At 39.8% G+C, this 106,304-nt stretch overlaps 2 protein-coding genes across 3 annotated transcripts; one reads left to right on the forward strand and one right to left on the reverse strand.

The window, feature by feature from the left end:
* Positions 1 to 27,311: 27,311 nt before the first annotated feature.
* Positions 27,312 to 102,811, reverse strand: mtor (mechanistic target of rapamycin kinase). 2 transcript variants are annotated; one of them, XM_044037501.1, is made up of 58 exons: positions 102,663 to 102,811; positions 102,066 to 102,208; positions 101,477 to 101,585; positions 101,069 to 101,301; positions 100,384 to 100,584; positions 100,127 to 100,261; positions 99,778 to 100,053; positions 99,407 to 99,515; positions 98,925 to 99,108; positions 98,212 to 98,340; positions 97,792 to 98,036; positions 96,982 to 97,191; positions 96,546 to 96,751; positions 96,078 to 96,200; positions 95,752 to 95,835; positions 95,460 to 95,552; positions 94,882 to 95,016; positions 94,081 to 94,210; positions 89,285 to 89,535; positions 89,090 to 89,176; positions 87,475 to 87,642; positions 83,800 to 83,912; positions 83,371 to 83,533; positions 82,850 to 82,942; positions 82,467 to 82,613; positions 81,767 to 81,909; positions 80,677 to 80,839; positions 79,227 to 79,372; positions 61,811 to 61,886; positions 59,830 to 59,969; positions 56,306 to 56,406; positions 55,598 to 55,713; positions 52,988 to 53,065; positions 52,408 to 52,515; positions 48,214 to 48,339; positions 47,238 to 47,369; positions 45,046 to 45,161; positions 40,762 to 40,879; positions 40,068 to 40,265; positions 39,323 to 39,423; positions 39,034 to 39,130; positions 38,575 to 38,673; positions 38,312 to 38,434; positions 38,014 to 38,196; positions 37,367 to 37,501; positions 34,702 to 34,876; positions 33,263 to 33,398; positions 32,987 to 33,134; positions 31,834 to 31,956; positions 31,071 to 31,153; positions 30,883 to 30,955; positions 30,726 to 30,800; positions 30,143 to 30,278; positions 28,804 to 28,869; positions 28,628 to 28,708; positions 28,332 to 28,412; positions 27,917 to 28,022; positions 27,312 to 27,807 (listed from the first exon to the last, which is right to left on the reverse strand). In XM_044037501.1, the coding sequence occupies exons 2-58, from the start codon at positions 102,192 to 102,194 to the stop codon at positions 27,792 to 27,794; spliced, it is 7,551 nt and encodes a 2,516-aa protein (XP_043893436.1). In that variant the 5' UTR covers positions 102,195 to 102,208; positions 102,663 to 102,811; the 3' UTR covers positions 27,312 to 27,791. The 2 variants fall into 2 exon arrangements, with proteins under 2 accessions (XP_043893436.1, XP_043893437.1); XM_044037502.1 differs by lacking the exon at positions 28,804 to 28,869.
* On the forward strand, positions 73,597 to 76,843 carry angptl7 (angiopoietin-like 7). Its single transcript, XM_044037503.1, has 5 exons — positions 73,597 to 74,136; positions 75,226 to 75,326; positions 75,440 to 75,634; positions 75,824 to 76,019; positions 76,113 to 76,843. Exons 1-5 carry the CDS (start codon positions 73,776 to 73,778, stop codon positions 76,280 to 76,282), a joined length of 1,023 nt encoding a protein of 340 aa, XP_043893438.1. The 5' UTR covers positions 73,597 to 73,775; the 3' UTR covers positions 76,283 to 76,843.
* Positions 102,812 to 106,304: the final 3,493 nt, after the last annotated feature.

Genomic DNA, 106,304 nt, shown 5'->3' on the forward strand with positions numbered 1-106,304 from the left:
TCACATCCTCATACAACACATTGTCAGTGCAGAGAGGAACTGTTCGCTTTAGACTATCAAAGGCTGAACTCGGCACGCTGCCAACAATGTTCTGTTTGTGGGTTTCTTAATGTAAGTTCTCGGTCTCCCACCAGCACTCTGAGGAGAGGACTCGCACGGGGAACAGAATGTGAGCAGAGTTTCTGTGTTTTGGTGAATTCATTCTAACAGAAATGTCCCAACCTTACTTTGCCTCACTCCCATGATCTATGAGCAGTATCAACTACGTTCATTTTCCTTTTGTCTCCAGCATTTCCCAAAGCCAAATCTCCTCTTTCTATTTATTGACACACACGTCAACAAGTGTGGTGTCTGAACACCCAGTGCCTGTTTTGATGAAAGAATTGGGAATTTACGTCTTTGAGTTTGTCAGGCTTCTATCGAGTGAGTAGATGTGGATCCAAATGCAGGAGAAGCAGTAGTTTGAGAGAAAATACTTGTTTTTCTATTTATTAAATAAACACCAAGAAAAGGAACAGAGCCACTTGACACCAAAAACATGCCAGCCCCAAACCACAACAGTGAACTCAACAAGTAACAAACTGAAGACTGAGCTTAAATACATGCAAGGACACTAACGAGGAATGAGACACAAATGGACAGGGAGGACAAACGTGACTAATGAGGCGCAGGTGAGGGAGGCCACGCCCACACAGGGAGACGGGACAACAGGAAACACCAAAATAATAGTAAACCTAAAACCATGACAGCGATATTGTGAGAATTTTGTTTGTAAAGCACCACAAAAAGAGAGAAAAACAAAGATCTATCCTCTGTAGTATATATTATATTTTAGACTCATACTGTAGGTAGCAAACTTATACAGATTAAAATTAAACAACCCTTCCATTCTGTTGTGGTGCAATAAGATTAAATATAAGACGAAAAAAATCCAATGAAATACATCAAATGAATGATTAAAATGATTTAAAATAATACATGTTTTGAGTAGTAATTCCAGTAAAATCATACTGTACACTGACTCACGCTTAATTTCTCAAGACTATCTTGAATCTTTGTCATTACATAATCACCTAATTGATGCTCAGTGCAGAACCCTGACAGTCTTTCACCAGTAGTGGAGAAGTGTGTCACATCTCCACAGCATGAGGCTGAAATTTCACACTTAAAAAACCCCAAAACAAACAAAAACTATGTAACGAGGTTGAGCTTTAATAAAGTCTGCACTGACTCTGATTTCACAGTGGAACAGCCTTGAGCTCACAAGGACCCGACACCAAACCTCACACCACACAAACATTTCATTATGGGCCAATTCTTCAAAACCACACTTCATCGTTAATGCCAACATTTTTAAATCCCGGTGCCAGAGTTTTTCTCTCTTCTTGTGTTATCTTGCAATACAACTCTGTAACATTTCAAGTCGGAACTGAGCCAACATGTCGAGATGTGCAGACTTAACGACCGCGTTCCCAGGAAAAAATACGCAACGACCCAGGACTGTCCAAAGCTGCAATTCATCCAGCTGGCAAGAAGCCTTAAATAAGCTGCCTGTTGAGAGAATCCACTTTTTGTAGAGACTCTGCTAACCAAAGCAAGACAAACAAACAAAACAACACGGATATTACGAGGTGATGCTGGAGCAGTGGAAGAGTGAGTCGTCTTTCAACTTCGGTTACGTGTAATGGGTGTGAATGGCGAAAGTGTCGAGTCAAGCAGCGTTGAGCGGTCAGCAAGACGAGAAAAGTGCTATATAAATAAAATAAAATAAATATTTACCATAAAGTCAAACAATTATAAAGGTTGTTTTCTTCAACCCAATAAGGGAAAAATCAACATACAAGCCAAAGTCTTCTGTTTTATTTGATGAAATCCACTTCACTTCATATCCAAAGACCCACCAAGAGCTCTGCCTGTTTCTTCCCATGAACACATGCTGCTGTGGATTTAATTCAAGGCTGCTTTTAATGGGAGCTGTTGTAATGAGCGCCTGTAAGCCTACAGGCATCTCTGGTTTAATCGTGGCTCCAAACTCCTCAAGCCTCGGGCTCTGTCATGTGTCAGCCCTGCTTTCATCACATGGGGACAAGTCAACGTGGAGGAGTGTCTTCAAACCACTCAAATGTGTATAGGTGCATCCTGAATCTGCCCCGTCCCCCTGTTGGGTTTCTGTCTGTCTTCTGCTGCTTAAATGTGTTTCCATGAGAACGGTGGAAAGAGCAGGTAGGTGTTGTTGCCCCCGGTGTAGGAACAACCAAAAGGAACAGAGAGGAAGCTGGGCATATTTGGTATCTGTGTCTGAATTCAAGCCACTGATTCATTTAGACGCATAAATATAGCATACAGCTGAAGCCTGGGTTATGACTAGTGGTGATGTTATTTGTTCTCAGTTATTATATCCTCTGAAATGAGAGTGAATTAAGCTCAGTTTGTTCTGTGGTGGATGTGGTACACTGCATGCAACAGTACTCACAGGAGATTTGAAATCTCTGGGGAATGTTAGTATCCGACAACTCTAAAAGATTCAGCCTATTTCGTACATACAAGGTTACACGGGGCTGCAAAGATCCCATTTGTGAGAGTCTGAGAGTCTTTCAATGCCATTTAGAGCCTTCTTGGACACCATGACAAAGTGGAGTGGTGCAGTACTATTCATCTTCCAGCTGTGGCCACGAGCCCCTGACACCCCAGCAGACAGAGGGAAATGAAAAGAGGGTGCAGCAGCTAGTGGTGCTGTACTTTATCTGCCGGGAGACTTGGCTTATCCTCCAGCTGTGTGGGCACTGCTGCTGAATGCAAACAATATGGCTGCAGAATGTAGGGCAGGCAGCAAAAGAAGCTTTCCTGGGTAAGTTGTGGCTGTAAATGCCATCAATGAACTTTCACTGCAAAGGATTTAGAAGTTATGACGCCTTTAAGCTGTGGGTATTTGCATGACTGTGAACTCATTGTTAACTGTCAAGGATGTGCACGGATAAATCCAGGTTTATTACTGTACATCTTGGGTGTTTTCAGCATTGGCTGCCATTACTATAAAGTACCGAACATAAATAGTCTCCACAAAGTAACTGCTGAGATCGGAGAACATGGTGACACCAAGTCTAACAAAGTTTAAAGTCGGACAAGATTAGCAGATTACTGAGGTCACATGGTGGAGGTGAAATTAAAGCAAATGCACCATCAGTGTGGTAGGACAAATGTGAACCATGAACATGATGGATGCTTCCTTTGAAATAGTTCTGGCTAACCCTGGTGCTTTGTTTAAACCTGCCTGATGTCATTCATTCATAGTCTTCATCAGCAATGACAATGGGTGATGAAGAGGGTGAAGTAAACCTTGAGTTAACATTCCTTCGTCAGTATTTTTTTTTCAGTTTTTCAAGGTCGAGGAGAGAATGTCAGCTGTAAATTGTAATAACTCACAATAGAAGATGTCACCGTCGCAACGCTTTTATCATCACTGTTCTACAAGTTGCTCAGTATGTGAAAGTCGCCTCTGTGTCACACAGAAATTCAATTTTAAATATCCTTCAGTCAAACACAAGACCATATATCCTCCTCGGCGGGAGGAGCCAGCAGGTGAGCCTTCACTCCTACAGTCACATTTATTAGCTACACTGAATCATTTCTCTAGTAAAAGTGTGAATTACAAGGAACGCCACTCGTGATCTCTCTGATTTTCCACAGCAATTTAAAAGCGATCCGTCTATGTAAGAGCTGCTGAAATGATGCAGTAATTTAATCTGCGCTGCTGAAATTGCACTTTGATAGAAACACAGATGAGAGGAAGGGGCGGTACACAGCAAGACGTCTCATGGGTCACAGTTTTGGGGCGACGTGATTTGGATCAAAGAAATACCCACGACTCTGTTTTGTCGCAGTCAAATATTAACTTCATAACACAAGGGAGTGAGTGAATCTGCAATGTTCTGTACATCATGCCGCACTCTGATTGTGTGCCCAAACAGTACAAGTCTAAAGTACACCCGAAAATACAAAGTCATATTTGATGACCATATCTGTTTTTTGTTTATTGATGAAGATTAAATCCAATTATTGTGGGAAATTGAACAAATTGAAGACCTATTGATTACACATTATCCTACACTGTTGTCAACCAGCTTCAGAGAGGAGAACCAGCACCTCATCAGCCTTTAAAGTGCTGTGACATCCCGAACCTGGGATGATGGTCCAGATTATTAATGACCTGGAATGCTAACTCAAGCACAACAGGTTGTTTGAAATAAGAGACTTATCTCTTTTTATTCCTCTATAAATCAGGAAATACCATCATCTTTGAAAATGTTTAGGGGGAAAAATGTTCCAGAAATTAAACTTGAAAATAAAAGCTTTTAAAAAATAGATGGAAAATACAATTCATGGGGATGTTGTGTGTAAACTAAACTGAAGTAGAGATCCTGGCTCATAAAATGAGACTGATTAACGACCAAGTTTGAACGAGGGCTTTACCAAATTGTTCACTTTGATGAACTGTCAATAAATAATGAAATAAACAATGAAATGTGTATTCAAAACTTATTCTTTCCACTGTAATCTGAAAGAGGGCATTTCATACAAACGTACAAGTAGATATTTGAACATCACATTCATAAAACCATCTTTCTCCAAGTGCACTCGCAGCTCCTTGTAATTAATTTTCAGCCCCGGATCTAAAGTGTGGCGCTGCAACCGCGCACGCAACCACAGCGGGACGTTCGTGTTCGCTTGTCAAGCAGTAGGAGGCAAAGTGACTCCACGGCCTTGGAACAGCAGTCTCGTCTCTGCAGCTTTCCCTCATGTGGTCTTCCTCTCAGCAGCACACATGTAAGAGTTTATGGAGGAGCAGTGAGTGCATCTACCATACCAAAATATCTATTCATTAATGAAGTTGATATTTCTGTACACTGACTGATTTGGACTTCACGTTTGTTTCACCTCCGTCAGGAGTTCCTCACATCGCTGTCCACTCAAATATCAAACGACTGCTTCCTTTGCTTTTAGTGATTATAATGACTCACCCGCTCACACAAGCGCTAATCTTAGCATCCATTTAGCAAAGACGTGTTCCACCATTATGACAAGTGACCCCTATTTCTTTCCAAGGAAACGACTGCTTCCTGCTTGAATCAGAGACTGGCCAGCGGGCACATAATTCAAATACTGCCCAGAAAAGTGCTGTGCCTGCAGATTACACAGAAGGCCTTGAACTGCATGAAATATTAAAGCATTAAGACGAGATGAGGAGGAGGAAAGCCACAAGACCTCACCCGCGTGTCTAGAATTGGATCAAAGGATGAGAACTGGTCGCAGAAACAATGTTCAGTCGCTCTCCTCCATCAGAGGAAATGAACAAACTCCATTATTTGGACAAATCCAGTTCAAGTTTTGGAGGATGCTGTGCGGCAGAAATGTATTGTGCTCAAGACATAATCTACTCTTTTTAAAACGAATGGTTTATTATCCAAAAATTACAAGACTAATGCTACATATTTTCACTCAGTACATTTATTTGTATTCAAGGTTAACAGACCGTCTAATGGTGGTCGCCTCTTAATAACGTCATCCACTTTACCATCTCGCTATGAGACATCACAGTGAGGAAGGATCTCTTCTCTCCTTCTAATAGCCAGTGTGTTTTTATTTTGTCACTCATGGATCATGACTACACAATGTTGCTCAACCAAACGACACGACAAGACACCGCTCATCATTCCATCGTCAAACTTGGGCGTGCTTTTTTTTTATCGTTTTGTTGTTCTGATAAAGAGACACCTAGCGGCATAAATGACACACTGTGCCGCTAAAGAATAATTACTTCATGTAAGTAAAGGTGATGGATGTTAACCCACTGGCAGACTCATTTGAATAATTAAAATCTTAAAAGGAAAATCATTAAGACCACAGAAATGAGAAAGCTTATAAATTAGGACACAGTGTACAGAGAGAGAGAGAGAGAGCAAGGGCAGGCAGAAGAGAAAGAAAGTGAAAGAGACAAAATGAAAGTAGACACAAAAAGCAGCAATGGGGGAAAAAAGACAGTGAAAACTCAGATCGGAGGTAATCAAGCATGAGGCAGTTGTGCAAAATTTACAGCAGTAATTTGGAATCCCACTGCCCTGGCATCTGGATGAAGAGGGAGGCTCAACAGATACTCATTTGTCAGAAGCTGTCTGTGTTTGGTGGGCGTTTCTGCCTCAGCTTCCCTCTCCCTCCTCCTCCTCCGTGTCTCTGGAGTGCCTCTCCATTCTGCTCGGTGCACAAACGAAACCTGCATCACAAGACAGGCGGCATATTCTCCACTATCACGTAGCAGCCGGCCTTGAAGTCACAATGCCAGCAGGGATCGTTTCAGTTGTGGAGGCTCAAAGCAAAACAACACACACACAAAGAAACTAAAGAAAATGTGAACTGAACTTTTTGTTATTAGGGCTCGTCCTAACTGATGTACCATTTTTGGAATTTCTTTCAAACAACAATCTGCAACATCATCACACCCGTGTTCTCCAGAGAATGTTTTTGCCCATTTTCAGGGCTCGACATGTGAATGGATTTGCAAGGGACTATAGATATGCACTATTTCAAGAGCCCAAGAGAGCAGTTTCCATGCAGACCAGACTTAGGAGGAGGAGGAGGATCCCCAGGGAGGGAGAGAGGGAGAGAGAGATGGAGAGAAAGAGACGGAGAGAGAGATACATTTGTAATACTATATTCTTCAGTTTAAGGACCTAAAAGACATTACGTCCATTCGCTGTACTTGTATTTATAGATTTAACTGACTCACAAACTCTCAGCTGATAACATTTACCTGCATTCCATCAAAAAATAATCCATTCCTTCATTTCCATATGCTCACAAAAATCTAAATACGTCCTCTAGAAACATCCCAACAGGTTTCCAGGTCAGGGAGGGTGCATGCATTCATCCAGTGAGCTCTAGCTGCACCTGTGCTCTCCTCCCAGGTGGACATTCCCGGAATATCTACAACGGGAAGCTGCCTCAGGGCTGAGTTATGCTAAAGAACGTCATGTCATCCTCATCAGGGAGAGGAAGGAGATGATGATCACCTAAATAGGAGGAAAAACAAGCACATGCCTTTCCTGGAAAGCACTCACAAGAGACCGGGCCCCTGACCAGAAACCTCCTTTCACTACACTGTAACCTTAATGGTTACGACAAGAAGCAGGAGAACAATGATTTAACAGTTGATGAACGGCTACATTTATGCATTTGCCGTTTGAGATTTACATACTTCCCCTCAGCCCCTTTCTCTCTTTTTTTTTAAACCTCAAGAAGGCAATTCACATTTTTCCAGACAGTAAACTGTGTGCAGCCATGGAGAGTTTGAGGTGGCGACCAGGTCACAGCTTGATGAGGCCACAGGAACTCCATCATCAGCAAAAAGAGACTTAATCCAACGGCCAAGAATCTGGCTGCTTTCCAATCCTCAGCTGCACGTTGACATTCCCTCTATACATTACCATTTTGATGGACTGGGTCTCACTTTGCATCAGTGTCATCATTAAACATGTAGCTTCTAAACACACAACGCATTGGAAGACTTAAGTTTCCACTTCAGGGAAACTGCATATGTGACAACGTGGCCTGTATCTGCAGACAGTTGCAGCCGTAGCACAAACACAGTGTCAGTGACAGTCACATTTGCATTTGAAATATGACACAGTGTTTTGTTTGTCAGCTTGGCTTGCCAGTCACGTTGCTGCAGCAAAACAGAGAAAGAGAAATGAATCACTGTACGTTCTTACAGCTGCAAGTCACAAATGAAATTAAAAAGAGGCTGCGCGACTCGTGGCAAAGTTACGTGCCAAGAAGGTTCCTCCTGTATTCCCTCGTACACAACGCACATTTGTGCACCGGATAGTTCCACCATCACCAAATGCTTTCACTTCAAATCATGTTTGATCACAGCCCATTACTTCAAAGACATCTTCATGAATATAACAGCGAGGTCATTTGTTAAGCACAACAACAGTCTTCAAAGGTCTGCTGTCGATAACGCTTTAAAGAAAGGATGAAAACGGGGCAGCGTCTCTTCAGTGATATCCCTTTTAAAATATTGGTCAAGTGGATCATACTCATGTCACATCTATTTAACTCGTAAGATAAGTGTGTGGCTTAATTACAAATGTCCCACCTGCATTGATTGTTGGAGGAGGAGGAGGAGGTAGTGCTAACAGTGACTGACAGTGAGCACCCACTTCTGAAACCCATTAAGACAAGTATTCAGAAAGAGACCCTAAAAGGAATAGTTCAGGTGTTTTGAATTGCGGTTGTGTGAGTTGAGGAAACACATTATCAACACATGACACCTCGTCTGGGAAGCAGCCTGAGAACCGGACACTCTAATAAACTTTACACCTGATTAAGTCGATGATATCTTCATATCTTCAACATCACTAACGAAAATCAGTGTTTTTAGCTCACATATGAACTAACTGATGGAGGCAGCTCCTGTTAGCCGTGATGTCAAATTGTTGGTTTTCTCTATGGATTTTGGAGCAGGGGAGAGATTGGTTTTTATAAACTCCAGGCTGTGTAATGGCGAGATAAAGTGGCACACATATATTTTAACATAGACTTTAACATTTTATTAGGTGGGTCTTTTTATTAAATGTGCTGGAAGCCATAATATTATCAGTGAGTGCTAGCAGCAGGCTCCCTGGTGGGTCTACGAAAACAGCAGCAGTGCGCTCAGTGAGGACAGTGTTGATAAAACTGTATATATATTAATACCTTAAAGAATCATACTTTACAAAATCTGAATTACCCTTTTAAAGAGGAGGACGCCAGGTGCAGGTGGGTGAGGACAGACAGACTGGAGGTGCATCAGCAATCTAAAAAAAGACAAGAAAAGACAAGAAGCGAACACTGGGCTTGTTATGATGAACCGAGCTCTCTGTACCTGTGTCATGTAATCTGTCATTTACATATTTATTTCTTTTATTTTGACATGCAGCCAGGCCTGTCACAGCTTAGCTTACAGCTATTTAAACAAGCTAAATGTGTGGGCTGCGTTGCCCTGACGATAACGAGCCCACAGGTGGCACTGACACCCTCTCTGTACCTGCAGCCATTATGCTCCTATGATGTCTTCCTATGGAGGGAGCCGGCCGCTGCTGCCTGCTTGCCTGTGGTTTCGCTGTGTAATGAAATATGTCTCCCTTGATGTATGGCTGCAGGAGAAGCCCAAATCGAAAATTGAATCACACTAACTTAATTTGTGGTCGGGGCAATCAAATTACTTGTTTTGGCTGCAGTGCTGACGATGAATTCATCTTTGTGACAAAGCTGTCACAGCAGCATAAAGGGGCGGAGGAGAGTGTATATAAGTGTGTGTATGTACTGTGACGAGGAGTTAGTACAGGAATTCACCATCAGTGTTTCAAGTGTGTGGTATTGTGCTGATGCGGTGACCATCAACGTCACAACAGGCGATGAACTGTAGCTCCGAATGTAAGCGGCTTATACATGCTGCTCGGTTTGCCCTGTGGAAAAAGTTAGGAGACAAAGTGTCAGGAGGTGTAGACGTCTCGAGAATGTGTTCTTATTTTACAGCAGCTGAGCAGCGGGGACGTCTGTGCCTCGAGACACACTGTTCTGCACATGAATAAGGACGAGCTGAATTAAAGGCTCATCGTTGAAAAAACAAACCTCACTTACCCCTTTTGTTATATGTGGTCATAGAGATAGCTTTACTTTTATGTGCGTTATGATATATACAGTATGTATGTCTTCATCCCTGTGTATGAAAGGATTTTTATTGATGGCTCAAAGCTTTAAAAAGTTTTATCTACCAAGACCAAAGGTCTACGCCTCTGTGAGGCTGTAACATCAGAATAATATACAAAAGTCTGTGTTCAGCAACTGTGTGAAACAATCTAAAAAAAAATAAAAACAGCCTGACCTCTGAGAAATTCTGATTCTTTTTTTGCCCTAAGTCTCTTACATGCATGTTTAAAGTCTGATATTTGTCTGACAATAATATGAATATGAATGAATAATTTGGTTTTCTTTATGTCAATTAAAAAAAGACTAAAATCGAGCTAGCCTTAGTCGGACTAACGTACCTGGGTAATGTGATTCATAGTCCGATTACTCCAAGTAGGAGAAGTGACGTATGAAGTGCAGTACTGTTGCTGGAAAAGAACAAACAACGCGATGGTGTCATTGGCGAGAACAAAAACTACTGATGTACAGCAAGTACGAAAATCACAGCCCGATCCATCTCACTGTAAGCGGTCTCAAAGGTCAACAGGAAATTGTACACAATACGCACTCGCATATAGAGCGATCCAGCGCCACCTACGGAGGCAGAATCAGACGCAAACCGCCAATAAACGCATGGAAACTCTGACTCTGCAAGATGTCCGGTTGCCCGACTCAGTCGGACTACAGCAAACTATGCACGGAAATGAGTGAGAGAATTCTAATTAGGAAAACAATTATCAAAGTTATGAGAAAGTCATCCTTTAGGGAACACTTAAGTTTGTGCCAAATTTCTGTCTCTGAGGCTAATATTTAAAATGTTCATTTGTTCTGCCATAAAAAAAAACACATAACTTTAACATAAATATTAAATATTTACTTTGGCATACAAACAAATCAAACTAGTAAGAGTGAATAGACTTAGTCTTGTGATTATGAGGTTAAAAATTGATTGCACAGTGCCAGTGTTATATTGATCCTCTATATCGAGCCACGCTTCACTGCGGTTTTCTGGTGTCCACCTGATGAGGTTTTACCTGAACTGGAAATCCATTTATGGTCCAAAGAAACTGCATTATTCTGTACCCAAACCACTGAAGAGAATTACATACACACAAGGTTACAACTCACCAAACTGGAGCCACAAGGGACATGAAAGTGATTCTATTTTTTAGTAAATATTGAGCACTGAGATTCATTCATTTTCACAATCACGTACTGTACCTTTGGCAAGTTGGACTTCTTTGTAGGAGGAATTGTGGTCGGGTCAAACTCAGTGATGTGCTCGTCCAGGAGGTGAGGCTGATGAGAGGAGACGGGGAGGGTGGATTGTTGTGTCACTCCGTCTTCCTTCCACTCTCTTCACACTTTGTGAAGACCAACGCCGTAGGCGTGGAATAGCTATGTGCCAAATAAATCCCATAAAAGCAGAAACAACACAGTTTTTACTCACTGAGGTGAACACGGCGAGCAGGATTAACGAGGTGCAACATTTGCTCAACCAATTTCCACAATTGTGAATAAGTGTGTGATGGGCCATCGCAAATAACGCCTGTCCACGCATGTAGTCACGCTCCACATCCATGTTAAGTGTTAAGAGACTGGGCTCACTTTATTACCTCACTCACTCATCTTCTACCGCAGGGGTGTCAAAAATACAGCCCGCGGGCCAGAACCTGCCCACTGGTGGGTCCAATCGGGCCTCCAGGATGGACGTGTGAGAATTTCACATTGTGATTATGTTTGTTTTTGTTTTTCATAAATGTAAAACAAACGGGAAAATGTTATTTATTTTTGTATTTCATTTTTTTGTTTAAGCTTATTATGCTATTACTTTACTGGTCCGTCCCCCTTGAGATCAAATTGTGTTGTGGCCCCTGAACTAAAATGAGTTTGGTACCCCTGTTCTACCTTTTTGTCCTCCACATGAGGGTGTGCCAATCTCAGCTGACATAGGGTAAAAGGCGGGGTGCACCGTGGACAGTTTGCCAGTCCATTACAAGGACACATCTAGAGACAAACCATCCACTCTCACAATCACATCTATGGTCAATGTAGAGTGTCTGATTTACCTAATCCCCATATCGCATGTGGGAAAAAGCCGGAGAAACCCGTCATAAAACCACTGCTGATATAACAGAGTGAGTTTCATCTGAATTCTTCCAGTAGAACAAGAATATTATTCTCTAAAACCACGCACACTCAGTTTATACACATTTTATATGTTACATGTAAAGACATGTACATATTTAATGAAGTATACAAATCTGTCCTGTTTATGATGCATACACACACTTTTAATGTGGTCTGGCTTTTGTTTCTCTGGAGGCTAAATTGTATATATTTGATGTGACATAATGACTTTATTTGGATTTAATGTTTTTTTTTTCTCTGCTTTTAATAAATTAGCGGAACATTTTTTTATTTTACATTAGAGCTGTTTGGTCATTTTAAGATGACATGCAGAATGATTAGAAAAGTTAAGGTTGCTTCACATCCAAATTATGTAAATTGGACAAATATTAACGCTGTGCGTTAATAAACTACAAGGATTTTTCAAAAACACATTAGCATGGCGGGCTAAATGGGTAGCTGTAATATGGATAGAATCCATGTTGTTCGAGGGACAAAAACTACATACAATTATTATCTGAAAGAGTCACTTTGCTGGTAATTTGACGTTGCTGTTCCGAGTAACCAACACGTAATAAGCAATTGTTTACGTTTTTCAAGCAAGCTGCATTTACTGATTGCAGTCACTGATTTGTAACAGTGTCTGCGGAGCTCTCTTTACTGAAAACACCTGCCTGCTGCTTCCAAAAACAACATTATGAAAGCGGTGAGATTGAACTAATGTGGTAAATTTATGATCCAGATGAAAAAACAATAAGCCCTAACCCACTCTAAAGCTCTGCAGAGCTGAGGGAGCTGCACACTCACAGGTGATAACTCTCTGTGGGTTCATCACGACACGCGACATGTCACACACGTGCAATAAATAACAACAATAATGACTAAATAATGCAACGTGAAGAACTATTTTAAAACTATCATCTAAAAGCTCTGTCCATATCAAAGTAATATTATAAATACACAATCTTAAACATTCAAATTCATCATATATCAAAACTCAAAAGATTTATGGACTAAATGGCAGCCTCTGCAGAGCTGACGTGACTCCTGATTTAAATATAAAAGGCTCATTCTGTGGTAATATAAATCAACAACCTTTAAAAAACCCTTCACTCATCATTATACATTTGTATTCTAGTCCAGCCCATGTAATAATCTCAGTAATACAACTATAGGTCTTGGATACTTTGATTTTACTGCACTGCTTTTTAAAAATAGTCCCCGTTCATGTTGCTTTTGTCCTCCAGTGACTCTTATGTCCTACAGTGACTCTGTGTGCCAGCTCACTGTTTTAGCAACAGTGTCAGCTTTGATTACCTTGAGAAGAGAGTGAGCAGATGAGGGAAAAGTGAGGCAAGAAACAACAGCGAGCTGGACGATATTCACAGACAGAAGGAAGTTTGGGGGGGAATAAAGGGACAGCCTAGAAGGAGGTAGCACACGCTGCCACAGAGTCACAGAAGCAGAGACATTTGGAAGGATCGCGGAGGACTTTGGAGCTTTAGACGCAGACAGCTTTTAAGTAAGTGAGGGGGATTGAGGGAGAGATTGAGAGAGAAAAGGGCTCTGGGGAGAGGAGGGAGATGGAGTTTTAAAAGAGAAGGCAGACTGAATGAAAACATCTGGGTTGAGTGGATGGAGCTAAGATGCAAAGGGGGGAAAAGTGTGTCAAAAAAGCGACTATTCATTTGAGAGTTCTCTTCTTCATGTCCTGGTGGGGCACCACTCCACTGACAGGTCCACCTTCCCTGGACAAGGACTGCTTGTCACGTTAATGGCCTGGAAGGAAGACCGTGTCACTTTATCACGTCGCTGAGACACCAACATGCCCATGGCTTTTGTCTCCTCGGCTCCCTCTCTGCCTCACGACTCCCTGGAAGTGACTAATTGATCCTGGGAGACGTTCTTTTTTGTGTTCCGTGTGCTGATGAACAATGAGAGGAAAAAGCCGCTGATAAAGGGGAAAAAAGAAAGAAGCGGCGTGCACTCCGCTCAGGATAATGTAGCCCACTGTCTGCTGCAGTGCTATCTCATTTCCCCACACAAAAGTAACATCACCACTTTGTAAATGAAAGTCAGTCAGGCGAAAGATGCCCCTCACGCTCTGGCGGCCCTTTCTTGAGATAATGGGCGCATGCACATTATTTCTGTAGACACACGATCGACTCAGAATACGCAGTTTGTGAGTAAATGAAATTCATTCAAGTGTGTGTGTGAGTGCGAGAGAGAGAGAGAGAGAGCGACTCCTGCATGCAAGCATTGCTAAGTTTTCTCATATTGATGTAGGGAATGATTGGTGGACTTATATCCTGTAACATGCATCCAATTACTGCACAGTTTGTCTCCATATCTGCTCTCATATTCCTTCTGGGTGCAGTCCCTTCTCGTGCAGCTCTGCTGGAGGAATTATTGTTTACTCATCTGCCTGTTAATGCAAAATGATCTGGGATGCAAAGGAGGAGGATGAAAAAAAAACAGTTACGGCTACAGTTAAAGAAGAGGGAGGGGAGAGGTTTAGGTCGCACAAAGCCCAGTGGAAATGAACCAAGAGAAGAGAAGCATGAAAAGCTATCTAAAAGAGGCGCGAATACCCCCTCCTTCAATAGCTCTGGCCTTGTCAGATATGGTTATGCTTATTGGAGACAGAGGAGCAGGGGGTCAGTGCACCAGCAAGCCTCAGAACATCACTACGCCTGGGTTATGATAAGAATAGTGCACTGAATCATAACTTACAGTGCAGTTATGTGTACGGATGATGCATGGTGAATGAATTGAAGATAAGGCCAGGGAGCTGGATAGGCTGGACACAGCTACACTTCCCTACAACACTGAGTGTGTCTCTGTGTGTCTCTGTGCGTGCGTGTGCGTGCGCGTCCACTTAAGATTCTTAAGAATCGCAATTTCCAAGGCTTTTGGCACATCCGTGGGAAGCTAAATTATGTCTAAGAGGGATTTTAGTTTTCCTTAGTTGCACCATCTCCCTATTGCTCCTGTTGCAGACTAATATCTTTTGGAGGAAAACAGGCCGAGAGAGGAAAGAAGATAATAATAAGCTGCGTTTAAGTATGGTGTTTGTTTTGATAGAATGTCACAGAGTGATCAAAATGCCCATTACCCAGTTTAAGAGTCTAAGATCATCAAATTGCTGCTTTTGTTCAGCCAAGTGTCCTATAGTCCCAATGATATTATGACGGCGATAAACTGAGCAAAGCAGAAACATATCATTTAAATAACTGCAGAAAACATTCAAAAATATCTGCTTAAGTTCCTTCCTTTGAGTGGATTGGATGTTGGTGATGGTAAAGCTTTAGGCATCCTTGTGCTTACAACTATGACTGTATAAATAATGAGCCAAAATTTCCTACACACAGTTGTGTTAAGATGGCCTTGTAATGATGGTGTGCTGCAGTTGTAGTCAGAAGTTTTTGAGTTCTTAGCCGGGAATTTTAACTGGAACACCCCCACAGGTTGGATTTCCAACTCAGAAAGTCGAAGCAACCTCACAAAGGGATTCCAGGGGCTGCAGTACACTCTGCACTCTCTATTTCACCCAAAGTCAGTCGTACACATAGTCCTGTTTTTACACAGGAACATGTTGCTATGCTGCTGTTTGTGTATATTTCTTCAGAAGTTGTCCGTACTCCAAAAGAGCAACAACAATAAATGCTTTCCTTCCAGTTTTTTCCTCAGCTGGAACGTGGCGACGTCACTCGCAGCACGTGCCGCGCTCTAAAGTGTCCTCCTGAGTCACAAGACACTCTCTACAGTAAGTGCCATTCATATGTCAGTCAGTCATCATCTACCGCTTTATCCTCCACCAGAGGGTCGCGGGGGGTGCTGTGCCAATCTCAGCTACATCGGGCGATAGGCGGGGTACACCCTGGACAGTTCGCCAGTCCATCGCAGGGCCACACACAACTAGAGACAAACAACCATTCACTCTCACACTCACTCCTACGGTCAATTTAGAGTGTCCAATTTACCTAATCCCCACATTGCATGTTTTTGGACTGTGGGAGGAAGCCGGAGAACCCGGAGAGAACCCACGCACACACGGGGAGAACATGCAAACTCCATGCAGAAAGGCCCTTGTTCCAACCAGGGCTCGAACCTGGGTCTTCTCGCTCCAAGGCAAGAGTGCTAACCACTACACCACCGTGTGGCCCCCATTCATATGTATACATTTTAAAAATGTATTGCTTCTAAAAGAAGTGTCTTTCTAGTGCAGTGCCCTATAAGATGCCCTTCCAATCAAAAAGGGTGCTGTTATGAAGTTCCCTGCTGTCCATACATGACAGTGTCCCAAAGGATGTCCTTACAGGAAATGATATTCAGTGGCATCTCTGTGATAGAAAGTGGAGCTGTGTTGTCCCTGTATAACCTGTGTGAGAATGTCGGACATTATAATACGAGTGGCTCCTGCACTCCACGGCGCTGTAGGTGTCCTTCACTAATATAAGATCAAATAAAACAGACTTTATCATCTTTATAGGAAATTCGCTGTGGACTCACAGGACTAAAATTTACTGAAATATGACAAACAACAACACATACATATGTACATGTGCAACAGAGAATTAATGAGGCAATTAAATATGCCGAGGCGTTGTTAAGGGGCTTTAGCAGACACAGGGACAGAGGAGTTTGTAAATGGTTGTGTTTCCTTTGGGAGATTCTGTACGTCTGCCTGAGGGAACGAGGTGAAAGTCGAGGTGAAGGACGTGTGTCTGAAATGATCTTTTGCACCCGTCTGATTAAGGCTGGTGGGAAAATGTCTCTCATGGCTGTCTTGTATTTACAACAGTCCAATGTGACGCTGACGCAAAACTAGTTGATGCATTGTATTATTGTGTTTTAAATAATTACTGAAATGCATACTGAACATGGTAGGATTTAGGCTGCATATCAAGCATTTAATTGTATCTGTAAAAACTGTCTTACAGGATGCTGCAGCTCTAAAACCCCTGATATTCTTGTTATAGTGGACACTTTATTGCAGGGAAATCATAGGTGAAAGTCATGATTCTGGAAATCCACCAAAGTGTACAGGAGGCGTATCAAGATAGTTAATTACACACTGAATTAATCTTGGGTGCTGAATTTTTTAATCCACATTTAAAGCCTGGACTTTAAGATTCACTGGCTGTGTAGAGAGTCGAAAACCAACTACAGTCCACCATTATTTAAGAGTTAACCAGAAGAGCAAAGGCTAGATCAGCTCTTATGAACCCACTTGAAAACATTAGCTTTTCCAGCGTTTTCGTTCAGTGCTCCAGCTCGTCTCTTCCTATCCCTCCCAGCTTCTCTCCTTCCATTCCCATCCCCTACCCCTCGGCTCCCTCTTTCACACCCTAATCGTTGAGACTTACAGAAAAATCAATTTCCACTACCCACTGGCCCAATGTTTCACCACTGTGTCTGATTGATGACACACAGACACCATCTCACACCCCGCTGCTTTTTATAGCACCTCAGAGTTGGTCGCCATTCAGCGCATTTTTATGGCAAATAATAACAGGAGATGTAATAGCTATTCCCCCTGGTGAGTAAATCTGAGCAGGGAGACAAGAGGATGGCCCACACAGACAGCTGGAGGACAGTCCCACGTCAACAACTTACTTAGGCTGAATGAATAGGTGCACGGCTGTGCCCGGGATTGGAGCAATTTCACAATCACGTATGAAGGCTGTTTCTGACTTCACTGGCATCCAATCGGAGCTCTCAGTTCAACGGTTGGCAGAACATTTCCAGCTCTGCCGTTGAACGATCAGCTGAGTCTTATCAGGTCCAAGCACAGCGAGTGGACTCCACACAGTGACTGTAACCTACATACTGTACATTACACGGCGTGCAGATGGTTTCATGAAGCAAGTTAGCTTCACTTCACATACTGTATACATACATATATGTGTGTGTGTATATACAGTATATATATTTATACAAATACACATACATATACATACAGTGGTGGGCTGTCAGGGCCAGCAGGGCCTTCTCTGCTGGCCCTGACAATATCAAAAAAGTATTTTTTTTTAATTATTATTATTATTTTTAATAATCAAATTAATTTGTGTCTGAATTCAATGACTTTTTCAGTATGTTATGATTATATTTCCAGAAAGAATATGGTTATTTTTTGTGAAGCTGAGCTGGATTTTCCTGGATGTCATTAAACGCATCATAGCTCCGTGGACCTGCTCTCGTAGTATTGCTGGCCTTTCGTTGAAGCTGCCATTTCCTATTTGGTTATAACTTTGACTGACGTGTGTCGTCAGCCAATCAAAATGTGATATCATAGTGACAGAACGCCCCAGGCCCAGCGATGTGTCTGGCGCTAGCCCCCGCTGATGTCATCAACGACCTTTAAACCTTTGGCGGGTTTTGAAGGAAACTATGATCACTGCATTAACACCACTGATCCATCATGTTTCTGATCTCCTTCCTGTTCACTTTTCACGGTGATCGTTTGGAGAAAACAAGGAATCAAGACCTACACCCAAGAGGTACATCATTTCCGGTAGTTGGAGTGTTAATAATAAATTTATAAAATTTTTTAGAAGTGGTGAGGACAACACTGTTGATCATAAATAGTGCCGGGGACGTGTTCCCCGCGTAGCTGACGCCTATGCTTATGTGGAAGCTTGTTTTTGTGTCATCTAGTGGTTTGTGAAATTGCGTTTGCTGCAGTAGCCTATAGACGCGCAGTGGTGTGCGCGTGTGCTATGGCGTGTTTTTGTTTTTTTTTACTGAAGGCCCTGACTGAAACCCCACAGTCCGCTACTGTATACATATACATATATGTATATATTTATGTATATATACATACATATATAAAAATACATATATGATAGATACTTGATCATGTCATGTCTGTCCATCTCTCCATTTATGGTATTGTATCGTATCTATCTCTCTATAGTTCATATCTATCCATCGTACAAAGTAAATCTGTCTGTCTGTCTGTCTGTGGGTTGATGATGGACTTTTATGCATCCTCACAAAGGCGTGCGTATACACTGGCAGTATATGTGGGCGACGGCAGTGTGACACGAGTGACCGTACAACCACAGGCCACAGCAAAAACAACAGGGAGGCCATTAATACTCAAGTAACAGCTCACCGGTGCATGCAGAGGATATCTGTGAATAATAAAGCCGTCACAGATTCCTAAACATGAGAGAGTGTAGGGCTTGATTACACCAGCATTTAAAAGCAGCAGCATTTCAGGACAAATGTGCTCTGTGTTTGCAGATGTATTCTAAAATTTGTGCCACAGACTACTTCAGAAATCTTCTGAGTGCTGAGCCAATCTCTCGCTGGTATTGTATTACCTGTGAATTGCCACCTAGCTTTATACAACCTACTGTGCAGAATGAAGAGCAAGGCTCAAAGTGAAGCCAGAACTTCCTATCTTCTTCTCCTTATGCATCAACTTAATTTCTATCCTCCCGTTTCACTGGTGAAAACACGAGATAAAGTAATGAGGTGAGTTAACCGCAGCCTTCTTGAATTCACTACATGTTTTCTACACAGTCGTCATGATTTATCTGCAAATATGATTTAAAGTGGGAGCTATATTCACATATGCAATGACATTAAGCATTACAAATGCAGCTGTGAACCATATCCTTGTCCTTATGGAGTCATTACAGTGAGGAGTGCAAATGAAGCACTTGACTGTAATGAAATGGTTTTGTTGTTGTTTTTTCTGTTTTTATTTTTTAATCCTCCAACAAATTCAACTCAATCATTTACTTGAGGGCAATTAAAACCATGTACAAATAGGCTCATATGTTATATATATGTATAATATGCATGTATTAAACTAAAATGACTGAAGAAAACATTTTTATTGCCAACCCATCAAATGTACATGAATGTAATGATGTGGAAAGAGCTCTCTTGACATACATTGCATTGGAGGAACGCCACAGTTTACCTGAGCATCACTGTCGGTCAGCTGCAACCACAAAAGCAGGAAGGATCCCACATCTCAGGATGATTCTAGAACTTAGACGATGACCTCAGTCCACTCTGCTGACGGAAGAGGTGAAGATAAAAATAAATCATTGCTTCAAGACATGTCATAGTTAAAATGAAGAATCTAAGATATACAGTATTAAGGCTTCAGTTCATGGTTTGGAAATCAGCAAAAACTATTCTGAAAGATGATTCTGTTCAACGTACAAATAAATGAAATGATGAGGGTTTTTATATAAAAACAAGTGCTCACAAAAGGTTTCAGTAGTGAATTTTACTGCCCAAAGAAGCCCAGTTGTTCAGCAGTTTGACAGGTAAAATGCTTCTTGTCCCTGCTCTGCAGCTGTAAACACACAGACACTCCCTCAGTCAGGTCTGATAGTTTTGCCAGACAGAGTCACAGTCAACACCTTTATAATAGATAAATGTGCACTAATTTGAGGTCTTCTGCTTATTTTTTCCTTTTTGGTCTGTGGAGAAATGTGTCAGTTAGATGTGCGTCTCTTGCTGCAGTCCAGTAAAGCTCAGATAAAAGTCAAATAGGCACAGTATCCGTCTCTATGACCGGTGCTGCGGCTGCATCCACATAGACAATGATTTAACAATATTTATTTATTTGTCCAGGGAAGGATTTTGCTGAGCGTGCAGCCTCTCTGAGCACATTCATACAGTCACACACACACACACACAAACACACAGCTGCAGACGGCCGCCCGCACTCTCCTGCAATCCGCCCAGCAGCTCCGCTGAGGCAGACACAATGCTGAGGTCACTGTTGGTCTGACAGTCCAATGACTGCATCAAGTTTGGAATAATATTATCAGCCTCGGAGCTGTGTCCTTTGACTGCCAGACAACAACACAGCCTCCAGTTTGTGCGTCTGCCTCACACTGTGTTACTGCAATGTTGCATACACGGATGAGTCAAGCGGCTGAGCTCTCAGCTAATGAAAACCTTTACCTCCCCGTGAACCTGAGCCACGTCACTGTGGGTTTACACATTGGAACATTCTGGTGGGAGGAAACTATCACAAAGATTGGAAGCAGGGCATTCTTTAAAATGACACACTGCCACTAAATGTCACTGGATGCTGCTGGATCCAAAAATACCCATGAAGTCCAGTCAAAATCCAGTCCAGAACAATGTCAAAACATTTCTTTTCCCCCTGAACCACAATGTGCTTCTTATTCCTTTCAATGCAGGTCTTGGATTTGTATTAAAATACAGATATTAAAGATGCCACCAGGAGTTTTACAATATGATGTGATATTCATACTTTATTATCCCCTTCAGGGAAATTCACTATGGGCTGAGGAGTGCTGCATATCACAATAAATAAAATGAAAGCTACATACTTTATATCAGAGTTAATAAATAGATAAAAAAAGAGTAAGAAAAACCGAGAAAGGAAAGAAAAAAAAGAAAAACATATTGCACTCTAGACAGTATTAAACAGACATTTAACAGCACATCCAGTATGTGGAAAACAGTAAACCAGCAAATCCCTGTCGCCCCTCTTTGTATCTGTCCTCATGACAAGGATGCACATGTGTTCATGTATCGAGGTAACTGAGTAAAAGAAACCAGGGCTCCACCACAAGCTCCATTAGATGTTGGACAGAAAGTGCAAGAAACACATGAAAAAAAGCCCCTAAACAAATGAAATAATTAAATGAAGTGAACTTCTGACAATAAAGAACAACATGTCTGTCAGGAAAAAAGAGATTGTGTGGAATTAAAATAATAACTTTGTTGCATTGTTGCACTTAAAAGCAGACATTTCCATTTCTATACCCACACTTTTGAGTTCAGGCACCAACATTTGTTTCCCACATAAAAAGCCATACTTTTATATGTTATTATTATGATTATTATAATTACATTTAAGTCAAGATCATGGCTCTTTGCCACTGAATTGTGTCTGCATTCATAAACAATTGAAACACACTGGGAAATAATATGCTATATGTGCTAAATAAGATTTTATAAGATTTTAATACCTAGGATGTGGCAGCTTTCACAGAAAATACACCACATGTAAGAGATGAAGCATCCTATTTAATCCAGTTTCAGGTTTATCACATTCAGGCGTAAATTAGGAAACCAGATTGTTTACTCGACACTTGTCTTGTTGTCCCTCAGCAAATGCAAAAACCCAACTCCAACATATCCTGATGTCACAGAGAATGTATAGCTTTCCATCACGGAGAACGCTGAATGCAGTTTGAAGGTGATTCATGTTACAGTGCAGTTACAGTAAAACACGGTGAATAATAAATACAGCAGATTTTGTTTTCCTTCACTATTTCCAATAAGCTTGTGATACTGGGACTTCCTGTGTCTCTGCACCATTCGCTGCCGGCCTTTGCTCAAGAGATGATTACATAAACAGAAAGTCTTTCCACATACATCTCCAAAGACCAAAGTCAAGGGAACATTAATAGACACTGTAAACAAGGCTAGTGCTGACAGGAGAACATGTTTGAAGTGTCCTCGGAGAGTAGCAGATCTCGGGCGGGCTAAACTGCTGTCAAGTTCATCGATACTGGCTTTACACCACGGTGCACAAAGACAGCCTGAGTCCTGGCTGCAGGCTCCCACTTAAAACAACTCTCGAGCCTGATATTGAACTGCTCAGGTTAGCCGTCGATATCTCCTCCTCTCTTTACTCGTCACAGCGGTTAGCAATGCCAGAGAAAAAGAGGGAGGGAGAGGAAGAGGGAGAGTTCTCATAAGCACAGAAAGACAGAGGACTGCTGGGAGAGTTTGGCAAATCCATCTCTCACTCTCCCCAGGAACTTTGCTGTACTCTCTCGAACTAAAAAACCCTTTCTCCTTCATGCTACATCTACACACACCTTCCACACACCATGACACCTTCAATTACACCCAGTGTGCAGCAGTAAAAGTGAAGCAAAGGCTCCGTGTTCTGTCCCACATCACCTGTGATCCCTGACGAGAGAGTGAACTGTGGCCCATGTCACTGGCGCATTAGTCCTTCTGTTGCATTGAAATCCCCGAGTTAGGGAATCAGGAACATGTAGAAAATGACAATGAGAAGCTAGTTAAAGAAAAAAGAAGAAGCTCATTGGATTCATACTCTTCAAACATTGGCTCCTAAGACACTAAATGATACATTTGTATCTTTTTTTAAATATGATTTCCTGGATTTTGTTAAACCTACCATTAAAAGACTGTTAATTTGTGTTGATTTTGTAGTTTTTTACTTCTTTATATAAACAGTGAGTGGGCTACACAGTTGGTGTAGTGGTTAGCAACTCTTACCTTTGCAGCAAGACCCGGATTCTTTCTGCATGGAGTTTGCATGTTCTTGCCGGCTTGTCTCTGTGTCCCTGTGATGGACTGGCAAACTGTCCATGGTGTGACCCCCGCCTATCGCCTTATGTCAGCTGAGATTGGCACAGTACCCCGCTCATGTGCAGGATAAAATGCTAGAAGATGGATAAAAAGTGAGTGTTTCAGAGAGACACCTGTGGCCATGCATTTGGTCACAGGTCACATCCACATCATGCATCTCACTTCATCTATTACCAATTTGGTCACAATAAAAGTATCCAAGAAAGTTAGACAGTGTGCAGGATTTTCTGTTTTATTCTGTCGCTTCAAAATAGAAGTATTTCTTTGTTTGTTTTGTCTTCATCTTAACCTACACACCAGTTTAATGCAAGCGTCGCTGCACAATTGCGCCGCCTTAATCATGCATAATTGCTTCTTGAAAACATACATTATGAACGTACTGAAGCCGTTCTAATGGTGTCGCTTATGCTTGTACACATCAGCAAAAAATAACAAGAGCACAAAGCAAAAGATGCTGACTCACAGTCTGTGTGTTATGACGAGCGCGACAGTGAGAGGTCACCAGGTCAGAAGGAACGATGAAAGTGTGGTGGGTGACAATGTGACAAAGTCACAGCACATCAGATAAGCAGCAACAGCCCATAACACTTTATCGGCATAGCAACAGCAATCAGAAGATTTCGGACTAGAGTCAGGAAATGTTTTACGACGACAGCGCAATTAAGTTGTGTGAAAAAGTGGTCGTCTCTGACTGCTGCTGCTAATGTATTCGACTGATTCATTGTGCTGATCTTTCCTTTGGTCTATTAAGGGATTAGACCAACAGCAACACCATGGCCATGCATCACAGTGCACTGATGTACAGTGATCGGCCACGGCAATAAAACAGGCAACTGCTTTTACTGTTGAGGCTCATCACTGTGTTTTCTGACTCTGACGAGTAACGACGCACATGGAGAATAGGTGAAAGGTCAAAATGAAGTTTAAATGACCTCTCAGATGACATATATATATATATATATATACACGTATATGTGTATACAGTATACAGTAACATAATACATATAAAGCTCCTTAAAACAGCACAGAAACACGCTGTTGATTAAAACCAGTAACCCGTTTTATTGTTGTGGCTGATCTACAGTCTACTGCAAATGCGTCCTTACACAGAATGCACAAATGACGACAGCCGGTAAGTGTAATAATTCTCAATTATGACTGCAAGATCCAGATGTGAACTACTATATGACGACATGGATGCAATAAACTCCGCTGCATAAACAGTATCAGTATTGATGTATCAGAAATTTCCCTGACTAGCAGAAGAACCTTGAGTTCTTAATCTCATGATTCCATGATTTGTAGTGTGATTTTGACACACATTCACAGTTTTTTCTTTTCCAGAAAACAGTGTCTCACCGAGGGTCAGGAGCGAGCTGCTGCACCAAGTGAAGAAGTACAAACACCTCGCAGTCTTGTTCTGAAATGAAGGTAAAATGGAGCATGAGATTGACGGGGCGTTGGGTGCGGCGTCAGCAGTAACGCGGGCATCGTACCAGCCCAATGTGTAAAAATGTGTTAGTCCCAAGGTGACGCCCTCAATTCGACAGGGGATGTATGTTTCGACGCTCGGCTACGGTCATAAGCTTTGGGTAATGAGCTAAAGAATAACAGCTGAAATGACTCTCCTCCATGTGGAGTGAGCTAAGAAACAGGGTGTGAATCTCAGACCTTTCAGAACCTTTTGCATCAAATGGAAGTAGGTGAGGTTCAGGCATTTGATGAGGATCCCTCCTGGGCATATGCAGCTGGTACGTGACACTGTGTGGTGGACTCTGAACATACTGGAAGAATTACTTATTTCTGGCTTGGGATTTCCCCAAGAGGAGATGGACAAGTGTACTACTACCTGGCTCAGCCAGCTGGAACTGGATAAGAGGCGGAGAATAAAATGATCGACTCTCTGGAGTGATGAGATATTGAAGTTATCTCAGCCTTTGCAGCTTTAAACATTTTTTTTAATCCCAAAAATGAATGGGAGTGCAAGTAATCTTTTAAGTGCAGATCAATGCAGAATAATTGTAAAGGAAATGCATCGAGTTTAAACCAGTCCTGCGAAGGTCCAGAGTCCTCCTTTGAGACCTTTGTGTTTGTGAAACATTAAGGTGAGGATTAACTTTCTTGTGTAGAAACTCCTGAACTCACAATGGCTCTCATTCATCAATATCTTCTTGTTTTAAAGTTCTTTGAAAATATTGCTCTTGCGAAAGTTGCTGAGAAAACTCATTCTCTTGAGTCTCAAACTGCAGAATTATTTGGACATTTGTTCTGGTTTGTTGGTTGAAGCTAACTTAGACATGAGAAAATACAGTAGCTGAGGAGTTAATGGTCTCACTGGCATGTTTAAGGTCTTCAATAGACCATGATAAAGGAGGTCTAATACAGGAAACTAGATGATAAAGCAAAGCATAAATGGGTGGATACCACTGAGATTGACAGCTGGTATCTTCCTGTAAGAGCCTGGTTAATGTCTGTGAATGTCCAGGCTGCAAAACCTCAATTTGGCTCAGGTTCATGTGCGTGATGTCACGACCAGTTGCCACTTGGAAGGAATCCCATGAATGCCATGGTTCCTAGTTAAAATTACTGATGTGAAATGTAGTGTGTAATGTTTATTTTAAAAGACCATTTAGACATAATACAACTGTAATGTTTTAAAAAAAAAAAACAACTGATGATTTTCCACAAATAATCGTCCATGATTGTAAAGTGTAAGTAGAAGGGGCCCAATGGTCTTTAAGCAAGACTCTCTATTAAGCTTGAAGAGAAGCTTAAGAGGATTCAAGGACATGGAATAACCTCCAGTATTGTAGAGTAATGAATACAAGCTCAAGACTGAAGGGAACTCCAGGAGGCGAGACAAAACAGGCTCGAGGCCCACTGGTGGCCACATTTCTGAAGGAGTTGCTGTATCTCATCATTCCTCATGTCTTGGCTCAAAGTGCTGGCCTGCAACTTATGACAACCTTAATGGCTGATGAAGCGTGGTCTGCTGCATCCCCACCCTCCGCCACCGAGCCCCCTCACCGTCCCTCATTTAGCGGCATTGTCTCCAAATGAGTATCATTTGTCACCACTGACTTGCTGCATGCAGGCGCTCGTGCTGTTTTTCCGTGGCCCTCGCCCATTTCCACAGTTGGTAAACAGCTAAATCCCTCTCCCAATCAATGCAGCCTATTTAACTTGAGCTATTGACTTGTCTGCACCTCCACAGACTTGAGAGGCTGAAAAAATACAAACAAATTAGACAGGTGAGAAAGAACAACCGACACGATGGCAAAAACTATGAGAAGTCACATTTTCAGTAATGAGCTTTTGGTGGCGGGAGGGAAGAAAGTGACACAGTGGACTTAAAGCAAGCAAGGGAGGAGGGTAAAGGCAAAAGGAAAACAGAGAGGGAATCAATCGATGTGAACAGATAATCACCAGGCCTCTGTTCCAATGTGTAAAGAGTGTGACATTGCAGAGGTGGGTTTCGGCAGGGAAGAGATCAATGGGCTGCTTTTTGTTGATCCGTAATCCCCAACTATCTATAAGTAATTAACCTTCAGAGGAGAATGCAGTGAAGAAATAAATGCAGGAATAAGTGGAGGAATAGCAATGAGCAGGAGGAAAACAGAAGCTACGTTGCACTGACCAGATAACAGCACAGGAAACCAATTTAAGAGTCATCTCCACTGCTGCCTCTGCAGTTTGGTTCATTAGTTTCCTGTGTTATTTATCAAGGACTACAGCGACTGTAAATAGCTCTGTTTCCATGTGAGATGGAAATACCATGGAAATAAATATACGGTAAGTGCAGATTGTACCATCACGATTGATAAGAGAATGTTGAGAATTTTGTTCTGGTTTTTATTTTATAGCCTGCTGAATGCGTCCTCTCCCCATGCACTTTCAAATAGGATCTTGTTGGAGTTGCAGTGCCCTCTGTGGGGCAACAAGGAGAGAGGTGCAGCTTACCTTTAAAGAATAGTATATAGACATGTGTGCTGCCAAAAATAGATTTTTTTTATGATACATTTTCCCCTTTCTATTTGATGAGATGATGATCCACTAAAAATGTGCACTGTGAGAAGGACACAGCACAGACATAGTGGTACCTCTACATGATTTATTGGCACAAAAGCCCATACAGTACAATATAATCGTCTTAAATCAGATTTGACTTCCGATGTGTCATGAGCAACATTTAAAGAACGTTTAAGTTAATAAAAGGCAAACAGTTAATTCAAAATAATACAAAGGACTGGTGGGGTTTCTCAGTTATACACCTTTTGTGGAGTAAGAAATGTCATAACTTATTACAACATGGCCACTGTAGAGCGCTTAAGCAAGTCGTTATGGTGTTAAAAGTATGAAAAGTCATCTGAAGTAATGACTTCACGTTGATAATCATCAGATAAAATCAGAGTTCTTAAAGCACTTTCTCATCAACTTAAAATGTGTCACTGGAGAATTATACAATTCTTCAGCAGCAGAGAAAGAAAGACAAAAAAACAATTTCAGAGGCTCTGCACTGTGGCTTCAGTGGATATCTCTATGTTGAGTGTTTCTCCTTGGCGTCGGAAGACTGTTCTTTACCAAAATGGACACCTAGAGATTAAAAAACATATTCAAATAGTCAAACACATGTTCATAATAATACACAGTACAAATAAAAACATGACGCGTTCTGAGGCAGAACATGTCAACGAGTACTGACCATCCAATGTAGCACTGGCACAGGTTTTCATGTGACGTGGCCTGCTTAATGAGAAGCTCTACTTGTGTTGGCACATCCAGCGTCTCATCATGGGAAAAGTCTCGACCTGTTGGGAACAAACTCTTGTCACGACACTAGGCATTTGCCAGAAAAATCATTCTGCTAAGACTCTCTTTCCTCCACACTTTCATCAGCAGACACCCGGGTTTAAACGATTGTGATTCTAAGGTTCTTTAGAGTTTTATCTTAATTTTACAGCAATATTCAGATATAATATTCTCTAAATATGTTCTTTCTATAAGATTAGAGTATATACATATTCATGTCTTTCATGTCATGACACCTGGTATATGGTGACCACATTAAACAGTTGCCTGTTTAATTAACGTGCAGCTGAGTTTGCTTCAGAGCTTACCTGTGAGTTTGTCTCTCACTCTGTTGATAATCTGAATGGCTTTCTTGTTGAGTGCTTCAGGTTGCACCAAACCATCTCCAACTAAAACAAACACACACACACACACATTGGTGTAAACTGTTATAAACAAACAGTGCATCTCTCCCCCAAGACTCTTTGCAGTTGAGAATAATCCAAGTGGACTTGAGTGCTGCCTTGCAGTAGCACAGCGAGTCTGGTAAAGCAACCAGAGAAAAACAGCGGGGCTGTACAACAACAATCATTGGAAAGAAAGTAAAAATAAAATGGCAACTCACTGAAGGAGTGTATGGATTCAGGCACAGTGGTCCCTGGTTTCTTGTGCGTGGTCTCCCCAAGGTCTATACCCTCTAGAGCCTCTGCAGAAGACACCACACAGTCAAAGGTTTGTACTCTGCCTCACATCATCAAGCAGAAAACAGAAAGCAGCTATGGCTACAGTTCACAGGCTCACCCACTGACTGTCCCGCGGTGTACGAGTCAGTTCTGGTACGGGAACGCTTGTTGCCTTTAGTGTTTGCTGTGGGTAAAACCAGTAGGTGTGTGAGTTCTTTTAATTTAGTCCTTGGGAAAACAGACAGAGCGATCACCGTGAAGGAGTTTTGCCTGCAGTCATTTAAAGTGGCTCGGCAGCATCATGGTGTCTTTCGTCTTCACATCAGCTCATTTATTCCGAGTTACAGTAAGTGCTCCGTAAATAAGCGACATTCTTAGTATTTCATTACATAAATATTCACTTCTTAAATGAAAAGACTGACAGTGATGGAATACTTGTTTCTTTCCGTGGTTTCATGCTGCGAAGTGTTGTAACCCACATCACAGACTACTTTCAGATAAGCATCTTTCCAGATGATTAACTCGCTGAAAGGTGCTTCCATGCTGCACTGGCTTTATAAATAACAGGGACAAGACGTACATTTCTCTAGCCATGCATGTGAATCCAGATGAAGGTCGGTGTATGGTTAGTGTTCGGAGCAGGGTTGTGGTTAGACATGGACTGAAGTCTTTGCCGCTGGTAAATGATTATGGACATGGCGTTGTTTGTGGAGTCTGCAAGCCTTCAGCTGAACCTGTTCTGTAAATGTAAGATCTGCTGTTCTTATGACACACGTTATTATTTGAGTCAAAATGGCTGCCACCAATTTCATTCAGCAGAACTTGATAATAGATTCATATTCTTATCAATAAATGTCCTTTTTTAAGCTAAAAAAATACCAGTTTTACTGAAGGCTTACAAAGTCCCAACATACATGTAAGGTGACCTTGAGTGTCACTAACAGTGCATTTTAAGTTGAATGTATTATATAGTATTAGTCTAAGTATCATACCAGTGCCATTATTGGTGACTGACGCAACAATGAGGATTAACATTGGAGAAATAAACATGCATTAAAGAAAGGTAAAAAAGCAGGAAGACCTAACCACATGAAGTTATGGTAGACGTGTTCGACCCCCTGTGGTTAATTTGACAACAGTGCATCCTTTTACAGTTTGTTCAAGACAGTACAACCATTCATTATGTAAACAGGAGTTTTAGAAGCAACACAACAGATTTAAATCAAATTTATGAAATGTTTTTGCTGATCAAAAGTCATGGATTACAATTATTTCTTTAAACAATTTTAACACAATTCTTTGTTGAGAATTGTATTTCTTCAACTTTGTCATCTACAGAACTTCTCCAACCATTCCAAGTCATTCACATCCATTTCCTTGCTACATATAATATGATACCACCTTATTAGAGTCTGAAGCATGTAACTGGCGTCTGCTACAGTTTTCCATTCACTTACTGTCCATGAGCCTCCAGTTGAGCAGCGGGTCATAGACAAAGGCCTCTAGCACAGCCATGACGCTGTCCCGGTGCTCCCTCAGCACCTCCATCACTGTGTGGCAGGTGATGCGGTAATTACCGTCCAAGCCCGTCACCTGGCACACAAGCAGACACTCAACTTTACTGATGGAAACAGCAGCAGTCACAGCGACTTAAACTAAGAGTTTGGATTGGATGGAAGTTTTTTTCTATTTGTTTGTGTCATTCAAATGTCAAAAAGTAGGAGCCCAGTCTAGTCTGGTGTTTTTTAAAGTTCGGTAGACGAGATGCTGCATAAAATGAGTTATATTCAAAGCTTATATTTTTTTCTGAGTGACTTGTAACGTTTGATGAATCACTGCATACGTGAAAAAACTGATGATTTTGGCCAGAATCTAGATGCTTAGATGGAATTTACTGTGTCCAGTAGAGGTATTTTTATAGCTCTATTTGGATAATTCTGATTAAAACAGCTTACAGAACTAATAAAACACTAGTTAAGATTCTTTAAGCTGGCCTACACATAGAGATTCAGACACTTTTTCTTTTATGTTGCTGCCTACCTCCATGGCATTGGTCAACATCCTTGTCAGTCGGAATGGGATCTTTTCAGGAAACTTCTCTCTGGTCATAGCCACCTAATCAATGATGTAATGAAACTCAGATAAATAAACAAAAAAAATAGAATGATCTGCAGAAAATGTTACAAAATCTTCTTACCTCAAAACAGTCTCCAAAGTCAATGTGAAGGATCTTCCCGCTTAACCGATCTAACATCAAGTTGGACGGGTGTCTGAGAAATGGAAAATTAAGATTGTTATTAATCTTTGACCATGTTATTGTCACTATTCATTATTTCAACATTAATTTTAGAAAACAACACAAGATTTATTCGCTGATAAACTCACCTGTCCCCAAGTCCGAGGATATAGCCTACCATGGACATCACAGCCAGGGAGCGGGTATAATTTGTCCTCCTGTCGAACCACACCTGCAGGAGAAATAACATGTGGCCTACGTCAGAGATATTAGAGACAATATGATGTTCAGATGCACAGCCTGTAGAAAACATGCGGGTTGTTTATTTCTTCTTCAAGGGAGCAGGATATTTGTTACACAGGGAGAGCTTTATGTATTTGAAATGGCTGCTAATTGCTAGATGGTAAATGCCTGTGTTGTTGAGGGCTTAGCAGTTATAAAGATGCAACAATGACTGTATCGTACTGCTATCAACATCAGCAGATACTCAATGTTGGGATATTGGTATCGCTTTCAAATCTCTGGCAGGCTATGGAGACACTTGAGCATGTAGAACATCAGATACACAAGGTACTTAAGGTCCTAAAAATTGATTCAATTTGCAGGTCTGATTGTGAAAGTGCTGATAAGACAGTTGGTTGAAAGTAGGACAGACAAAACAAACTATTCAGTATTTCCCTCTAATGCATTTCCTTCAATAATTGGAGACGTGAGAGACTGGACAGACAAAGTTTTCCCCTCTCTATTGTGTTTCTCTTCATCTAATTAACCCCAAAAAAACTTGAAACATCAGTAAGCCAGCCAGATGCAAAATTCTTAGTTTAACTAATCACTCTTCATGAGTATGTTCTGAAAAGATGAAGTAAAAATCCTCCTCTGTGCTAAAAAGAGTAAACAAGCAGAGCATCTCACCTCAGAGCTGGGGCTCTTGAGCCACAGAAGCTTGGCCAGGTCGTCTCCAGCCGTGTTGTTGACGGCATGCTCAAACACTTCAACCTTCTCCATCAGTGTCAGGTGATCGTAGTCTGGCGCCATCTGAAACACATGATCATAAGAATGGGAGTGAATTTTACATTTCATACAGAAAAGAAAACCAGACTTTATTGATAAACAAAACATTTAAAGGCATATTTAAGATACTGTATGTAAACTGTCGGTCTCATAACAGTAATCTGTAAACTGCTGGACAGAGTTCCATGCAAACTCTATGGAGAACTGAACATGTTCAGAATGATGCTATACCTTTAATTACCTGTTACGTTTTGGATTTAAAAAGAAACACCTTGACATACACTCTAAGACTACAATTTATCATTGTCTCACACATGTATTGTCCTCATCCTTTATCTAAAACTGATTAATGGCCTGACTGATTGAGTAGTCAGCGTAATATCTCTCAGTTTGGAGTCTTAAACTGAATGTAACACATCATTAATAACTCAAACATCATTCGCAAATGGCATTTGCACACAGAATTATGCACCAAATGTTTATTTGCACAGAGCCTGTTTTAAAAAGGTTTAACAAAGTAATGGCCTGTCACTGCTGTGACATGTCAGTACTTGTCTTCTAACAGCCTGACAAAGTTGTTCTGTTTAACTGAATTATGTCATGGCTGCACATGATGTCATCATCATCATATTTTGTACCAGTCAGACTCAAATTTTAGCCCTGATTTTTAGTAAGAAAGATTTACTGCATCTCTGTTCTCCTTTGCCTAACTGAGCAATCCATTGCCAGGTATACTGTACATATGTACTTAACATGAGGCAATTCAGGTCCTGTGAATGTGTTTTCATTAAAAAAACTGACGGTCGGTCATCAATATAATTACTGCAAACAGATGCTTCCTCAGCTTTGATAAACAGTAAATGACATGCAAACATATAAGCTCATTTACATATAAATTTGCACCTAATAAGACAACAATGTTAAAATCCAACCTGGGAACAGGATTGTTTTTAAACAAAAATGATGATATTAAATTAGTTAACAGATAGGAAAAAAAAATCCATCATTACTATTATTAACATGAAGGAAGCAGAAACGCTACGAATCTCCTCACCCGTAGCATGATGCGATGTTCAATGTTGAGCAAGATCTTTTTCTTCTCTCGGTAGTCTCTGATGAGGGCATGCAGGGTATCACAGTGGGGCACCCAACCAATCAGGCCTGAGTTGGTGGACAGGGGGATCACTGCATATCGCTGAATGCTGTGAAACAAAGATGCACAACAGAGATAAACACAAAAATAATTCTGGTCAAGATTAGAAGATTGTGTGGCCTTGTGTGCACACATGCATGTGTACGTGTATGTGAGCAACCGTAACTGTAGGTCTACCTGAGGTTCTTGCGCAAGGACGCAGGGTCATTGGCCAGCAGTGTGTTGACTAAACCAAAGAGCTGCATCACTCTCTCATCCTGCCTCAGGTCCTCGTGGCCCTTCAACAGAAACATGAATTCGTGGCCATTGCTGCCTGCAGGGGGTGCCAAAAACACAACAGTGAATCGCACAAAAGGGTTAAGGCATTATGAGTGGATTTCTATTTACTGTAGTATGCCCCATCTGTTGTTTTACACCTGCATCTCCATTACAATCTCCTGAAGCAATATTTATTAAGTTTGAGCAGAGAGTATGACACATGAAAACAAAGGATAGGAGTGGCTTTGGTAAGGCGACAAGAGAACGGAAGCCTTTGGATTTGTCAAAGAATGAAAAAGTTTTATCTGATGACTGTGGCTCATTTTCTTCATCAAATCTGAAACAATCAATGATGTCAACTAAATGTAATCATGTCAAGCAGAATCAGGTTCTCAGCATGAGTGAGAGATAAGTTATCTAAGGTTCAGATGATGTTGCATAGCTAACCAAAATCCTATACTGTCCTGATATACTCAACAAACAACAGTTATTTCACCATCACTGCAACTATCATAAATAACATCCTTAATGATGTTAACTGATACTTCTAGTGGCGGTTGTAAAACAAAGTCCCTGTTCTTTCTGCAGTCTTCTCCCAATGCCAGCCCCACTGAACAATGTGTTGATCGTAGATTGGGGGACAGAGCACTGACAGTAAATCTAAGTGGCCTGTGGTGGAGTGACAGGTTATAATCTAAAGTCTTGCTCCAGAGGTTAGCTGATATATTGGCCATCATCTTTTACACAGTATGATGTGTAGCACTTATGGGATACATCAGAGCAAGGTATCATGTTGGCCAGTGGAAAAGTGTGAATTAGAGTGAATCATTTGTGATTGACATTCTGAGGATTTTGCTTTGAGACAGGAGACTTTCTCATGCTGAGCCACTGCTGAAGCACTTTGCTGTTATATTTCAAATGATGCAGCATCAGGATAAATTGTCAGAGTTATTTATTGTATATGAAAGAGTGCCAGTGAGCACTGTAGGGAGGGATCCTATATAAGACAAACATTGTACTTCTTTGGTCCATGCCTGGTCATTCTGCCATCCTCTGTGGTGTTTGGGTTTCTTTTTCTATTAGGCTCATCACTGTCAAGCTCATTCTTCAGTTCATAAGAAAGATTTTGATTCTGGTTTATTATCCACATGCAGAACTTTGCCATGAGTGATGAATTCAAAGTAAAGTGTGGCCTTGGAGCAGTTTGTGGGGTGGGTGGAAATGTTATTAATATTGAATTTTCTCTAATGTGATAACCCATGCCTGCTGAAAGCATACGACTAGAAACATTCTTTAATCTATTTTCCTAATATATTGGGTTCAGCTGCAAGGCCTGTGCAATTTTCTCCTAATCTTACCCATGATGGTGAGCTTGCGTGGGCGCTGTTTGGAGGTGATGACCTGCAGGGAGGGAGCGATGGACTGGATGCGGATGATAGGCTGGTTGGGGTCATAAGTGCCTGGTACGGCCAGCTCCAGGTCTCGGCACATAAGCAGTTTGGGAGACACATATTGTAGCTCCAGGGAAGTCAGCTGCATGCAAAGTTGATGAGGTAGGGTTATAACACAGAAACAGAGAGACAGTTTTTAGACTGACATAAAAGCTCCTGCCAACAGTGCCTAGGGCAATATGCACTGGCTAATATTCATGCTCAGGTCTTAGCTGGCTAGAGTTGTTAATACAAATCCTTCAATAGATTTCTTTGCAACATTTCACATTCTTTGTGTGCACCAATAAATACATTCACTGCTTGTCTACACTCATTAATTAGTGAAGGTAGCCCGTTTAAAATTTGTCCATGGTAGACTATTTAAAGGATTTTATTGTTAAACAACACCATGCTCTGAATCTGCTGTTGGGATGAATGCGTCCTGTAGAGAGTTTATTTCTTTGTTACTGCCCTCTGGGACAGTATTTGCATTGCTCCCCAGCATGTTATTATACTTCTGTGTATTTCATGCTGCTTATTGTAATGTCACAGCGGGGAGCATCCCCCAGAAGCAGGACCCCGCCACAATGTCAAATAATATTACCATCTCCATTTGCTACGGGGAGAGTGAGTGCTCCTAACAGAACTGTTTTTAATGTCATTGTTCAACAATCCGATGGTAGCTGTGAGAGAAGGCATCTATCAGCCTAATTTCATCTTCAGCCAGGAAGCAACAAAATGTGGTGTTGGTACATTTTAAATCCATGATGCTGGGCCACAGACTCTGTACACCCTGTATACTGTAAGTACTTGCCGCCACAAGGAGTACACTGGATGTGGCCCCACTGTGATTGGGATCAATTTAGAGTGTGGAATTAACAATGAGCGATGGGGATTGGGTACCTAGCTCATGGGTACCCCAGCCCTGGACCTGGCAGGGAAACAAACCGGCAACCGCTAGGTCACAAGCCAAGTTCTCTTTTTGGCTATGGGCTACCCATGTGCAACATACAACAATGAACAAAGGACTTTGCTTATTTATTATTAGCAACTGACAAGACGTTGAAATGTTTTAAGGAGGTTAAGTGCTTTTTAAAGTAATTATTCCTCAACTGTCCTGGTTAAGTGGGTTTTGGGAGATATGGACAGATACACAGACTAAAAAGGAAAGTACAATTTGTGTCACTGTCAAATTAAAGCCTTGCTTATATGCACAATATGAAATTTCTGCCACATTCAAAACATTACAAATAAACCTAGTCTGATGACATTGGGGAGGAGCTTTTGCTCACTTCCTGATCAAGGGAGTCTTTTCCTGAGGTTGCACTGTATCCCAGCTTTTTTGAGTAAGTTGCATATGCAACACAACAATCAGCTGTTTTTAAAAACTGTGACACCGACAGGCCTCACATCATCTGTCACCACTGCTGCAGTAGTTCTCAGCTTCATTGCACAGGATGACGGTACCTTTATTTGTTGCATGTGTGACAAACTCAACAAGTAAAATCACTCAAGTGTTTCTGTTCCATTTCCATTACATTTTTTCAACAAGGCATTGTTCATGAAATATTTGCAGGACCAGCAGAAGCGATAAAGTTTCACGATGAAGAGTCCTGGCATTTTATTGACCATGGGGCAGCATTAAGAGTGTTTAAAGGTTTATAATTCATTTTCAAATCATAAATGATTTCAATTTTGAAAGGCAAACCCTTTGTTAAACAACATCATCTCTCTCCTAGCTTTTGAGTATTTTTTTATTTTAATATACTTTATTAATCCCCTTAGGGAAATTATTTTCTCTGCATTTGACCCATCCTAGAATTAGGAGAAGTGGGCTGCCACACCACGTAGCGCCCGGGGAACAATGGGGGTTGGGTACCTTGCTCAGGAGTACCCCAGCCCTTTTGGCCTGGTGGGGACATGAACCGGCGACCCTCCAGTTACAAGTCAAGTATAAAAACTTAACTATTAAACTATTCCCCTGAGTGACTTCTTCCATTGCTCATCTCATCATATCCTTCTATCCATTCAACACTATTCTGGCACGTTGTTCAAGGATTTTTTTGAAGGATAAATGAAAGAAATCCCCAGTTTCTCCATCATTATCTTCAAATAACTGATTTTGAAACCAAGACAAGACAAAGTAATTTACCCATCAAAGACAAAGTAACTATGTCAAAAACAAAAAATATCAAACCTTTTTTGTAATTTTTTTGGAAATTTTAATGACTGTTGGCTTTAATTTCCCCAGAAGCCTGAATAGATGAGCTGCTTCAATAGAGTATTTTCATTCATTCATTCATTCTACATTAGTTAGTTTAGTTTAAATTCTCTGGTACAGGTTGTTGGCTCTTTAGCCCTGTTAACACCTCCATTAAGATGGTTGTTAGATGATTCAATCACAAGCAAACAGCTTTAAGAACAAATATGAATGATTCCATGGTTCAGAACACATTCAGTGATCATTGTTCTTCTGGTTAAGATAGCGTGCTAATAATTCCCTGTAATCAAACATTTACAGTGCATCTGAATTTGATGGTAGTGTGATGATAAGGTGTTTAATTCAGTGCAGTGGCTTCATAGTTACGCTCACCTGTGGCAGCTGTTTGGAGATGCGTCTGAACACATGGTAGTAGAGGTCCCAGGCCTGGGTCAGATCTTTCACATTTCCAGACCGCATGTACTTTCTGCACCAGTCCTGAGCCTCCATTAAGTCCCTGCCATAAGCCTGTCATCCAAAGTAACACAAACACAATTGTGTGATTCAATTAAACAACTCAAAGTTATCCTCTTTTCTTTATTTACATTTTATACATCCTAGTATAAAATATGTAAAACAGTGTTTTGCACTCGTTGTAGAGCTGTGTGCGACACATTCTCACTCTTTCTATCTCTCTATTAGAAACACATTGACATGGGACTCATCCATTATAGTTAGACTACCTACTATCAGGAATGACAGAAGAAAACCTGCTGTATTGGTGGCCAAGTGAACCGTTAACCACAGTTGGTTTTAACAGTCCTCGGCACGCAGGCAGAACTCAACATAACACCAGTAGTTTCCACTTAAATTCAACTGCATTCCTGCAAAGGGAATGACACTGCCCCTCGTGTGACTATATAGGAAACCTGTGTTCATAATCCACAATTTGTAGTGACAAAAAGCCACAGCTTAATTCAAAATGTTGCACTATACAAGACTAAACTCTAAATTCAACCCCAGTCTAAATTGATACACACCTGGTTAAAAGAGGTCTCTTTGAGTGTCTGTGGTCCCCTTTCCATCATGGCATGTAGAGGCTCCAGCACAGCAAACATACCCTTGACATTACGCTCACCAAAGTAAAGACGTGATGCCTCTTCAAGGCCCTCGTGCCACATTTCATGCCATAAAATGGCCACTCTGATGAGCTCCTCGCTCACCTGGATGAGGGAAAACAAATACGGCTATGTCAGACTTTGCTCTTACATTTTATGTGAACAAATCTGCATTGCTTTTCTAGTATTGGTGAAGCAAAAATTATTCAAATGTCTCTACCATCATGGCTTGCTGAACCAAGGTATTGCAGTGTTCACACATGTTCTTCAGGATTTTGTTGGCAGCATTGTGGCGCGCTGTGGTGGTGGACTTCGAAGCCACAGTCAGTGGGTAGATCAAAGCCTAGAGGTGAACAGAGAACAATCCAGTAATCATCACTGGTCACTGTTGGCACTGCCAACTTTATAGTTACCAGTACGATTGGGGGTTTGGTTCTGTTTTCTAGTGTGAAACAACATTCACAGAAGCGTGAGCAGATGTACCTGGGGATGATATCGTCCAATGTCTGTTAGCAGCTGGTGGATGAGGCGTCCCACTAGAGCTCGAGGGGTATCAATTCGAGCTATGAGCTGAGGGATGACCTGGACAGGCAGAGAAAATAAAATGAAAACTCATATCTGTGAAGGTTCACAGTCATGCATCTTCACAAGAACAGATGTAGGAAATTAGAATAGCTTGAGTATGTTCTCCAAGTTCTTTTAGAGTTAATTGAACTATTATTGGAGACACTGAAGATTAAAAAACATGAATTACAGCACTGGCACAATAATTACTCAAAGCAGCAGGAACTGACAATACTGTAATTGTTTTAACAACATTACTCTTTTATCTTAATAAAAAAGTTCTCACTTCTAGAAGAATTTAATTATCATACTTGCTTTTTTATATTAAAGCTAACTCTACATGACTTGTGTGTGTGTGTGTGTGTTTGCATGTATTACCTGCAGCCAGGTGTCGATTTGAATGGTCTTGATGCCTTCCACCAGGGCTTCATTCACTTCAGGCCAATGACCATAGTCAAACCAAAGAGTCAGTACCCTGAATTGCAAGATATATCAAACATTTAAAACAGTAAAGATTTCTTTTTTTTTATGGTCTCATTAAAAATGATGAAATAGTACAATCACAATTAACCACTAGAGGTCCTCCTACCCCAGCATGAGTGTCCATGCATTGCTGTTTGCTTGCTGGGACCACTTGTCCAGTAAGTGTTATAGTCATTTAACTCACCTGAGTGTGTCCTGCAGGTTATTGCCTCTGGACAGGGAAATAGAGCGGAAGAAACCTTGAACAGCAGGAACTGTATATAGGAGCAGTGTCTTTGAGAGGTCCTGCGGAAAGACATACAGCTTTCAGTACATGGAAACAAGTGATAAGCTGTGTTAAAGAGCACACTGACATGATATTTTAAAGCAAAGCAGTGTAATTGGACCAGTAATGGGGAGTGCGAAGATTAAGGGATATGAAAAGTAACTACCATGTATGCCTTCTATATAAATTTGCATGTAGAGTCTAATTAGTACAATTATACAAGCTTTAAAAGAGTACATTGCTTGAGTGGGCTTAAATACAGCAAAGCCGATACTGACTGTAATTAAAATGTATACTATAAAAATCATATTTAAAGACTGGATGGCTTGGATCAGTTAACAAGTTTGATTATATAGCACATTAAAAAGAAACTACTGTGTAGTACAATACAGAGCTACAATGCTTTGTATAAATAAAGGGTTAAATCTGAAAAAGAAAAAATTTGATCAAATAAAATAAAAAGTGCAAATAACTTGTTTGAAAGCAATATTAAAAAAGGGAAAACTTTAAATTGAATTCAAAAATATCAATGAGAAGAGAAGACCTTTCCACAGCATAGAGGCAGAAGTGAAGAAAGCCCTGTCAACTTGGACTTTTAAATGAGTGGTGTTCAGTTTAGTAGTGTTAGGAGAAAAGATAGCTGAACAACCACTCTGACTCTCACCTCATTGACCTTCTTCTGGCCCGGTGAGGGCAAAGGGCTGTGGTCGGTGCTGTCGACCTCACTGTCACTGTTGCTGGCTTCACTATTAGCACTGGCACCACTGGCGTGTCGCAGTTTCTTCTTCTCATCGCGTCCTTGGTTCTGGTGTTTGTAGTGAAGTACCGCCTCGAAATTCATCACCGCCCACGCATGCCAGGCCTGCCGAAGGATGGTGCAAACAGGACGGTGATGAAATGAATCACACGTTTGTTCACGATGCAATTTTCCAGTTTACAAAGGCACAGATATGGCTACCAGGCCATGACTGGGTATTTTTCTGATCCAAACATATGACTTTAATGTGAAAGACTCAAAGCTGAAGGGATTGCTAAGGGTGGATGGGAAGAGGGGCAGTTGGACAGAGTCACATTGCTGGCAAGAAAAATAAAATACTCTCAGCTGTTCCATCACCTCATTTTCATTCTGAAGAAGGATCACATTATAAAGAGCAAAATAAAGGAGCTGTGCACAAGGCCAAAAAAGATACAAATAGTCACATGGCATGTTTAGGTAAATGGTAATAAAATGGGGTCTCGAGTTCTCCTTATGACACATCAATGCCAGGGACACCCTGTGCCGACACAGCTGGGATTTTACTGTGACCAGAGAGAAGAGGTCAAGGGTGAAAGGTTACAGTTGAAAGAGAGGAACTGACCTTGTACCAGTTGCGGTCATGCTCAGTAGAATGGCTGTAATACTGCAAAACCTTGGGGATGGTGCTCTCGTTGATTCCCTGAAGACTAAGTTGCCACTCGCCCAACTTCAGGAAACATCTACAAGAAGGAAAAGGAGATATAGTAAAGTAAAGGGTGACATTTTTATCTAATATTACAACTGAACTGCTACATTGCTACTTTTCTTAGAACCTTTAAACTTCATGGGGAAAACTTGGCAAACATGGCGTTGCAAAAATAGTATGCAGACTTTTGATAATGAGAATGGCCACACTTTCTAAATCACTATTCAGCCTGAATGCCTGCTATTGCACCACTTAGATTTGAGTACAATCCCCTGCGAGAAGTGTTTAGATCACTGTATTAGTGATCTAAACACTTCAAGCAGCTAGCTTGGTATTTTCTGCATGGACATGATAGCAAAAGTTAAGAAAGAAGCATTTATCAATTCAATTTTAACATGCAACTGCTGTAGGATTGGATGTTTTCCTTAAAGCAGATTAGTCACATGAAGACTTGACACGCCTGGAAGTTTCTAGGGGTACACGTCTGTCATAAACCTTACCAACTGAACTTAGAGCCAAAATGAATATAATGCCCAAGTGTCCTGTATTTAACAATTGCTGCCACTGTTCAACATGCAGCTGCTCTGTGAAAGTCACATAGTCGTACTTGCACTGCTACACAGGGAGACGTTAGTGTAGCCACAAGTCATTCATTCAATTCTATTGGTCACACAGAAGCACTGAATTGACAACCAATGACGTGACTTTGTGACTACCTTAATAAGAGGAAAACTATTCCAAGCCACACATAAAATCATTATGAGTTTATAATCATTCTCATATTTTCTGAACTTACAAAGAATTGGTTGTTATATACAGTTAGAAGACTTGAAAATCATTCCAACATTTAAGCCACAACAGCAGGGTATATTTTTTTTGTCTGATTAAAGATTCTCGAATCCCATCTGGAGAGTTTCAATTATTTAAACCACTTTTTGAACTATTTTTATTTAACTCTATCTATGGGAGCTCTATGGCATCCCATGGGATTTAGCTCTATTTATCACAGAAACACAGATGCTGAGAGGCAAATAGTATTTCTAGTTGTATTTGGTGTGACCAAAGCAGATATTTCATGTACATCTGCACTGCACTGAGAAATTGAAAAGTACTGTATTGTTGATTGTTGATCCATCCATCAGCAGTTTAAATACTGTTTACAGAGCATAAATAATCTTTCAAGATTACGTCATTTCCTTTGAGCGCTTTTCCATGTGAATGCACAATGTGGGTTCAGCCCGTCTAAAGCAAACGTTTTCTCTAAGTGGTTAACAGGTTGAGGTTAGGGAAAGAAGCAGGAGTGTGAGTGTTTGGGGACACTGGAACAACCTCTTTATTTAAACATGAGACTCCAGGCTTACGAGCAATTGCTATTGTACTAGTGAAATAACACAGAGTTCTTGAGAGAGAGAGTGTAGGCATCCATGTGACTGGGTGAATGTGTGTCTCTGACTGAGGGTTCCAGGTGTGCTCCATACCACATAGCCAACCTGTTTTCATGAAAGTGTGTCAGCACGTCTGGAGAGAACCAGTCCTGTCTGACATTATACAGGTGTTCTCCCTAACATGCATTCCTCTAACAGCCAGAGTCACAGTCTGGAAGATGCACAAGTGAAGAAAATCCCCTTTGGCCTGTTGTCATGCACGTGTGTTGTCATGTATGATTTATGGAACGGTAGGGTGCACATTACTGGTGTATGTTTGTGCATAGGACCAGATGAGTCTACTGTATGATTTACTGTAAGAGTTTGCACGTTTTGCTTGTTTTGAGTTTTTTTTTTTTTTACCATGATGCAGTGCAGTCAAATACCCTCAATTAGTTCTTTTTCCTATGCTGCAAGTCCGTGACACTCAATCCCGGCAGGGAAAGCTGTAGATATTCACCTCAAATATTTTGATGAACCACAAGAGAACAAAAACAACTTTAATACTTTGAATTCATTCCCAGCACCTTTGGGACATTCTAAACTTTCCATTTTGTAATTCTCTGAATTGGCATCTGAAAACACATGATAATTATTTAAATGTCTTGTTTTTTTTCTTCTCGACAATCTGGTGTTTTGTTGAAAAACTTTTGAGCAGACTCCAAGCTGCATTTTTTTCTCACGGTGATGTAAGATTATATTTCAGGAAAGCTGATTAAGATCCCACTGATTCCACCCAGTGGGAAAGGAGACACACCTGGTGAAACCTGTACACATTGTGCCATGTGATGAGTAGCTTGTATGGGACAAAGTGCCAAGACGGATTATTATATTACGTAGTCTAGGGTGAGACTTTCAGACAACCTGGCCAGCTTTGAAAAATACCACAGGATGCCAAGGGACTAATAAAAGGTGTTATGACAGATTGAGTCGTGATCATGGAATAGAAGCAGGCTGCACTGTATATGACCCTGTGTGTTTAGAACATGAGGGCAGAAAAATACATGAGATTACTTTTTCCTTAGTTTATATTTTGTTTTTTTCTCTCCTTTTTGCTGAAGTGCGTGTTTGAAGGTCGAAAAAGTATTTCAACACCACTGAACCACAACTAAACACATTATACACTGGCACTGCCTTTGGGGAACTGGACTAAGTGTTGATAAATTTCATTTCAACAGCTAAAGTACGCCAATAACCAATATGCAATGAAATCTGTTGGATGTGTGCTTTCATCTGAGGAGATAGAACAGGAATTTTCTTGGAGCATGTGATCACTAAAGTGCATCTTCTCAGTATTATAGTTTTATTTAGAAAATTATAAATGCCTACAAGGAACTTATCTCACATTCAGAATCAAGCTTAACTCAACATTTAAGAATGTACATAGATATTTTACATGTAACTATTACCCATTTGTAGTAGTGAGTCAGTAGTGAGTCAATAGTGACTCAGGAGTGAGTCAAGACTTAGCATCATCACATTTAGCTTCACTGAATCTATTTTTGACTGAAATTTTTTTCAGGTTTCTTGCTTCTGTTCAAATGACTCATTAAAATAAACTGCCCGGTTTCTGGAGACAATTTGAGTCCTCTGAGGGAAGTCATTATCTTATAATTCTTGTCTTGCTCAGTGTTAAGCCCATTCAGGAAGCAAGTCTGTAGTTTTGCATAAAGTTTTCCAGGCTCACATTCCACCTGAAGAGCCTCGATGTGGGAGGTCTGGTCTTCAGAGAATGCTACCGTGCTGTTGGCAAAAATGTGGCCAGAAAAACAAACTAAAATGATTATCACATTGATGTTATTTATATATTTACAAAATAACTCTTACCATAAGAACATGCTTTTTTACAATATGTATCATGTGTCCATATAATTTCATTCCGTTTATCAAACTCTGCTTCTACAATGGATTTTACTTGCATCAAATATTTTGTTCAGATATTATTTAGTTTTGTAGGATAAATTTGGAAATCTTTGGCCTCCAATCCTTAAGTCAGGCATTAAGGTTTGTAAGTGTCTTAACATTTACCAATAAAATACTGCACTAAAAATGAGCTTTGAACTCAAAGGGCCTTTGATAGAGATTACAAAATGTTTTAGGGGTGTGGGGCATTGGATCAAAGTTACTTACATTAGAGTTTTTATTTGTGTAGCAGCAAAAATTTTATAAAGTTTATTGTATTTTGGAATTTATTTCAATCCAATTGTAGAACATGTCATCTTAAACTGAATCAGCCAATTGTGCCTTTACTTAAGTTACCACTGCACAAAATGACTCATAATAGTTGTAATGACAGCAAAGACATTTAAGAAAAGATTATAGTGTATTTTGTCTAATCAGTTAATTTGACTCAAAGTAGATGTTCCCTTTAAGTGTTCTTGTGAATACAGATGGACACACAGACAAATAACCAACCGTAAGACTGTTAACTGCTATTAGCAGAGGCATAATTAAACAACAACAATAATAATAATGCATATAGATATTTCATATCTACCACAATCCAACCTTAATATGTATGTAATCATAGTATGGTAAATATAAGCGAAGGCAATACCAGTAACAATAGTTCCATTATTTTTCATGACAGTGGGACGGTGAGCCAGCATGCACAATAAACCCCGACACCGAAGCAGCTAAACGGAGTCAAGCCATCATTCATTTTATTGTTCCCACCTGTGCTTTTCCTATGATGACACGTCAAATCATCCTCTGTGAAACAAGCTTGTTATATGACAAACTGCTGCTACTGTGCTTCCAGAGAGGAGAGACAGACCTTGCCATTAGTTTGTGGACCTCCTGCTTGTGCTGTTGGTCCTCAGCTGCTATGGCGTGCTGGGCTTGCTGCTGCATCCCTTGCACAAAGTGCTGCATATGCTGGAAGGCATCGATCTGGAGAGGTACAACAAACGACTGTCAATGGCAGGTAAAGGCTTAGTGTCAGTCAGTAAAAATGTTTTATCTGTGGTGCTTTGTCACTCAAACTGAGGAAGGTGATATGGCATTAGTTTGTAACAGAGCTTATCTGACAACAATGCATCAGAAAACCTTTTTCTAAGACTTGGCCTGTATTTGTACAGTCATCCTCTGACACAGAGGTCATTGTGGAGAGCTCATCTATTGTCAAGATCTTACTGATTCTGCGTAATGCAGGGCTGCACTAAAACACCACAGTTTGGTCGACATAATGTAGACATGTCTGTACTACATGCAGTGTACTCTTACTCTGCAGTGTACTCTTATTAACATGACAAAAGATCTAGACTGTGTCACTTTCATTTACATCTCAATCCAAATGATGACCCCCTGACACCCAGTGTTCACTCAATAGCACTGACATTCTGGCAATTGTAGCAATACACAAGAAACAATGGATTGGTCCTTTCCTGTAAGTACATGTCTGTGTGTTGCATACATGTTTGTGTGTTTAAATTCTGATACAAACATCTGTGCAGCTGGCAATGACAAAAGCAGTGCTTACACTCACACTTACCTCAGTCCCCTAATGAGACCTGCACTCTGGAACATTATTCAACACCTGGTAATAAATGTGGGGGTGTTTATGCAAGTCTGGGGGATGTATGTGCTGTATGGTTGTGTGTGTGTGTACGTGCGTGTAGGTGATTGGGAAGTGGGGCTAACATCTCTGGTGACGTGAACACAAAGTTTAAAAACTGCCAGTAGAATGTTCGGTCATCAGTGCAGAGAGTTGACATGTGTCCATGCTGAGTACACAGGACCACAGTGAGAAGACACTGTTCTAAACAAATGTGAAGCTCACCCTATCCACTGTTACCATGGATACAAAAGATTAATACAAAAATGGATCTAAATGGACCAATGCAATTGATAATAAACTCAACATAAATCACAAAAATTAATGCAACCAAATCCAGGAATCAATATCTGAAACACTGAGGAACACCTGCATATTTTACTAATCACAACACTCTCCAAAATGACATATTTTAAATTCAGTGGAATGAACAAACTCATAACATATATTACTGTTTTGGGATTTTCCCACCACAGTCATCATCCGTATCAGCTGTTTTCAAGTACTTATTAATCACTATCCAAACTCTGTGCCAAATCACATCTCAGCAAACAGTCGAACGTTACTTTATCTTCAGTAACATAAAAGCATACCTGACACATATGATTTTATTTATGGAGAAAAATTACAGGCCTATCTGGAGGGAAAATTGCACAACACCTTGAACCCCTCGGCCAGTTAGCTGCATGCACAATGATTTACTTGTTATAGGAATTTACAAAACAATATAACAGCCAATGTTCACTGAGTAGGGAGCTGGTATAAACTTTGATCTCTGTTTTTGGTCTCTACCAACAGGAAAATATTTGGCTCTTTGCCTGCTAACTGAATCACAATATTGTATTGACACGCTTGTTTGTTGTTTTGTTTTTACAGTGAAAACATCTGCCTGCTGCAGCCTGTTAACAAGAGTCTCGTAAAAATCCTCTGTAGATTAATCACTAGGAGCAATCCCTTCAACATTGTTTTTACATCATCATACATGTGTGTGATACACTGTTCAAAAACTGGGCTTGTCCCTCAAAGTACTTGTGAATAAAAAAAAAGATAAATCATTTATTAAAAATGTGTTTTACATTTGTTATAAGCATGGTCATAGTTATGCAAATAAAATCATTCCCAATCAACTACTATGAAAATACAGAGAGCTGAGAGCTATTTATCAATTTCAGCAGCCATTTTTAATAATAACCCAAATTACAGTGATCCTGGAGGGTGTTTTACATGCAGCATTATTTTATTTATGTTTCTCTCTTTGGAGTTTCCTCAGGTCTCTTTTAACATTTTTCTTAAAACTTTAAGTTACATTTTAGAGATGCAGTCATATATTGGTGCCTTTGTTTCTAATTTTTCCACCAAAAAATACATTAATTCCAAAACTGCAAACAGTAACAATGTTTTTTTGCTCCTACCTTACGGGTACTCTTCCACATGTACTTCATATAAGCGTAGGTGACGTGTGGGTGTGCTGTGGGCAGAGGGTGATCGAGTTGCTTGGAGGGGTCAACACCAAGAAGAAGCACCAGGGTCTTATGGGCCAGTGCCTGAAGGAAAGAAAAGTGCAACAAAGGTTAAAGGGCAAAGTAATCATCAGAATGGTTTTAGTTCAAAAGGCTTGTAGATGACAAGTAGGGCGGTGATCTCGAACAAAATACAGAGCTTGATTACACAGCTACTTTCTTGAGAGTAAAAATAACTATTTAGATACAAATAAAGATGAAGTACCTCAGACCATGAGACGAAAAAGCATTTTAAGAGACACAACAGAAAGAGGAGCAAGACTAAAACTGCACTATTACCACTCCATAATATATATATGTATGTATATATGTATGTATGTATGTGTATATATATACAAGTTTCAGTGGGGTCATTTTTCCAGCTTCTTGTAATCATGGTGTATTAGTGATTCTGTCATCCTGTGTGCATGCCTGTGCTTAAATACAACAAGAGATTGTTAAACAGAAAACTGGCCAATTCACTGCCACTCCTTGCAATCAATTACAATAACAGTGGGGTTGGAAAAAAAAAAAAGCATCGCAAAGGAAAATTGCACCACATGGATTGAGAAGATATGCCAGTTCGGGTTTCCAAACAGTGTGATTGAGAGCGCTGTGCTACTTTCATCAGTGCCAACCGAAAACAGGTTGAGGTTAAGTACAATTTCATGGCTGCACTTAAAACGGTCAGAACTCGACTGATTTATTCCTCCTGGATATGGTGGGATAACAATTAATTATATTAGATACATACATTATAAACAGTATGTATGATCAGGGTCCCTATGGTTCGTTATGTTGTACTGTTATCTTTTTGATTTGTTTGTAGTGTTGTAGTGGTACATTTGTACTTAAGGTTTGCTTTTTAGGTTTCATTAAATGTACAAACCAGGCGTCCACTCTTGCCACAGAGGCTGGCATACTTCAGCCAAGTTCTCATGTCCTCGTGGGGGCTGATGACCAGTGACCGGACCATCAGGATCCTCTGCCAGTCCTCGACAATACGTTGACAGCCCTGAAGGGAATAACACAAAAAAACGAGGGACATACAGGTTAAATGCCTAATTCTTTTGTTGCTTTGTTCAAAGAGAGGCCCACACAAGTTAAACTCAAGAGAAGGAACACATGTGGAGGTACTATTAAGACCAGTGGTCCCTGTCTTCAACGTGGTTACACGTGACTACAGGTTCACTCTTCAGAAAAAAGGGGGGGAAAGGTCACACTCAAACACACATAAGTCATTTTAAATACATCTGTAAAGACCATTAGCTGAGATTCTCTTTTAAATCTTCTCTCGACCCCAACCTCACTTGTGTTCATTGTATTATACAACAGGCAGAACAAACACTGGAATGATCCAACTCTGATTTAAATTATTGAATTATATTCTCTTAAGATCTTACATGTCCTCAATCTACAAAAAGAACAAATAGTTTTATAGATAAGCCATTCCATCATCAGATATATTTGTTTTCTACTCCTTTTTTTTCCCCTCTAAGTTCTTCAGATGGCAAAATTATGTCCAGGCAAATCTTTCAGTAAGCTGGTGAAAGCTGATGCTGGAAAAAATTACTCCAGTCTCTTAAATATACTTAACATGACAGGATAAGGGGCTGAGCCCAGGCTGAAAGCAGGAACCCTCTAACCTGCATGTGGTATCCCTACACATTGGCAATACCTATAGGACTGTTTCACATCAATTCATTCACTTCAGGATGGACTTATTCCATGTCCCAGATTCCATCAGCACCATTGTTTCCAACTACTTCAAAGACCACCAGATGTATTTCACTCTCCAGGATGTTACAATAAAATGGCAGGAGTGGGAATCACCAGGGGCTACTCCTTCTCCCTTATGGTACTCTTGTAGCAGTCATGCATCGGAGCACCTCCCCCCAAGGGGTAAGAACACAGATAGGACAGACGCTTCTGTCACTCAGATGCTACATAATAATAATAATAACAATGTCAGTTATCATGCAGATGTGGGGAATGGGGATAGCCCCCAACCAAAGCCTGCTGAGGTGGAAGAATTGACAAATACAGAATAGGAACAATACAAACGCGAGGCATTTTTGTATTGTCAACACGAAGAGCATCCTCAACAGATTGGTCATCATATGCACCAGAAAGGTTCACCAGTGGTTTGGTGAGAAGGAGAGCTCCCACCCAGATTTTACTCTACAAATTTTGTTTGACGGCCAATTTGATTGAAACACAAGTCAGTCAACTGTTTAGGGATGGAATGCGACTCTCTTTTATTTACATTATTACCTGTGGATGAAAAGACGTGTGTGTGTGCGTCCACGAGTATTTATGGGGCAGATCACAAAGAGTTGCTTGTTGTCTCTCCACCAAAGCAGTGGGTGGTATTTGCAGAGAGAGGAGAGAGTCCAGTCTCCCAAAAACTGTAGGCTTGCATGTCGCTGCTGTGCTGATGTGTACATTGGCCGGGATTGTTTAAATTTCGCAGTGCATGCAAGATGCGAAAAGATAAGAAAGATAACAATTTTTTAGAAATCAATTTATAGTTAGGTTCACTGGTAACATCTCATGGTTATTTGAATATTTAATTATTGATGGAATTACTTGGCATGTTTTTCCCATCATACATTTCAGCCTTTCACAATTTTGTTTTTGCATATACTGGCTAACATATACCCTGCTCCCACTTCAGCACCTCCCGTGCCAGACTACAACATATTGTGCTGTCAAGGCTCTATATGAAGCTGATTCAGGGACATTACAGATGGCAGCATGACTGGGTCCTAAGGGAGCCGAATAAAGACATGGATCATTTTAGGTAAGCTGAAAATAATAGCTAGCACAAAGCCAAAAAAAATCTTTGGGCCTGCAGAGAGTGCAGATAAAACCAGTTTGCTGGACATTTCAAGACTCTTTTGTCAGGGAATGGATTGAAGCAAATTGTTGACATCAGCAATCAGCTACACTTCCCTATTGAGATCGCCTCTACGCCACTCGGGCCGAGCAAAGTGTTTAGTCTGCTGTCACTAAGAAAGCACTACTCACTAAGCTTACCATCTCTTAGGAGTAAGGAATGCAGGTTTCCTTCAAGCGCATGAGAGCAAAATAGTCACAACTGGCCACTGAAAGCAGGGAGGCATGTTGGACGACAATCATCTGTCGGGGTTTTATCAGAACATTAACACCATAGCTGATTCAGGATGGAGTTGTATCTGGGCTTCCACAGAGCATCAAAAGCCAAAGAAGAAATAAAGGCACTTTGGGCTGTGGCTGATGAAGAGGGCCAATGTTTGAGGTCCAACTAACAAGAAAGGTTAATTCTAGCTTTGCCACTAAGAGTTGTTCCGGGGCTTGACCATGTAAATGGACGGGTCCCCAGGAGAAGACCCTAGAGAGCTATCCACGGGACTCTAGAAGACACAACATGCACAAATGTCTATAGCAGGTAAAAAAATATATTTTCACACCAACAATGGGTTGCCGTGTTTCAATGCACCTTTCAACATACCGCAAACGTCTTTGATGAGGAAAAAAGAAAGAGTAAAGGAATGGAACAGAGACTCCTTGGCAGATGTCTGAGGTCAGGCACCAATAAATCACTATAGAAGAAACTTGTCAAGTTTTGCAGACTCAACTTTGGTGCTGCCATTATGGGCCCTGACTGTTTGCTCAGTAAGAGCCCTCCTGATCCCAAATACCCCCTCGAAGCAACCTTCATCTTTTATGAATGGAAACAGCCAAGATGATCAAGAGTATCTTCATTTTACTGCATTTGAGTGCATGTGTGTACGTGTGTATGTGGTGTGTGTGAATACCTTCATTTGAATTCAGTGCTATATTCAACAGACTTATACATTGACATACACTGGAAACTAAACAAAATTGGTGTGGTAAATTGTGTTTTGGAGACTAGAATTTTCAAAAGAGTCAGTAACATGTGAGCAGGAGATGATGAATGCTGACATGGACTGAAAGTATTAAATTAAGTTTTCAAAAAACGTTTATAATAAAGTGATAGTACATAGCAGATCAAAAGTTTTCCATTCATCCGTCTGTCCTTTAAAATAATCACATTTGATTTAGCTGTGAAACGGCCAACATGGAAAAGATGAACTTGCACAGTATTATCATAGATCAGATGATATTTATCTCAAATTCCAAAGCCTTGGCTGAGGGCAAATATTTCCAAACCACTTGTGGATTTGTGGTTCTTCCACATGTCCTCCTGTCTCATTTGACAACATGTATAACAGTAGTTCACAATTAATAAATATAATAACAGTAATCATAATCAGTCCTGGGAAGCATACAGTCTGGAAGAATTTACACATTGGGTTGTACAAAACGAGAATTTCCTTCCCTTCATGATTATTCTAACAAAGGTCAATTCACGGCAAGTTTGATCAGGAATTATGATGGAATATAGTTTGGAAAGGTCAGTTCTAATAACCCAGGGTAACTAACAAGTCAGTTTACCACACGTGCCAACTCTGGTTATAACTTTGGGTCAAGTCCTGCACTTGAATTGATCAAAACTATTGATTTAATTAATACAAATAATTGATCCTTTTTAAAAGTGCAGATACAATCCGATACAAAATAATTCTCTATGATCAGACCTGCATATGTTTGTCCTGCATGACATCATGACCTATAGCTGTTGTGTGACATACACAATCTGCTATACGACACCCTGAATATAAACACCCAGAAGTGGGGAAATTTACACAAACTCACACATATTCATGTATAACAAGACAATGACACAAGAGAACAAAGTTAAGTGGACAGAGTGTCAATAACCTGAAGCTAAGGTTATGACAAATCTTATTCTGCTTTGTCATTGTGTTATAACAATAAGTGATTATTTTCTTTGTGGATGCATACATTTTAAAACAAACACTAACAGTAATAACAGCAGGAACCTACTTGATGGCTACAGAGGTATTTGCATGTGTCTTCAGTTGTGCATATGGTGTATGGTTTGTAATATTTCCCATTATTAACAGCAGCTTTTCAGACATCTGCTTTACATTGCATCCATTGTTGCACACGTGAGTGTGTGTCTGTGTGCCCATATATCAAGTGCTTTACTTACCTGAAGTCTCTCCCACCATGTTTCCCTGATGATGTCCCTTCTCTCTGGTACCAGTTTATACTGGATCACCTCCTCTAGTTCAGATAGCATCTGACAAGATACCATGGCCTGAAAAAAGGACACATTCATTTTTTTATACACACATTAAAATTATGATCAGGCAAAGTCCCTCCTGTGCAATACAGTATCATCAAATGTTATTTATTAATCCAAAACTTGAGACTGAATGCATCAAATAACGCACCGGAAACTTCTTTTGAGATTTCAGTGTTCCAACATTTGACACAACATCCGAAATCAAGACGCATACTGACGTGGGACTGCTGTCAGTCTTCATTGTGGACAGAGTGTACATCAAAATCATTTATCATTTGGCTTTTTGAGATTAAGTTCCAATGACTATATGTGTATGAGAGGTACACGGCTGTTCGCGGGATTCATCTTTTGATTATAAATGGATATTTTGTGAAATATTAACTTTGCAAAACTGTACACAGACTTAACACTTTGTAAATCATAATTTTCTGGCTGTGACAAAACCTGTCAGCACAAAAATGCTATGACAATTGAGACAGCTTACCCCATAGGCTCGACTGTAGCTTTCTCCAGCCATGGCCGTCAGCTCAGCATCCAGAAGGTCTCTGGCTTTGTCAATACACTACATAAAAACAAACACAATTTGTGTTTACACATAGATACAATTTCTCAACATAGATTTTTAACTGACTCAAATGCTGCAAATGTTTATCTGTTCTGTCTTCATAAGTGAATTAGTTTCTGAAGTCACTTATTATAAGGAACACAAGTTTACCAATGATTTGACTTGGTTACCTCCTCACAATACTGCAACTCATTAGTTCAGCTAACAAACAACACTAATGGGCTGTTCTCAGTACTGTCTTGGTAGCATGGCCCCCCAAATGCAACATGACATAATGTCACCTCATGCAAAAACTCCTTGCATGAGGACAAGTAAGACTAAATAAATAAAACCCTAGCAACAAAAACACTTTGTACAAAGAAACAGAGGCATGTTATTGCTTGCATTTCACTTAATCACTACCATTGGTGACACATTAGCACATCTAGACTTGAGTTCTTGCTTTTATAGCAAAAATACTTTGATTCACTCCTGAGTGCCAAGTGTTTTATGTGTAAAAGTAAAGGAAGTGGTAAAAGTAACAGTGTGATGGTTATATAATTATGGCTGGGGACGTCACAAGCATCTTTAAAAACTGGCTAATCCTCAATGCACATTCATTCAGAGACTAAGGAACTAAGGATTCAGAATGGGGATTGTTAGTCATGGTTCCTGCCAATAAATGAAGCAAATTCTGAAATATTTTCATGATGATCAACCAATTTTTAAAGCACCCTGACGCACCAAAGTCCTTTTTCCTACCTTCCTGTTATGTTGGGTGTATTGCAGTGTATTTCTGACTCATTTGTAAAAATTCCAGATTTTTCCTACACTTCATTAAATTCAAGGACGTTGCGTTCATTCCACCACCGCTGAGAACCCTGAGTGGTGGAAAAAAAGGAACCGAGAGAAATACCTGATCCTATTCAGAAAAGGAGACAAACAAGGACATGAATATCCTCATGATTTCTTGGGCTTTGACAGCCAATATTTTAGGGAACTGTTATTTGTGGGAGGGTAAAATTAGGGAGAACGACTAAGGAAGGTCAGGATACACAGCTGTTTCAGACCCACTCCCACCAATTATTCTTTTCGTGGGGAGGGAACGGAGAGATGGCGTGCCAAAACACCTCTTCAGGCATGCACAACAGGAGGAGGAGTTATGGGAGGGGGTTAGGGCAAGGTGACAATGAGGCTACTTCTTTACAGCCTTCACTCAGTTATGGTCCTGTTTACTCCTGAATTACTGTGCTGGGGCCTCAGTGGAAATGTGCAGTCCAGACGACTCCTGATAAATGCAGTGTCTGGCTTTTGGCAGCACAAAACAAACCATGACCCAATCTCTTACATATAGGTTGAACTTATGGACTTTAGATAGAGTCACACTGTACAGTGTGGAATGAAGGCATCAATATGACTGATTTGGGCCAGATTAACCACTAAAGGAAACTCAAAACAAATCCCAAACATGATTGAACTCAAAAGGAAGGGTTCTGGTTTGGAGAGACCATTAGACAATTTACAAATCAAAAACACTCTAGGGGACTGAATATATCATGGATCTTGGCAAAACAGACTGCTTTGTCTACACATATTTATAAAGCAAAAAAACCTGAACATTTCACAAAGAAGAACACCAAGACTCCTCGAGAAAACATCTGGCTGTTGGGGGTACAGATGGTGGAAACTGCCCTATAGAATTAAAAGTTTCAAGTTCGAGGATTACCAACCATATCCGGAAGATTTGACTCAGCTCATGTTGACATTTAAGCTCTCACCCTCACTCCATCTGCTTTTCATTTCTCTTCACCCATTGTGAGTGGCCTCATTGTCAGCAAGAGTCAAAAGTCTGCTTTCCCTATTCAGCTGATGCAGAGTCCTACAGGCTACACCTGGACCCAATCTACAAATTGGAGGAAGGATGGGGCTGTGGAGGGAATAGAGGGGGCACAGAGGGCACGTCTCCAGGGTTTTGTGGTGAGAAAGGCACGAGGATGAGACTAGAGAAATTGGAGGGGCAGGTGTTTTCTAGTGTCAGTGCTGGGGATGGGGTTTGTTAGACATGTGGGCATCCAGCTTGAACAGATTCATTTCCAGGGAGCATGAGCTCATCTATGATCCCCAACCTTCCTCCAAGGAGGAAAATATCATTCTGACCACCACCAGACCTCAGTGACAGGCAGACAGGAGGGGAATGGGTCTTTTATTTGTTTGAGGATAAAAGTTGTGATTATTATTTACAAGAGTTACCACATCAAAGTCTGTACACACTGTAAAAGGATAGGAAAAATATTTACGTCATTTAATGAAAATCCTGGAATAGTAGGGGATTGGAATTGTGGAGAAAACATTTGAGTGAGATGCAAATGATTTTAGTATTTCAAACATTGATATAAAGATTAATTAAATTTCCAGCAACTACAAGACTAGGCAAATTCTCATGTAACATGTATTTATGAGATAAAAGAAAAAAGAAAGCCCCTCTACTGTGTGTTATATTGGGGGAAATATCCTCTGATGATTGTTTTTGTAAGTGATGTTGTAACTCACCTGCTGGGCCAATGAGAAGAGGTCCTGATGCAGGGCAAGCACTGCTCTATAAAAGGCACCATCATGTGTGTCTCTTGGAATCATACATGTGTACTCCTCCATGCTGTCCCAGTGCCCTGGAGACATAGCAATCAGATAAAGGCTGAGACAGGAATGAATGAAACATTTGATAATGACTGTCTAAGAACCTCACAATTTAAGATTGAAGTTTCGCAGTCTGCTGCTTTGAACATGACTTCACCTCCGCTAGGGATAATATAAAAGATTGCAAAGTGAACAGTTTGCTTCACAGGCACAACAACAAAGGATGTTCTTTGCAGTTTGAAGACTGACAAACCAGCTGGTCGGGTGTCATTTCTGGGTTTGCAATTAGCGTGAATAGTCAAAGCCACAGACCGCACGTCTCAGAGGTTGCTTCTACACTGTGGTCCCTGCTTTTCTCCACCACTGCACGTTATGATATGTCAATGTTATGACTGGATACAATTCTCATCTAGTTGTGTGAAGGAGACTTGGAAAGAGCCGTTACTGTTTTCATTTCTGCTTAATTTGAATGCACTGTTGCATTAAGCCACACAGGGGATAGCTAAATGATCCATGAAAAAGTCATTGTATAAAGATTTAGTGACTGTTACTAAATTGTCTCCTGCTTTGCTAAATAACTGATGGGGATAGTTCACATCTGATATGAAGTACTTGAGAGCTTACCTAGACCCCAGGCAGCAGCAGCAGCCATACGCGCCATCTTGGCCTGGGTTTCCTCGCTTACCAATGTCCACTCCTCACAGCACTGCTGGTGTAACTGGCCCCTGAAAGACATTATTTACATTAAATAGCAAATCTAGACATGTTGTTATTCAAGTTCCGTTGTAATAATAATCACAACAAATACTATTTATATATCACCTTGTCTAAGACGGGGTTTAAACAGTACTTACAAGGTTGACTGCGCAGAGAATAAGTGAATGCACAGCTTAATGTATAAAATGGGCTATTAACAAGCCACATGATCACAGGAATACAAACAGGGATTTTCAATACCCTTAAACTATTCTGCTCTTGGTGTAAATGTATATGCATATCACATGAGGCTCTATGACCAATTTCTAGCTTTTTGACAAAAAAAATGATAATCATACACTCAGTAAACTGAAGGACACTCTGTATGTTTTTGTGATGTTAAACAACAGGTAAAGAGGAGTACAACACTAACTCCTGATTGACTGACATGATTTTAAACCCATAGTAAGTGTTCAAATCAGCAAGTGGTGATTTAAAAACACATCTCTAATAGACATTAAATTGTATACAAATTGGGATTATAGAGGAATATTGTCAAATGTATTTCCCTTGTTTCAATTACCATACAGTTGTATGTAACCATCAGAAGGTGGCAGTAATGCACCTTAAGTCAACTGCCATGAAACAAAAAAAAGAAGAAGAAAACATGCAACTATTTAATGCTCGTAAAGCATGTGTGTTGGTACGCTGCCATTTGGTGATATTCTACTAACAGATGAAATATGCAAAGCTAAATACTACAACAGCCCTTACAAAAGACCCACGTGGAACATGGAACTACTTCAATAAAATGAATGACTGAATACGTGATTTGGTAAAGCTATCAAACATCTACCACAACAATGCAGTCATTGAAAAGCTCTGTGTGTGGGGGTGATTGAAATACCAATTCTTACAATACAATGATGCTATTAGCCTACGGTACACGTCTTTATACTAAACAGATATTAAGGCTTTCCTGAAGTCCAGATCCTAATGATAATAAATATCAAAGAACCTCTAGACCAGAATGAGAAGGAACCTGAGTGAATTTAAGACTATCCTAACACATTATCCATTATTTGGTTCATCATTTGTTCTTAAATGTGAATAACTTCGATTCGTATTGCATCCCACAACAATCTTATAATATACAAGTATTCCAGCAACAAATGGATGTTGGGGTCATGTTAATCTAACCAAGACCAATTCCTCATTAAAAAACATCAGTGGTGCATTGTGCAGGAGATCAAATCCATCGCATGTGTTTCACAGGCAGAATGCAAGAGGGGTAGAGAGAGAGACAGAGAGAGAGAGAGAGACACAGAGAGACGTTTGGATAAAGGTCAGCGGAGTGGAGCCATTCTCCAGCTGCCTGGCTAACTTACAACACAAAAGTACAAAACACTCTAGTAGACTGTCTGGGTATATGGGTGTCCACTCCACATCAGACAAACAAAGATGTGGAAGGAAGAGCTTGACTTATTTTATGGCTCAGCTCACCACCTTTCACAACTTTGGAATTTCAATTAAATAGGTACTAAAATAAATCCAGTGAGCCTAAAAGAGACATTTGTTTAGCAATGAGAAGAGTTTTTAAAGGCCCTTCACTACACCGTTGGGCCACTCACACACATGTGTTTTCACTTCTGACTGAGAGGATCCCTTCTCAGGTCTTGGTGAGCGCATACCAGTTGTGCTTGATTGACATTTCCATCCCTTCCAGTTTTCTTGTATCTGTTCAAAATCCACATGCTAATGAAAATGGTGTTGGTGTAATAGTCCGATTCCAGAGCGGGTATTTATTTGTTACAGGAAAAACACATGTGAAGTACTTTCCATTAATGATGGCTCATGTGCATTAGATGTTCCAGTAACAGCACGCACAATATAAGGAACCCAGGACGTGCTCACCTTCATGGAATGTAGTTGTTATCACCGACAACCATGGTTTTCCTGCGTTATGCCACAATGTCTTCTGTAAAACCTTTTATATGTATATGGCTTTTATACGGCCATGGCATTTTATTGTAACTCCAAACATCGTGAACCAACTTCAACATAAACAGAAGTGTGAACATTGGAAATGTTGAAGGATAGTGGAGGATAATTTAAACTAGCATATTAGCATTACACAACAAGAAAACATCTCGTGCTGAATACCCGGAACGGACGTTGTGGTATTTTACAGTAAGGTCTTGCCAAAATAGACTCTCCCAAGAATAAATACTTGCAGGGTCTCCTTAATTGGTAGCATCTGTGTGTTTACTTACTTAAGGCTAAACAAATGTACTCCTGAATTTCTTCTCTTATATGTTCAACCTTTCTAACATTACTTTATGTGTATTGGTTGTTTTACAAATCAACGTGTGGATGTAAAATCTTTGAAATCCGATAAGTGACTTAATCAGATCCCCAGTACATCCTATGATGTCCAACTCTTGTCTTAAGGGTTTAGTTTTACTGGCAAAAACATTGAAGTGCATATTAGTAATCTCTGTCACCATTTTTGGATTCACAACACACAGATGGTCTTTTAACTGTACAGGGAACAATGTGCTCTTTCAAGTCTGATTTCCTTTGACACATGAATCAGTCAACTATGATATCATCTTTAAGCCTTATCCATTCGTAGTGAACAAACATAAATACAAAACCTTGTGGAGTTCTACAACTGTCATGTAAAATTATTGAATCTCCTTCCTGTGATATGAATCATCGTTTATACATGAATGGTAGTAGAATAGCAGGTTATGTAAGCATATGAACATCTGGTTCACTCAAGGATTCTGTGACAATTTACATATTTGGATCTTTCTTTCTTGTGAATCTTGTAACTTTTTTTTTCTCCTAAAATGCTCTTTGAAGGAGAGCAGTCGTCATGGATTTGAACCTCAGCTGTAGGGCAGGCCATGGCCAAGTGCAAAGGGAACTTGGCTTGTAAACAGGAGGGTTGCCAGTTTGAGTCCCCACCAGGTCAAAAAAAGGCCTGGGGTACATTGCTCCCTGGGCACTGCTCAGTGGCTGCCCGCTGCTGCTAATTCTAGGAAGGTTTCTAGTAGAGGATGGGTTAAATGCAGAGAAAGAATCTCCCCTGTGGGACTGATAAAGGACTCATTTATTTATTTATATATTTAATTTGCGAGGTTTCTCTGAATTGGCATTGCCCCTTAGTGTTGTTGGGTGCCTGCTCCTGCATTTCCTGGTAAAAGTACATCAGTCACCTCAGAGAATGGATTTATTTTCCTTTTGTCCACTCATTAAAGGCCTAGAGACGGGACGCATTAGGGAGAGCTTGTCTACACAGAATGTACAAATGCAAGGGAGAGTTTTATGTGATAGAAAAGCATTACATTACAAAGATGTATCAATCAATCAGAGACCCATAGGCAGCTTTGAATGAGTTTTGCAGGCCCACTGAGATCACAAGACAGATATTAGTAAGGACATACCATTCTCCCAGGGCCTCTAAGCAGCGCATCCTGCCCAGGATGAGCTCTGGGTCCTCTTTGTTCATGTCAATCTTCTTGTCATATGCCACCAAGGCATCCTCCCACTCGTGTAGTTTCTCATACCATGTGGCTTGGATTTCCTAGTAGAAAAAAGATACCATTAAAGTCCTAAATTCCACACAATTGACAAATGAATTGGTATTTTGTCTTTCAGCCAGAACATTGTTTTGTTTCTTGATCATTTGACAGTAAAATAAATAGGGTTTTTTTTTTCTTTACTTTTTAGTTCAAAGAGACTTTGGAACTCTGATCCACAAACAAATAACTTCAACAACTGGCTTTGAAACTGTGTTGATAATTATACATACTATGTAAATATACTATAAATACATTCAATACACATACTCATAATTCTTACAACCTTTTCTCAACCTTTTCCTCCCCCAGTCGGTACAGCTCTCCAAATGGTTACCTCATAAACAACGTTCCAGGAACTACACAGTGAAACAGTTTTTACTGAGTCTTTTCACTTTTCCCATGCTCTTAGAGAGAAGCATAAATGCAGCTCACAAAGGCAAAAGGAAAGACATTTACCTTAGGCGCCCTAATGGCTGGAAAACACTTTTGTCCCAACTTCTGACTACAACTACCCCTTCATAAAAAAACAAGTGAAAGCATTCTATTAGGAATGTTTAAGTTGTCTCTAAACACTGCCCTGTTTTTCCACCACTGACTGCAGACAGTAAGTATGTCATTAACACAACCAAACACATGTATCTGGATTTGTGACAACTGAAGTTTGTGGGAAAAATGTAAAACTTGGTTTGTTAATAGATTTCATCAATTTAGTTTACCCTGGGATTCAATCCCCCCTCCATGACAATTTTATGTATTTTATGTGCCAACAATCACCTAAAAAAACCTGCTTCATGCTGTGTAGTGCTTTTATATTTACATTCTGTATGTTAGAATGTGAATGTGCCAAAAGGTCTCCAAAGTTCTTTCAAATATAATGGGTTTAGGCAAACACAATCTTCCATTTGAATAATAAATAGACTGTGTCTTGTTGAGCAAATGCAGAAACCAGGGTTGAGTAGTAGACAACCAGGGTTTCAAATACACTGACCAAAGTGTGGCAGGTCGCCACAAAATCAACACTGACTACCACAAATTGATTCAGTCTCTTTTATGAAACACTAGGGTTTCAATATCATAGAGGAGGAGCAGACATGAACACAAAAATAGTGGTTTACAAATGTTGTTGCTTCACAATAAAATAAAATGTCAGTGTCTAGCATTTCAATGCAAAGAACCTGACTGATATTAAAACTTTGAGAGTTAGAATAATTTTAGCTATGAACCTTACAAATCACTCCATGATATTCTTACAGTTTTGGAATGTAGAAAAAAAGTACAAATTAGCCACAAGTATTTTCTGTAAAATGCACAACAGAGAGAAATAAAAGGTTCATGAACGTTTAAGAGAATCCAAATATCCTGTCAAACTGAAGAAAACGTCCATAACTTTGCTCCTTGCCCCCAAACTACTAAACAAAACAGCAGATGTTTCTTCCACATGCTGAACAGGGTGATCTGGGGGTTTGTGTCTCATATGACTCTTTCCCCATGTTCAATAGTGTGAAATGGGGATAGGATACCCTGGGAAGACGTGAATGCAGACAAGAGACCAAATAAAACACAATATGTTATTATTATTTACTTTTATTATTATTTATTACTAAATGTCTGGGTGTCTGAGTTTTAATGATTTTGAATATGTATATGCACACACAGACCATGCAATGAGTATCATACTTGGTTGAGACAGGATGTTTAAAGTCTGTGTGCCGTGCATATAGCACAATTTTAGAAACAATCTACAGGGTCTTTTTCTTTCTATTGTCCCAGTCTGAATGCAACCTAAAATAAAGCTTCCTACCTTGATCAGAGGCATATAAAGACAAAAAAAAAAAGTGCTTACCAGCTCTCCAAAATGTTTCATGGCATACTCCAGCACCCCAGATGCAGCTTCTGGCTGCTGTAGTTTGTTGTTGATGCTGCAAGATAAGACAAAAACAAAGACAAGCTTTCACTTAACAGACATTATAAGATGATTGTATGATTGTATTGAATACTGATTATGTTGACTACACGGGAGTGTAGGCAATTATTAGCAGTGGTTAAATAATAGTATTTCATTTGTAGTAAAAATGTACATCACCCTTTTTGAGTAATTATACACAGATAAGTGTTGGCAGGATGTCAAATGTTTGGCTTTTTCTAGGAAGAAACTTTCTGTCAGACACTTTTTTGTGGGCTTTTTTTCTTAGAGATTTAATTTTATACTGATTAAAGAAAATGGCCATTTTGCCCACAAGCCTAAACTCAATTACCCAAAATGACAAACTATGTCCAATCAATAACATTTGCCACAGGTCAACTCCAGCCGAGTTTTAGACACCTGTCAAGGCTAATTAAAGTAATAGGATGCACTAAACCACAACTTGGAATGTGGCAGCAAAGGGTCTGAATCAAATCACAGCTTTCAGCTTTGATTTGTCAAGACGCTGTAAAAACACATTTTCACTTTGTCGTTATGGGTTAAAGTCTGATTGGCAATTTATATCCATCTAAAAAAACAAACAACAAGTTTGCAAAACGTGAGGGAATCTGGAAACTTTCTGCAGATACTGTAGCCAACGCTAACATTGATTTAAAAAATCCTCCCCCTTTTACTGCCCTGTGTCATTATGTCATCCCATAAATTTGTGTGTTAACAGTATTATGCATTGCTGCTAACGCCACTGTTGACTTGGGGGTAGTTAAAATTTAAAAAAAAGGTTTCACCGGCCTGATTCTAAAAAGATGTTGGTTCTGCCAGATCCTACCCATGTCTGTGAAAGCATTTATGAGTCAGTGTGAATCAGTGATTTGAAGACATGGTTGTGGGTCGCTCACCAGCTTACCAACCACAAACACTGAAACTGTTATAATACTGCATCTAGCCAGTGGAAACACTGACATTGCACCACAGGTTTCTTTGGTATTAGGTGAGAAGTGTACTCCTGTGCCATCCATGCTCCTCCAAGAAAAGTAATGTATTCATCACGTGGAGGTACACTTGCCATTGCCAGTAAACTCAGCAACCTGCCTCAATACAATTAATGTTTTACTCTTTCAGGTTATGTTTTTTTCGGGGGGGGAGAAGTAAATGCACCAATTGACATCTGTCACACTTGTCTGACAAATGATGCGTTATCTGTCAATACAGCACAGATCTCATTTGTACATCCGCACTCACCCACGCCGCCACCACATCTGGAAACACTCATTTGAACCATAAGTCTATTATATTTCCTCAACAGCAGCCACAGCCCATTCGTCTGTAAAATGTAGCATTTAAAGAGTAATCCTATGCTGCGGAGTTCCTGACGACAGCAGGTATAACCTGAAGAAGAACACTCATGTCAGAAACTCAGTATGACACAGGGTAAAGGCCAGACACGTGATGAGAAGGCACAGCCGGTGGTCAAGCCAATGCTAAAAAAAACTGCTGGAGCAGATGAGTTTGGTGACAGGTTAAAAGAAACAAAATTGAAACAGGAGCTATATTTTAACATGAAAGGAAAATGCAGATCTGACTGCTGCAAGTAACCGTCATAAGGCACTTGCTGACTTTATAACTCTAAGTTAGTGTGAGAATTTGTGTGAAGTGCATTTATGCAGAGAGTCTTTCAAGAAAAATGTTCTGCAACTTGTTTTGCGGCAATCACCCACTTTTCTCCAACTACTGTCAATTAAGCAATGTTCAAAATAAAAAAGAAAATGTGTTAGGTTCTTTTTATATGTCCATCATCTTGAACCACCATGTTTTTCACAGCAGCCCAAATGCAAAGCACTTTTTGTATTTTGTAGACAAGGCTTTCTATGCAAATGAAGGTATGGTATGTGAGGGTCACTGTAGATTGCTGCAGTCTTACCATTAATTCTTACACACTGGACCAATAAATTAAGGATATTGGCCAGTTATAATTCCATGCTGTTAAATGATTCACCACAAACTAAAAGACAAAAAAAAAGAAAAAATCAATAAATAAATACATTTTGCATGACAACGAGAATTGTCCTTACACAGTCTCCAGCAATTGAGGTTACTTTTTCAAAAGATGCTGGTGTAAACGGATGACGGAGACCGTCAGACTTAAGGACCTGAGGGAAATCCAACAACTCAGTGTGACTAGTGACTACATAACACGAGAAGGTGAGCTCATTTTTGTAAATGAGCATTGGTCTGTGACAAAGTGCTATGGACCGTTTCAGCAACAAATTAAATAATTACCCCACAGTTTGCAACAAAAACAACAACTACCACTGACGACATCACATGGGTATGTTTTGTATATTTCTATATTTTTATATTACAAATATAACTTATTATATTTATCAATAAATGACATTTTAAGCACCAACTGAACGAAGAGTTGCAAGGTCTCCACATTCCAACACATACAAACAAGGTGCACTAAGGGTGCACAGATGTGGTTTCATCTGAGGAGAGGGTTTACTCTCTTGTTGACTATGGAGAATGCATTGTCCCTTCGCTGGAACCATCTGACGTTTAAATGCATTCAGATGACAATGTTGTCCTCAAGCAAAAACGTCATCAAACTATTAGCAAGCAGAAAACATCTTGAGACCACTGTCAAGCCACTTTCTTGTGCAGCGCTACAAGAATCACTTCCTAACTTGGGCTTTTTGTTTTTTTGGTGACTTGCATGCCCGAGGCATTGGGAAGACATTGAAAAGCACTTGAGCTTAAACTCTATCAACTGTTAAACTGATTTATTATATTTTGTCATGGATTTTAGACAATGTGCGGTGTGTCCTGCATCAGATTTCTTTGAGGTTTAATTCAAAACCCCTAAATGAGTTTAACATGCAGTTCTTTCTCGCAGACATTTTGAGAGTGAGGTCCTTTATACAATTCTTTACAAGTATGAGGCCAGTAAATTGAATCTTAAATGCAAACAATAAAATGCTGGTATGGGTGTTCACTAAAAAGGCATGTATTTTTGAATGAATAGTTATATAATTAGCTTTGACTTTCAGTACATTTTATGACTGATAAATAATCTTTTTCTCCTATTAGTAAAGCCAAACAAACACTATTACAATTTAAATATTATTAAGTAGAGAAAAGAACAATAACAAGACATCTTACATTGTCAGAAAACTACAAGGAGTCTTCGGTACGCACACATAACTCAAGTGGCTTGGATATTTCATTGAGAAAAGAGAATGATCCCTGAGTAAATTGTACACATTTCCCCCTACAGAGAGTAAAGCTTTAAGTGAGGCTCACAGTGAGGGAACAAAATCAAACCTCATGAGTGGACCTAATCTAAACTAATTAGTAAAATATCCACTTAATCCTTGCTGATTTTTGGACCATCTTCTTGCCAAGTGCTGATTCCTTTCCCTAACGTTGAGCATAATTCAAAAATGGGGAAGGTTATCTAAATTCAAGGATTGGCTGAATCGAGGCCCAATAAATTAACCTTTTTCTTTTTACCTTTGATGTTGTAGGTATACTGAAATATAAAGATGTATTTCAAATTCTAAAACCACTTATGGGAAAGTGGTCTCAGAATATTTTGGATGTTACTGTCATCATAATACACTGATTATTTGGAGGGTCAAATTTGCAAATTTAATTTTGGTGACTTGACAGGAGAAAAAAAGCTGCACATATAAATTATCTGATTTTCAGTTGATAGTTTGGTTTGGCGGAATGTTGATGGAGGCATGAATCTGGACACTGTCAAGAGGGCTGAAACGTTCCATGTGACTGAGGCATGCTGAAACGGAGACTAAATATCTGGCCCATTTCAGTGGCAGATCTTTCACACCACTCTTCCTTACATTTGCACCGTCGGAAAAAAAATACTTATCTAGTCTGTCCTGAAGAGCCATTCATCTTTGGGTTAGCCAGAATGCAATTTACATTACAATATACTGAGAACAAACCTAACTATCCTGGCACATTGGGGAGTTCTTTCCAGTGTGCAGGCCATTTCATAGCAAACTACAGATGAAAAATGGGTGGAGTTGGACCTTTGTTGATGACACTCACTGCACTGTCTCTGAAACAAACTTCCCATGGCATTAGGGCATGAGAATGCCCGATAAGAAATCAAAAGTAAATAAACATTTATGTCCACGGTGAGCTCATGTTTACAAAAGAATTGTCTAGCCAATCAGACATACTACAGTGAGCCAGGACGGATATACTGTTTTTAACTATGATTTTATTCTGGCTCGTATGTGGCACAAATGAAATACATTCTTCAAAAAGGAAAACCCACATATAAACACATGTTTTATTTAAACCGACTCTAGTCACACCTGGAGATATCTCAAAGATCTTCAGCATTAAGTGATTAGGTCCTTTATATTATTAACAACTAACGGTTGACTGCCTTCTAAAAAAATAAATCACTGATATTTAGTGCACATTACAAATTATCCTAATTTTAAAGAGGGAAGAAAGATAAAATTACATAAATGGGTCTAAAACATTTAAAAGGAAATTAAAATGTCACAAATCTGAAACTGTACTGTTTACTTTGTTCAAGTATATCAAAAATACATAGTACATACTGAAACGTAATTATTAAGTGCTGTGGAAACTAGCAGAAGGACTTGTGTTCTGCATTTCAATTGATGCCCATTTTCAAACAAAACAAATTTGCAAACTCTCCTGATTTTCTAATTCTGAAATAATTCAAAGCAGGTGCTGGTGCTTTATCTCCTGATTTTAAGAGTCTAGAACTGAAATGCCCAGACTTTGACAGCAGCTCAAAAAAACAAACCATCCCATGTCCAGATATACAGTCCTTTCAGAAAAGCAATGACATAGCCAACACCACCATTCACTATTTCGATTATATCGTAAAAAAAATACCATATCCTAAAAGTGTCATTCAACACTAATACTGAAACACAACATAAAGCTTCAATAATAGCATAAGCTCATGGAAGTAATAAGCAACAGGTTGCCATTACCCAATAGCGATCTGGGTCTCTGCTTGTCTTTAGAGACAGTATTAAATCATTGCATGTGAAAAACAGGGAGGCTAAGGAAGTGGTTACCTCAGACAACCATCTCCTTCCAGGCTGACCTGGCATGAGCGCAGCTATAGAGGGGTAACTCATCTGACGAACCCAATGTCACCCAGCAGAGGGAAACACTTACTATTACACTTCAAAACAATTTCTTTGTAAAGACTAAATCAGATGGAATGACGCATTTTTACAACGTAAATAAGAAATTCTAGACAAAATAGTCAAGTGAAAAAGGTAGATGGAGAGAAAATGGTCCACTCTTTTGCATGACTCTACATGACTCATTTCTTTCTCTTAGTAAGTATGTTAGGTGTGTTAGGGAGTCATGGAGACATCAGCCAGAGAAACTATTCCACCCATGTTTACACCACACTATCACCACATTGGGACACCACTGCAGAATGCCTCTCCTGGGTTCCTCGCCTCCAGGTCAAGAGGCCAATAGAACAAAGTGTCTCCAGCGGCCACCACCCCCCCCAAAAAAAACTGAAAGTCACCTCATTGGAATGCTGCTGTTGCTATGTAGACAAAGAGACCCTTATATTGTTTTTTGGAGGGGCCTCAGTATCTGCAGATGGCATATTGATTACAATTTCAGTAAAAAATATTTGGATAAATATATCTGTGATGTATTTAATAGGTCTATTTTGCTTTGATCAACTGAAATCTACTCATGCTGTGATTGCTTCCCCCCCAAAACAATATAACAAGCAATGTGAATGTCAGGCATCTAAAGGGTCTGTGATAGAGTCTATGAATGTTGGCATAAGAATTTTCTTTTATATCCCAGTGTCACGAAATGTCTCTCTGAAGCAGCGCCACATGGCCAGCTTTGCTTACACAGGAGAGGGGGATGTAATCTAAAGGGATAGTGGCTAATCCATTTGCTTCCCATCCAGTACTGTTTGTCCCAGCTACTGGTTTGTAAGGTGGTGAGTGGCCAGACAGTTTGCAGCGTAACAGCAGATGTCACCTGGTAGCCATCACCAGCTTAAGCCATCAGAGCACTTGATAGTCTTCCAGGACATAAGGGCTGCCACTTCAGAGTTAGAGGATGCACTGGTGCATATCGTTTCCTTTATTATAGAAAATATGGAACAGTTTATTTTTCCCCTATTCATGACCGGGTTTTACTGAGGTGGAGATCACAGTGTCCTTTGTTTTACTAAGAAATTCAAATCTATGGCAACTTAGCTGTTTGCATTTAAAATTAATGGTGACTGTATTACAGCCTGAAAGCACCACCAGGCATGCCATTCCTATTTTCAAATACTAGCAATTAAGCAAGGCGTAAAAGACAGTGGAGCTACAAACCAAATGTATCCATTTTATAATGTATAACAAACCCACCACACTTGGTTGGTCTTAAACATCAAGTCTTCTGTGGCTGGCTACAGCAAAGGCTTTGCAATATTAGCTTGCACTTGAGATAAATAGGATTACAGGGTTCTTCAGTAACAACAATAACACAGCAGCATTAATGATGGCGACTGTACTATCAAAATTGCTATACAGCAGTTAATAACACCATTTCTTCATTTTGACACTATTATTCAGCTTTACATTATTTTTAAACAAAAATAAATCAAAACCATACTGCTTCTAGGATAATCTAAAATTCAAGAGAGGAAGAAAGGTACTACAATGACATTGTAGTACTATAAACATGCCATAAGGGATTGAGAAATGTCCTGTCTAAACCTATAACTTGATATAATTGTTATATATCTGCTCCTGGTCTCTTTCTTCTGTCTCTACCTCGCATCCCTCTTCCACTTTCTCTCCCCCCTTTCTGTCCCCCACTTCTCCTCTGTCCTCCATTTTTCCTTTTACCCCAACCGGTCAAGGAAGATGATCACACATTTTTGGGTCTGGTTCTGTCAGAGATTTCTTTCAGTTAAAAGGGAGTTTTTTTTCTCTGATCACTGATGCCTAGTTCTTGCTCACTGTGTGAATTGTTGGGTTTCTCTTTTCTTTATTATTGAAAAGGTTTCTGCCTTACTATGTACAGTGCCTTGAGATAATGTATGTTGTGATTTGGCACTATACAAATAAAACGGAATTGAATTGAATGTTTACCTTCAGCTTTGATTTGTACTTTTAATCTTAACACAGGATACAATAAATCAAAAAATACTGAGTGAAAATATTACACTTCCAAATAAGCCAGACAGACAGACAGGTGGAAGAGGTTACTGTCAGTAAAGATTATGTAATTTCAAAGTTTTGAGATAGAAGCTCTGGAATTCTCTGGCTGCTGCTTCTACCTTCTGCCTTTCCTGTAATTGAAGCCATGCGTAGTCTGCTGACAGTTTGGTCCCAGTGGTCACTGTTAGATTACAAGATGTTTTTCCAGTGTATATTGGACACAAAAGCCATCAGTGAGAATATTCAGACTAAAAACACTTTCAGTTCAGTCAGCTCACACTCATAAAACATAGATGACCCCTACAACTAGCACAGCACAGGGTGCTACTCGTCTCCAAATGAAAAGAAACATTTGTTCAATGAAATGTGCGGTCTTCCCAAGGAAGTTGTATAAAGAAGAGGCTTTGGTTCAAGTTTAGTAAGTTCCTCTAATTTCAAAAGGAGCCAAGCATTCATCACCGAGCCTGGTGAGACACGGTTAGAGCAAAAGAGGTGTTTAAAGAAGCTGTTTCTAAGGAAAACACAGCATGTTGCTGAACATATAAAACAGCATGGAGCTGGACTTTCTTGTTCTAGCACTGAATGACACAGTCCAGGGCCAAAGGAAAGTGATGCCTCTGGGATGCATTGCTGCAAAGTGAGATGTGACTCAGAGAGCAGTTAGGACAATGAGAGAATCCAGAGAGGCACATTTTCCAAATTTTTCCAAAAGAGACCGACATAGAGTATATCAATGAGTAAGGGTTATGATTTACAGGGAGGTCAATAGTCACCATGCATCATATAACACCACATTATTGAACAGTCAGAAACATCTGATCACTGTAGAAATATTATTCATACATACAGGGACCGGAGGATAAAAAGGAAATGATGAGGATAAAAATTCTTCTTCTTGTAAGAACAAGACCAACAAATTTCTGTTGCGTATTTTAAATAGTTTCCTCTTCAGTGGATATCATCCAATAGCTAGGGTCAAGCAATTAAAGTCATACAGCTAGCCGAACATGAAAGTGGCCTAATATCTTCAAAATGTGTTTTTATGGACAACAAATTATTTGACTGCACCCATATGCAATTTACAATTTAAACACATGTCCACTAAAGCATGCAATGAGTAACTGGGACATTCACAAGTGGTGACGGGTTAAAAAGAGTGGCTTACACCTTTCATGGAGGAATATGCCAGTGAAAATGATCACATCTGAAAGTTCCCATGATGCAAGGGTGATGCCCGAGGAAAAAGCATTTGTTTGTAAGGGAACCTTGCCAAATATCTGGCAAGAGGGACTCAAAAACCTGAAGGCTTTAAGAAAAACAAAGCATGACTGGTGATGGAGGATTATGCAAGACAATGGCAGGAGAGGGTGAAACTCAAGTTTTGTTTTTGCTCCACATTTGATACATTCAACCCAATGTGCTGCCCAATTCACAGCTTTGTGCTTCCAGACATTACATAATTTCAAATAAATAATAAAATAATGTAACTGACTCACTATTAGTGAGTCAAGGCAGCCAATTAGTCTTTCAACAATGTGTGAACGCTATGACATAAATGAAACAAAATCCATCACGTAAATATGTGCACATGCTTATACAAACTACACATTATTTTACACAGAGTGGGAGTGAAGTATTGTCTTTGATGACTCTGTGTTTACACACTTGCTTGCAATATGAGCAACAGACCCTGATGTGGATTTGACCATGCAATCTTCTGATCTAGAGTCAGATGCTCTACTGTTGAGCCGCATAGTCTGTTATACAAACAGGGTGACAGAGGCTTGTTGCGTGAATGGGGTGAAGTCTGCCATCTCTGATTACCTTTAATTTGCAGGCCACAAACTGTGTTGATGTTTTTGTTTGGTCTGTTGTGCCACCAACTCAGTTAAACAGCTAGTAGCACTTTAACACAAGGGTGTAAGTACTAAAAAGTACAAAGTACTAAACAATACCAGACCCAAAATGCCTCTGTATCACTCTCAAAAATGCCTCGACCACAGTACCAGAAAAACAAGTGTCTGCAGTCAAGATGCATTTAAATATGGACAGCTGAAAGTGGAGAGGACGCTGACAACAGACCCCAACAGATCTGCTAGTGGAAGGGGACAAGGAAGCAACACTGGGAACTTAAGCCAAGGTTAGCTTAAGTTCTCTAACTGTCAGTAAAGGTTCTCAATCATCCAGGTCATAGTCTTCTTCAGTAGTTTGCTGTAGGCGACTGGACATGCTAGAGTTGAAGCGATTTCACCTCTCATCCAAGACGCTTCTTCAGTTCTGACTAGCTGGTAAGAAAAACCAGGCTAGATACCTGTCTAGAGAGTCTTTAAGTTGAACAATGCAGACGTTCAGCACGTCCAGTGTGAGGTTGTTGGTTTCACCTTAGACAAGGTGTGAAATTGTCAGTAGGGTCACCCGAAAGACAGACACTACTATTGTATGGCTGTTGGACTTCACCGTTGTTATGTGTTTGCTTGTTGATCCTTTTTGGAAGAGAGCTCGGGGCAGCATTGTAGGTGGCTGTTAGTTGGCGTCTTAGTCCACCTCCTCTGTTGAGTGATGGTTTCTCCAGGTTAACACAGATGGCTTCTTTCACTCCTCTTTCAAACCATCAACCCTACAGGTGACCCCATAAAAAAAACAAAACGTGTTTTTGCCTGAAAAAGCCTCATTGTATTGTTAGTTATCTGTCTCTATGTGTGTACCACTGACCAGAGCAAATTCCTAGTATTGTGTAAACTTTAACTGGCAATAAACCTGATTCTGAGAGTTTGTATGTTGCACAGTATTGTGCAAAGTCTTAAGTCATCACAAGCTTTGTTGTTTTTTATGTCTGTTGATTTCTGTGACCATTGGTATTTGGATTGGAATGAGGTGACTGAAATATATTGGCAAGCTGTCAATCAGTTTAACTTTACAATGTATGGTCATTATAGCATTGCTAAAACAACTATATTATACTAATCTAGTGGTGGCCTACAAATTTGCACAGTCCTGTATGTCACTTTTAAAGTTGTAGTCCAGTGATATGCACTATATCTCGACTTACTGATCTTTCCGATTTAGTTGAGAGAGCACTACATCATCAGTGTGTACAAGATATACTTATTATAAACAAGGTTGCTGGTTGGGGAGATTTAAGCATGCTAATTGTTCACTGCTTTGGTTGAATACATCTGTTAGCTGTATGTTGTCAACATTTTGACTGACTAACTGATATTTCATCTTTTCCAGACAGTTCATTCCAGTCCATGTGGAGAAAGGAAAAGCAATAAAGCACAAGTCAAAACTGACAGGAATGTCTTAGTCCAGCCATGTCTCGGTTAATGCTGTTCAGTACTTCCGGCATTTGCAGCATAGTCTTTGCCTTCATCACAGCAGTTTACATATTCTGTTATTCATAATTGTCTATTACCATGGTAGTCATGCAGGATCATGGCGTAATGACTCATGACATACACCGATAAACCACCCAACACAAGACCCCTTAGGCCGCTTCTGTGAAGTTAGCAGGGCTGGCAGCTTCTCAGGGGAGTTGGGGATAAAATAAAAAATGGGGATTCAGGAGAAACTCAATTTTCCCACTTGCTTTATAATTTTAGGAATCAGATTTTTACAATGTAACAAAGTATGAATATATTGTATGCTGTAACAATTGGCATCACCATCTGCTATTCATAAATGTCAGAATATAGCTTAATTTGAATGTGTTGTGGTTCTCTGGTGGGTAACAGTAAAACCATTCAAGCATGTGCAATGGCAAAGTGTAAAGCCTTTACACATGTTGAAAGCACATTCAGACGTTCTCATGTACAAATTCTTGATGTGTCATGCAATTTTTGGTCTACTTTAATCCTGGCGTTTTCAGCTTTCATTTTGTATCAACACGCTTTTGAAATCTGATGCTAAAAAGCTCAGGGTAGAACACGCCTGCTTTGACATCTGCCAAAAAGTGCAGCATCAATAGAACACTTAACCTACAATTAAGACTACTTAGTGACTTCACACATCTTTCGGCATGTAAAGACCAAATTTTGTAGAAATGGTTAGCCCCGAGGTTATAGTACCATCTGTCATTAACAGATAATTAAAGTGTTAAGACGGGAAAATTACATACAACTCCCAAAAGCAAGGATGCAAAAGTTTCAACAGTGTAGCAGATTTAGTTAAATATAATTAAAGAGTTTTCAGTTTCATAGTAACACGTAGCACACACTGAAGGGCAACATATCCAGGAAAAGCCATCACTTCTCACACCTCAGCCAATACGTTGCTCTTCCAGGCAATTGCTGAGCAACATTACTGCCCAGAAAACTGAATCACCCAATAAAGAAAGGAGAAATGTGGGGATTGGAGAAAGTAGGATGAGGGTAGAAGCAGAGGTGGGCTAGGGGAGGACACACCCATAAGGTTGGAGAGGATCAGGCCGGTAACTGGTGTGCACCAAGAGAGAGGGGGTGGACCCACATGCAAAATATTTAAGATGCTCAGGCAGAGGAGGGCTTCACTGAGGAAATAAGACAGAGCCGTGGTAGGCTGTTAGTCAATAGAGAGCTCCAACTCAACTGGTTAGGCAAAGCTAATATTTCTAGCAAAGACATTTTACAGGGACTGACTACTTCTGATCATAGACAACTGAGGTTGTGTGAAAAACTAGAGCATTTGTATACAAAATGGCAAAGGAAAGGTTGAGCATATTGGCTCTAGGGGTGACACTGCTTCTGTTAGCAGAAGCATGGGCCCAGAGTCCCAGAAAGAGACTGGCAACTTCAAAGCCAGCCAAGGCTCAGTGCTGCGATGATGTGCGCTCTCTCAAGGTCCAGGTAGCCAATCTGACTAGTATCCTTGAGGAGCTGAGTCGCAAGCAGGGGACAGACTTATTGAACGTTGTGAGGCAAATAATGGAGCTGGACAAACAGAACCGGCAGCAAGAAGCACGAGTTACGGAGGCAGAGAGCAAATACTCGGAGATCAACAACCGCGTGGAGATCATGCAGCTACAAACCCTGCAATCTGCCACTCAGACCTCATCAGGTGAGCCTCCATGCTTTGTAATAGGCAAACAATGAAATGACACACTGTGTCAAGATGTTGTGTATGCAGCTTGTTGGTTTGTTTTTTTAAATGCAAGAATATGGTTAAACTTAGCATTTTTGCCCATTTAAATGTATGTGAAAGTAATGTATGTCAACTAAATATTCCTCAGGAGAGACTGTTAAGTGTTCACACATGGTGAACCTGACGCATCAGTTGTGCATATTTGACCTTCCACTAATTTTCACTAGCCTGCTGAGCAGCTGCTGTGAAATTCATTCCACATATGGACACAGAAATATACATGAGTGAACTTCAAAATGTACCTTTTGTCTGGCAAACATTTCTAGATTTTCTTATTTATATTGAAGGAAAGCCTTTTTTTTAAAAAAAAAAAAAGATAAAATAAGACTTATTTTTAGTACAATTTCTTAACTACCAATAACCTGGTACACAACAAATTAAGAGTATTTTTTTTGAATGTGCTTGCCAATGTTTTACAGAAAAATGTCACATTAGTCAAATATTTATTTATGGTAGCCGTTTAGTAGGCTTTAATCAGCCTTGTCCAAATCTCAACTAATGCCTTTGACAATTCAAGTCAACTTTAATACACCACTAATCAGCACTAGCTGGTGCAGAAAGGTTAAGAAGCTATGATGTAGTTTATTATTCCAGTCCCTCAACTGTGTGGTCTAATATGGCCACATTTATGTCACTGGCAAACTGAACACAGTAACCTTTTAAAAACTTGAGTAAAAACTTGGAGACAGGGGAGCAGAACAGGAAGGGATGTGAAGATTAGAAGTGGAAGGTTTCCATCTCTTTTACTGGGTTTATTGCTCCTCAGTGATTCAATAGCCGTGTTAACGGCATGGCCATACTGTAACAGATTACATTAGTATGCATGCAATAATCTGAGCTTTATAAAACACAACACCTTAGTTTGAGATTGTTTACTTCTGGAAGGCACTAAGATTGTTTTTACATGCCCAAAAAAATCAAATATCCACAAAGCTATTAGAATGTATCTAAATGTGCATGGTTTTCGATAACGTAAGATTTAAGACTTAAGACTTTTTTTTTCAGATGCAATTTATGACTGTGCATCACTCTACACCAAAAGTTACAAGATCTCTGGCGAGTACAAACTGCCCAAAGATGAGTTTCTGGGGACACCCGAGTTGAGCGTAAGTTAAATTTGAACCCTGTATATTGCATTTGTGTCATCTTTTTGGAAGAGTATTGTGAGGTCTCCCTATTCACTTTTTGCACTGCATTAAAAGATGGTTAATGCTTTTAGGTGTTCTGCGATATGGATACAAAAGGAGGCGGTTGGACTGTGATCCAAAGGCGCAAAGTCGGCCTGACATCATTCAACCGTGACTGGAAGCAGTACAAAAGTGGATTTGGATCCATCCGTGGGGACTTCTGGCTGGGCAATGACAACATCTTCCGTCTAACAAGGCAGCCCACTGTGCTACGAATTGAGTTGGAGGTATCTATTTGAAAACATGGCAATCATGTAGGCCTAAACAAACTAGAAACCAAAAACAATGCGTAACCCATTATTATAATCAAAAAAAAATGGACAACTTTTAGAGACGTTGGGCAAACAATGGGTTCCAATATTCTCAGGTTCGAAAGCTGCCTGTCTTTTAATCACTTTGTGTGCTTTCCAATGCAGGACTGGGAAGGACAGACACGCTATGCTGAGTATGGTTTTTTCACCATCAGTAATGAGCTCAACAGCTACAAGCTCTTCCTTGCCAACTATAGTGGGAATGCTGGAGACTCCCTTCGCTACCACAACAACACCAACTTCAGCACCATGCACAAGGACAATGACAAATGTGTGGATGACTGTGCTTCTCTGCGCAAAGGTAAATTATTAGAGAAAACAAACAAAAACAAGACATGTAGGAATGTTCTTTCAATTAACAATAGAGCTCTCTTTTACCTTCATTTCCCTCCAGGTGGCTACTGGTACAACTGCTGCACCGACTCAAACTTAAATGGTGTTTTTTATCGCTACCGGGAGCACACAAAGAACACAGATGGGATCACTTGGTATGGTTGGCACGGGCCCAACTACTCCCTCAAGAAAGTGGAGATGAAGGTCCGTCCAGTGGGTTTTCAACCATAGGTGCTTCCACTGTGTTTCCTGGATCATGATGTGCATGAATGCGGAGAGATTTCACTAATACTTGGTCAATTATAATGTAGCCTTCCCTTGACTGCGAAAGGAATGAATACATCGTTTGTGTTGGTCTGATTATGTTTGAGTCAGATGAATGTGTAATGTTTCTACCGTGTATGATTGTAAAGTGTACTTCATTTTGTGTATTTATCAGTAAAATATTTTATTTTTTAAAAGCTTTGATAGATGCTCTTTACCACTGTCCCATTTGGGTAACCAGATTTTAATATTTCCTCTCTGAAAGCACTAGGATGGATCATTTAGACACAAAACTATTATTGTAGCAGCAAGTTTCAGTCTAGACTGGTCTAGTTCAGGTTTAAATCATTAGGACTGATAGGAGCTAATGAAACTTTAGGATCTGTCTAAGTTGCTGGAATGGGACCAAACACCAAAGGTATTTCTTATGAATTCCAATAAATTTTATTAAAACCTTAACCGTTAATAATGGAAATGTGTAATTTGTAAAATGTGTACAGCTCTGTAATTATGTTGTTTTATGTGATAGAAAATAAAGATATTTTTTAAAAGAAATGTGACACACTCGTGTTTCAAACAAGATTCCACTTCACCATGTGTCAAACTTAGTGGGAGTCTAAGAGCAAAGCAAAGTCTTGTGTCCATTCATGTCCAATAATAGCCACATATTTGCCTTGAGCCAGTGACTTCTGACTCATGGGTCATCTCCTGACACTGTGGGCAAAGGTCTCTGGACACGAAAGCCAAATGCAGGAATGGGGACCACACACACATACTTTTCTACCATCGTGTTAAATGCCTCCAGGTTTACTGCTCAAACAAAAAAAACAGCATTTTGCTTTAGACCCACAGGATTCCTTAGAGCATTTGAATGCCTACAGACAGGAAGCACTGCCTGCACAGGCTCAGATGTCGGCTTTGTCAGTCAAATTAAAGCACAACTTTTATCCCTTCCCTTCAGAAGAAATTACCATGGTGGTCTTGTTTGTTGGCTTAAGTCAAGGCACTGGATAAAACTATTCACATAAGCTACAACGGATGACCACCAGCAGACATTTCTAAGAATTCTATTAATACATTTTCAGCACTAAACATCTGAACAAAATAAACTTAATAATGCATGCCCTTCACAAGCATCTCCACGATCCATGGTAACAATATGGCTACACATTTTGATTAACACCGGGTCAATATGCAACAACCAGCTCTAGTCTCTACACTTGCACTGGGATCACTGAACTAGTTGTTCTATTAATTATAAAAATACCTTTTAATATATGAACGTTTTAATTAATAGTGTCCCTCTGTTGTTACTGTGGCTACAAAGCGTCTCTATTGAAAGAGTCTGAAAGTAGATAAAGTAGAGTCCCTCATACCGTTTACAACAAACAATTCATAATATTATGAGCACTGAATTCCATTAAGATTTAACACTGCCTTTAAAGAATACAAGTAACAATTCCAAATGTAATGACAACTATTAACCCCAAGGACGGAACATTTAATCCCTTCCAATAAGATCACAATTGGATGCTGCTGGTTAGTCAAAGTCAGAAAATAAATCTTCACTTTATCCGTTTCAGTGAATGATATTGTTAATGAATAATAATAGATAATGAATTGTTGAATAACAGCTAGTCTGTTTGTTCAAAGGAAGCTTTAAGTTCATAGCATCTACATCAACACTTCCTGTCCTGGATGAGATGGGTGCTTCAGAATAAAAGCACCAGAAGCTTTGATTCATCTAACTAATTTCAACGTCTTATAAATGTACATAAAGTAAAATGAGGGCAATTTAACTAAATGGAATGATCTGAGTCAGCCAATTAACTACTGTCATTGTTATCAATCTAAATGACAGATTATTCTCAAGCATACTTTAAGATGAAGGCAAGGGGTTTAGAGTGATGATGCTACTGAATGACTGACTACATGAAGTGTATAAATGATCTTTTTCTCCATGGTGTTATGGTAAAAATTTTAACAATAATTGCAATAGATCATTAAATTGTATTGCACTAGTTGTAGAACTGCAATACTTCATAAATCACAATACAAACCGAATCAGTGAAGAACTATTGTGATATTATTGAATCAGGGGATAAGCCAATAGTTCCAGCCATAGTTAACTAAAAGTAATGATTCCTCCTCCTCATTTAAAGGTGTTAAGAAATAAGACAATCATTTTTTCCAATATAGCTGCGACTCAGTAAGCCAGGTTACGTTTTTGCACACTAGCCTCTAGATCTTTTATGGGAAATCCTGGAGAGGTGAGAACCAGATGGGGATACTGAAAACACCAGAGTGCCGACTCCCATCATTCATCATCATCAAGGTTCCTGAGAAATTGAAAACAGGCCCCTGAGAAACACAAGTCCAGACACTCACAGATGAAAAGGAGGCAAGCGTCCAATTAGATGGCTGGAAAACAGATTTCTCTATACCATGCCAAAGACATCGAAAAAAAAAAAAAAAGATGAGAAAAGGGATGGAAAAAAATGACAGAACATATCAAAGGCTTATGGGACATGAGGATATAACGTGTGATATAATTTCTTTGTGAATTTTTAGATTAAATATTGACTCAGTCTTTTAATGTTTGTCTTTAGTCATAACCTCTAATATAATCACTGTTAATCCCAGCGGTACCTAATCTCTGAATGAAATCTACATTAACTTTTAATTAAGATCAGATTTAATTATCTATAACTAATTATCTATTGATTAATAATGGCACTGAATTGTGGTGATCTTTAACTTTACAAGAGATTATTTGTTTCTCTTGATTTGGAATATTGTTAGTGTAAAGTCACTAGTTATTTGCTTATTCCATTCAGTCATATTCTGCGAAGAAGAAAGACCGAGGTCAACTGCTCACAATTTATAAAGGCTGTGGTTGTTTCTCTCCTACCTGATAAGAGACTCCAGGATTAGAGGTGAAGGGCCTTTCTGAAACTCCAGCTCTTTGTAATGCAGAGCCTTGGCGTAGGCACGACACTTGGCAGCTCTCTCACCAAGCAGCACAATACCATTATCATCTCGGAGAGGCAGAGGGCCCTGGAAAAGTAAACAAACTGTTTAAACATGTTTACTTCCCAAAATGAACAAAAAAAACTGTCTGTGATCTCTACTGTCCTCTATTGGCAATTAATTTGCTCAATCAACAGAACTTTCTTTGCTAATGTGTCTCTGACAGAAGTTACGGTATACTGGAATAAGTAATTATAATTCTGATTATTATTATTCTGATTATTATTATTATTATTATTATTATTATTATTATTATTATTATTATTATTAATAATAATAATAATAATAATAATAATCCATCATCATATCTGGGTGCAAAAACAAACCTGAAAGCCCACAGAAACCACTGACACTTGGTGCGTTGCTACTGCAGTTTCACAGCAGGGGTTCCCTGATGAAACCTGTTATTATGACCTAACCATAACGGTCTTTACCCTCAACCTAAGGGTATCTGCTCTAATTAGTTCAGCATGTGTGGTCAAACAACAGGCAAACAGAAAGGTGTTCTATGTTTAACTTTACGAGTCTCCCAACACCTGTCGAACTAAGTATTTATGTGGTTCTCTGCATTTTCTTCTTTAATTTAAAATTATCTTTTACTTGAAGTAACTGGTAAGTGATGTAATGAGTTGATGTTGTGGAAGCTTTAAATCATGCCTCAGTGCAGATACAGCAGTATATGTAGATGTGGGATTGGTGTTACCAGAAATAAGAGGAGAAATCAGGAAACTTGGGTGGTTTGTGTCGTCTGTGCATTGATACATTAACAGAACGACTTTACACTTGTTTACACTTGCGGTCACAGACTCCATTTGGCATCTGTTAACTTTCTGGCAGATGCTTGATGCCAAAACATTAAGTGTTTTCATGCATGATTTAGTGTTAAGATGTGTTTATGACACTGGAAGATGAGACATGAAATTGAGTGGGCCTCAGCAACATCAAAGCAGATGACAACTGAATGCTGCTGCTACGCCAGCAGAAGACACATTGAAGTACAACTAATTTTTAAATGGTAGCCATCATCATGTATTGTAGTTTATGTCATGAACATCCCATGAGTATGTATTTTCTTTTCTTGAAAGAGGCAGGGCAGTTTATCAAAAACCAAACACTGATAGGATAAATCATTGATGGTATGAATAACATTGGCACCTTGTATATTTATGATAGGTGGGCCAACTCACCACATCTTTAAATGCTCTAGCAGCTAATATTAAAAACTCGAACTTAAAATGACCCGAACTTTGAAAATGTAACTTGAGAGCTTAAATAAAATATGATGTGTATATAAAGTCTGTGTGCCGCAGGTGCTGCAGGTCAGTGCTCACCTTGTCACTGTGTTCCATAAACTCTGCCAGGTTGAGCAGAGTCTGAGTGACCTCTGCAATGTCCTGGGAGGTCAGAGCTAATTCAATGCTGCGGATGAGCTCGTCCTGTTGATCCTCACTCAGCTCAGACCAACAAGACAGGAAGGCAGCATTGAAGAGGTCCCTGTGGGCCACAGAGAAATCAATAAAACAAAGACAAACAAACTGAGACACAACAGTAAAATTTGATTTTCAGTAGGGTTTAAACCAATTCGAGATTAGTCAGCAATGATTATAATCAACTAAAATGTATTTATTGTATGTCTTGAATTTTTCAATAACAGTCTGCTTTATATTTATAGTTACACACAGTCACATCTGGAAACTAGTAGATAATCCAACCAATCAAACAGCTTCATATTAAGCAGTTCACTGTTCACTGTTTCAATGTAGTTGCCCAAACCCCCCCAGAGCTTCAAACTCTGTTATGTCTCCGCATTAACGGGGGAAACTTCATCCAATCAGCCAATACAATAAAACATGCAACTGGTTTTAATGTTAGTCAAGTTGTGAAGCTGTGGAAAATAAAGTCAGTCAGTCAGTCATCATCTAACCCCTTTATCCTCCACCAGAGGGTCGCGGGGGGTGCTGTGCCAATCTCAGCTACATCGGGCGATAGGCGGGGTACACCCTGGACAGTTCGCCAGTCCATCGCAGGGCCACACACAACTAGAGACAAACAACCATTCACTCTCACACTCACTCCTATGGTCAATTTAGAGTGTCCAATTCACCTAATCCCCACATTGCATGTTTTTGGACTGTGGGAGGAAGCCGGAGTACCCGGAGAGAAGCCACGCACACACGGGGAGAACATGCAAACTCCATGCAGAAAGGCCCTTGTTCCAACCGGGGCTCGAACCCGGGTCTTCTCGCTGCAAGGCGAGAGTGCTAACCACTACACCACCGTGTGGCCGTGGAAAATTAAAGTGAACATTTTTAATAAAAAAAAAATCAAAATCAACTCCTTCAAAAACCAGTTTGTCTGAATATTTTAGTGGATGTGGAGCAAAGTAGAGGAAGTGAGTCCCAATAGTCAGAGTTGGTGTACCTGGCCAGAGGTATGTAGGTTTGAGCCAGTGACCAACACGATCGCAGTGCAGGCGAGGAGGACTCCTTGAGTAAGACGACACTCAAGCGTCTCAGCCACTCCAACCAGTCATCTTTGGACACCTTCCTGGCAGCACCCCAAGCCTGCAAATCGAAAGAAATCATTAAATTTAAAAGTCACTCCAAAGAATGCAACAGCATTCTCGATTAGGCCATTTGATGATCATGGTGGAGATTGCAAAGCATACTTTTTACAATTTGGGATAGCACTGAATATCTGCTATTTAATCATTTAGATCAACTGAAAGACAGACCAAAATACAATATGCAACCATGGTGTTTTCTTATTGCTCGCTTTCTGGCACATGTGTGACATCACAATTCATGCACAGGTGACACGGGTGAAAACGAAACACTACATGTCAGACCAACAACTGGTAATGGGAAAGGTGTTAATTGCCTTTTTAGAGTGTTCACAAATCCTGTGTTTACCTACAAAATGTTGTGTGGAAAAAGGGCTCCAGTTTGCCATGTAGGGAAAAATCCACCTTCATTGTTTTTCCTGTGTTTCATCAGCAGTTTAGTTTGTTGATAGTCAGTCATCAACACTGATAAACTATGGACTTGTAAACAGTACTATTTACAGAATACAATGGCAATCAACAACCTGCAGTCAAAAAAACAAAACAAAAAAACTTGACCTTTTGAAGTGCCGTAGTGCTGACATGAAGCTTCTTCATAGGCCCCGCCTCCACTGGCCCACTGACGAGAGTGTCGCCTTGGTTACCACGAAGCTGGCGATGTTGGAAGATTAGAGGGTCCTCTTCCTCTTCTGCCAGTGTATAGCCCTGTTTTGACCACAAACAAACACACAGACCACACACAAACGGCCCACACACAGACTGATAAGTCATGCTTCAATACATGTTTTGTGAATGTAGACAAGCATTTCCCTCCTGAGGCACAATTGTTGATAAACAAGCATAGTAATGATTTGATAATGCTGCACTATACATAAAAAGAGTTTACCATGTGCATATGCTATGTCCAGAAAGTACTGTATTATTATATGTAGGGGACTTACCTTAACAATGCGACATATGAGTATGTCATATCGCTGGTGGTTTATTCTGTGTTTCAGCATCACTTTGTTTACCATGGGAATGAAGATCTGGTACTAAAAGGAAAAGGAAGGAGAGGAAATAAAAGGGTGTGTGTTTAATTTTATTTAGTCTTACGACATCTTTTCTCTTATTCTGAGCCAAATAACTTGTTATCGTGCTATCCAACCATCATGAGTCTGAGATTAAAAGCTAGCCTTGTTCATTTGTTACCAGAAATGACATGTACTGGGTTGGTGGTTCTGAGGTTAGGACTGAATGGAGTAGGATGGTTTTGGAATAAGGGAGGGGAAGGCTGAGGGAGGAAGGGTTAAGTGTGACCTCATCCACTCTCATAAACACTACCCCCCGCCACCAAAAGACCAATGACATCAGCAGTCTGGCAGGAAGTAATAAAAAACTGGGGCCAGCAATCGGGAGGCTGGAAGTAGTCTACTGGATAATAGCAACATCTAAAGGGAGCCCAGGGGACAGCTACAGTTACCTTCTTGCCCAACTGGAACACTAGTGAGGACAGGGTGTCCATTGAGGTGGAGCGTAGCTCCGGCGTGCTGTCAAGTGTCCGCACAATTGGGTGGATAATGCGTGAAGCGTAGTCTGTGAAGTCCAAGGACTCTGTCAGCCGGTCAAGTGTCTCCAAGGAAACTCTGAGCCACAGAGATGAAAAACAGAAAATGCTTAGAGCTTCACTTAAACTTTTAAAGCAGAGACAAAAAAATATGGTGCGCTCTGAAGGACTACTAAAATCACCATTAAGAAATATGACATATTGAAGTATTTCAAAATGGTGATTTAATACAACTTGATTTTTTTATAACAAAGACAGTATTTTTGCAATCATGTAGTCACACTGTATAATGACTGAAATTGAAATATTAACTGCTACTCCAAGTACAACTACAGCAGTACTGACTTGCGGGCCTGCAAAGGAACATCAGGGGCATCAAATAGCTTGACAATGGGAGGCAGCAGCAAGTGGAGGTAGTCATCCAAGTTGGCACCAAAAAGTTGGATAGCGTTCAGCAGCTGCAAAAGAAAGCACACAGTGCTCAATCTTACTTCTCTCAACAATTAATATTAGCGGTTCATTTAAATGAGTTTGTTGCTGAGGCTAAATGGTTTAATTCAGGACTTTGAAAGGCAAAGCCAGGTTGTATTGTCTTGTAGAAATGTACTGGCAGTTTGTACATGCCAGCCCTCTAGGAAAGTTCTGAAGTACACAGAACTTTCCTAGAGTAAGTAAATGTGCAGATCGTTTATTATGGCGTCGGCCATACTTAAAAAAAAAAGCTGATTGTTGTAAAAAAAATTTTTAAAAAAGGTGTAATGCAAAGCAACTACGGAAAAAAGACAGAGAGGATCGGTCACTTCAACAGAACGTGAACCTGTCATTTGACTGAGAGAGAAACCCCTAGCACCAAAATTGGCATTTAAGTGGTGTTTAAGTGTGACACAAATTCCTGTGCCATCAAGTCTGATGTTGGCACAGGCTTTTCGAAACAATCAAGTGACCACAATCTATAACATTTTTGAATTCATGGACATATCAGCAGGGAGTAATGGGTGTTTTGAGTGTTGTCCACAACATGTCATCATTAGCGTTGTGGTTGTTTTTTGAAAAGCTCTCAGTAGTTTGGCCTAATGGTCATTCTGTCATGTGTGCACAATGTGTGAACAGTGTTTGTAGATAGATGGTGGTCCAAAAGGATTACGTCTGTTGCAGCCAACAAACACATCCCAGGCCTCATCACACACTACAGTATATCCGCTTCTACACTTTCCCCAGTACCTCCAACCACATGTCGAAATTGCACACGGCGAGACAGCAGGAAGCCGAGGTGGAGGTGTACAAGTGTACATATGTGCTGTGGGGTAGTGGAGGCTGGAGGGAACAGCCCCATAAATGATGGAGGTATGTTTTTCTTTTCTTCTAGTTTGGACTAGAAGGTAACCCGATTCTCAACTCTCCCTTTCCATGACCCCCATCCTGCACCTCAGATTAGACTGCAGACCCAGTTATAGACTATCCAGACAGTGGGCCTCTGGGTTATCTAATACTGCAGATTCTGAGTCAAAATTGCTCCAAAGGAGAGAGTCATAGATGACAGTGCTCCTTATAATAGTTTTTGTGGTCTTTACTCAAAGCATGATTTAGGATTTGAAGGAAAAGCCTGACAACTATTGGCAGTAGCGGCTGAAACAGGAGAGTGTGTTACATACATGTCTATAGTGTCTTTGAACTGCTGTATTACGACCTGAAGGGTCTGGATGAATATTGATGAAAACCATGAGCAGAAAATAGTGCCACAATAAGTCAAATGTGGACTATGCTCCTGAGCTCACTCCCATTGGTAGTGCTGGTAAAATGAAATTATCTACTCAAATAAATGGCATGTGAGAGATGACATTTTCAGTCTAATTACTGCACTTTTTCCACCAGATTTATGACACAAAATGAGCCGAGTGATCAACTCTACTCTAAGAAAATAAAAAATAATCTTGAACAAGACACACCATTAGGAATCATGCTGTTACATGCATTTAACTGTATGTGTGTCGTAGTATGTCTCATTTAAACGTATTTGGAAAATAACATCACATGCACATGTTAAAAATGAGTGTTCTTTCTTTAGTGTAATTCTTAATAAGGTTTTAGCAGTTGGGTTATTTAGGTCACGTTGGACTTAAATTTGTCTTGCATACTTGACACTGTCTGGTGTGGTTGCATAACAACACAAATGTGCCACTTTTACAGTGTTTTATCAATCACTTTACTGTCAGTAACCCATGCCATTTAATTTATTCTTTTGAAATGTTGAGTCAACTAGAAAAAATCTAGAGAAAAGCTGTCTGCTTTACCAATCGACGTCTCCTGATAAATATCAAGCTGATGAATAGTGGGCAGTTACAGAAAGAGGGGATTTAAAAAACACAACACTATTTTTAACGCTGTTACAGAAGTGATTCCTAGAGACAAGATATAACCATAGCTGTTATAATATTAGACTATTTATTTTAACTTCACTGTATTTTAACACCAAGATGATCAGTGGAAACCCTGAGGAAAATAACCATGTCTTCACATATCCCTACCCTTATTTCTAAAAGAGGGAGTTAGGCTATGTCCAAATTGGTACAAGTTTCCATTTTAAAAGCTTTTCAAATTAAAACAATTTCCATCCACATGATCATTTTAACTTTGTATCAGATTGGCCCAACAGCATGGTAAAACTGTAACTGACAGAAAGAATTACCAACGCTTGTAATTCATTATCCATATTGCATTCCCACTGGTGGCTGAGGCTGATGCCATTTGTTTTTTTGTCTGCAAAGGGTCACATGATAGGAGTGTGACAAGCAAGCAAATGTGATGTCTGAGTCATCGTTTCCAGCAGCATCGTTAAAGGTCTCAGTTTTCAAGGTTTGAAAATTCAGGAATAGTGCGGAAAATGTGTCAGTGTGGTAGCCTTGGGAGTGGCCTTGGGCCACCATGTGTCTTTCTCAACGCGACATTAAACATATTTAAGCAAAGTATTAATTAGACAGAGAGAGTTGGAAATATGGGTTGATTTACAGCCACCATTTATATCATGCAAAAGACAACACTAAGAAAGTGAGAGTGACAAATGGAAAACATTGCTTTTCCCAAAGGCAAGGAACATAATATAATATCCAGCAAATGTGTTATTAAAAGTAAACACAGTGGGAGCTCAATGGTGATGCTAAAGCCTATGCCATTTGTTCTGTTTTTGCAAGTACATTGAATCTTACTCTTTATTTTTTTATAGCTGCTCTGCTGTGTGAGCAGCTCTCATGACAGCATAAACTATTTCACCATTGGAAAAAATTTCATTCTAAATTTATTTCAGAAACATCTTTGTTGAATTTCCATTATTTAAATTCTCCGTATTTGTATAATTTTAGTTTCCTTTTTCAGATGCAGTTTAGTCTACAGATTTTCTCAATGAAATAATTCAATTTCAACATTTGTAGTAAGTGTAAATATGTTGCTTATAATCTAGATCTAGTGTGTTTGAGCTTGTTGTGTGCTGTGTTACTGAAGTCATCTTATCCTCTCATCCATTTCGTATATAAATCCAGTGAGATTCAAATAATGTGCATACAATGGGCAAACGGTTATATTAACCGTGTTGAAAACACAAGCTCAGCAAACTAAAGCACTTTCTTTCTTTTTCTGGGTTAGTCTTCATTTCTTGAAAAATTAAACAATGCATCACATCTGTATACAATGTTATAACATAGGCTACTGTATCTGGTCTGTAGACATGGTTGTTTGTACATTAGAAGTCCTGCTTCAGACAAATGTACATGTTACTATGACATATTTTACCGCAGTTGTAACAAACAATACTGTTTACCAACTGTAGGGGACCCCGAGCAGTTTAAGGCTCAACCAGTTAGTATTATAGTGATATAGATTTGAGATGCAATAATGTACATGTAAAGATGAAAATGTTACCTCTTTCAAGTCTGAAACTAAGAGCCTCCTGACTTTGTACGAGACTAAAAGATAAGACGTTTAAGGCCTTATAAACACTATCATTTAACTGCACTATCTTTCACTCACCTTGATGGTAACACTGCGTCCAGTGCTGTTGTCATGCATGAAGACACGCAACATGTGAGGGATAAGCTGTGGAAGATAGAGCTTGAACTCTCCACCCAGTGCTACCACAATCTGCTCAATCAGGAGGATGATGGTGTTCTGCATGGGGTTGTTTGGTGTCCAGTACTCCTGTAGCACAGAAAATTAAAACGTTGCTATTAATTCATCACACGAAGTATTGATCTTCCGATATTCATCAACAAAAAAATCATCTCTGTTGCTGTTGTAAAGCCAAGAAAGCCGTAGGAATTTGCAGCAAATGTACGATGCAGGTGTTGAGATCATGAATTTCTGATCATTATCCCACGGACCAGACACTGGTTTTCAGTTTTCTAAGCTTTGATTTCACTTCTAGATAAATGGTTTACCACTTTATTTGTCAATGTAGAGAATTACCCAGATCGTTCTAAAAGAAAGTGCATCAACTGAAAATTACACAAAACTAATACCTCCAAAGTAAATACACAGACATGCCTGATTAAATGGAGAAAAGAGTACATTAACCCAAGAGCAATTTTTGCTTTTGAACTTTTATAAAATTAAGAGGCTACCTCCAAAGTACTACCTCATCCACCTTGCGTGATATAGAGCTTAAGTTCAGTGCTGGTCTGACAAACTAAGTCAAAATGTGTTTCCATTACCGAGGTGAGTGTGAGAGAGAAAGATTTTCCTCTTCTTTTCCTGTTAATTCTGCCACAGACGCAGCGTCTAAATAATCGATACCAAGGAATGGGTTCAATTTCCTGTCAACCCTGTCTGACATCGCTTCTCTGTGTGGCTCCTAACTGTTTTGGAAAATGTAGACATGGCCACTGTTTGGATTGGAGATAACAATTGGATTTAAGGTGGAGGACTGGAAGTCATGAAATACGTCAATCAGTCAATGGGCCTCAGCTGTGAGATCTGGTAGAGGTGTTTTGTCGGTGACCAGAGGTTTGAACCAGCCCCCAACTTCCTGCTTTCTCTCCCCGTGGCAGCTGACACGAGTGCAAGTGAGTGTACATCCTGAATGGCTATTCCAGCCCCCTCATCTGGATGCAGGAGCTGATCTGGAGCAAAAATGAATAGACTCTTTGTTTCACTCGCCATTTATTAACTCAGACAGACTTGAGGTGAATTAGTCCAGTTCTCTCAGTTTCTCCTGGAAGACTTACCACCACTGCAACAGAGCCAATAACAGTGTTGCCTTCAGATTTAAGGGGACAATCATGAGATTTTTGTGCCTTATTATATGATTACGTGGTACAAAGATGTGTTAAAAGTGTAATTCTTAGTAAGCACCACTAAAAATAACTAAAGAATACTATCCAAATATAAAGTCCTGCCGTCTCTTTAATCTTGACAGTCAAGTAGCACACCACACATGACATGTGTTGCTGTGTGGCATGGAGTCAGGCCTTCATCCAGGGGCACTGAACAAATTAAGCCTAATGAGAGAAGTGGAGAGCACAACTGAAGAGTTTGCAGCTGTTTGCCAGTGACTCACAAGAGCCAGGACAATTAGTGTTTGGGGATTTGGAGGAGGGAGGAAGGAAGGTTTGTTTATTGTTTTTTGTTCTTCCTGACAGTTACTCACTCTGATGAGGGTGAAGATGTCATCCATGTAGGGGCGTATGTGGATCTTTACAAAGCACACCACCATTCCCATCTGTTGGAAAAGGAACTGCAGGACAACACACGCAGGAGAGACAAAGACAGAGAGAGCGAGAAAGTAAACATATGACAAATCAACCAGACAGCCTGCTCCCTCTTATTCTGGAGTGCCGCTTACCTCTCTAATACTGGCATCACAGACTCGGATGACATTGAGGAAAGTGGGCATGACCTGGGGCAGGAACTGGACACACTTGAGGCCAAGAGACTTAAATATGAAGGTGACAGCCTGGACAACCATAGTATGGTGGTTGGAGAGTGACGGGTCTCTCAGGATGCGCATTAGAGTGACAACTGCCACAGCTGGATAAAACTCATCCAGGGGCAGGTTGCCCATGTTCACGAGCATCTCGCTGGTGCTGTAATCCGCTGGAAGGATATGCAAATAGAGCAGTTCAATTTTGGTTTTTGCTGATCATTCAACATTTGAAACAGCAGATAATTAATGGGTTCATTATATGGTGTACAATAAACCAATGAGAAAGCCAGTGGTTTCCAAAATACTTTCTCCTTTGCCCATTAGCTGAGAAAGGCCTCTTGTTACAAAGACTACTCATGTGCTCAATTAACGTATTAGCTTTCTTTCCTCCAAATTCTACATCTTCAAAGGTTATACAACTGTGCTGATCACAAGGCACTCCCAGACGCAATTGTACCATTTAAGTACTTCATAAAAGTGCAATCAACCACTAATTGATTGACCAACTCTGTTATTTTGTCATCATATACATCAGAGAAGTAGTGAAATACTTTAACAAGGGTCTGTTTTTTTAACTAATAAAAATGATGAGGGGGTTCCCTTCTCTTTACTATGCATTTCAGATGTAAAATAACCCTAAAACATACATTTAATTACTAAAACACAGTCTTCTTCTGGCCCTGTGTGACTGCTATGTTAGAATACACATGACCTTTTATTACTTTATTAATTTACCACATGAATGCAGCACTAGTACCAGTAAGCAGAATATGCTATAGTTGAACAGTAAAGAACGCCCACAGCTCAATTCCCAAGAATAAAAGTTGTCCATTTAAACTACGTCTGTTTTTCCACATATGTGATCATACCATCATGAGTATGGGAGCCTATTTTATAACAATAAATCGTATTCCAGCTATAACCTCATTTGCCCAGCCCTTGTGAATATGTAGGGACTGAAGGCTGTGCAGTCGTCATGACTCTCCAAAAACATTAGCCAGGCAATAATTCTGCAGTGTTCAAGCCTTACATTAACAGTGATTTATAGCATCCCAGACTAACCCCTCTTTATGTCCAAATCAGCACCTCCTCTCCACAATAAATACAGCTGAAAATGCTTCTGGTGCTGGCTATTAAGTCTGACAACTACAATGGACTGATAGGAGAGAAGAGTCTTATTGTTGCCTTGTTGCTGCAGGCTGCTTGTTAGTTCTGGCACAAACTTCCACTATAACATGGCAAACAAATTAAAGCAAGGATAGCCTTTTTCTTCATTTTTTTTTCATTACAGCACTTTTTTAACGCTCCGTCTCTGTATCAGGTTTTGTTTAAACCCCTCCACCAAACAACAGGTCAAACACTTGTGTTTTTGTGATCTAGGTGCCAAGTCTGACTTCAGACCATCAGCATTGTGTGGAATAAATTCTGCCACCTCAGACCATTCTAAGAAATTGTTGCGTTGATACTGTGAAGACCCTGATGATCTGTCAACCAAGTACATTTTCAAACTCAGCCAATATTAACCACTACTTCGAGGATCCACCCTGACGCAGGTCAAGAGAGAACATTTTTGTCCAGAATTGTCAAAATGAAAGCATAGCTCTCGTCATAAAACCTGTGGAGAGTTTTGGTGCCTGATATGTTCAGACATTTCATTGATTTACAACTTTAGTAAGCGTTTCTGGGTCGTATTTTATCTTCACACGAGAATCTGAAGCAAAAGCTAACGCAACCCCTTCATTTTCTTTTAAATGGTGCCATTTTGTTCTGGGTGCCTGATAAATCTCAATTTTGACCTGAAGCTTAAGATATTTTTGTGATTGCAGCCATCTGTAAAACACTACTTCAGAAATCACTTCATGAACTCTAGAAACCTATGGAGCCACAAGGGTTTTGGCAGTCATGCTCAGATTTATAAACCATATATTATTTCTTCTTACTTAAAATGAACCAAGCAACATTGGTTGTCTTTTTGTCAATGTCTGCAGTGCACATTTCATTGTTAAATAAGCAGTTTTACTAATGTTTTCTATGAGGGGTCAGTCTGTCCATATTTTTCTTTGCAGGGCTGATTTTTACAAGTCATCTGGGATTACAGATGTCTGGTATCCAGTGTTTCACTGGACTTTTGCAGGAGTACAGTTTCAGCTGCTCCAGTTTTCTCCCTTCAGACTGGACAGTAGACATAACAGATTAAAAAGAAGGATAGAGGTGAGTGAGGGTAGCCTTTTCTCTTTAATTGTTTTTATTCCAGTCTTCACCGTCTATCTGGATTAATGACAATGATAGATGGCAACACATCTGTTAACGTTAAAGCCCACAAACCGGCAGCAACTGAGGAAGCAGTACTGTAGTAACTCGGGCTTCAGATAGGGAGGGGGGGGAAGTACTAAGAAGGGAAACACATCATTTCCTCAGTTTTATGACCCTAATATTCTGTTGTGACGTGATTGGTTTTGTTTGAAGTCAGGTGAGAAGATGGGCTTAGCCAGTGACCTCCCACATAACGAAATACGTGCTGCCAGAGATGCTCGCACTCCAGACATACAGACTCTGACAAATCTGCCAACAGATATACAGCCTCCAGTTCTGGTCACAGTCCATTTACTTGGAGAACAAACTGGTAAAGCTATTACCGTACTGTCCAAGGTCACACACTGAGACATATGACTGGAACTGACGAGTAGAGAGCTGCATTTCCCCATACACAATTCACATGAAGACAGATATTTGAGCATTTTCATTGTCATTAATATGAATTTTCAACAACCCCAAAGAATGATGGCAGATGACAAGCTGCTCAAAAGTTTCCATCCATGATAAGATATTAAAAAAAACTCAGTCAACATTCAGTCAACGGAGGATGAATCCAAATTTGTATGATGTGTTTTCCCACAACTAGTCAGTACCACAGTACAAAGTGTGAGTTAAAAGTCAGTATAAAAAGAGCTAACTCATCAGTAAGTTGTTCCTTTCAATGTAACCTCTCTCGCTACCCTTGCTCACAGTAAGGGCCAAGTACAAACATCCAAATGTCTTTTTATCCGTTGGTATCCAAGAGTTATTCTAATGGAAGTCAGCACAGCAGAAAGACTGATGGGGAAAGAATATGACACAAATATAAAACCTAGTAAGTAATGACAGTATTTGGAGTTGAGTTTATCTTTCCATACAGACACTGTAGAGGTAAAAGTCTCAGTGGTTCTGTTCTGTCAGATCCATTTCATTCTTTCCTCTGATTGATTATGACAACAAATGTAATGACACAACAGACTTTGACAGAATGAGGAAAATGAATGACTCAGCTGAGCCAATAATAATTTACGATAGGTTGTCAATATTCCCACAAAAAAGGAAATGACTCAAAAAAATTCAAAACATTTACAAGCAATATATATAACTGAGGATTTGAGTCTGTCTAAAGTCAGTCAAGTTAAATTAAATATCTCCACTTTGAAAGATGTGAGGGGGCTCTATTTCTCCTCAACTGACAGAGCTTCATTCTGGGGATTAAGCTGGATGTAGATCAGACACAAGACAGAAATTAAATCCTAAAGAATGAAGGATCCCACAAATGACTAACCCAAGGTTTAAGTTGCTGTTGACTTTCCAATAGCGGTGTCAGGACCTCTGAAAAACCCATTAATAATGAGCTATAGATTTATGAAATGAATAACCACCTAACAGTAAATGATAATCAAAAGTGTTTTTGACCAGGCAGGATTTCATTGGTTTACATTAACCAGCTACATCAAGTCCAATAATTGATGTATTGAGTTTCTGTGTAGAGTAATTATGTTCTGATCAAAGAAAAACTGTAGATCTCAAATTGTTTTACCCGCAACACTTTCCACGGCGTACATTTGCAACAAACCGAGGGGATTCTGTGAACGTATTCATGTTTCGACAAGCAACATGGGAAGATCACAGCCATACAAATGGATTCATATCCATATTTTACCACTAAAATGACATCGTGTAAAGAATATCATCATCTGTGAACTTTCCATGACACATCGGCTGCAAGTCTTTCATAAGCATGAAAAAGAAAAGGCATTCAACACACCAACTTTCTGAAATACATTTACATAAATCTTCGAACATTAAAACTTTCCCCTGATACGTTTTTGGCGTTTAAAACATTACTATCAAAAGTTACCGGACAGTCCATCTTTAAAAAGCGCTCTATTGTCAATGCTTCCTACTGCCAGATTTGTCCACTTCCTGTCTGGAGTGTTGCTATTAAATTTTAGAGACACCCTGTATTTGTTTCTAGTTTAGAAGTGGTTTGGAGACTGTCATGGTTGTAGACAGAAGTCCATTCTTTAGTGGAAACATCGCAAGTAAATGCAAAAATGATAACTGGAATTATTCAAAACACTGATACCTCTGCCTTGTGGTTTGCTTTCCACTTAAAATCTGGCTGCCTGAAGACTCATCAGAAATTCCACCGTGGTGAGTGTAAGTAGTCCAAGGACACAATAATACTAAGTCCTCTATTAACAAATCTTTTCACCAGTGCTCACAAAGACACACAAATAGTAAATTTGCAGCCCCAAGATCCTTACTGTGAGACTTTCCAGCTGTTGCACTGAGAACATAATAATGCAGCAACTTTGAATAATACAAATTGAGTGTTAAATTAATGCAAAGTCTGACTCCTGGTGAGAAATCACTGTTCAAAAACTAATTAGTGATGGTGATCACCCGCCTACCTGAGTCTTGACTGGACTTGGACTCAGAGAGACTGACAGCAGAGGCATCACGCGACTGGTCAATCATCCCAATGTTAACCTTGTGCTTGTATGGGTCCAGCGCTCCAAGGAGACCCAGAACACGGATAGCCTGTTGGAGATGCAACAAACGTACACTTACGTACAGTTCCTAATCTCTGCAGGAGATATCCATATATCCATATGCATGGACATGTTTTTTTATTCACTTTCTGTACATCACAGCTGAAGATAAAACTTTCCCATAACAACATGGAATATGTGCATGGGCTCATATTCTATGTCTTGATTTCCTTATATTTAACTCGTCAAACCTTATACATGAATCTTTGTTTGGTGAGTATATGTTGATCAGTGGTGGTTGATGATCTTATTTATACATAAATTATTACATAAACTAAAACAAGGAAACGCGATAACTATGTAAAACTATGAAATGCGATTATAGTGTTTTTATTTACAGCGTAATGAAAATGGTCTATATCGCCAACCAAATTACACACAATGGCCAGCTATCTGCAACGCTGTCAATAAGAAACTGGTTCCACCTTTCAGACAGTTCCTCCAATCATCATGTCGAATTAAAATGTAAATACAACAGAGTACATATTTGACGACATTTTAGAGGTAGCTGAGCTTCCCTTGCTGTCTTAGAGCAATCACCACTGATGTTGATAGGAAGGGTTCGTGGCCTCATACTGAGTCACTATGGCTGACGGTGTTGGTTTCACCCTTCTTCAAAGACTCTGTGGGGAAAGTGAAGGCAGAGGCGCAGATGCAAACCTCTCTCCTGATGCCCTGGTTTTGTTCCGTCTTAAGGAAGTTAAGCAGCACCTCCAGAAGAGAAGGGTACTTGCGGTACGGCTCCACAACATAGCCTGTACTAGCCACCTGCTGACCCAGTGTCCACAGCGCCACCTGGAGGAAAGCAAGAGGAAGGTTTCTATGAATAATGTGATTTGATGGAATAATGGCAAATAGTGTTTAACTTTTCTTCACAATATATGTTGTTCCCATTCAATAAGCAATACCATAAAAGTGATTTTATTTTGATTTTATCATACACTACTTAGAGTTCAGTCTCTTATAGTCCAGCCACAATCATACTGCAGTAGTATAAATGTGATACTTTTCCGTGACACAATCCTGTAAATGGGAAATACCAGAAACACAATGCTTTCTGACTTTCTGACTAAGATAATAGGTTTCCAGGAATAGAATTATGTCGCGTTTACTACAGTAAACGTGTCTTTGCTGTGTCCACTAAAATAAATGCCATTCAGAATCTGGAAAAGTGTTGAGGAGAAATAAGTTAAAGATATCAGAACCAGACGGCACAGACATTCATTTTCTTCACATACCTGTCGCTTGGCCAATGAGGAAGAATCTTGCAGCATGTCCATGATGATTGGAAAAAGTTCATCCATCCACTTCCTCATCTCCAGGCCACTCACCTGGCAGAAGAAGCACAGAGGAACCAATCAAACCTGGACATATCTCATTATGTCCAATTCTTTATAAATCATCTGTCAGTCGTTTAAAACCTTAAAAGTAATGAATTATTGCTTTAGACAATGACTTACGCTGAAATAACTAGAAATATTGTGTGATCAATCAGAAGTCCCCAATGTAGAATTTAAAATTTTTTTTTACCTGAGCCAACTCGCCAATGGTGGCAAGGACACTGATGACCACTCCAGGGTTGGGGTCTGGGTCTTTCAGTTTCAGGATGAGAGCCTGTCAGAGTAAAATTGTAAGAAATACTTCACCTGTTGAACCTAAGTGATACCTTTATGTTTCACATTGAGATAAACAGAAAATATATGGAAGTTCTTTGCATAAGCTCAAGGAAATTGGGTTGTAAGGAAATTCAGCTTTTATCAATTCAAGGAAAGTGCACTTAGTACAAATGCCCATCTGAAGAGACACCCTGGTTTAAATGAATACACCTTTACAATGAAGAACTAACAGAGTTGTACCTTGAGGATGGGCTCCATATATGGCCGTATGAGGCGGGGGGCATTGGAGACCAGATGACCAAGCATACGAGCACTCTGCTCCTTGTTCCTGCCGACACCACTGTGCTCCAACTCAGTCAAGATCTGCAACAACATTTCAAACCAAAGTTAAGCATAATACATGTGTTTCTCTCCATCTAGAATAAATCTTAATGAGGTTAATAATTCATACTGTACATGTTGGTGTGACAGTGGTTGGATCTGTGTCACAACTCTATTTTACACCATTTTTCCGCGGTCCTATATTTGAACTTAAATATGAGTAAACAGTACTCTTCAGCTGTAAATAACTGTGGCCTATTCTGCCCTCTTGTGGTTCGGAGGTAGCAACATAACAACTATTTCCCTCCAAGCATGTTAAAACACGATCCATGCAGGACATTCAAGAACATTAAATCATTCAAGAACTCATCATGTGCCACTTCCTACCTGGATGAGCATCTTGCGTAGGAAGGGCATGACAAAGGCAGGGTTCATGCTGCTGAGGCGTCCGATCGTGCAGATGGCCAGCTCTCTGATCTCAAACACTTCATCGTTCAGTGCGACAAACAGCGCCTGCAAATTTTCAGCCTGGGCGAGGTGAGTGTCAAAACGCTCATCAAGTGAAGCCAGCACACAGTATCGTATGTCTGGATCTGCCCAAAACAGAAACAAACAAAAAAAATACAACTCTCTTGTTGCCTCTTATTGCCATTATTATCATCATCATCATCATCATCATTTTAGCGATGAATGCAATTAGTATTATTCATTTCCACTTCTGACTACACTGATTTCTTACTTCCAACCACCATAACAAATTATTTTCAAATGATGGCCCTTCTGCTCCTTTCCTTTTCTGCTTTTTTCTTCTTTCATGCGTTACCTGGGTCAGTGATTCCGACAACTAGCAATTTGCTGAGTACATCTGCAACCACTTGCACGGCTGTCTGGCTGACAACATGGCCACTGATGAGGTGGATGGAGGGCGTGAGAAGGCGTGAGCAGGTCCGAGCCGCTTCCATGCGGATTTCCTTATGTTCGCTGTTCAGAAAGTGGTCAGCACAATGACGCACAAACTGGGTGAGAGAGTGACCTGGTGACGGAAACAATCGTTACAATGATGGGGAATCTGTGAGATTTGGCAACAAAATACAGTAATACAGACAATCACAGAGGATAGGTGTGTTTGTTGTATTTCTGTTGGTATGTGTGTATAACAGTAAGCAATGACTTACCTGCTTTTGAGTAATCAAGAGTGTTTAGTTAAAACCAATAATAAGAACAATTGGTAGCAAAAGTATTCTGATTCAGTGATATATTGTACAAAGCCTCATGGGTCCACACAGGACACAACCAACAATTAATGCAGCTATTTTTACAGGAGTAGACAGTAGACATTTAAGTCATTCCCATTGTTAATGTCCAATGTGATACCCGACTGTTTATGACTGCCATTTAAAAGAAAACACTTTCTATCTGTCATTCAACTTTTCAATACATTAAGTTCATCACTTGTTTGTGATTTTGTACTACCAAAAATTGAATACTGTAAATTTTAGATTACACCTCTGATTTGTTCGTGTGTTTTACTCTTTTCAATATATCTTCATGTGATTAATAAAAATAATAGAAAAAAGAACCAAGTCCTGCTTTACACCCAAGAAAATTCTAAAATTGAATTCAAAGTTCTTACCTTCAAATTCAAAGCTTCCAAGAGTGCGCAGAGCCAGTGTGATGCTGCCGACATCGCTTGCCTCTGGGATGTTTGTGAGGCTTGGTGAGGCCAGCTGGTGAGCCAGACCTTTGGGCATACCAGGATGACGCAGCGGCTTGTGCATCAACACTAAGGAAAGCATCTTTAACAGACCATCTTGAATGTCCTTCTTCAGCTGGGGGATTTGACGGCTCAGGTCATAAAGGACTGCCGTCAGTGCAGGACTAGATGAACCACAGATAAAACTTAGTCACCTAGTAATTGTTATAAAGTAAATCAATATGACAGAGTCTGGTTTTAAATCTTTATGCATAAACTAAGCCCCCAATGCACAACCCAGGCATTGATAAAACCATGACAGTTGAATTATTTAGCATAGTTAATACTCTTCTGTCCTACCTGAGGCCCACAGCCAGCATAGGCTCCAGCAGCTCCTTGATGTCTGGTTGGATGCTGGGACCCATGGCTCTGGAAAGCATGCTGATACAAGTGAAGACTGTGGCATCCACCTGCATGGTCTTCTGTCTCCTGCAACCAATGTAAAACAACACACTATAATGACAAGTATCTTTTGATTTCATGCACAGTATCCCACACTAAACTGATCAATCAACAGAGCAAATACTGCCTAAAATATCAAAGGTAAACTTGTTTTTATTTGTATCAAAGTCAACATTAAATTACCATTTGGTTTAAGAATTTAAACCAAATGGTAGAAGGATCTCATCCACCCTCATACTACTCAAAAATACAAAACTAATGAATAATAACAAAGCAGTGAACAATAAATTATGACATAACTTTTGCATCTATAAAATGTTTAGCATTTGTATATATATTACAGAGGTCAGCAACAGTCAAATTTGTATTGCCAAAGTTTCATAACATTAAAAGTAATGTCTTCTTTACATCTCAAACACGTAAAATATCTTTAACTTAGTGTTTTGTACCAATGTTTCATTTCAGAACGCTGTTCACCTCAGGCACACATGAGAATACTGTGTGGTAGTTGTCAAGTTGTCATAGGGAATCGTTTAAGACACAGTAAAGAATTATTAAAAACACACTGACAACTAAAAAGAAGAATCGAAAACTTTTTTTTTTTTACTGACTTGTGTGCAAAGTCTTTTGGTGGCAGAGCAGCCTTGATGATCTCAAGGATCTTTGAGAGGTATGGCTGAATTTCTGCCCTGACAGCAACTACCAACAGCCCCAGTGCCTGGAAAGCTGCTGTTCTCTCTTTCTCCTTCTTCAAACAGCCCAGCAGGTAGCCCATAGTGTCTGACAGGTACTGGTCTGGGTGGTGGATGAAAAAGAACGCAGTGCAAATTATTAAAGACAGATGTCGAGCTTTATATAGTCTACAACACATATATCAACTGACTAGAGGAAATTGCAAGCAATTTATTACATCAAAGCCCACTGATATCAACACAGAGGAGACCAAAGCGAACATGATGATTTCTTATGATGTCTTCTCTCTAAGCAGCAGGTATATTAATAGAAAGAAATGTGGAAAACAAAGCTGTATATTACAGTATTAAAGATGGATTCCACTGGAATTTGGATGACATTCAAACTGAATAAGTCCCACCTGTAAAGGTATGTGGCTGGAAAGCAGCCAAGCGTGGAAGGAGGTTGAGGATGGTCATCTGGATGAGAGGGTTTTTACTGGTCCTGTATTTCAGCACCCACCGACACACCTGGATAATGATCATAATAAAAGTTTGTAGACTAAGATTTATCTGATACTCAAAATATCACTGACACTGTGTTGTTCTTATTGTGACGCACAGTTCTTGAACTTTTAAGCCCATTGCAATGAAAGAAATCCTTGCAAAAAACATTTCTTCCTCAACAAACTTATTCTGATCATCTTTACTGTCAAAGTGAGTTAACCCCTGCACAGAATCTAACGTATATCTATATTTATCAATTGACAAATGTGTAAGAATTCCAATCTACCTGGTCAAATCGATCTTCCATCAGCTCCCGGCAGTATCTGCTCTCCACCAGAGAGTTCTTAGCAGGTACCGGTGTTGCTCCAAAACTAAGGAAACCCTGAGGTGTGCTGTAACCCAACAAGCCCAGAAGGGCATTTGACTGTTGTGGCTGCACCGACTGGAAACTAGTGAAGGGTGTGATGTGGCGGGGTTTGGCTCCAAATCCCATGAGCTCCTTGCAATACTTATCGTGAACCAGCTGCTGCTGCGTGATCTCCTCCATCTCCTCACGCATGCGCTGTCATAAAACCATAAGACCATAAGAGTTTTGCTATTGGATTTAAGAATGTTCCTGTGAGATCAGGACTCACCTCTCCTTCCATACTGCTGATGCGAACCAGCTCATTCAGAATCAGAAGAGCACCATGGACCCTGTCATCTCGATTCATACCTTTTTCTTTGGCTAAAGTCTCATCAAAGCCCTTTTCTGCTTCCTCAAAGGTTTGCTGGTACAAAAACGACAGTTACAAAGAGAAGATGTTTTCCCCCTGATAGATACAAAGTGCACTGAGAAGATTCTTTCTTTGGAAAAAAAGGGCTTTGTCCAGTATACAGTGAAATGTCTTACTTTGTACCACTGCGGTTTCTGCATTTCCTTGGTCTCCCTCTGCGTTGTGAGGATGAGACAGGCTCGTAGGGCAGACACAGCACCTTCTCTTATGGCTTGCTTGGGATCCCATACTGCATAAAAAATATTATCAAAGAAGGGCTGCACTTGCTGAAAGAAGAAGGTAGGTGCACTGACAGCCAGTTCCCTCAACACCAACACCTGGAATAGACAGAAACCGTTTAGTAGTAGACATCATTATAAGAGACTGGCAAGTTATCATCTAAAACAGGTTTATATATTTCAACACTAAGATTTAAAATCATCTGCAACCGGGAATCAAATTGGTGTTGACTGCTGTATTTTATCAGTAAGCAAGACATTCACAATTTTTCGTATTTGTTATAACTAGACTCCACCTTAAAATTCAGTTTTTGCCTCCTACAACTGTTTCTAACTCGATATAATATGTTTGACTGGTTGTGTGAGATTTATACAATTATTTCCACAAATGTCAACTGTAAACTTGTCATTTCCACATTTAGTTTCAACATACCAGGTAGTGTACTCTCAATGGGCCTTTTTATCACAAACATTTTGACAGGTCACAACAGGAAGTAACCAGTCTGCTCTTATCTCCAGCTCACATACACCAAGAAGAACAAGGGTTATTTCAGCAACAAATATTTGCCTGCAGGTCACTTACTGCAGCATGACGTCTGCCTTCATTCCTGTCTGCTCCCAACCACTCCAGGGCCCTTTTCACCTCAAACTCCACATATTCAGCAGTAAAGGTGTCCCCAGCCATCGACAGGTGACCCATGGCTTTAGAGGCCATTTCCATAACCACCGGGTCACTGGAGGGGAGCAGGTTGCGCAGGTAGTTGGCAAAACGGCTGATCCTGGTGGCATTGCCTCCCTCAACTCCAATCAGACTTACTGTAAAAAAATAAAGTCAGGGAGAAGCCAAAAGAGGAAGACTTATTGTTGAACACCTACACAATGTGTACTATTTTAACCTGTTTCATCTAATATACATGATTCAAATGATTCCAATCTAACATCCTTTATTTAATAAACTTTAAAACTAGCTATGCCCATGAGCGTGTCTTACCAATAGCTAGAATGCCTCCTTTTTTCTCATTGACATCAGAACTGGATACCAGTTCAAATATGTGGTGGTTTAACTCATCATAGAATGTAGTGGCCTCATCTTGGCTCAACTGTGAAGACAACAAAATCAAAATCAGAAAGAGGGGGGAAAAATACACAAACTAAAAAACAAGGTGTTCAAAAACTTTTTAAACACCTTGTTTTTCATGAAGGCAACCATATCTGCACATTACATTGTATTACATCCAAGCCATATAACCTGAAGCTCTTATAGAAACAACAGCCTTCCTCATCATGACTAAGGGTAGGTCAAAATATCAATTTGGAGATATATTATCATCCATCCTTGTGCAATACAATAATCGTTAATCAAACTTTTCACAGGCATTTTGTTTTCTTCAGTTAGAAATATATCATGATGTATCGCTAAATGATTGTCTTGCAATATACTGGTTATCACAGAATCATTGTATGGTGATCTTATTGGCATCGTGGACGATGTATTGCATATTGTATTGTGATATACCCAGTGATTCCCACACATAATCATGACAAATTGCTATTACATGCATGTTTATGTTTGCTGTTACCTCTCTGAGCTCTGTGGTCACATAGTGCTGCAGATCTTTGGCAGATTTTGCTCTGGTGTCTTCATTTCGACTTTTCAGCCCACTGACAAACTGCTGCAGCACAGTGGCTGTGCCTGACATGATCACCATTTGGACGGCCGTTTCTTCAAGGTGACAAATGAATAGGAGACAGTCATACTTTCAGAACAGCATTCTGAATAGCCGAGACAAAGGCAACACATACGCATCGGAGCACCATTTATAAACACCATGTTTTTAAGAGAGGACATGTACACAAAGTTAATGTTGTTGTACTTAGCTGGTGATATAGCTAGCTAAAGCGTCTAGTTAGCCAGCAGTAATAAAATTCCCTTTGTTGCAACTAATCGTCATGCAACAGAGAAACATTACATTTAACTGGAAACACATCGTTGCCTACAGTATATATTAGTGTAATCCCGACATGCCAAAGTGAGTTAGGTCAGATACAGCCAGGTTAACTCGAAGCCTCATGAACGCATCATGCTTGTTTTGTTTAGCTAACGTTAGCTAATGCTAATGTTAAGCTACTTACAAACCCATAGCAAAACAATGTAAGTCACTTTTTCTACCACTTACGTAGTGATCTTATATGTGCCACTTAATCGTTACTCGACTTTTGCAGAATATCTCTCATTGTAAGCCTACAAGTTTACTACAAGGTTAGTTTAGTTAGCTAGGATATCATTCAGCTCAGTTACTCCAGGGTTTTCCCTACCCAGGCAGAACAAGCCCCGCCCTTCGACTGTCTCTGATTGGTTTACCTTGGTGTTCTTCGCCGGTATTGACCAATCACCAATGTCCATTTCTAAAATTGAACCAATAAGAAGCGGAAAAAGGCGGGTCTTCCGTTGTCGTTCCACAATCAGAGTTGCTTGAATATGAACTGGCTATATTTTATTACATTTGTACACTTTTAGTATTTATAAAGTTTCTATTTATGCTGAGCATAAAGATGACATAAGCAACAATAATAGACCACTACCACTTTTTAGGACTATTATTGTTCTATTTTTATATTGAGATGTATATGTGGTGTGTGTAATAATTACATTTCATTTACATTTAGTCACTTTTGTCCAAGGCGACTTAGAAGTATATAACCAATAGATTAAGGTTACAGTGTGGATTATATATAGTACACTGATGCTTTCACAGAAATGAAGTTTAAAATGGAAAAGTAAAGTTATTTGAATTGAATGATGTTGACATGGCTAACTGAGACATTTAAATGCCTTTGAGCCACATTATATATTTTTAATAATACATCCTCACATCTTCACTTTTCCTGCAAAGATACAATATCTATGATATCTAATTGTCTGCTTCGTAGCAACTGTCAGTCAGTCAGTCATCATCTACCCGCTTTATCCTCCACCAGAGGGTCGCGGGGGGTGCTGTGCCAATCTCAGCTACAAAGGATCAAAACAAAGGATCAAAATACCATACATCATCATAATGAGATTATATTTAAAGAGATGGAATTTTAAAAAAAAACAATAATTAGATGAGGCACTCTCCATAATTCACATTTAGTAAAAATGAGAGACAGAGGACATAATCTAGTCAATTGTTTTATTCTCATGTACAATTAATTCCCTCCAGATAAAGACAACATATTCCCTTTCCAGTTACATAAAAAAATTGTCAACATTCAGATTTCAAGTAATGACAAATTAATAAGATTAAGAAAAAGAAGGTTTTTTTGCAACTGTTAAATTTCACAGCATGTGCATTTACATGAAACTGGCATTAGATAACGTTATAGTGACTCAAATATAGGCTTGCATACTTGCATCTATGTGTGGCTGAGTTTTTTTAGTTTCCACAGTGCATTTACATTTCAGCCTCAGGGGGGAGACATTGTCCATGTAAACAACCTGCTTTCACTGAAAGGAACATACAGTATCTTGACTTTTTGAAGCTCTATGTTGAACCTGTGACATTTACCACAGTGCAACACACCGATTAGACGTGTACCCTCTTATTAACCAGTCATAGCTAATGGGAACATAAATGTCAAACATATTTTCAACATCACTGAACTATAATTATTATGTTCTTTTACATGTCTACCATCATTAAATCATGGTCATGGTTTGGTGGATCTTTTCTCTCTCTTTTAATGACTCAGGTATATCAGTGGTTCTCAGGCTAGGGTCTGTTTTTCATGCTGCCATGGTTAGTTTAACTCCAGGATGGACAAAGACAGATGGAGTTGTTATAGGGTATGATGTTAATGAGTGATTAAACCTATGTCACTGATCTTTTACCATTGCCTTTGACAACTTACAAGGATATTCTCATTTGTTTGGAGGAGCTGGTCCAGCCACCTAATCAACCGTGATTCCAGATGTCGACTGATCCGCTGAGCAGACCAAGTACCAACAGGCCTTTCTCTGAATCTTCCCTTCATCCGCCTGTTAACTACTGCTTATCCCTTGAGGGTCAGGGTGGGAGCTGGAGCGAATCCCAAGTGACACTGGACAAGAGGTGATGGTGAAACATAAATGTTTTATAAATCAGAAATCTTCCCAATTAATACCCACAGCATCTGACCATGAGCTTTTCATATCCCTAAAAGTACAACAACTCTGTAAAAGTACAAAGAAGAAAACATCTGTTCTGTTATAACACAATATTCCATCATGATATTATAGGAGTTATTCGTAATGATATTTCAAGTAAAGTGCTTGTTTTGATATGGAATGATGAAAAGCTCACAATTAAATTATATGCATATTTATGACGCATAGTGAATCTATAAATACCAAAAACAAAGAAATAAAATTCAATCACGAATTAAGTAAATAATAACATGTGGAAAATTGTAATTACTAAACAAGCTATATTTAATTAAGGTTACGGTAAGGGGCTGGGGAATGGATTATGTCCTCACTTAAAATGCTGCATGTGTGTGTGTGGACGTGTCTTAAATAGGACCAATTGTTAAACAAACCTACTCCACACAACTTTAATGGTTTTTAGTTTTTATTTTGGGAGGGGGGGTTAGACTTGGTTTTGGGGTTAGGGTTAGAATTAGGTTTAGGTTAGTGTTAGGCATTTAGTTGTGATGATTAAGGTTAGGGTAAGGGGCTAGGGAATGCATTATGTCTTTGACTGTCAACACAAAGAATGAATGTGTTGTTTCACAGAGGAAGGAAAAGCTTTTCACCATTTTACCTGTAGAAAATATGAACAAAGAATTGAGGGGGTTTAAGGATGGTGGAAAGTGCTGTAGATCCTCACTTTTGCACCCAAACGCCCTCGCTCAAGCCTGGCCAAGTCGGAAATATTTCACTGATGAGACACTGACTCAGTCAGTCAGCAACATTTAGCTTTTCTTGGACCTGTCCTTTTCTGCGGAGAGTTTGCATTTGTGTGTGTGAGAGAGAGAAACAAGGGTTTGATGAAATGAGATACACTTCAGGTCACTTGACTTCTATACACATAAAAACCACTTGAGCGACACAAAACTATGCACACTCACTGCCACCAGAGCTCTTGTCCAAACAGGCAGCCGACTTCCTCTGCCAATTGACAGACATGATGCTGATTGTACTTTCATCCGACCGAGGCTTAGATTTTTTTGCCTTTGCCCATGTTTATTTTCTGCTCCGTCTCTTCACTCAGCCGTGCATTTGAAATGTTTACCCCTTCGATAGAGTCTGTGATTCCATTTGGACTAAAGAAGTTGGGAGATTAAAGAGGTGAACTTACTCCTGCACTTACTGCTACATCTACCTGAGTCATCTATCATCCATCCATCTGCTAATCCTTTCTTCGTCGATATTTCACGCCACCTCAGAGACCTTTGTTAAATTCAAGGAGGGATTTGCTATGACTCACAGATTCTTGGCCAAAGATTCAAGAGGTAACATCTGGTTCTATATGCTGGGGGGCAATTCTCAACCCATACCACAACCCAGCACTGTGTCCCAGTCTGAACATAAGACACACCTACAATGTTGCTTGTCATACAACTGTAGCTGTACAAAAGTCACTCATCAAGTCACAATATTTTGCACAAAAGCTAATGTCATATCAACAGAAAACTGCAATATGTTCAATAAAATATTGGCATTTTCTTTTTACATCTCTATTAATTATGGGTTCTTGCGATTTAATCCCATCTGTAATTATGAGCAGTCAAGTGGAAACATTATTTTTAGCCTTGTCGCTGCTTTCATATTTCACACAGAAAAACCATAGAAGTGTTAT

Source organism: Solea senegalensis, linkage group LG11 (genome assembly GCF_019176455.1).
Source record: "Solea senegalensis isolate Sse05_10M linkage group LG11, IFAPA_SoseM_1, whole genome shotgun sequence".
Classification (NCBI taxonomy): domain Eukaryota; kingdom Metazoa; phylum Chordata; class Actinopteri; order Pleuronectiformes; family Soleidae; genus Solea; species Solea senegalensis.

Excerpts from the sequence above, each read along its gene's own strand:
- angptl7 (XM_044037503.1), top strand. The coding sequence starts at position 73,776 with ATGGCAAAGGAAAGGTTGAGCATATTGGCTCTAGGGGTGACACTGCTT. Across the intron at positions 75,635-75,823 it reads TGCTACGAATTGAGTTGGAG|GACTGGGAAGGACAGACACG; the intron begins GTATCTATTTGA and ends TTTCCAATGCAG. Across the intron at positions 76,020-76,112 it reads CTGTGCTTCTCTGCGCAAAG|GTGGCTACTGGTACAACTGC; the intron begins GTAAATTATTAG and ends ATTTCCCTCCAG.
- mtor (XM_044037501.1), bottom strand. The coding sequence starts at position 102,194 with ATGGTGATCATGTCAGGCACAGCCACTGTGCTGCAGCAGTTTGTCAGT. Across the intron at positions 89,536-94,080 it reads CAAGTCCAGTCAAGACTCAG|CGGATTACAGCACCAGCGAG; the intron begins GTAGGCGGGTGA and ends ATATCCTTCCAG. Across the intron at positions 56,407-59,829 it reads TTAGAGGCCCTGGGAGAATG|GGGCCAGTTACACCAGCAGT; the intron begins GTATGTCCTTAC and ends AATGTCTTTCAG.